The sequence below is a fragment of the Thalia democratica genome, chromosome 4 (genome assembly GCF_965202585.1).
Source record: "Thalia democratica chromosome 4, ktThaDemo2.hap1.1, whole genome shotgun sequence".
Lineage (NCBI taxonomy): Eukaryota > Metazoa > Chordata > Thaliacea > Salpida > Salpidae > Thalia > Thalia democratica.
The window spans coordinates 81,002,036-81,105,859 of NC_139168.1; the positions used below are offsets into that span (position 1 = coordinate 81,002,036).

The window sequence follows — 103,824 nt, forward strand, 5'->3', positions numbered from 1 at the left end:
TTCAAACTTTGAAAGGTAAACAATAAAACGATAAACTGTAGTAATATTACCAACGCAAATTAATAGTTAAAAACAATCTAAAACTTACAAAACAAAAGCTTAAATAATCATACCGTATAGAAAAATATGTTTACGAAAGCAATTAAACGTTTAACTATAACAGACGAACAATGTATAATACTTTTGACCTTTTTAACTTTAAACCAACAGTTTGTCAAATAAAAATAAGCAAATATTTTAAACAATATTTTAAATTCATAGTAGCTATAGGATTTTTTTATTAAACAGTACTTTAAAAGTTTATAAGTATGATGTTTTAATGATTATGTCTATTTTGTTTTAAATAAACAAGACTGACTACTGAAGTTAAAAAGAAATGTAATTGTAAGAATGATTGAACATTTGTTTTGAAGATATTTCTATTTTAAAAACTTGCTCGAAATTTTGTTTAAACTTTAGTTTACAAAGTTAATTAATTTCCCTGGAGTATAAATTAATTTGTTACCGTTGTATTTTTTCACTTTTTTATGACTAAAAACAAATTACCAGAACTAATTTTTTAACACCTGTCAAAAATTTACGAAGTTGGGAATTTTATAAAATTACAAGCAGGTTGTAAACAAATAATTTAGTCTTTTGTGCAAAAATAAAAACATCTAAGTACTATATTAGAATCACCAACTATGATGTATAAATTTAAAGTAGTATGTAAAGTCAATTCGAAAAAGAAAGATATATGATTATTAATAGTTACATTGATTTTATAAGCAGAAAAGTACAATATAGTATTTTCACAGTAAAATATTTTAGTTTTACTAGTATAGACCTAAATCTAAAACTTTTCTTAAATAATGATAACACATTAAGTTAATATTTGAACCGTTTTTAAGTTTTGGTGGTAAAAACAGTAGTAGTTAGTTAGTATTAGAATTTGTTATTTTCATTTGTATACATCATAGATTCAATATGTAACTAAAACTGTTTGATTAGCATGGATTACTTGTAATAAATCGATATTTTTTTAACTAAATAAAATTACTCCTGTTAATGAAAGTTTTTTTTTTCTAGTTAATTACCTAAAGCAATATTTATTGTTTGAATTTTCAATTACTTCTATTAAAATTTATATTTTAAGCTTTCTATATACAAAGTGGTATTTTATTATAATTTATAAAGGTCATAATTGTTTTGCTACCAAAACCTGGTAGTAAATTAAACATTTATTTTGCTCACTTTCATTTAAAGTTTGTACCCAAAATTGTATTTAAAATTGGTGAGTTGTAATAAATTGTTAAACTTTGGTTTATGTAAATAACTATAATAGTTATACCCTAAATTGGTGAGTTGTAATAAATTGTTAAACTTTGGTTTATGTAAATAACTATAATAGTTATACCCTAAAAACAAGCATAAATTTATTCTAAAATGTTAATTTTATAAAGAAACAAATAACTTTAAAATCTATTTTTTAAATGATTTTTTATAATAAAGTAGTTCACAGTTTTTAGTATGAAAATACTTGTTTAGTAGGATGTCATAAAAAACGATTATTTCCAAAGCTACAAAACTTTTTCAACCATAAAAATCTGGCAACGTTTCTAAGAGTTCTCATACTTAAACAGTCATAACATTAATTTGGCAGAAAACTCAAGCTGGTTTTGTTGAGTATACTTGAAATCTTTTTCTAATTGTTTTGATTTATAAAACAACTTCTTATAGGTTTAAAACTATCATTGTCTGTTTGTTAAGTATTTCTAGAATAAATGCATGGTCAATCTTTGAAATAATTAAACAACATACACACACTAATTGGTGCCAACGTTTTTCAAAAAAAAATATGTTAATTAAACTTTTAGAAAATTATTATGTTTTTTTGTAGACAAAAATATAGTTTTTTTTTAATTTCTACACCTGTAGTTGTTTTTATTTTTAGACAATATGTAAATTAGAAATGCTAGACTAAAACATTGAAGTGATAATTGAAATGATAATAAAATGCTAGACATAAAAATTGTTGAATTTTCAAAAGGAGTAAACTTTACTCGTAATCTCAGACACTAAGCTTTTGAAAAAACACATGTAATATAGAAACGTACTTATTGCATTAACTTTAATTAGATAATAGTTGTGTGCAAAAGGTGTAAAGTATACAATTTATTGTGCAAAATATTTTTATAAGCAAAGTATTTTTTACTTTTAGAATACTTAAAAGGTTGCTTGACATAACAATAAACCTTTAGTCAAACATTTAAAATTTTGAAGCTACTTTAGATGATTTTTAATGTTTTAATCTTGTGAACTTTATAGCTGTTTAAACAGTTTAGAATTTTAAGTACGATAACTAATACCTCGAGTATTTACTAAGCTTTTAATACTTCAGTTTCGTACAAAATTGTTGTTTTATCAGCTTGAATTGTTTTCTTTCATTTGCTAAACATGTAGTTTTACTTGCAAAATAAAAACGCAAATTTTTTGGCTTGATTCACATTTAGCTAAAATTTTTATTAAGTTGTTGTTAACAATGAAAACAATAGTTTAAAAAACTTACTTTGAGAGTTTTTATAATTAATATTTAAGAATTAGTATAAAATAGTTATTGTTTGTTGAACAACAAGAAAAATAATAATACTTGGTTCTAGGACCTTGCGTAGAACAACTAATTCTGACTTATTTTTGATACGGTTCTGACAAATGTTTTTAAAATAGTATATGTATATTTTGTTATTAAACTTTGTTGATAAAGATATTTTTACAACTTAAAGTTTGTTTAAATAGCCAAAATAAGCTTCTTTAAGTAAACAAAGTTCAATATATGTATATTATTATACAATTGTTTAGAAGTTTATTTTCTATATAAGTTTAATCGTTTAAAAAGAAGCAAGTTAAAATCTGTTTATTGTTTTATTGAAACTACTTATTAGTTATTTATCAAAGTTTGTGTGAATTTTAAAGTTTTTATTTTAAACAAGAAATTTTACATGAACATAATATGCTATCGTTTTAAACAGTTCTAACTTATTTTTGATACGATACTTACAATTGTTTATTGAATTTTTTTTTTTTTGCTTATACTTTGTTGATAAAGTTTTTATTACAACTAAAATTTTGTTTACTAAACTAAGGTAAATTTTTTTAAGTAAACAAGATTCAATATATACATATACTGATATGATCTTGTAATATCATGTATTGTTGTTTATTTTAATTTCTAACAACTTAGTTTTCACTTACAGCTTAAAATTGTATTTTTTGTATTATGATAGTGTATCTAGAAAAAATCTTACAATTTTTATTAACTCTTATCATAAAGTTGACGTTTTAATATAAACTTAATATTGAACTTATTTATGCAAATATTACTTCACTAAGTAAACTTCTATTTATTACTATTTTTCTAAACAAATTGACATTGAATGAGTAAAAATATAAATGTTTTAGTTTCAAATATTTGATTATTCAGCTTGTGTTTTTGATTTAAATTAATTGATATTTTATTTGTTTATTGTGGAAAAAATAAAGCCTAAAAGTAGTATTTGAGTAAACTATTTTAAACAGTAAACGTAAGGAGACATAATACAAAAATAATTCATTAAATTATACAAAAAAAATTATTCATAAAATTAAAATATACATTTCAGTTTTGTTTCAAACTTTACTTTAAATCAATTACTTTTCAATGTTATTTCGAACTCTGTTTATTTTTATCTTAATTGGAACAAATAAAAAACAAACAGATATTCTTTATAAGAGTTTTGTCGTGTTATAGCTTATAACAATATAGTTTTCATTGATATTTTTTCAAATAAAAAAGGTTTGAAACATAACCACAGCTCTATTTTTTTTAAGGCTGTTTAGAATATTTGAAAAGAGTTTATTATATATTTACAAACTTGTTATATATTTATTGTAACAAAAACTGTTTTTTACTTCAAAACTAAAATTTTTTATATTTAAAAACGCTTATCTAAGTTACATTTATCATTTAAAACTACAGCAAAAATGAACTTAAATTGTATAACTGTATAGGCGATTTAAGCGTAAAAACTTTATTAACTTCTATACTCAATAAAATTTATTAAGATTTAATATAAACAAGTGACGTTATTTGTAGTCAAAATAGTATGTAAGTGGTTTCGAAATTATTTTGGTTCAAAAACTAACACAATATATACACCTGTGCAAAGCAAATAAAAAATAAACTTATAAAGTAAAATTATAATGAAACTGTAATGTTTGTTATGCTTGATTATAATTTGTAAACCCGATTTATTTATTTCTAAACATTTAGCTTGTAACAGATGTGGTATAAAAATAAGTTTACTAGTTTACTAATGTTGTTTGTTTATTTATATGTGATTTCAGTTTTATTTTCTAAAGTGAAAATTAAAAACTGTTTTCTACGTAAAGTTAACTAAAATTCTACAATTTCACTGCTATCACCAAAAAAAAATAAGCCATAATTCAATTAAAAAACATAAACTAAAACAAATAATTCAGTTTTGAGATAATACATACTTTTTTAGCTCAAACTAGGAGTTCTAGTAATCTGTAAATACTTTTGACTTAGCTTTACATTTTATCCTTCTTACAATAATTCGTAGCGTAAAATTATACCATATGTGTACTTTCGATTATGACTTATATTTTTTAGCAAATTTTGATGAACTTTTCTGATACTTTTTGGCGTCAAGTCAGGGGTCGGCAAACTGGACAGGCGGGCTGAATAAGACTATTAATAAAATTTGCTAAAGAATAAAATAAAATTCTTAAAAGTACTGCAAAATACAGTATAGATTAAAAAAACTAATGCAGTAAAAGAATGTTCAAGGTTTTTTATGATGTAGTTTTGCAATTTTGCTCCTATTTGTTGCTTGTTTGTAAACTGCTGCTATTTCACGGTTACTTGATTAAACAGTTGCTATTTTGTAAAGCTTTCAATTATTTTATTAAGTTTTACCTCAACCTGTTAAAGACATTTTCTTTCTAATGTTGCCCGTAACAACGAAACAAATCTGACCCGTCACTTAAGTAGTCTGCCGATCCCTGAGCTGAGTAAAAATTAATAGAACGTTTTTTTTTTGTAAATCTTCATATAGTTACTAAGATAATTTCTAAATAAAGTTCTAGAAAGATAATTTCGTATATTTTTTGGTATATTGGTACAATTTCAAAAGTAAGATCAACTTGTTAAAACGATAAAAAGTACGATGCAGCAAGAATTGTTTGTTAAAATAGAATACTCTAAATAATTTATTTGATAAAATAAAACATAAAGTTTAAGAAATAAGTAGCTTTGTTCACTCCTTATACTAGTTCATTTTATTCATTAAAATAAATTCAATAGTTTTGGACCCTGACAACAAACCAATTAAAAACTTTTTGTTGAAAACTTAATTTTGATCAATTGCTAAAAAGTTGACATAATTTAAAAACAAATGAATTTTCGTTTAAATAAGACTAGCTTATTTGAAAAACAATTAGCTTTGTTCATTCCTTGTATAAGTTTTTACTGTTAAAAAAGTTGTAGTAGTTTTCGATCCTAACAGCAAATCAAATGAAAAAATGTTTGTTATAAGCTTAGTTTTGCTCTATTGTTAAAAAATTCACGTAAATTAAACTTTTGACAAAGATGATTCGTTTGAATTATTTAATCAAAACAACAATTTTTTGAACAAATATAGAGAAAATTAATAAATGTTAAAAGAAAAACATCAGTTATAAGTAATTTTAAAATTTATTACGAATTTTCGATGATTTGTTTGAAAACTTTGTAAAATCTATCTTATTCATTTTCAACCTATTTATCTTAACATCAATATTTTTTTATGAGCATCAGTTGGCCGTATGACGTTAGGGTCCTAATGACGGCTCTAAAAAATCTATAAGTTGCAAGATGAAAATCATGGTAGACACATATCAAAAAAAAATAAACTCTTCTTTAAACTTATTGTTTTTATAAAGCACTGTATTCCAACAAACCGTTTTTTGGTCCTAAAAACAGACTATGAGTTAAACAAATGTAAATAATAATTACATCAACACAAACTGTAAACTGTTTGAAAATAGTTTAACCCAAACTTAAAGAAATTTTAGTTATCATTAAAAGACATTAGTATAAGTAGTTTTAAATTATAACAAGTTTAAAAACTTCTCAAAAACATTTTTAAAACGCTTAAGTTTATTTACTTCTATTTTACCCTATTTATCTTACATATTATTATTATTTTTGTTTAGTTAATTATGTTTGTTTTTTTTTATTGATAGTTTTAACTTTAAGTTTAAGTTTAAACTCTAGCTCATTTATATTACAATAAACAATATTTGTGCTAGAATGTGTTTAATTTGTGTTGGATAATAATCCATTGCTTTTGTTTAGCTTATTTTAGTGTTGTATATTAAAGTTCAATACAAATTATTCAAAGTTTTAAAGTTTTTTTTTGCGATAACAAAACAAGACTTAAAACCACAAATAAAACTCTGACAAATGTAATTTTATATTCTGATAACTTTAAACGGTCCTACAAAAATGTGTAAACAAGTTTATAGTTAAATTATTTCACAGTAGATATAAATAAATATTTGTTTAAACATTAAAAGTTATTTTGCTTTACAAAGAGATACTATCTTAATGTTATATCAAATTCATAAAACCATGCACTTTAAAAGACATGTTTGAACTTTTATAAAACGCTGATAAATAAAATTTTGTAAACATAAATCAAAAGTAATCTTATACTTTAAAAGCTTATAAGAGTCGTTGATTTTGTTCATACAAGATAATAGCTTGGTATAAACACAAACGAACTTATTTTCAAAACATTACTGAGCGTAATTCTGCACTAAGACAAAGTTTTGAAAATATTTTTTCCAAATAGAGTTAGTGTGGCAAACTTATTCTAGTTGACTTCAAGCTTGTACTTTTTCGGTGTAAGCACATAATTTTAAGTATTTTCTTTTATAAACTAAAAGTTAAAACTTTGAAAATCCCGCTTGAATTTTTATCGGTAATAATAGCTGTAAGTTGTTTTGCATATAATTTCGACCGTTGCAGATAACTTTTTTACACTTATTTCAAAGGTAATTTATATCAAACTATTTTTAAATACTTAATTAAATAAACAAGTAGTAAAAAAAGAACTATAAATTCTTAGAATACATGTAAAAATGTATAAAGAAAAACTATGTTCTAGTTTTGTACAAATTGAATGAAGCTGAAAAATACATAGCGGATCTAATAGTTTATTACCTCTGCTTTAAGCATTTTCCTGAACGTTTTCCAAGTTAAAAGAAATATTGCTCTTCATTTAAGCTGTAAACTATGTTTTAGTATCTTTTATTTGTAGTTTAGGTAAAACATTTATAAGTTTTAGATTACTCATTAGTAACACCAAGCGGTTGTTTATATACTATTCAAACTTTTTCGTTCAGGTTTGAGAAGTGCTATAATTAATGATTAATATGACTAAAATGATAAGCAACAACCATATTCTACTAAAATAAAACTTTGTAAGCTTTTTACGCATTAAATGTTAAAACTTTTCAAAACATAGTCTAAGTACAACAATTGATAGAATGCTTTTTTTTTGTTACCATTTTCTTTATAAACTAAAACGTCAAGTATTTGTGCTATTGAGTTTATATAAATATAAAACTTAGGTTTAATGAGCACAAAAAATTTACAGAAAAGTATTTAGTTTCCTTTAGAATGTTTAGTTTTATAAAAACTAATTAATTTAACAATAATCTTTTTAAAACCTTTTGTTCTTAATTAAAATAAAACAGCTCGCAGTTTAGAGTATGGGAAAATTGTTAACAGTATTTCAATAAAAACGATTTTTTTAAAAGCTACAAAATTTTGTTTAACCATAAAGTTTGGCAGCCTTATTAAAAGCTTTCAAACTTGAACAATCGTAATATAAATTTGGCAGAAAACTTAAACAGATTTTGTTAATTAATTTAAAAGCTTTAAGTTATTCTTCATTTATTATTTTGATTAAAAAAAAATTTCCCAAAGTTTTGTTAGTATAATTGTTAACTTTAATTAAGTATTTCATGAATACATGCATGGTTTATTTCTAGAAAAATTGAATTAAAAACACAACACTAATTTATGCCAATATTATACTTTAACAATTTGCTAATAAATCATAAAACTATTGTGTTTTGTAGGCAAACTTCTAACTTTATTAAAATTATACACCTGTTGTTTGTTTATTATTAGAGATTTTGTAGATTAGAAATACTAGACGTAAATATTTTTGAATTTTCAAAAGGATTAAACTTTTATCTTAATTTTAGACACTGAGCCTTTGTACAAACATAATTATTGCATAAACTCTCATTGAAAAACTCTTGTATGTGAAAACGTTTAAACTATGGAGCTTACCAGTAAATATTTTTATTGCAGAAGAAAAAATTAAAGTTTATAAAGAATTTTTATAATAGTCTTTCGCATTGAAACACCTTTTATAACATGTCATAAAGTACGACTTATATAAAATCCTCTAAATTTAGCTCAACTGTAAATATTAGGCAACTTAAAGTAAAGCTTTCGTACAAGCACGACAAAATCTTGGCAAAGAACATTTAGTACTTGAGTTGAATTCGTTAAAAGTTTTTTCTAGCCTATCATTTTTGTTTTGATTCTTAAAATAACCTCTTAAAGTTTTAATAACATCACAGTCTGCTTTGAACAAGTATTTCTAAAATACTTGCATGGCTTAAAGTTTAACCTATAAACACAACATTAAATGATGCAAACAAACTTTCGTTAAAAGATTCTGCTTATAAAACAGTTAAGAAAAAAATCGTTTTTTAGAAAAAAATTCTAGTTTCATTAAATTTTTACACCTGTTTATTCCTAGTTAGTATGTAAATTAAACATGCTAGACTAGGGGTGGGCAACATTTTTCAATCAACGGGCCGGATCCAGAAATATTTAGTCTTTTGCAGGCCGGAGCATTTGAATTAGTTATTTACCGGATCCAGTCTAATAATGACTTTTTAGATCCGAATCCGACTAGATACTAGTTTTAAGTCGAGATCCGGTCGGATTCTAATTAAAATATAAGCTTTGAAGCCGGCCGGAATTTAATTATATTGATACAGTGAATCACCTTTTTGAATCCTTAAAATTCAAAAATCTTTCTCAAGTCTAACAACTTAAGATGTATATTGAGACATGTCAGATGTTAAAACAATGTCTATGAATATAATTGACAAAGGTACGTATGTAAAACATCGTACTTAAAAAGTACTTTGCTTGGGGCAATTTGACAAAACGATATTCCAACTAAGTTAGAACAACACAAAGTATTAGGACGAAATGGTATATTTGTTAGAACACATTAATTTACAATGAGATTTTTTAGCATGTTTTTGAAGTCAAATTCTTACAGTTTTGATTTGTAAAAATATGCTTTGTAATCTTGACCCTTCGCGTGTCTGTTATTCGCTAGCGGGCCGAATCCCATTAAAGTTTAAAAAACGATTGGGGGCCGGTCATTTTCACTCTGCGGGCCCGCATGCCGTACGTTGCCCACCCCTACCTCATAATTTTGCCAATTTGTTTACTATATGTGGATAACTTTTTAAATCAGCATGAATAAACTCTTTAAGTAATTTGACAAATTTAATACTTTTTTAAGCCACTTAAATTCAATTTAAAAGAATAGTTTTTGTTTTAACAAATCATGTTTAGCTATGAATTATTAATAGTTTGATACTTCTTAGTTTTCGTTTTTTCATTTGTCTACATTTACTCTACAATTTCTCACCAAGTTATAATGTAGACTATTTTTAACACATTTAAATACCCTACTATTTATATGACTCTGTATTTTGATCGAGTGTAATACGTTAAAATTAGTATCTTAAAGAATATTTATTAACCAAATTGTTATTTATAGGGGTTAGTAGCTTTTCGCCCGGCCATGGTATGCAATTAAATATAAAAACTGCTTAACATTAAGTGTTACTGCTAAGGTAACAGGTTTATCATAGACCAAAAAAACCTTGTTAAAGTTATTTATGACAATTTAAGTTTTGAAACACCTATTTTTATTTTGTACCTACTCGAACAACTATATTTTTCAAACTTGAACATAGGTCGGCAAACTGTACCAGTTATACATATAGCTCAAAACTTTCAGAGTTAGTAATAATTTTTGATAAAAAGCGTGTAAATAAGTTCTTAATATCCCTTTTATACATTATGTGCACTAATATTGCGTATTTAACTACATTTTTGGTTAAAATTAACAAAAATGTAGTTAAATTTTATTCTATTATAAATATATTCTATTATAATAAACTTTTTTTATATTACAATCATTACGAAGTAGCTGCGGCTTGTAGAAAATTTATTTTTAACATGCGGCCCGCGACTATTTTTTCATTTAAATTGGCTCGCGACTTTAAAAGGCTGCCGACCCTGATCTAAGCCTTGCCTTCACAAAAACATTAAGTTGACCATGATAAGTTTCACTTTGGAGGTTTTGTTAGCTTAATTAACTAAAATTTTTTTGCATAGTAAAATTCTCATATTGTTTGTTGTTTTGTTGGCAACTATCATTTTTTAGATAAACTTTATTAAGTTAAATTAAAATTTTAACAACACATTAACATTGTCATTAACAAGATAAGCTAATGCTTACAAAGAAAGTATTAAATTGCTGACTATGCACTTGTGAATTGAAACGATAATTAGTAAATTAATATTTAGTGAAAAATTTCATAAAGAGATTTGTAGATACTTGAAAAATTTATGTACTGTGAGTTAAGAATGAAACTTTTTAGTGAGTGTAAATTTTGTTATGTAAGTGTGTCACTTGCGATACAAACACCTGCGCTAGACATATAAGAGCACCATATCAAGTAAAAACCAGTGGTGAAGTATAAGCTAGTTCACAGATGCCGGAGTTAGGAAAAGTGTCATTTCGCGTTAATAAACGGAAGAAAATGCACCGGGGTCAGAGCCATTCAGCTTAAAGAAGCAATAGAAATGACGGGGTTAGTGAAAGCCGCGTTGATAAACGCAGCATTCATGTGACGTAGGATTGGGGTAAAAATGATTAGGGTTTTTAAAAACTTTATATTAAGCAGTTGAAAGTAGAATTTAAGTTTGGGAGTAGGTAAATTTAAAAGTGTAACATGTGGTAACAAGTTAATGATAAAAATTAAGAAAAATTCAAAAGTAACATAGTCAACATTCACCCAGAAAAAATTGTTTTTGTAAAAATGGATTTTCTTGAAAAACCTAAGTACAATGCTTTACATAGTAAGTTTCGTTTGTTAAGTAATTTTTTAAACAAAACAACATAATGAGATGCTGATAGAGTATACTGCACAAAAGCATAAAAGTAGCTTGTCGCTAGATGCTAGTTTCGATTGCCTTAAATTTATCTAGATGATTTGTATACACAAACCAGTTTTAACAACAACTTGTATAGTGTTATAAAGTGGACATATTAACTTAATACAGGGTTGCCACTTTTAGAAGCAAAAAAGTCAGACTGAGTTGATTATTTTCATAGCAAACAAAGTTTTTAACAAAAAATGTTTAACTTAAGTCAGTAAAACTATATTTTAACTTAAGTCCTGATATTTATAGAAACTTTCAAAACTAGAATTTGTATTGCAAAAACTTAAAACAAGCATAAACTTGTTATATAACTTTAAAAAGTTATTTATGTGCATGCTTCTTTAAAACCAAATCAAAGTAGCATGGAAGTTTAAAACTAGCTAATGCAAGTGGCAACCCTGTTTATTATTAAACATCCTACTACTAATCATTAACTTATTATTAGCAAGTATCAAAGTTGTCACTCATTTAATAAAAAAAGACTAAGAAGAAACTGTAAACTGAACAAACATATTGGAACAAGAAAAAAATTAACTTAATCAACTCATTTTTTGACCCAATTTTTAAACACACCTTTTACCGATAAATTTCAATAAACCCTTAATAATTATGTAAGTTATAAAGGCCAATGTCAAGTTTTTTTAAAACTATCCTTTAAATTTCTAAATAAAATATTTCAACATGGCAACTTATACTGACCAAATGTGAAAAAAGAGTAACAGGAAAAAATATATACTTTACTTTTATTTTTGTACTTGATCATTGTTTATTTTAAAAAACAACAATGAAGTATTTCAATATAGCTTTAACTGAACTTGAGTTTAACTAAAGTTTTACAAACTTTACTACTTTAGTTAAACAAATCTGTATTTAGTGGAAGTTGCAAAAGTTTCCAAAATAAAAGAGTGACAACCTTGATGTACATTGCAACCAAAACTTAAATAAGTTAGTTAATAGTATAATATAACTGATAAAAAAAACTCAAGCGGGAAAAACACAACAAAAATGAACGTATAAAAATCAGTAAACCAAGAAAAGTTAAAAGATAGATAAAAACCAAGTGTAGGCTAAAAAAAAAACATTGTAATCACGAACTATTTTAAATGAATATAAAAATAAGTAAATGCTTTTAAAAATCAAAAATTCAATTATTTTAAGAAGTGTTTTGATATGTCGTTAGTTAAAAAAAATCAAAAAATATATATATCTTTCAAAATATAAAATATCAAAACAATACAAAACCATTTTAGCAGAGTTAATATGATCTGTAGTTCTTTAGAGTTTGCTCAAACGTTGAAAAATCAAATTTGAAACCTTATCAAATAATCTGAATTTTTTTTAACATATTTTGACAAGGTTGTGTATCTAGTACAGTCAATATCGAAACTAAACATGTATTTTTTTTTCTGGAAATAGGATGATACTTAATTTACTATATACACAACTTTGTTTAAATAAATTATTAAACTTGATATAAAACTTAATGTAGCTTGATTTTTTCAATTTCAAAATCATAGTTTATAGGATCATTGTTTTTAAAGAATCACAAAAAAACTCAGTGGTTCATAAATGGCTAAAGCACTAGCTGCAATTAGAATAAGAACTTGGAATTTATTTAATTAATAAATATGTTCAAATGAAATGAGCTATGTAACTAACTTAAGCTAAGTTTTAAAAATTAAACTTATTAAGTTTTTCTTAGATGATAAGCTTTTACTTAAAAACTATTAAACTTGAAGCTTTTCAAATTATACGATCATTTTTTAAGTTAATGCTGACCAAAAAATTTTAACAAATTATTACAAAATTAATTAACAGGTTGTATTTTACAATAACACTACCAATTTATTAATTTTTAAAACGAAGACTATTTTAAAACTGCATAACAAACTTCTATAGTTGGCATGTATACTTAAAAGAATTAAAAACATCGACCGAAAAAAAAAAGCTTTTTGTTGCACAGACGTCTTTTAACATGCAACAGAGGTAATGCAGACGTTTTTGTGTCTTTAAAAGCTTGTTTATAAAACACGGTTTTAACCTTTGGCGTGGTAAAACGACTTTTGGCCAAAATAGTTTTGGTTACTAAGTGTACCCGGTAGCATGTACAATGTAAAAGCTACTGCCTTCGCTACAAAAGTTTGTACCTTAGTGTATCTTATAAACATAGATATTTTAAAACATTATTGAAAATAAAAACCATAATATAGAGATTTTAATGCAGTTTTATAATAACTTTAATGAAATAAACGTATGTATAGTAGTTAAATTATGTTTGTAATAAAAATTCATGGTCAGCGAAAAACCTTAGTGTTGTATAATAGTATTTTATAAAATAAAAAAATACTTTTATAATACAGCTAAATGGTAAAAGGACGTAGAAAAAAATGCAACTTAATAAACTACTTTTACTCAGTGTATTTAAATTGGTGTTGCAATTTACCTAATTAACAAATAAACAGATTACTGTGGTAAATTTAGTTGTACAAAAATTAAAATGAATAGTTATTATAAATGACTAAACAGTATAAGCAAACTCTAAATACTCGTTTTAAATTATCACAAGTGAAGATTTTTTAATTATAGAAAAATATTAATTTTCACGATTAATACTTAGTAATTTCTCTTCCAGGTGGACCTCTCCCCCTTCTTCTTTCCCAATCCAGGACCACTATAAGCTTGCCGAAACCTCCCGAGCCTCAAACACGTTAGAAGTTGAGTTCAAGCTCCTGAACGTCTTTTTCAATGTTTCCCTGTTGTGGTACAAAATGGTTGTTTGGTTAAACTTGTGTGTTCTGCTCTAATTACAACAGATATAATATAGACAATTTAAACATAACAATATTTTAATTACGTAAATTTGTATAAGTAAAAACATTTAAAGTAAAGAAGTACAATTGATGTTTATTTTTGAACAAACAAAAACTATTTAATACAAAAATGTGAGATTTATGACTTGTTGGGGACAATAGTATTTTTTAAATGTCAAACTTAAAATAAAGACTATGGGTTAAATATCAAATGTGTAAAGCAAACACATAATAGGCACCACAGTTTACTCACAAAATACTAATAACATAATTAAAAACATTTATTGTAAAAATTGTAAACTTTCTTTTGGTGCATTAGATTTTAGCTAAAAATAGTACCCAATCCAAAACTTTTGTTAGAAAACACACCTGGCCCGCGGCTTTTCGATCTCTCTTTTAAAGTATTAACGATATGGTAGCTTTATATGGATTATAAAAAGTTAAATTAACTTTTAAGACATAGCCAATTTTTCAAAACGCATTTTTCATACAACCATACGGACTCAAATACTTTCTACGTTAGTTTTCTCAAAAACTGCTTTAAACCGCGATTTATTGTTAAAGCTAGAGATTCCATCTTTTGAAGAACATCAAATTAAAGAGTTTAAAATAAATAAATGCTGTCATTTTTTCAATATAAAACTCATTGAAAAATTTATTTTTCTTCGAAGTAGAAGGGTATTTTTGAAAAGTGCAGTTAAAATATAAAAAAATTGAAAATTAAATAAACGAGAACACTACTACGAAATCAATTAAAAAGTGAAGAAGGTATACTTTTGTGAAATATTCATTTTGTTTGCCTTAGCCCACTGAACTAATTGATTTAGATACCCTATATTTCAAATAGTTTGAACTTGAAGAGTTAAAAAGCAGATAAATAAGTCTGATAAAACTCTATAAACTTGGCAACTTTTCAATATTTTGCTAAGATCAACTTGTTAAAGCAAGGTGGGCTGCCAGTAATCTTATATTGATGCCTTAAAACTAGTAATCAGGGCACATTACAAAAGCAAAGATTTTTCTCAACACGTTTTTAAACCTAAGAAATAATTCACACTAAATAATAATATTTTTCAAACATATTGCTCAAACTTAAAAAAGTTTATGCTTGAGAGTAGTTTTTCCAAAACTAAATCCTTACACTGGGCCAGGGTTTCCTAAAGCGGCTTATATGTCCCTCCCTTAAAAAAGTATGCCGTGCGTAGTGTAGGGGCCATAACTTGAAACTTACACTAGATATTCTGTAGTTGGAGATGTAGAAAAAAACGTCTTAGGCGTATCAATGAAATTTATATTAAACATTAGGGGAAAATTTTCAAAAATTCAGGGGGCGACTGTAAAAGGGGAGGAGGCAAGAGGCCATAAATTGAAAGTTACACTAGATATTCTGGAGTTAATAATGAAGAGCAGAAAATGTTTTAGACGTATTTACGAGTAGTATTTTGAGAAATCTTGTTGGTGGGGGCTATGAGCTTTTTAATTTCTTTGAAGAAAGCCTTATGAAAAGTTTGGAAAGCCCTGCAGTTTAAATTTAATTTTTTCAAAGAAGAATTAACTTTCAATAAGTTAACAACTACGGCAATTTTAGTAGGTTAGACGCAAAATTTGGTAAATAAGTAAAGGAGCATTCTTAAATTTTAGGCAGTATTTAGGTAAAATTTAAACCAGGTTTTAAAAAGAGGGCAGGGTCAAATGTAACTTAGTATTTAAAGGGCAATATCTATAAAACATAAGCAATTAACATTTTAAATTTCCGCTAATTAAATTTCGGGCAATAAAAATAAAGTTTAAATGTCATCATGTAAATGCTATGAAGGTTATGATTTGAAAAATCTTTATACAAAATAAATAAAAATAATGCTAAGTACAAAAGTGTTGCAGTATTTATAGAAACAAAGAATTCAAATCATACATAAACTGAATTAGTTAACCTGTATCTTATTAATTTTAACTTTGTTAAAAAGTTTTTGTTAGCTCATTTGCATAAACAAACGATATTTTGGAAGTGAATTAATTTTTACTTTTAAAATACATTTTCAACCAAACAAGTTCTCAACTTTTGTCAGTTCAATTCGGTTGATCAAGAAAACTAAACCATCTTGTGTAAATGGGGGGTCCACCTTAATTTTTACAAGTTGATCTTATTTTATAGTTTTATCTGAGCTATCAGCATGGTTGCCACTCATCAAGCTGAGAAAAATTTCCTGACTTTTCCTGACTTTTTCCTGACTTTTTACCAAAATTTTCCTGACTTTTCTAAGTCAGTTTTACTTATATAAGTGTTCACTTAGTTTAATAAAATACTACCCAAACTATTTAATGTTAAATCCTTAAATTAAAAATCAATTAAAAAAGAATATACTTAAGCATCTGTAAAAAAAGACATAAAAAAGTAAACTATATATTTTGGGTAGTATTTTATTAAACTAAGTGAACAATTTATTTAAGTAAAACTGATTTAGAAAATACTGATTTAGAATTTATTGATTTAGAAAAATTTATTTTACTTTGACATAAAAAGTCTATACACATGTGTTCTATTAGAGGAAACGATAAACATGGTAGCAAACGATGTATACTCAAAAGAAAATCTTTCAGTATTCACAAAATCAAAAATAAGAAAAAAGGTATTCAAGAACATACTGAAAACTTTCTCACAGAGCATCTTCTGTTTTAATAATCAAGTATTCAAACAAATAGATGGACTATCTATAGGATCGCCATTAGTCCCGCTTTTGGTCAATTGACTCGTTAGCAAATTAGAAACAGGTCTTCTAAATGAAATTCAACCTAAAATGTACACGAGATATGTGGACGACATTTTTACTATCTTCTCAAATGAAGAAATGGCAAATGAATTAAATCAAAAATTAAGTACTCTACATCAAGATCTTGTTTTTACAATGGAAACAAGTACATCAAATAAACTTCCTTATTTTGACATAAGTGTTAAGCTGGAAGAGAACAGATATATTGCCTCAGTTTACAAGAAACCATCAAACACAGATGTTCTATTAAATTTTCACTCTAGTACCCTGCAATCATGGAAGAAAAACTTGATTATACAATTGTTCATCAGAAACAAAAGATTAGTGTCAGAAGAACTACAGAACCTAGAAACAAATAGAATAAAAATCTTCTTTTGAGAAACGGTTATCCGATTAATTTCATAAACAATGAAATAGAAAAACTTTAAAAATTAGAAGATAAGCCACAAATTCCTAAACAACAGTATTTAACAGTTCCTTATATAAAAAAGGTGTCAGAAAAATTGAGCAGAAATATAACAAAAAATTTGGAAACAATTGGAATTAATATCAAAGTAGCTTTCAGAACATCTAAAATTGGAAACTATTTTTCATTTAAAGAAAAGATAAACAAACTCTACAGAAATTGCATCGTTTATAAGTTTCAATGTCCAGGTGACCTGGACACCCAATATATTGGAGAAATGGAGCGACAACTGTTCGTCAGAATTAAAGAACATACAAAACCTACAAATAGTGCAGTTTTTTCACATATAGAACAATGTAGAATCTGTAAAAATCATAATGATATTTTTAATTGTTTTGAGGTAATTAAATTTTGTAAAAATGGAAATGTTTAACTTGCAGTAAAGGCTATTATGATTAAAAAAATTAAACCTAAACTTAACCACCAACTAGGTACTGATAAAGGATCTAGAATTACACTTAACATTTTTAAATAATCCATTTTTGTTCTAATTATCTATTTTAGTTTTTATGATTAGTCTGATTAGTTTTATATTGATTGCTTCTTTAGTTTACTCGTATTTTGTTTGATTAATTAATTTTTGTGAGTATTTATATTGTTTTGACAAGGAAATTAGTTAAATTTTGAAAGCATTGCTCAATAAACCGTTTAAATGAAAAAAAAATTGTTATTAGCAATTAATTGGTAGATAAAATTATGTAAACACCTTTCGCTATAAACTATATATCTGTTGTATAAAATATTTCCTCTTATCATTTAGTATAAAATTTGTAACAAATAAATATACTCTTATTTACTTTAAAAACTTAAGTTACTCTACAAAAAATACACATAATAAGTAAATTTAATCTTGGCATATACCTCTCTTATAACTTAATTTATAAATTTAAATAACTTTGAAAAAATTATAAAGAGGTCAAGTATACACATTAACTTGTTACATAAAATATTAAACTAACTGCTTAGTTATAAAGAACTCAATTATTTAAACAAAAAACACTTTGATTTTAAAATTATGCTTGATAAACTTTTGTGTATATATCACTGTTTCACTATGGAAGTGTCCTTGCTACAGATCATAAAAACTAAAAAGCTTACAAAATCTGCTTGTTCAAGTAGGGTACTTGTTCAATAAGTTAACAGAAAATGTTTGCAGTTTTATAAAGGATATTTTACTAATTTATACCAAGTGAAGGCATTGGAAATAAAAATAAATATTTTTGTAAATTTCTAGGAAAATTTTGTAATTTTTTCTGACTTTAAAGGACTTTTAACTAATTTTTACCATTTGAAGGCTTTGGAAAACAAGGAATTTTGTAAATTTAAACTGACATTTTTTTAATTTTATCAAATTTCCTGACTTTTCCTGACTTTTTTTCAAAACCCCCTATTTTTTCCTGACTTTTGTCATTTTTTAAATTTTTTCCTGACTTTTCCTGATTTCCTGACCAAGTGGCAACCCTGTATCAGACATTTTTAACCGCTCGAAAAAATTCAAATTATTTTTTGAGATATGAGCGATCTAAGTCCATGACCTCAATAGGTTCCTAATAGAAGCCGGGTTGCCACTCGTTTTTTTCAAAAATTTTTCCAGGTTTCTAAAAGTACACATTTTTGGGTCTGTTTTTAATTTTAAATATATTTCTTTATAATAAACTGTGTTAAATAGCATAAAAACATTAAAAAGGTATTTAGAGTTACTTAAAATGTGTTGTTTTTTTTGTATTTTGATGATGACAAAAAATCTCATCTATATAATAGATTTCTTGTGTCAATTTAAAACTTCACTACTGAAAATGTTTATATTATAAAATATTCCAGGTTTTTAGATCAAAGTTCCAGGTTTTTTAAAAATTTCTAAAATTCCAAGTTATTTTTGACTAAATTGTGGAATTCCAGGTGGCAACCCTGTAGAAGGCGCAAACTAAAAACGTGAAAAAGGCCATTTCACTAAAAATGTATCTCCTCCTTCATTTTCAAAGCAATCTTCTTCAAACTTTCACAGAAAGTGTATTATTAAAAAGACTGAATGCAGGATTTTTTTAATTTTGAAAATAAAACTTCTAATAAAAAAAAACCACCCATCCTTTTGTTTTTTTTTATTTAAACTTTTAATACTTCTACATTCTAAGTCTTTTAAACTATAAAAGGAACATTTCCTGAAAGTTTGAGGTCTCTAGCTCAAAAAACGAATGAGAAGATAGGTTTTAAGTGATTTTTAAAATTCCGGGAAAACTGACCAAGAAAAATTTGCGGTCCATACGTTTGTATCAGAAACTTTTTTTAAAAATTACATTATCTCAAAGTTAAATAAGATTTTAAATTCCATAAAAACTGACTAGTAGTTTGTACTTGAGGCTTTCATATAAGATCCAATGTTAATTTTAGTAATAAATGTTTTAACCCCCCTAATTCTTATAAAAAAAACCTATTTGATTATTTAAGGCCTAAGTGGATTCACCTTTTTTACAAATGAACTTTTAGCAGAAAGGGTTGCCAAACGTTAAAATTTTTTTGTTTATCTTTAGTAGAAAATTAATTATAAGGTAAAGTCTTAAAACGGTTACATGACAATTCAAATTAAAAAGTAAATTAAAAAGAAAACAAGATTAAAAGATTTTATCTCAAAAGTAATATAAGTTTGAAAATAATAAAAAATACATATGTAGATCTTATTAAAATCTATAAGCTACTTTTTTTTTTTTTGGAAAATCAAAATAATTCTTTTAAATAGTCTAAAATTACCAAAAATAACTAGTTTTTTACTTTATTTAAGCTTTATCTCAAAAAATTTTTAATGAAAAAAGGGCTTTTAGATATTGTTAGGAACTACATATGTATTTTTATAAATAACAAATTTACATTATTTTTTTAGTCGTGACCTTTTTTATTTATGTAGAATTTTAATTGTTCGAATTTGAATAGTCGTGCAACCTTTAAAAACAGGGTTGCAAAACACTTATCAAATTTTATCTAGGCTTTTTTTTCCAGGATTTTATAAAATATACGTTTTGGGGTCTACTATTATTTGAAAGTCAATTTTAAGGTTAAACTGTGTTAGGTAGTATAGCAAAAAGATACGTTAAATGTTTCACTTTTTCCAGGATTCCATCTTTTTTGGCAACCCTGTATAAACAAGATAAAAATATTGAAAAGATCCTGTAATGCAATTTTAAATTTGCTTTATAAAAAATATAATTAACACAACGAAATTGTTGTATATGATAGATTTTTGGCATGTAGTCTAAATTTGATCGTTGTTTATGTAAATATGTGTAAGGTTTTTTATAGATTTTTTCAAAATTTATTCAAGGTTTTTCGGCAACCCTGCTAAATATAAACACACAATAAAATAAAAGACTCTAAATCTTCTCATCAAGTAGAAAAACATTCGACAACAAAAAACAGAACCTAAAAAGTACAAATACTGTCATTAACACCTTACAACATAAATACACATTAAAAAATTTGTAAACCTGTTGGCCTTGTCGAGTACAAAATATTTTATATGACTTATTATTTTCATTTACTAACAAGTTACAAATACTTTATGAAGTTACAAAATAAACAAGAACACACAAACATTTGCGAACAATGACAAAACACTTACGAACTGCACATACAATAAAAAATTAAAATAAAAACAAAATAACATTTATAAAAACACACATAAAAAAACCATAAATCTATCAGCCTCGTCAATCACGAGATATTCCACGCACTTGGACGGGTTGTGATCGTTATCCAACAACAACGAACTCTAATCTCCACGGTGTAGCCGTGGAGATGTAATGTATGTTGTTCACGGTTTCCTCGAACTGCTGCTGTGCATTCTCGCCTCCTACGCCATCTGCAAGTTCATTTGTCATCTGTTATGTGAGTGTATGTTTGTTGAAAAAAATATTGGAAGAAATTACAAAAAAAAATAGTGGGCAGGTTAAATTTTTCATCTTTATGTGAGAACTAGTTAAAAACCTTGCACAAAAAAACAAGAATTTTCGATCAACTGTGTGTATTCTTTAAAAGCTGGATTTTATTCTATTAATACTTAATACTTCATTTTAGATAAAAAATGGTTTTTTTAAACTTAGAAAATTTAAAGTTATATTCAAATTATTAGCAACTAAATGTATAAAACTATGTAATACTGCTTTACGATCTACAATTTCAACTTATATAAATATAGATTTTTTAGAAGATTATAATATAACATGCAAAGAAATAAATGTTATGCTTTTTTTTTATTTTTAATGTTATGTAATTTTAACATCAACTTTGATTTTAACAAAATAAGAAAACATGTTTAAATATTAAATTTGAGTTTACAGAGTCTAAATAAATACTCTAACAAAATGTATCTGGCATATCAGACCAACTAGTTTAATTTGGTATAGCAAAAGTAATGCCAGCCTTTCATTTTAATTAAGGAAGATTTCGTGTCTTATTTACAATATTTGATGTAAATAACAGTATCAATTTTCAAAGCATATATTGAAATTATAAGACAATAATCATTGTAAGAGAATTCTTAAAACTACTAAACTGACTATATTTTAAAATATATTTTAGCCATATCTCAAAAACTACTAATACATTTGGTAAAATAAAAAATAAATGTTTGTATTAATTAAACCTACAAGAATTTTTTTTAATATGTAAGATTTGTTGAGTTGTGTGTCTTAAAATATTTTTTTTTAAGAAATTCAATTGTCCGAATTTGACAGTCATGCGCACAATTAAGCCAAGTTCACTATGCTATTTAAGGTAATAAAATCAGTTATACATTTTTTAATTATACTATAATTCCAGTGCAATGTTTTAACTTAAATTTATTTTGAAAGAAAACCGTTTTCCAGTTATAATGTAATTTTATCAAGATTTTAATCAAGTTACGTAAAGTAATTGATTTTTAGAAAGTAATGCAACTTTTATAAATTCAAAATGTACAGTGTATTGATAGCCCACTTATCTATTTAAAGGAAGTCAAAATAACTGAAAGTAAGTATGTTTAAGAATAAGTATAAACAACATAAAATGTTCTTTTTAAACTTAATAAATTAAATAAATAAAAAAAGATTTGCTCAAAAACTATTACTGAATATTACACTAAGCATTAAAAATTATTAACACAACATAAATAAAAGTTCTAGTAACAAGTCAGTCAGTTTAGAACCAAAACACTTTAGCACAAAGAGTCAATTTTTCACGAGTGACAATTTAACACAAGAGCAAAAATAATAATAAATTAAGTAAAAATATTACCTACCAAGGCTAAGGGTACTTAAACCTAAGTATTCTAAAATTGTCAAGTAATACGGCCATTTTTCAACAAATAAAAACTTGAAATCATACCAACCTGAGCAATTTCAGTGTGGTCATGCTGTTCTAGCACATTATGTTGTTCATCATTCCAATTCATAGAAGCAACAACAATCTAGGTGATGAGTGTTGGGTCACTTTGCTGTTGATTGCTGCTGAGAAGTATGTTTTTACATTCTCATGTTCCTCATGTGTTTTTTGAGAACTGTCAATAACCCCCACAGTGTACTTCCTGATACCTGTGTGAGTATTTAAATTTATAACAATTTGAATGTTAGTCAAACAAATATCATGGCCACAGGGGATACATTTATTACAAGCGTTAACTTAGCCCAATCAGCATTTTTTTATTTCCAAACTATAGATCAAATTATTTTGCTTATCTTTAAAGCTAACTAAGATTTTTTCTAGAAAACCCATTTTTGCATTTAATTACAAAAATCTATTGGATTAAGGATTGTATTTTTGAGTGGGGCCCCTTAGAAAAAAAATTTGTTGGAACTTTTACTACATATAATGGATGTTTTAGCATGAAAATATGTATACATATTTTTTTTAATATTCTTACTTTGCTGTGTTCTCAAGGGTTTTTTTTTTTCAAATTTTTAATATTTAATAATATCGGGGTTGCCACTCTTTGAGTCAAAATATCTTCCCTGAGTTACCAAAAACTTCCTTGAGTTTCCCTGAGTTTTTTTCATATCTAAAATTAAAGTCAAAAAAATTACCATGTTAATTCTAAAAATACAGAAGAACTTGCCGCAAGGCTAAAAAATTTCAAAATAAGCACTTAAAAAAGAATAAATTTGACTTATTTAACTTTTTTGAACAAAATATTGAAACTGGATCTAAATCAAATTCCAGATCTAGAAAAAAATCTCACTGAGATTTTTAAAAAAATCTTATGAAATTTTTAGAAAAAACCAAAACTGCCCGAGTTTACCTGAAATTTAAAAAAAAAATCAAAACTGTCCTGATTTTCCCTGAGTTAAAAAAATAGAATCAAAATTCACTGAGTTTCCCTGAGATTTTCTACAACTTGAAAATTCTCTGAGTTTCCCTGAGTGTGTGGCAACCCTGTAATATATACAATATGCCCAATTGTAAATTTCAAAGACCCCAATTTTTTAACAGTCACTGCAGCAAAAATATAATAATTTATCTTAATACATTTAATTATGGCTATTTTAAATGGTCCACACTTTTTTTATCTAAACTAATTTAATCAATACATGACCCATGCAAGTTTTACTAAATTATCATTATTTGAACATGAAATCCCTCATAAAAGAAATATGAAACTATAGGTTTGCTGTAATTTTTTTTTAATTCATCAAAAATTACTTTGAAGTTTTTTTTTAACAATTCTTAAGAACTTAAATATGAGATAAATTTTTCATAAAACCGTCTATTTTTGCTGTTTCAGTTTGCAGCTCCCATAAAAAGCCTATTCAACTTAGACTGCTTCTTATGACTAAAAAATAACTTCAGAATTTGAACAAGCAGTTATGAACTGGTAGATTGATTAATTATGTAAAAAATAAGATTTTATAAAAAAATATGTTTAACCCACACTATATAATTTGAGAAAACCTTGTTTTACATTCCGATATCATTATCTAAAATTTTGAACAATTTTTAAAAAAAATTTCTTGTACTTTTATTTAATTTTTTAAGGAGTATTTGCTGAAAATTTTTGGTCTTAATCTCAAAAAAGATAAAAAATACATAAACAACCAGTGCTAAACAATATAAACATTATAATATAAGATACAATCAGGATTGCCACTTGTTCTTTCAAAAAAATTACAGGTTTTCAAAATTTCCTCCAGGTTTTTAGAAGTAGACAATTTTGAGTCTAATTTTAGTTAAGTTAAAGGAAAAAAAAAACTGTGTTTAATAGTTTAAAAATATTGAAAAGATACTGTAAAGCTAGTTAGAATTTCTTTTTTATTGAAAAAACTTTAATAACGACAAAAAATGTTTATCTATTTGGTAGATTTTTTGCAACAAATCAAAATTTTTCTACTTAACAAGTAAAAGTTGCTTGAAATTCCAGGTTTTTTATGATTTTTGTTCAAAATTCCAGGTCTTTCCAGGTTTCCAGATAAAGTGGCAACTCTGTACAATTGAAACTGAATTTTATGCTGTTATTTTATGGAACTTTGTTGATAAGTTATTACAAGTTGAAAGTTTATCATGCTTGTAGCATTAAAAATGAGCCAATTTTAAGTTAGTTAAGTTTGTACAATTTACACTGATCCCTTTTGACCTATGGCCTGAATTTAAGCCAATAGTTTTTCATACAATGAAATCAAGTCTTAACAAATATAGTTTTATATTATTTTCTTTAGATGGAAACAATTATTATGATTATTATGTGTAAACCTTAGTTAAAAATCTAATTGAAAAAGAGAGAAAGAAAAATGTGAACGCTGACAACCAAAGTAAAAGGATTAGTTTGGAGAAAGAGCTTTTAGTCATAAAGCTGCAAACCATTTGTTTTAATTAATACTTTGAGATAATTTAAAAACAATTATAAAAAACTAATAAGGTCAAATAATAAAAACTTTTTAAGTATTTATATATACACTAATAAACTATGTAAGAAAAAAAAGTAAGTTTAAGGGCATAGGGGGGAGGTAATTTTATTGAAATTTGATTTTATTTAATTTAGTTTTTACTCAGCTACAAATTACTTTTTACAGATTTAAAAAAATTTTGAGATATAGCCAATCAAAGTCAGAGGCAACAATAGATTTCTTATGGGAGGCGCAAACTAAAACAGCAAAAATAGACTTTTTCACTAAAAATCTATCTCCTCCTACATTTTTTGAGATAACTACCTCAAATTTTCAGGAAATGTTCCTTGCAATATTTAGAAATTTCTGTCGGAACAAAATTTAAAGAATAAAGATTTTATAACAAAAAACAAAACAAAAACTGTTTTTTATTATTTAATATTTAATTAATTATGTAATAATTAATTATGTTTTAATACTGTAAATGCACCATGTATTTAGGTAGGTGAAAACATAAAACTATTAAATATTTGCTTATTGTTCTTATTGATTTGTATACAATTCAGTTTTAGAATGCTTATTGTAAGTAACTTAATAAGTATGAGATTAACAGAACATTTATACAGGTGAATGTAAATCTATTTGTATTAGTTTAGATTTTATTTTTAATGTTTTATCTCAATTAAATTGTAATTAATTTAATAATTATTTATTAGCAGACCATGACATGACATAAAACTAATTACTTATTAATGTTTAACAAAACTATAAGCTATGAAATTCTACGTTAAATATATTGAAACATGGTAAATAGAATTAAAATTAATTATTACTTCAAACATTACAGCTAAATTATAATTAGTTACAACTAACCAGTTGTGAATGATAACATCCTGTATATTTCAATATGAAAACTATAACCATCTCTAATGCTTACTATGTTTTGTTGCTATGACTTGTAAAATTATTTTATGGTAAACGCACAGTTTAAAAGTTTCTGAAATTAGTATTTTTGTACAAAGACTTTGATGTATCAGGTCCGCATAAATGACTTGAGTGTTTGATAAGTTTGATATTTAACTATATTTCTAAAGAAGACAAACTTTTGAAATTACTTATTTAATTTAAATACTTTTTGATAAAAAAAAAGAATTAGAGTAACAAATTAATGCTAACGATTAATTGAAGGCCCGTTAAGTGTAGTAAAAAACTTTGATTACCAAATTACTTTTTAATATTAGTTAAGAAATTTTTTTTTAATTGTATTTAAAATTTTGATTTAATCGTTATCATTAAAAAATGTTTTAAAATATCATAAAAAAAATTACTACAACATTTTACCGTAAAATACTTTTTTGAAAAATCTGGCTTGCTACTTATTAAAGGCTACCTACTTAAAAACTTAATACTAACATTTTAGCACTTCTTAATTTTTTTTTTGCTACATTAACTAATTTTCTAGTATGTTAAACTAATAATTTGTTAGACATTAATTGATAAAAATTCAAATAAAAAAAACAATAAACAGATTCATTTTCTCATCAGTTGTGGTTTTAAGCATCAAAACTTTTCGGTTTTCGTGTTCTTTCAATACTTTGTATGTGTCCATTGTGGACTTCTCCTCCATGCTGTTTGGTATAAGCCCTGTTCATGAAGCAATATTGCTTATAAATACTATAAGCTTAATATTCGAAAAAACTATTATTAGTGTTTAAGTTGTAAAAATAGAAGTATATATAGTTTTTAATGTTTTTTTTTTTGGGTTTAGGTTGCCAAATAACTGTTTGAAATATAAAAAGTATTGTTTCATATATCAAAAGCATACATTTTGTTGATCTTAGTTTAGTTAATAACAGTCTCGATAAGTTAGTCATGTTCGTAACTATTGTTTTTATAAATGCCTGCTATCGTTTTTGAAATTATTGTAGCAAAGGAAAGTTAAACAAAAATTTAATTGTCATTTGCATTAAAAATGCCTAACATGTTATATACTAGGGGTGCACAACGTAAATATTTGACGGGCCGGATCCAGATAAATATAGTCCTCAGCGGGCCGGATCATTTCAAGTTAGTGATCTTTTAGATTTAGCTGGATCCATTTTTTAGATCCAGATCCCATTTTAAGCATATTATCCGGATCCGACTAAATACTAACTTTAGACAAAGATCTAGATCCGAATGGAAGCTAATTTCAAAAAGATTTGGATCCGGTTAGATGCTTATTGAATTTTATGTTAAATTTAGTTAAGTATTCATAATTCTATATATATTATAACTCTGGACCGAATTAATACTAGTTAGTCCTAAAAAAATTATAATTTGTTTACAAAAAGTTACTTGAGCCGAACGTTTTAAAGGTAAAACAAAAAAAAATTGCTAACTATCCGAAATTAATTAATTTTAGAAATCCTTATCTGGAGTTTATATTGATAATATTTGTTCACAAATTAACAAACAACACAATATTAAACTACTATTATTTAATTTAATTAAGCTAAAGAAGATTCTTTACATTTTTTGCATGTATAAAAGAAACAAAAAATAATAATTCTGATATAATAAAAGTTTTACCATAATGGCAAAAAAAAAAAATAGATCTCGATGAAACACTTAAAGTTGATCATGTATTAGAGTTGATTAAATCTAGTTGCATGAAAGTTTTGAAAAATCTGCAAGTGCACTAAAATACCGATTAGGTTTGAACTTAGCTTATCCTTGTTAATGTTTATGCTCGGAAATGTTTGTTTTCAAATGTATGAAGTATCGAAGAACACAACTAGTTCCATGGTCATCTTTAGAAATTGACAAACTTTGGCTTGATCAATTATACATAAAATGTATCTGAAAATCTTATAAAAGCAACAAAAATTATATGTTTGATTTCAAATTTTCTTATTAATTTATTTAAAATACAGTTAAGCTTACATAACAAATTACTTTGGCTTGAAATTTTAACACTTTTACTTTCAAAATATAAAATAGTTATAATTAAATTACGAAGTAAAACTAAGTTTTGTACTTTAAAAATATCATTATCAAATAGTGCACCTAAAATACTTTAATAAGAGTACTAACATAAAATAACGAAATATTGAAACAAAAAAAGAAATTAATATGTATTTTTAGCATAACAAACATTTTAGTCTAATAGACATTTAGATTAAGATCGATTACACTAGTGAAAATATTACTAAACGAAAAACTAATACATAAAATTGTCACATTATACTTTAAATGTTAAGTTTAAAGAACTTAGCAAGAATAATTACACTAAAAAGAAGTCAAAGAGACATTTTTGGATCATAAAAGTTTTTAACAAGTTGTTTAAAATCTGGAAGTTTATTTGAAGTAGATATTCTTAGTAATGACTGCAAATTGGTATCAGTAAGATTTGAACGCAGCTTACTTTTGTTTATATACATGGTTAAGAATGTTTGTTTGCAAAAACATGTAGACCAAAACAGAACAAATAACTTCATTGTCATCTTTTTTAAATTAACAAACTTTGACTTGTTAAGTAAGTCATAAAATCTGTCGATTTTTCAGTTTTGAACTTTTCTTTTTGTGCACTGCCATATTGAAGTTCAACAGTTCTAACAAAATCACTAAGTACATTTTCGGTGTCAAACGTCTACGGTGATGAAATAATGTCAAATTCTTCACTTAATTGTTAAAAGTCTGCAAAACGACGACGACCAAACTTATTATCAAGTGAAACTATTGTCATCAATTGGTCATCACTAAACTTAACCCTATATTTAATCAAAAAGTCCTTAATGAAAAAACAATAGCAGAAAAAGTGAAAATTGTAGTCTAAACTTAAAACATTTGACAAAAATTTAAATTTGAGCAGTTTGACTTAAAAAATTTGTCGATGTTTAAAAAGATTTTTTTTTTACTTTTTTAAACATTTAAAAAACAACTAAATACTTAACTAGAAAAGACAGCAATTTTTTACACGTCTATATTTTATGAAAACATTATGGTAGGTAAGATCATCAAAGTTACTTTAGCAAACAACTGCTTTTGGATAATTTGAGAAAGGATTACTTCAACTAACTTGAAACAGAACAAGATAATATAACAAAATAGTGTTTTATCACCATAAATAATAAGCCATTTTAACAAACGCTTTCAGGGTCAAAGTCTTACAGTTTTGTTTAATGAAATAGTTCAAAAGAGGTTTTGTACAAGTTTTGTAATAATTAAATTGGCTGGCCGGATTTTATATAAATTTCGAAAATGCTTAGCGGGCCGGATCAATGTTGTCCGCGGGCTGGATTCTATTTAAAAACAAAAAAAGGTTTGGGGCCGGTCATTTACACTCTGCGTGCCGGATCCGCCCCGCGGGCCGTACGTTGCCCACCCCTCTATAAGTATCATACCAGGACAATGAGTTAAAGTTTAAATATCATAGGAGTTTTTAAAATGTTTCAATAATGAGTTTTTAATCCAGTACGAGATTTCAATATTAAATTAAAATAAATTAATGTAATAAAAAATTTATAATTAAGCAAACAGTCACATATCATGCCTTTTATTAAAACAAAGACAGCGATTTAAACAAACAAATAAAAAAGAATAAAAATGATGTAAATTGAAAAAGGCATTATTTACACATAAATAATACTTAACTGAAAAATATTTATCTTTTTATTTAAAAAGCACCTAGCATAATATAAAGAAATATAACAAACTCTGTTTTATTGAAAGAAAGTATTCAACATTAAAAGTGATTGTTTTTATTTAACTTGAAGAAAGTACAATAAAATATTTAAGTCGAATCGCATTAAATATTGTTATGTACTTAAAGTTTTTGCAATAACTTAAGGTAAACATATAACAAGTTTAAACACTTGCGAAAGAAAACCTTTGGTATATTTAAAAGTGGAAAGCTACAAAATACAAGTAAAAATAGAGGTTTTAACAAAATTAAGAAAATAAATACTTTAATATAGGCAAGAAATTTGGCAGGTTTATTTAAAACATTAAAAAAACTTAAGTTTAATAAAGAAATACTTGTACTTAATATACGTACTTTATTAAATTTTTTCTATTCTAACATACATTTGTCTTCATAGAAAAACATTGTCTTAAATACTTGATTCGATGTTATTTTAATTTAATCATTAATCTATGGCTATATTTGATAGTACAATTATTTTTGTACAGTCACATAATTTGAGATTATACTATTTAAAAGAGATAAATTATTCAATCATGATTTAGATTAACTAAATCTGTTCGTAGAAATACTTGAAGTTTAAAAAAAATAAAAAGCTATTTTTGTTGATAGTTTAACATATCAATTGCCATCTAATAGCTTTTTACTAATTCTAACTTATTTAGAATCATTGCTGTTCGTAGAAGAAATTGAATTATTCGAGACTTCCTTATCTGCGGCCTGTAAAATATTAAAATGAGTAAAAAAATACTATACAAAACTAACTAAAGTATACTTTATGACTTAACAAAAGAGAGTAAAAATAAAGTTAAATATGTATATTTAACAACTTTTTAAAAAATATATATTTAATCAAAACTAAAGTAACAAACACATCAAATTAACATTTAAAAAGACTTTAAAACTTAGTTTTTTGCTAGATATTTTTACAGTGATGTTAGTTGTCTGTAGAAATCTACAAGGAAAAACGAAACTTATTCAATAATTTAATAAAATTTACAAAATTATTCTGACCTGACTGAAAATTATGTAAATAAAAAAAAGTTATTTATACCTGAATATTTTGAACAGTGGTATTTACTGTCTGAGTATTTCTTATATATAATATACAAAAATAAAACAAAACTAATAAAATTTCAATACCTGAATATTTTGAACAGTGGTATTGACTGTTTGTGTGTTTCTTCCCTTTCTCGGTTTAATTTTAAGCGACAATTTGTACTGATCATCCTCAGTTAGATCATTGCGGAATCCGTCGAAGAAATTTATTATCGAGTCATCTGGATCTATCGTGTATTGACTGTTGAAAAGTTTTAATTAAAGAACAAAGTATGACAAACTAAACTAAATTTTAAGGTTTCAACAACAATAAAAGGCTATAACTTTATATATATATATATATATTACTTTTAGTTGTAACAAACTTTGATGTATTTGTACAATAAAAAATTTGTATATGATCTAGAGGAGTTTTACTAAAATAAGTTTGCAAAAAATTTTGAATTAACGAAAATTGATCTAAAAACATCATAATTAGTTTAAAATTAACTAAGAAAAAAATTGACTAACTAATAAATACTAACTAAATTCTTATTAGTATAAGTTAACTAACTATAAAAAATAAACAAAACCATGAATACTAACTTTTGTTTGAACCTTCTGACGATGTCCAGCACTGAAAACTGGATCCACCTTTTCCTGAAATTCACGATTCCAGGTTTCAAGTTGTCAGGATTTCCGAGTCCAGTGAACGTCAGATCTGATAAGCTGAGTCCTCTGTTTTGGAAAATCAGATTTATTTTATTATTATGTACCAAAGTTACGTTTACATTAAGAGTTTTCAGTAGGGTGATTTTATAAAACTGTAAAAACAGTACAAAAATTTAAATTAAATATTTTTACTAAACTATGAATTTCAAAAAAAAGTTTAATTAATTATTTTCAAAACCATATAAAGGAACTAAATTCTAACAAGTGTAAGCTAGTTTTTTGATAAAAAACTAACTAAATAAAAAAAAAAAAACTAACATATAAGGAACGCAGGATCCTTCAACTCTCATGGTTTCTTTTCTCAAATTTGCGAAAGCTGAGGTCGAATCAAAAAGATACCTGCGACAAATTTAAATTTTAGTATATTCTTATAATTTTTTAAATAATTTTAATTGTTTAACTGAATCGAACAGATATCTGTGACAAATTTAAATTTTAAAAGGTTTTAATAATATTTTAAATTATTTAACTATATAACTGAATTAAAAAGATATCTGTAACGATTTCAAACTATAGAAGGTTTCAATTATATATTTTGATAATTTAATTATACAACTGAATCGAAAACATACCTGTGACTCTCCAGTGTCTCAGTGGTGCTTGTGTGCCATTCTGAAGATAATCTTCTAACTGATGCGCTGTCGAGTGCAGACAAGATTGAGATGTAAGAATTGAAATTGTTCAACTTTTTCAGGTGCTGTAATAATGAGAAAACTTTATTAGATATACTCAATAATAAATATTTATATACGCATAATTATATGTTATTTTATTGATGACAAGATTGAGATGTACGAGTTGAAATTGTTCAGTTTCTTCAGGTGCTGTCGAAATTTATTGTTGTCTAATTTAAGCGCTGGTAAGATTTTCAGTTAGAAGTTTAAGTTGATAAGTTTTATAAGGCGTTGTGGAAATTTTAGACAATATGTATGTAGAAATGAAGTGTATAAATTACACATTCTATCTATAACAATTGCTTCAGTAATTCTTACATTTAATCTACAAAACAGTAGTTTCACAAAATATATTCTCTTATACCACATGTATATACATGTATTAATAAACTTCAAGCATAGTGTGGTAAAAAATTATTAAAAACATAACATAAGTTTAAAATATGTTTGAAACATTTTCAAACACAACTTTATTAACTTAATTTTACTAAATATGAACGAAGTTTAAAAATTTGATCCCGTTAAAACAACACAAAAGTCAAAGCAAGTTGAAATGAGTCATATGGCGTAGCAATCAAAGTTTTTACAAAAAAACATAAGTTTGCTTTCTTTTGTTAAAAAGTTAGTGATTGTAATTACAACTCGAAAAGAGGTCAGTAAAAGTTCAAAATTATAGGTTCACTACTAAAAGACTAAAATTATTATTGTAACTTAACAATTGGAACTTAAAGTTTAATTGGTTTTGGAAGTAGTATTTGGTCATTGTGAAATCAGTTACTAAAAAAAATATCACTTGAAGTCTTTCACCTCTTAAAAGCATCAAAATATTCACCAAAGTAACAACACGCTATAAATAACTAAATATGAGATATCTATCAATAGCTTAAGAATCGTAGTGTATAGAGCAAAAAAAAAACTGATTTTCAAGTATGGGTCAACAATAGTTTAAATATAATCATCAAAAAGAGCTGGGTAAACTTGTTGGATTAAATAAACACAAAGACAGCTAAGTGACTCAAATACTAGTTTAAATGATTCAAAGTTATAAAGAAACAAGTTATTTCGATTGTACTTGAAAAAAGGTCAATTGTAGGACAATGCGAATCATCGAAACTCGAGTAGCTTGTTTTATAATAAATATCAAGAAGGGGGTTTAAATATTATTTAGGTCAAATTTTATGTGGGTGAACAATTTTGATGAGTTTGATTATTTGGGTGGCCATGTTTATGACTCAATTGTTTTTCATTTGTAATCTTGTTGTTAAGCCTCTTAAAAGTTTATGTTCTCACAAATAATTGCTTTGGTCAGAAAGTATTAAGTACTTTGAAGGGTTTAGTGTCCGTACATTTATACTCACGTTTTTTAAGTGCTTAAACGATTATAATACGATTACTATGCAGAGAATGTCCAACTTGTATAATCTCAAGCGAAACAAATCTATACGGGTCATTTAATATGCCGATTTACATTGAATTATTTGCTTATTCATATAGTTTTGACGAATCAAACTAGTTTTAACAATGATTTACTGCTGAACTTGTTTCAATTAAGTGATTAAGCTAAACTAGTTTTCATTCTTCTAAAATACACCATTTAAAACTTAAAAAAAATAGATTTTAAACTAAGTTATGATAAAAGCCCTTAATACTTTACTTTTTATTAATTTAAATATAATGTTAATAAATATAAATTTTCAGAAATAACGTTTAAAAAAATTTCCAATTACAAAAACTCCTTTTTACCTTCATAATCCGCATCAGTTTGCACACGACTTTAAGATTTTCAAGTGATATTAATACATAATTATATAATACTTTAACTGAATTTTACCTTCATAATCCGCATCAGTTTACACACAACTTTTTTCCTTTACACTAATAAATATATAATATGTACTTTAATTAAAGTTTACCTTCATAATCCTCATCAATTTGTACACAACTTTTTTTTTAGTTATGTTAATAAATTAACAAAAAAAAAATAAATATATATATATATACATGTTAGTTTATTTTAATTACAAAAACTCCCATTTACCTTCATAATCCGCATCAATTTGCACACGACTTTTTTTCTTAGTTATGTTAATAAATAAATTAATAAAAATATGTATATATATATATGTTAATTTATTTTAATTACAAAAACTCCTGTTTACCTTCATAATCCGCATCAATTTGCACACGACTTTCTCCCTTTCCTGTTTACTCGATTGCGTAAGTATCAGTGTCCTGCACCACATGCTGATGTCGTTGAAGCTGTCGATGAAGTGGACCATGTGGGGGTATTTCTCCTCATCTTTCGTCTCATCCATGACGTATTGCAGCATCTCCGGGATCTGTGACGTAATAAAAGAGTTTACACGACGTAATATAATTGTTTTATGGTGCAATGGTAATCAAGTTTGAAATGTCTGACTGTCATGTACCGAAGCGCTTTTTAAGAATCCGTTAAAGCGATGATTATGACGTAATAGTTATTTTTTATTTGGGTGTATTAGTACTAACGTTTTAGGCTCGGTAAAAAATTATTATTGATTCATATTTTACGATATAATTCCATTCTTGAATAGTTTTTCTAATGTCAACTATGTTGTTATGAAACTTATCTAGCATTTAAAAACTTTATATATACTTTTTGTTGTTATATTTTTAATAAACAAACCTCAACTTTATGGAAAGCCTGTGAATCGATATAAGTCATTTGATCTGCTATTTTTTCACTGGCAAAATCGAATATTGTTGTTTCTCTGCTGAAAATCGTATTTTTATTAACAAATATTCATTTATTGCATGTGTAGTTACAAGTATTTAGTTTTTATGAGTTAATAAATTTACTTTAAGTAAATAAAATCTGGTTTTAAAAACTTTTTAAATTAGATTAGTTTTCTTTGTTGTACAAAGTTTAACCTACAAACTACTTATCTAGTTACTTTTATCATTGTATACTAATATGTGTCATACAAATTTTAATACAAGTTCATTCTAAATAAGTCGTTTGAATGTAATATCTAATATGACGTAATAAAATCATGACTTTAGTGTGCAAATTATGTTTCAATATTTCGCGTGATCTATTGAAATAATCTCTATTTTTATTGACTTATACGCTATTAAAATAAAATAGTACTAATATAACTTGGTAATGTTTAAATATGTAAGTATAATAAATTTAGACCGTGTTGAAACTTTTAACATTGCAACAATTTTGGTTATCTTAGACACAGTTTCTATAGTGTGGTTATCAATAAATAAAAAATAGTAAACTTTTCAATATTTTAATATAAAAAGCTATGTAACTAGATTGCATCATTTAAAAAGTCTTGTGCTTAAATAACTTAATTTCCAAATTTAGTTGTATACTGGAAAATAATTTACAAGTTTTTTTTTGCGTTAATATTACCCAAGTATTATTTTTTACAATAGCATAAGGTAGCAATTGTATGATAAAGTTCAAGGTTATTTATAATTACTCAACTAATAAGATTAAGCTTACTAATGATATTCTAGGTTATTTTAATTTGAACTCTTGAAACAATGTGCCTTTGTAAAAAAATAATAATTGCTATGACTACATGTCTAATAAGATCTATTTTGTAAAATTAAATTAAATTAAATAAGAACTCTTAAAACAATGTGTCTTTGTAAAAAATAATAATTACTACGACTACATGTCTAACTAAGATCTATTTTGTAAGATTTAATTAAATCAAACAAGAAAAACATCTCTTTAAGTTTAATTTAGTATCAGTTAATCTTAGTTACTAACTTTCTTTAGTAAAAACGGTTTCATTTGATTATTATTTTGTTTTTCAACTGTATAAATAGAAACAAATAAGAAATATAGAAATAAGATATAGAAGACTTTAAAGATTTTAAGTACAATTGTCGAAATTAAATACTTTAACAAACTTAGTAATACAGATTTAAACAGTGGAATGTTTACAACTAGTTGAAGAAAAATACTGAATTTTGGTTAATTAGGTGGATTTAAAACATGTATATTTGCAGTAATTAGATTATATTGCTAGCCATAAACACTTAAGTGGTCTAAATTATTATAAAAATATTACAGTGGTTTATTAAAAGTACGATAAAATAAAAAAAAACTGAGTTTATCTTAGAGTTTTATGTATAAAATGCATAAATATTTTAATTTACACCAAGTTTTTTATAAACTGTAAGAAAAATAAGGTGGGAAATACTTTAAAGGTCTGACAATTGGTAATTAAATTTATCATTTTTTAATCATTGAAGATTTATATTTACTATTTTAATAACTAAAACATTAGTTTAAGCTTTAAACATTATAAAAAAATACTTAAACTAATTTGTTTAAAAAGACTAAGTTGTTGATTTTAAATATAGTAAGTAACTTGTACAAAAATGTGTGAAAGTAAATATAGATCAATACTGTTGTTATAGTTTAAAAATTTAAACTTTTATTTAACTTACTTATTATTTTCTTGATTGTTGTTTTGGTCACTCTTAGCTTTTTCGTGATGAGTTTTTCTTTTGTGTTCGTGCTTTCCGATTATTTTTTCTCTCAAAAGTTTCGCAAAATGCAACTCTTTTTTAACCATCATATTTTTAACGAGGTCGATTAACTTGCCTAATATTTCATCTGTTATTTCCATTAGACTGTAGCAAAATTAAGATGTTAATTTTTTATGTTAAAACACATTAAAAACATATTAAATTGTTTTCTCGCAAAATTTTTAAAGTACTTTTTTTAGAAAAACATAAATTCAAATTTTTTTAAGTAAAGTTAACTACACTGAAATAAATTATCCTTTAAAAGCTATTAGCTTATACATAACATATAAATAATATTTTTTTATACAATTATAATAATAACCTCAAATCATCCACAAGTCTAAGTATTACAAAGAAAGCGTTATGTGCAATTTTCTTGTTACTATCCACTGAATTGTCTTCACTGAATGTTTTGTGTCTGTACAAAAGTTTGTCTAATAGTTCCATCGGTGATATGAATGTTCTGTAAGTAGTCAGAAAGCATTCGTGATATCTGAAATCTGTTGAAAAGGATTCATTTTAAAACAACAAAAACTAAACTATTTATGAATAACAATAGTTACATATGTTTTTAAAGTTAAAGTAATAAATTATGCTTTTGGCTTATCTTCAAAAATCATAACTAGTTAAATCAAGATGTCAAAATTTTGAATTTTATTTTTTGGTAATAAATTATACTAGAAAATTAAAATTAACAAGAAAAGAGGATCTAAGATAAACACGCATTTTTACTTAGAAAATGAAACTACTAATTTTGCTTATTTGTACATAATAATTGGCCAAAATTAAAAAAAAAAAAAACTGTTTTCCTATCTTTCCATGTTTAATCTTAAACATCCGGACCATTTATAGAAAGAACTAAAATATTTTTAAAATAATTTTTTTATTTAAAGTCTATAATAGGTTTTATGCCATTATAGTCGTATTGGTAACTAAATTTAATGTTTTTGTATTAATCAATGACAATAATGATAAGTATATATTTTATACCTTGAAAATTTAGAAAAATGTAATTTTTAAGCAATCATTAAGTTTTAAGTACCGAAGATAAACATGTATAATTTTAGGTAATTTATGTGTAAACTAATACTTTTAATTTAATTTTTAATGAGTTACACCTTTTTATATGTTTTCAAACTTTTTAGTACCATTCACAAACAAATTGAGTTATACTTTTAAAATAATAAAGATTTTAATAAAACTATTTTATAAACATTAAAATAATGATTAGAAATTAATACTTAAAGAATAATATTTCAGCTATTTGTATCTACCAGTTACAGTTATATTAAGTTTAAATGTTTTTCTTAGAATTTTCAAAATATATGTGTTAGCAAACACTAAAAACAAAAAAGCTGAGTTCATAATACTTTAAAGTTAATTATAAAATAAAAACATTTTTACATGAAAAAAAAATTGTATCTAACATGTAACTAATAAAAATTATTTGTATAAACATATTTTATCTTGCATTTATATATTCTTTAATTAAATTGTAGTCATCAATCAAAATTTAATAAATTTAAACTCAACAAAAATCATGTCAAAAAGTTTTATTGGGTATGTTTGTGTTAAATTTAATTTAATTATAAATTTTGAGGAGATGAATTTAATACAAACATGAAAATTAAAATATTAGTTGATCACGATTGACAAGGGTTGTATTTAATATAGTCGTGTAACAAAGTTATTAAATATTTTTTTTTGGGTATTTCGTTTATAAGTTAGTTTAAACTCAAAATTTTCTCAAGGAATAATATTTTTCAGGGATCATAAGTCAGGTTTAAGAATTACAATTGGGGATTAACATGGACTTTGTAATTAATATAAAATATTTTTTTGTTAACATTTTGCTAGATGAAAAGTTATGTTTAAAAAAAATAGTTATCTAAAGAGATTGGTACATAAAAATTGTAAACTATAATTTTTTTTTTGTGCCTGGGTAGAAAAGTAGTATTAAAGCGTCTACACATCTGAATATGATCTCATAGTTTTTAATAAATAAAAAAACATATGTAAATATAAAAATTTAATTTAACTTTTTTTTCTGGTTGTAAAAACACATATGTAAATAAAACAAATTTAAGTTTTTTTTTCTTTTAGCCTGGATTGCAAATATTATTAGCGCATCCAAAGATCTAGCAATTATTTCATATATAAAAAATGTTTTCAAAAAATAATTAAATATTAACTTTTTTTCTTCTGAGCCTGGGTAGCAAACACAATCAACGCATCAACACATCCAGCAATTACTTCGTCATTTTTCTCGTCGCCAATTGCGCCCCTAGTGAGGAACTTTTGCACGTCTTTCTTGTTCATAAGATCGCCAGGATCATCTGGGGGTAGTTTGACTCCTGAGAATTGAAAATGTTATTTGAAATTGTTTAGAACTTGAAAATTTTTAACAGGTAAAAATATACTCTTATGGAATGGAAAAAAAGTCTTTGTAAAATGTCTAGAAACCGAATGTGTTTGATTGTTCAAAATATAAACTAAAATGGTACAAACATTTTGTACTTCTATTTTATTTCATTTTTAGTATTGCAATTTAGATACACTTATATTATGCTTTTTCCAGAAGTTAAACTAACAATTTTTGTAGATCTTTCGTCAGCTCTTAACTTTAACACTAAATAAAATTTATTTAAAAATGTCAATTAATAAATTTTAACTTACCAAGTTTAGTTTCTGTTTCATCATCAGTAATTTCGTCACTAATTTTCTTCGCTTCAATAATTTTGTCTGAAGAATTCGATTTTTCACTATTATTACCTAAACAAATTACAAAGTTAATTAATACTTATCAAAAATATTAATCTAAATAAAAGTATTTTAATAAATAATTGACTTATGAAACATAAATTATAAAAAAAATTAACTAATACATGATCAAAGTTTTGTTTCCAACCTAAATAGAATCATTTTAAACTTAAAAAATAAAATTGAAAGATGATAGTAAGTACATAACTTACAAAATGTACGATTGTTTAAATATTTTTTAATATTTTCCGTTAAGTTTAATAGGTCAATAAATTTTTCTCCTTGACTAAATTAAATATTATTTAGTTGTGTATATTTATTTACTTCCATAGTAAACAAACTTTTACGAGTTTTTTATTAACAATTTTACTAAAAACATTTGTACAATATGCATAAAAATTTCAAGATATATATTAGATATTATGGTTTATTAATTTAAATGCTGGTTAAATTGGTTTTAATTTGTACCGTCCTTAAAAAAAAGTTTTAAAAACTAGTAAAGGATTAAATTGAAAGCCCTATAACTCTATTCAGGATAAAGTAGTAAAACTAATTTACTAACTCAGCATAAAAATTAAATTAAACTACAATTTTCTGAATGGGTTAATCAATTACTTTATCAACTGAACAGAAAAAGTAATTTAAATTAAATTAAGTTGGAAGACATAGTAAATAAAAGTAGTTGCAGCTTTTACCAAAGGGGAGTCGAAATAGTAAATAATTTAATGGAAATTTTCAGCGAACGTTAGCGAATTTTAAATATTTATGAAAATAAAATAGAAAAAAACTTACTATACTTACTAAAATTACTGAGTCTGTTTTAGTTTAAAAGAAGTTTTTTTTTTGTAAAGAGTTTCAAGTTTGTTTTCTAAATTAACTGTTTTGGACTTGGAAAGTTTTAAGAACAAGTTGCATATTTTTTTCAAACCTTAATACTTTATATAAAAATTAACAAACTGTACCCTTTGTCAATTGATGATATTTAATCTATATTTTCTACCTAAATATCGTTCCAAATAAAGTTTGAATATTTGAACTAGTTTAAAACTAATTTGATTTTTTTCGTTTTTAAAACGTTTCAATTAAATAAACTTTCTACACGTAAACAAATGTATAAAATTGTTAAAACATTTATTTATACACGTTCGGGTTTTAAATATTAATAACAAAATAAGACACTGTTTACAAACAGAAAAATAAATGAATAATTTATCATGGTTAAGAAAAGCAACAAAATAAGTGAGTGAAATGTCAGTAAAATTATTTTTATTTCGAACGTTGAAATAGTTTCTTATTTATTTTTTTTTCGTCTATATTGGAAGTAGATTTATTTTTTTAGTTTTAATTTTGTTTGATGTACTGTAAAAAACTAATTTTACTGCTTTAATAAAAAAAAATAATCAGGTACTTATTAAGGGCATAGGGGGGGGGGTAAACACCCTTTTTTGGTTTTCGATCTTATTTTATATAGTTTTTACTAAGCTACAAGATGCTTTTTACAGATTTAAAAAATTTAAAATAATTTTTGAGATATATCCGGTCAAAGTCGGAGTCAACAATAGGTTCCTTATGGGAGGCGCAAACTAAAACGGCAAAAATAGACTATTTTACTAAAAATCTATCTTCTCCTACGTTTTTTGAGATAACTACCTCAAACTTTCAGGAAATGTTTCTTGATATATTTAGAAAATTCTGTCAGAAGGAATTTTGAAAAAATTAAAAAATAAAAATTTTATATAAAAAATAAACAAAAAAAAAACAGTTTTTTTTTTGTTTTTTTGTTATAATTTTTTTTTTTTTAATTTTTTTAAATTCTGTTGCGACAGAATTTTCTAAATACTGCAAGGAACATTTCCTGAAAATTTGAGGTAGTTATCTCAAAAAAAGTAGGAGGAGATAGATTTTTAGTAATTTCTAGTTATTTGCCGTTTTAGTTTGCGCCTCCCATAAGGATCCTATTGTTGCCTCCGACTTTGACCGGCTATATCTCAAAAATTATTTTGAATTTTTTAAATTTGTAAAAAGCATCTTGTAGCTTAGTAAAAACTATATAAAATAAGATCGAAAACCAAAAAAGGGTGTTTACCCCCCCTATGCCCACCTTAATACAAAAAGAATGGTGTCAAAATTGCTCAAAATAATAATTCAGACAAGTAAAAATATATATGTTTTTGCTGAAGTTTTTAAATTTGACTTTAATATTTTTTCATATAAATTCATAAACAAATTTTCTGGTAAACATCACAAAAAACTCGTAAAACTTGTTTACTATAGAATTCCAATAAACTTGAAATTTTTCGAGGAGAAAAATTTTATTGACCTAATAAACTTTATAATAAACATTGCAAAACACATTCAAAAATATGTCTGCAATTGGCTTTATATTTCTAAATATAATGACTTTTTCTCAGAAAACTAGAAAAAATATATACGTTACTTTATAATAAATTAAATGACAGAACTATTATGTTTTTTAAATAAAAAGTAAATTATAAATAAATAGGAAACCAATAACAAGAATAAAAACTTGACTTTCTACTAAATTTTGTAAAAGTAATAATGTATTTTTAAACAACTACATAAGTTGTTCATAATAAATAAATTGATGTATAAAAAGTTGAGTATCTACCAAAATGTAACCCTATCTAAAACAAGTTTTATAAATAAGACCATTGTTATTGAAACATTACAAATTTACAAACGTTTTTTTATGTTTTAGTTTTTACATAACTATTCCTAGAAAAATAAAGTTAGACATAAAGACTTGACTCTCTATTGCAAATGAGCACTTTAAAATAAGTTTAGACCAGTTTAAATAATGTGTTTATGAATAAAACTGTAGTCAATGAAATATATTACAGTACAGTTATCTTTTTTGATGTAATACATGATTATTTTTAAAGAATTAATACCCGACATAAAGACTAAACTTTTTACTACATAATATGCCCTCCAAAACAAGTTTAGACCAGTTTAAATACTATTTTTATGAATAAAGCTATTGTTAGTGAAATTACCTAATACTTTAATCTTGTACACCACTTAAATCTATTGATAAATTAAAATTTACAAAATTTAAAGTGTTTTTCGTTCTTTTATATATATACAAGAAATTAGGTTTAGTAAAAGTTATTAATATTTTAGTATTATACAGTCAATAAAAAAATATATATTGAAAAAACTAACTTTTTATAGATACAGCATTTTGTCTTGTAAGCATATTAAGGCTTCCATCCTAAATAAATAAAATAGTCTAAAAAAAATTGTTAAACTAAATATTTAAATACTGTTATTTATTTAAGTTCTATTTTTACTTTATGTATGAATAAATTGCTTTATACAAGACTAATTTCAAAAAGATTTAAAGTAAGATCATTAAAAACTTTAAAGTTTCAAATCACCATTTTCTAAAACAAACTAGTGTTTTGTTTTACTTTACATTTATTGTTCAACCAAAATCAAAATAATAAAATTGTAAATAATGATTTTGTGAAACAAAATGTGAAAACAAAAAACATAAACTTTTTACAACACTTAACAAACATGCTAATAAAATAAAAATGCATGAAATGATAGTGACTTTGAACTATTTTGTGTTTGAAAACTAAATAATATTTATAAAACTACTGCACCAGGATTGAGCTAACTAAAAATTTTACTGAATAAGTAAACATTTTTAACTAAGTTTTTCTTTATAAGTACACAAGTTAAATTTCAGTTTAACTCGTTTTTTAAACAACTTTTCAGTCAAATCTTATCTGAGTTAAGTTTGACAACGTCTTTTTACTACATTTTTTAAGCTATTTGTTAAGAATTAATTTTTTTTTTGATTCAATTTTAAACACCACAATTTGTGAGTATTTATTTTAATCTTAACTTCCAGCTTTATTCTTTTACAATCCTACGGTGCAGTAATTTCACGTAAAACCCTGAAAACTCACTTTTTTCCCATTCGTCGCAACTCCGCCGTTTTCCTTCAAATTTTCGCAACTTTTCGGGGCTTCCCCGTTTTTTTCGACTTTCTCAAAACTCTCCTCGCTTTTCAAACTGGAGCTGCGTCCGCTTTTCACAGGCAACGGGGGAGGGCTGCACAGGGGCGATATCGAGCTGGGGGAGTTCCCAGAGTAGTGACGAACCCTGATTACGGGCACCGACGCGTGGTGGCGGTAGAGAGCCGGCGGGGAGAAGCTCCGGTGCTTCGATTGGTTCATCGCGTAGTTGCTTGGCAACGTTCGTCTCTTGGGGACAATTTGAGGTTTTATTTGGGGGGTTTTTTCTTCGTAGTTTTCGGGGATTTCCGCAACCGGCGGGAACTGGAAGAAGTTGCCGTGGTAACCGTGGTGATGCATTGAAGGGGAGTTTGTTGCCATGGGTGAGTGGTTTTGGAGGGTTTTTGGGGGGAGGAGTGGCGAAAGCAGCGGCGTCTCTCCGGACTGTGTGTGACGTCATAATGATAAAAATGATTGTGACGTAATAAATGAAAATAACAAAAAAAAAAGTGTTGTAATGATAGTGACGTAACAGAAGCTATTTTTGCAGCAAAGCAAATTGGTGACGCCATTTCCGCTTTGAAAGCAGAAAAAATTTATGTAAGCTCAAGCAAGTGATGTTTTGTAGTTTTATAAAAATATATTTATTTATATTTTTAGTTAACTTGTGTAAGTTTATATATTTTTTGGTAAATAATTTAATTAAAAAAAATTATAAACTGTTTACTACTTTATACTTTTTTACTTATCATTTTGTAACTATTGTGTAACTTTTAAAGTAGTTTTAACAGTTGAAAGTATGATATTTTTTTCTTATAATTACAAATGTTTTCATTTTAAACGTTTCAGTTTTGACCGATCACAATAACTTTTCAAGGCCAAATAAAAACTTTTATTTTTCATAGATTTTGTCTCAACATAAGCGCTCAAAGTTTCAAAATTTTATCTTTGGTGCATGAAATTTTTAAACTTTGTTGTAATCCCGTTAAAATTTTTATCTTAATTAAGATCTAAAAGCAGATAACATTATTTGTTTCATCAAAAACAAATATTTTTATCTCCTTTCTAACTATCTTTGAAGTTTATCTTGTAAAAGGTCGAGTAAGTTTGTTTTTCAAACAAGATAAAAAAAGAAAACAGGAAAAAACAAATTTGTTTTGAAGTAATTGATTATTAATCTTTGTTAAAAAAGCTGTTTGTTTCTTATTTATTGTTACAGTAATCAAATATGAAACAGTTTAAAGCTATATCAAAAAGGGGTATTAATTGTAACCGGTAAAGGATTACATGTTGATTTGTATTTTATTATCTTATTTTGGTTTTGATGGCTTAATGGTTTAAAATGACAATAATTCAAATATGAAAAATGTATTTGAACAAAACTAATTTCTTTTCTACTTATTTTTATAAGTGAAGTTAGTAAAGTAACCTAGGGTATATCCTAACTAATGAGTTCAAGAAAAAAACTTATATGATATTTTTGTCGATGTCTTAATTTTTACAAACATAAATTCACAAAAACAAAACCGTACAAAATTCATGCCAAAAAACTACATACATTTTTTTTATACAATTTCAACAAAAAAAAAACATTTTTTTACAAATTTTCCGCCAAAAACTCACCAGCTTCTTCTGCTTCGGAGGCAGCTTCGGAGGAGGGATGTTTTGCGGCGACAACTGCGGAGTCAGTATGTGCGGAGGATGGTCTTGGGTGCGATCTATGGACTCGGAACTCCTCATTAAATGGAGTGAGGGTTTGAGCGCCTGCATGTCATGCAAGATTAGTAAAAAGCAGGTTAAAGGGTAATTACCAAGAGTGAAAAAATTCACAAAACTCCGGAAATTTATTTCTTCATTTAAGAGTTTATTGATATTGAAATTAAATATGGTTAAAAAAAAACTAAATATTTGTAAGTTTAATATATAAGTGTTTTAAGACTTTACTTAAATTTTTCATAAACAAATTAGTAAGAAGCTCTTTTTATTAGAGGGTAATTATTGTGTGCAAAATTTTTAATTACTGTTTAACTTTGAATAATTTTATTAAAGCACATTTAAGCCTGCACTTAATTTGGTTTGTGAATTTTTAAAGAACTAAATAAGTTAACGTATATTTTAAAGAAATCTTTTTGAAAAAAAAATAATAAGCGTGTTTGAATACCGGATGTATTAAAAAAAGCGTAAATACTTAAACTTAGCTTAAGAAGGTTAAAAAGCTGAACTTATCTTAAAAATGGAGAAGGTTAACAGAGTTTAATTTTTAAACTTTAGATATAAGCAAACATTAAATTAAACATTTCCCTAGATTTATAGCAATATAAATTTTTAAATTATTTAAAAATTCAAGTTAAAAGTTTGTAGTTCAAAGTTATTTTAAATACACACATTTTTAAAACTGAGGTCAAACTAAAAGTCTGGCTTTTGTCACTAATAAACTTTTAAAACTTGTTTTTTCTTGAAATACACAAACAAAAAAGTTTTTTATCAAAGCAAGCTAAAAGTAATTTTCAATTATAAAAATTAACTTTACAAAGCAAAAGCTTTAAAGCAAATTAAAAAGTGCATAAGTTTAAGTTGTTTAAATAAAAAAACAAAACAACTTCAATTAGTTTCTAAACTAGATTATAAATAAAAAACATCCCTAATAAATACTATCTTAACTACGGTTGAGAAAAAAAATCAAGTTATATAAACTACTAAAAAACTAAAAACCATTTATACCAAACATTGCAAATAAACCATTTAGATGGGGGTACTCTACACCAAATACAATATTTATCTAAACCATTTACAAAACATATAAACAAACCATTGAAAAAAACTCAAGTAAACTATAAAAAATCCAAAACCATTTATTCCAATCATTTCAAATAAACCATTTATTCCAAACGTTTCAAATAAACCATTTTACCTTGGGCGGGGGTGGGGGAGGGACTCTGTTCATCGGTGTGTGGCAACCATCGACCATTTGCACATTGACCATTTGATTGTCCATCATTTGGTTGTAACCGTTCTGGTACCGTTTGCTGGTCTCCCTCAGAATCGCTTCTATCGGTGGAGGTTGGTTGTTGTAGTGGAATAATCCCATGTAGGCGTCGACTAAAAAGAAAATAATAATTTAGCAATATTAATTATGTATAATTACTTATTTTTATATATTAATTTTACGTTGATCTTGTAGTGGAATAAATTAATGTTTGTATCGACTCGTTAAGGAAACTAATGTTTGCAAAATAAATGTTGAATACGTTTCTATGTACCGGAACAAAGTAACCCCTTTCAAAGTTGTAACCAATTGTTAGGAAGAAACTTTTTTGTATTTAGAACTTTTTTTTATGCTTGGATAATTAAATCATTGCCGAAAGAATTATGTATGTTGATGCAGTACTTAATCTTAATAGTTGTAAAAGATAGACTTTTGTATATTTATAGGACTGCTAATGTTTGAAAATTTACATATTTTGTAGAGATTTAAAGTAATTATATTAGTGTTAAATACAGCGAAGTAAAATAAATTAGCAGGTAATAAAATTTTTGAAAAAAAATCAACTGAAAATGGAATGAAATCAACAGTAAATTTAAAGGAACTACCAAAGAAACTTTTACTTTGATCAATCATCCACTTAATTATACAAAAAAGTTTTATTATGCAATAAAAAATTGATATATGTATTCTGCTACCAAAAAAGGAATAAATTTCAACAGTTTCCGAGAAAAACGAAACAGAAATAACATCTTTATTTATAGTTAGCTCATACATTTGAATAATAGATGAGGCAATTAAAAACACATGTTGCTACTAGAGGCAGACAATAAAAAACCGTTTTATTTTCGGCTAATATGACATTTGTTTAATGAAAAACCGATAAATCAAATTATTTAGCGCCAATAAGACACACGACTTGATTTAGCTGTCTGAAAAAAATTATTTAAAGTATTTAAAGCTTCTATTGCCTTTAAATATGTTGTTTTCTTTTCAAGGAGCTTAATTTTAATATGTTTAACTAAAACTAAAACATAATAATTTCAAAATAATATTCTTACGTTTACATATGTACAAATTTGTTCACTTTTTATCTTATGAGTAATATTATATAACAAAAAATTTACCAAATTGTAGGTTTTTAAATTTTGCTTTTTTTTTTGAACTAAAATATTTTTTAGTAACACAATGTTAAGAAAGTAATTTAAAATTAAGATAAATATATGCCTAAATTTAATAAAACATTCAAGTAAGCTAGAGAAATATATACTTTTTACTAAACACGTCATGTTATATGAGCAACTGAAAAACTGTATCAAGGAAGTTTTGTAATCTTTCTTAAAATAAAATAGTCAACTTTTTTACTTCATTTTTCAAAATTTACGTTTTGATTCAAAAATTCAGTGGTTAATACACAACAAGTTTGTAAGGATTATGGGATTTGAAGATGTATAAAAGCTTTGATATATGAATAAAACACTTATGGAAGTTTTATCTACTTAAATAAAATGCGTCATAAAGTTATCCTTTAGTCCAATATATTAAAGCACACAACAGCTGCTGTGTACAATAGAATAAAAAAGAAAATTATAAGTTGTGGATTGCTTAGTACAAAAAATGTATTTAGTTTAAGAGATATTTATTTACTACGGCCGAATGTGTCATAAAGAATAAATTTGTTTTAGGTTCTAGTGACTAAGTATACACTCGGAGAAATTGTCATTAAATAAGCCAATAAAAGAATAAAAAAATATGAATAAATTATGTAGTTATTGACAATTTCTTTTTAGAGTTAAAAAGTACTAAAGTTGGTTTTTAAAAAGAGTTTTAATATATTTTAAGGATTCCTACTTGCATACTACACATGAAAATATAATAATATAATTTTATAATAAACCTATATGTATTTAAAAAAGTTATTTATCACATATTTATGAATAAACTGATTTAAGGACAATAACTGGACTACTATTGAATGGAGTTCATCTGTATTATTTTTATTAAGTCACGCAGAAATATAACCCTACACAATTACTCAAAAATATTTCAAGTTTTCGTATTTAAAAAATATTTATGGAAGTACTATAGTAAAATAATTTAACATCAATTAAAGATTTACTTATATAAGCTATTTACCAAGTATGTTTAAATAATCTGTTTCTAAATATAATAATTGAACTGTTACTGAATGGAGTTTATCCCTTTTATTTTACTAAGCCACACAGAGATATAACCCAACATAATTACTCACTCTATTCAACAGGTAGTTATAATGAAACATCTGGTCTACTTCAGTATTTTGACATTTGTATTCAATACAATGGCATATGAAAACTGTGGGCGTATTTGTTCAAGTATTATTTTAACATATGCTATCATACATGTGTTTGTAAAATAAATGCTGCAATTAAGCGATTGCAGAATATTGCAGGTATATTTTTTGAGTTATTATGTGTTTCAGTTATTCATTAAACTTAAATTTTTATTATCATATTTAAGTTTATTTTACCATATGGCTTATTATTTTTGCTTTTATATGTGTAAATTTACCATTGAAACTACAGGTTTCACTACTTTTATATTGTAACTTTTTTTACACTTTTTAGAGTAACATTTAATAAAATAAGTGCAATAGAAAACTTCTAAAGTCTATCTAAAGTACGAATGATTTAAATAAGAAATACTTTTTAGATATATATGTGCTGCATTTAAATATTGCAGAGTTTTTGCAGGTTAATTATGATTGGCAATTATTATGTCTTTTTTGACCCTTAATTTAGTTGTAAGTTATTGATGAGGTATACTATTAAAAGTAATTAAATTAACGACCACCTATAGTTTGTTTTCTATTTTTAGCTTTATTAAACGAAATGATAATAGAAATTGACCACTTAACTTTGTTTGTTAGAACTCCGTTTAATTAGAATTAAGTAAAAACAACTTTTGTGAACTTTTTATCAATGATAAGGAACACCTTCTGTAATGTAACTTAAACTTTTATAACCTTAATATAATTAACTTGATGTTTTCTACTTGTTGAAAATAAATAACCTTGAATGGTTAACATTTACCTTTATTGTGAAATATTCTAAACAAAGTTTTCAAATATAACTAGTAGGAGGTAACCAGACAAAATCTTAAGTTAACTAAAGTTTATTAAACTCATCACAAAACTTAATTAGCTTGAAAAGGTAGACCTCTGACTGTTAGGCTATATTAGATTAAAACTTAAGTTTAGTAAAACTAATTTTAAATATATATAGAGTAATTAAATTGACTTTTAAATTAGTATAACCTTTAGAGTCAGGTAGTTGAAGGTATTTTCTGGAAGGATTTGTATTCAATTAAAACTTAATTAAATAAAGTAGGAAAACTTTAATTCATACAATAGACCACCTGTATGAAACACTTAATTAGATTAAATAGGAATAAATCTTAATATAATAAATTTCAAGTATTTTATTTTAAAGTTTTTTACTTAAATATAATAAATCACTCTAAAAAGTATATGCAGTAATAATGCAATGTCATAAATTGGCAATTATAAACTTGGAGAGTTTTATATCTCAGTTGACCTCTATTTATATATTTTAATAAGTGCGTCGCTTTGATGATAGATGCCTAAACTATAAAAACTTTTCATCTCTTCACAGTTAATAATAATGAAGGCTCATTAAAACTAAACTATTAAAGTAATTTCATTTTTAAAAAAAATTATGAAAAAAAAAATACAGAAAAATTATGTTTTACAGAATTGTTTTTTTTTTTACTTTTATTTAAATACATTTTATTTCAAATTAAACATGGATTTTGAATGAAATTTCTTTAATTGAAGCTTTAAAAGACTAAGCTACGAGTTTACATGGTTTTAAAATACTTACAAGATATATTTAAAACTTTAACACATATTATTCAAAGTGAGTGTAATTTTCAAACGAAGTTAAATTTTAACTGACACATTTTAAATTATTCATCTTAGTTAACCTTTTTTAGTTATTTATTTTCATGTTTAAATCAAAAGAATAGTGTAACAGTATAAATTAAAAAAAATGAACAACATTTGTACTTATTTTACTAAGCATAGCGTTTGAAAATGATTTTTTTTACAAATAAGTGCTTTTTTAAACTAATTTTATGACCAATTGTTCTTTTTGAGTGACATCAAGCAAACTTTTAATCCTATCTGACCCTTTGTTTTAATCTTACAAGTTCAAAGAAGTTTGTTTTTGTGCTTGTAAGTAAGTAGGATTACAAACAATAGAACTTACAGGCTTTTAATTGACATGGATATATGTTCTTTTGAAAATAATTGGTAGAAAACAAAAATTATCTTATTTTCACAAAATAAGGTATAAAACAAAATGTGTTTAATTTTGATTAAACTTATTTTATTTATTTAATTTGTTATTTTGTAGGTACTACTTTTTAATTTGATATTTTGTTACCTTATTGAAAATTTATTTATAATCTTAAGTTTCATAAGTTTACAAACTACCATAGTAATTTGTATCTAAACTGTATTACCTTTTTTTTTTAAACTTAGCAATTATACGAACTTAAATTTTCACAAAAACATTATGTTTAGCACCTTAAATAATATTATTAAGAAAAAGCTTACCTTACAAATGTTGTAAGTTAAGTTAAAATACAGAAAAACTGTAACTTAATGTGAAAAACCGCATACAGTAAACTTGATATTGATACAACATTATTAAGTTAAAAACTCAAAAAAAAACACAAAACTTTAAGAGGAAGTATAAACACAAAGGCACAATAAAAAAGTTTTAAATAAAGGAAGATGATTTCTGGCCAAAAATAACAAAACAACAAGAAATGATAACAAAAAATTTTGTGTTTGTATAGCTTCTATCAATCAGAACTTTAGCTATGATGATTTTGAATAAGTAGTTGATAAATATACTGTTTGTCAGATTTGATTTTATATTTTAATCAATATTTAGTTGTGATTAAACAGATTTAAATAGCTATACTTGTCTAGTAATTATCAATCAAAAAAAATGTTTATATATCCACTAATTACATATATTGTTTAATTTCAGTCAAGCTATTTCTACTTTATTGCTATCTATAATTCTAAAGTTTTAGCGTGATTTGTTTAAATTTTAAATTAATAAATTTAATCCAGTAAAAAAAACAGACTTAAATTTTGAGTTGGTTACTAAAATGAACTTTTTGAGTTTAAAAAAACACTCATGACAATGCAATACAAATACTTCTGCTTTTTATTATTTTCTTTCACAAACGGTCAAAACTTAATAAAAACAAACTTTTTTTCAAATACAAACACTTTTCACCTATAGTGTGTAATTGACTACAATGAAATATTAATTTTGTTTGACACTTATTACACTACTCATTTTTTTATTATTTTCGTACTTTCCACATGTTTAAATGAATATTTTATATTTTAATGAACTTTTCATGTGTTGTGTGGGAAAGTTTAATTGTGTAATTGAGACATTTGAAATTGAAATTTGATTTTGGTTTGATTTGAAAAGTGAATAAAGACAATTTAATTAAGGTGGTGTTCACACAAAAAAGAGCAAAATTTTATATATGATTTCAGTTTTTATTGTAAAAAACTAAAGCTTAATTATGTTTTAACCTATATACTTTTATAAAAAAATTAGTATATTTTTGAACAAAGTCTTTTTAACTATTACTAAAAGTGTTAATAGTTATGATGAAGTAAATTGAAAAAAAAAAGTTTTTTAAAGATAAACAAACAAGAAATTTCATTAGGGTTTTAATTTTTTTTTTTAATGTAATTATTTAAAGATTTTTTTTATTATAAATTCACAAACAAACTTTTATTTTTCTTGGTAGGTAATGGCGGGGGCTGATCTAAAAATTCAGCGCTTGCAGCCAAACTAGAAGTTGAAGATGGGGTACCATTCAGGTCTCTGCGGAGTCTGTAAAATATATACATATAGGAATAAATAACATGTATTGAGTTTTATTTAATACTAGAAGTAGAAGATGGAATCCCATTCAGGTCTCTACGGAGTCTGTAAAGTATATAAGTAAATAAATGAGTAAATAAATACCGAGTAATCATATTATCCTCATATAATGCTAATAACTTATCAAAATTTAAAATGCTAAAAGTGGTTTTTGTGTTGTTGACAGATTCTTTAATAATTATATAACTAAATCGTTTATTAGTTTGAGTTGAAAAATATTCAAACTATTAAAACGCTCTTAAATCAACTGAAATATCAAACGTCTTTAAAGATTGAGCTATGTTAAAACTCTAATATAAATTATTTAAAATAATCAATTTTTTTATAATGTATAAATCACAAGATTTATGAAGTATTTAAAACTATATTGTACACTTAAGTTTAATTGAAACGTATAAAAATCTTTCAGCGTATACTAATTGATCATAAGATTTAATTTAGAGTAAATTGTTTATTCAAAACTTGATCAAGTGTCAAATATTCCAAGAAATTCTGTTTTATTGTGCCAAAGTTAATTTTTAATGTTACATAAAAACATATTTAATTTCAAATTAATTAATATTCAATCATAAAGCAATTTATAACATCTTTATTAATCATGAGTTTTTTAAATTTGTTTATTCAAAATATAATTAATATTCATGTGGTACCAGTATTTTGTGTGGGTCAAAGATTGTTTTTAAAAGTTACGTAAATAAAACTTTTCAATTTTACAGAACAACTTTACGTTTTTTAAACACAAGATCAAAACTGTTCATAAAAATACTAAGAAGAACCTTGTTAAATGTATTTGTTCAAACTTTCCTTGAAACACATTCTAGTTTTAATAGACCAGTCATCTATTTAATATTTTACTTAAGTTATTTTTAGATTATTAAGTTGAACAGAAAAATAATTAATATTTAAAACAATGTTGTGCTTAAAAACAAAGTTAATATCTATTTTACAACAATAAAAAAATTAATCAAAAACTGTCAAATTAATTAATTATAACATGTTTTTACCTTGTAGTTTTAACAGGCAAGGCAGGCGGGTTTTCATCGGAATAATTCGAATAATTTGACCACACAGCCGAACCCTCGTTGCTATGCAGTAACCTGTCGTTGCTAGACAACAGTCTATCGTTGCTATGCGCTAACATCGAGTCGTTGCTATGCACCAGGTTGCTACCCACCGTGGCCGAGTACCTCTGGTGGTGTGGACTGCTGTTTGGATTGGTGAATTTGTTTTATATTAGGGGATTTTAAAAGTTATTAAAGTGAATTTGTAAACAAAAATAATCAAACTCATGCTTAAGTAATAATTTTTAAAATAATTAGTTGAGTATTTTTTACATTTAGTTTTAAATAGCTAGATACAATAGCGATATAGAAAATAAAGGCGAGTATAATAAATAGTTATTTAAGTAGTGTATAGTTTTTATTTTTTATATTTGTATGCTCTTGATAAATTTTACAACAAAAGTCAATAAAATAGCTTAGAATTAATTTAGAAACAGTTTATCACTAGTGTAGAACAAAATGGTTATAATAAAAGGCTATAATACAAAAATTTATTAAAAAATTGAATTAAAATATGTATTTGAATTACGTGATAAATTGTTTTTAAACTGTTTGGCTTCAAGGACTTGGTTAGTAAACAAATGATTAACACATAATAACCAAAAATTTACTATTATTTTGGTCAAAAAATATTACAAAAATGATTGATTAATGTTTGTAGAAATTGAAATATAGATATTTTCAAACTATCTATGAACAAAAATACTAAAAATAATCAAACTTAATTACTTTTTAATAAAAAAAAATTAAAACATTTTCATAGATATTGCAAACCCATCTAAAACAAATTATCACAGTTTCAAAAACAAACATAAAAATCAAAATATGATTAACTATTTTTCATTAAAAACAGGTTTGGTTTTACAAATTTTGTAGAAGTATAATTTCTGGAAAGATAGCACTTATAAACCAAATTCATGACTAAACGTTGTAACGTACCCGAATATTTAAAATAAATTATCAAGCTTTAAAAGCAAACATTATAACCATAGTATGATTTATTACTTCGGATTAAAAACAGGTTTTGTTTTACAAACTTTGGATAAAATCTCGGCAATATTTGCAGCATTTTAAATTCATGACTTATTTTTGTTGTGTAAATAAACAAAAAGAGTAAAATGATCTGAGATCACGTTTTTTTGATAAACAAACATTTTGGTGAAAGCTAAAATCTTAAAAACAAATTTTAAAATGTTAGTATTCTTTTTTGGTTTAAAATGTCTATGTTTAAAAATGTTTAAGTAAACTAAAATGTTATACATATCAAAACTTACAATTTATCGTATAATATAAGCAAACTAAAAATTATAAAACTAACTCGTTTAAAAACAAAACTGTACTAATAAATTTAAATGTTTAATTAAACAATCTAATTTTTGGAAAACAAGTATTCAACTAAGACAATTTAAAAAAAGAAATTAAGAGAAAAATCGGAGGAGATAAAATAAAATAAAATATATAATACTAATATAAAAGACTAAGAACAATCTGAAAAGTTATTATTCCATTATAATTCTAAGTAACATTTTTTAAAAGTTAAAACAAGAACTAGTTTATCATTCCAAAGAACTAAAATAATTATTAAGAGAAGTCAAAATACATTCAACTAAATCAGTAAAATAATTTTAAGCATTCAATTATTTCATTACCATACTTTTACTTGAATACATTTTAATCATAGAAAAAACTAAATGTATAACTTGAACAAGTTCAAGTCTTTCATTCGCTTTTATATATTTTTTTACCAATCAAAAAGATAAAAAGACATAAAAGAATTCATAGGTTTTTCATTCCATTTAAACTAAAAATTGAATCAGTAAAATTATTCAAATCAATCTACTCATTCATTTTATTTTTATATTTTACCTATCAACAGACAGCGTTGCAAACTGAAAATGTTCCAAACTTTTTCTCCTATTGCAGTACTTCATCGGGTTTGGCACTTTTAATCTAGTTAAATAGTGACGTCACAACGCTATTAATTATGACGTCATAATATAGAGTTGTCGAAAACGTTAGAGAGATTAAGAAATGTTAGTCGGATTTAAAGTGACACGCTTTAGTAGGTAAAGACGTAAGGTGATTTAATTATGTTAATGTTGAAAATTTAACATTATTTAAAAAAATTTAACTTTCTTTTAAATTTGTCACCAAAAAATTATTGTTTTTTTTAAATTATTTTAAATTTTAAATTAAGGCCTAACGGGATTTTTTTATATATGCCTTTATTAAAATGTAAATTTTCTCTTTAATTCTTTTGGTTTAGTTTAGTGATTAAGCATTTTTTGGTGAACAAACTTAATAATGCTGTTTTAAAAATTCAGTTTATTTTATTGAAATAACTAAACAAACAAACCTACTAAATAAACAAAGTGACTGTGTATTAAAAAAACTTGTAATGAAGTCTTTAATAAACTACCAACTCTAATTTTGTCATGAATGTTTTATAAAAATGTAATTTAATAAAAATGTAATTTAATAAAAATGCATATTATGAAATGTTTGTCAACCTAGAACTTTTTTGTATGTTAAGCAAGTTTTTAATTTACGTTTTAATAAAACAGCAGCAATAGTATACTAATATGTAAAATATATAAAAATTAAAAACTCTAACACTATTATAAAAATAGTATATTCAAAAATACCTTTATTAAACATAAAAAGTAAATTAATATTTATTAACCACCAAATTATACCACCCAAGCATATTTGCAAACTTTTATAAAAGTTATTGCTTACTATCAAATTTAAAGGTCTAAGCTAAGCAGAAATTAAAATATATTTCGAAAGTTAAGCAATTTATTAGCCATGATGTATTTTAACTTAACTGATTTAATGTAAACTATTTCCTTTAAGTAAAAAAAACTTTAGCAATAGATAAAAAACAACCATTAAAAACTTATAAAAACTTTAAAGAGTAAATTAACTGTTATTTTGATACAAATTCAAAGTGTACAGTTATTAATTCAACCAACTTACATCCTAGCAAACTGTTTGATTGTAAACAGTTAATTAATAACCAATTAAAGTTTGTTAAGTTGTTTGTTAGATTGGGCCAAGTTATTTAATTGTACACAAGTTTTTAATTACTTTAGCAAATACCAAACTTAATTGCCATATGATAGTGAAGTATTGTAAACAAGTTTTATTACATTAGGCACGAGCTCAATTTAATATTTAACTAGTCAAACCTAACAAAAACAACATAGTAGATGTAAAACAAAAATCAATTATAAGTTTACCAGTATTTAAGCAGATGAATAAATTGTTATTATAATAACTTAGTGGGAAAAAAAGAATAAAATGGTCATATAAGTAGTCAATAAATAAACATTTTTAACTTTAATTAGACTTAGTTAAAAATAAGTTTAATCTTATTAATTTTATGTAAAAACTTTTGAAAGTGGCCCTAAGTTTTTATATCCCTACCTAACGTATACATTAAACGTAAATAATGTTTTTGTAGTAGTTATAATAAGTTGTTTATAAAGATAAATTTTTCAACCTGTGCATCGCGTTATGCATGAGTGAGTTTGTGTCCGGCATCGAAACAGGTCTCCCTGTGATTGGTCCAACTTCCAACACTTGGTGGCGTCTCACCAGGTGAGTGTTGCTTGGCAACCCCGGTCTGTCAATGGACTCTTGTGACGTCATAATGAAGTTTTGCATCTCGTATTGCAGCTGCTGCATGTTGTGGTGTTGAAATTGTTGTATGTTGTTTCTATTATCTTGGAACTGTTGTATGTTGTTTCTACTGAGGATTTGGTGGGCCATTTCAGAGGCTTCGCCGTTGACGAAAAGTTCAGAAGAATCTGAAGTTTAAAAAAAATCACATTTTTTTAAAAAATCTATTTAAGTAGTTTTTAAGCAAGTTGCCACAATGCCCTAAGTGTTAAGCCAAAAAGTACTTGTTATGATTAATTTAATTTAAAATATAAGAAATAAGAACATTTTAAATCTATAAAATATATACTTGAGAGCGTATCATTAAAATATCCAAATAAAGTATAAACAATTTGAGTTCCTTTATCTTTAAACTGTTTTGAACTCAGTGTCAAAACTTCAAAGTAGTATAATAAAATATCACTTCAAACTAGATCTTTATCAGAGCTTAAAAGCGCCGCGATATTCAAACAAATTTGAATTTACACTAGAAAATATAATTGTACAAATTACTGAGTTTTTAACCCTGATAAAATCTATTTTATTTGAAGTTTTCTTAAAAACTAGATAATTTTTTGCTACCTTTTGATACTTCAAAGCTTCAAATTTTAAAAAGTCAATTTTCACTAAGTGCTCATATCAATATTTATTTGTTGTGAACTTTTAACCGGAGAACAAATAATTGATTATTAATAAGACTTGGTTAAATGATTGACATTTATGATAGGAGAATATTAAATCAACAAAACAGATTTGAACAGTTTTATTTAACCAGGTACTGTGTATAATCACGTGCTCTTATCAAAAAGTAAGATCTATCCGTAACTTTTCTTACAACTGATAAATAAAAGTGCGTAGTTTAAATTTAAGGTGACCTTTTAGGATACAAAATACGTAAGTGTACCTTTTACGTAAAGTTAGTTGTCCCTAAAGACATTTAAGCTTCAATTTTAGAAGGCTTTAGAATTATGCAATTTTTGAAGTCTTATAAAAGGTTATGTTATTTTAGATAAATTGTATCATTAGAATATTTAAATAAGAAATAAACTATTGACATAATTGTATAATTAAAAATATTCATGAATATATAAAACATTTTACTATTCCGAAAAATACACTTGTACTATTGATTGGCATCCTTTAAGGAGAAAACTATAATAAACAACTAAATAAATTTGTTTAGGAAATTTTCTTTGTACAAAGTTCTATTTACGCACCTAAATTTATTTCGGTCTTATCGATATCACGATCTAAAATATTTTGTTAAAATTTAAACTAATAAGTAAAAGTGCGTACTTCAGAAATCTAAATGACCTTTTATTTTCAAAACACTTGCGTCAGAAGAACTTTAAATTTATAAAATTTATCCCTAAAGATTATACTTTGTTAAAAAATTACTTCACTTAACAATATCTAAATTGCTAACGCTTTTGTAACATTTTAAAATTAGTAAAAGTGCGTATCTATAAAATTAAAATGACCTTTTATTTTCGAAAACTTGCGTCAAATAAGCTTTTAACTAATACAAGTTATCCCTAAAGATTAAATTTTGTTGAAACATTGATTTTATTTTAACGCAAAATGCGTAAGTAGTTAAATAAACAACATTTAAAAACTTTTCTTTACATTAAATTAAATAAGTTTTATCTAAGGTTTAAAACAATTTTTCATTAAGTGCTAAAAATTACAGTTTGTAAAGAGTTTAGCAAAGAAGTTTATCTTAGATACAAAGAAAAATTAAAGTCTAGGTAAAAGTTAATTACAAAAGTCATTAAACTCTTCTATAAAAAATTATTTAACAATTTTGTAACATAACGACCTCTGGGACTCAAAATAAGGTAGCTAATTTACTAATATCAAAATTTTCTCATAACATTAGTGAGAAAGTAAATTATATTTTGAAGCAAATTTATTTTTACGTGAAAATTTTAGCACCAAAGTTTAATTTAATTTAGTTTATTGGTGTTTGAATCGATTTAATGATCTCAAATAAAATTTCAGTTTAATTAAAATAGTTTTTTATTTGTAATAAAACCTTTGTAAGTGTGTTATCCTAAATTATTGCAAAAATACTATTAAGCTTTAGGAATTAATTTATAAGTATTTACGCACCTAAATTTATTTTGGTCTTATCAAAATCACGATCTAAACTGCTAACGTTTTCGTAAATATTCTAAATTGATGAGCAAAACTACGTATTTATAAAATTAAAATGACCTTTTTTTTTCAAAATCTTGCGTCAAATAAGCTTTTAACTAATATAAGTTATCCCTAAAGACTAAACTTTGTTGAAAGATTGATTTTATTTTAAACTTAAAAACGTAGATAGTTAGAAAACCAACACTGAAAAGCTTTCCTTTAACTTAAACGAATAAGTTTTATTTTATTGTTTTAAACTACTTACTAATAAAATACTATTAAAAAATGCTATTTAGTACAAAATTACTTAATAATTTTGTAACATAACGACCTCTGGGATTCAAAATAAGGTAGCTAATTTACTAATATCAAAATTTTCTCATAACATTAGTGAGAAAGTAAATTATAATTTGACGCAAATTTATTTTTTCGTGGAAACTTTTAGCGCCAAAAATCAATTTAGTTTTTTTGGCGGTTGAATCGATTTAATTTGATCTAAAATAAAATATTTTTATATCAATTTTATATTTATTTATGAATTTTCTGATAAACATTTTTACAAATATTTTAAGCTTTAATAAAATTTATAAGTGTTGACATCTTATATTTAAATCATAAAATTACATATATTAAGTTAAACTTCATGTATATCGCTTCACACAAAAATATATTTAAATTAAAATTTAAATTTCCTTCAACTAAACCAATTTTCTATACAAAAGAAAAACAAAACTCATAAATCCGGTGCATATTTAAACCAGGATATATTTTTTCCGGGTCAAGAGTTGAAACTTGATGGTAACAAATCCAGAAAGGATAAAATTACTACAAAATATATAGTATTACCAGGAAATTTAATAATTTGTTTCACGGTTATTTTCCTTGTCAATCAAATCTCAACTATAATTATTTCCACAGAGTTCATATGTATAATTTTTACTTAAATATTACCTTTTTTATGGCTTGTCACTCAAAACTTAATTAAAGTTATTACTGAGTCAACTGATATAATTTAAAGGTTTTTTTTTTTTAAATACGAAACTGTTACTACTATAGTTCTTTAATAGTAGTAGTTATTAGAACATATGCTGTTAAAAAGCTTATCTTCTTAATCAATATAATCATATACAAGTAAATTTATTTTAGTCTTTTTAATACCTATCAAACACGGCTTACTAGAATAGTTTGTAAAAATATTCAACTTAATTTAATTTGGCAATAAAAAAGTTTTATTTTTTTTTGTATCTGTTTTTACATGTTTTCGTTATGTAAAACATTTTAGTAAAGTTAGTTTACATTTATTTTCAATTAAATGTGTTTTTTTTTACCTTGTGATTTTTGTTTGTTAAACATTTTACGAGATTTGTCAATAAACACTTCTTTTAGGTGTGTCTTGTTTTAAATGTCAAAAATTTGACATTAAATATTTAATTTTGTGTCTTTGATATTTACGAAACAGATGACATAAAATAATAAATAAAAAGTAGGTCACCAACAAAATATTAAGATATCTAAACTAACTTAAAAGCTTATATACACTAATAAACAAACTAGGAAACCTGGAAAAATGAAAATAAAAGTAAATTTTTAAAGGTTGAAATATAAATAAAACAAATTATGATTGTTAAATAATGCTAAGAAAATAAACTATTTAGGAAGATTAGTATTAAAAATACAATTTAAATTCAAATAATTCAAGCTGTCAGTATAATTAAGTTGTAAAAATAATTAGTGTAATTACGAAGACACTATTCAAACTAATTATGACGTCATAACTCACCGGAAGTCCCGTTGCTAATGGAGCTGAACCCGTCTGAGGCCCTGTGGTCGCGCTTGAACGAGTTTTGGTTGCTTGGCAACGAGTCTTCGTGGCCACCGATGCGGAAATCCACCTGTTGTTATGACAACAGTTAACTTAACTGATGACAACATAAAGTTGTTAATGAAGGGGTTTAATTATCAGTGTTGAGATAGTAAATATTTTTTATGTCTTTTTAACTAAAATATCTTAGTTTTCTATTTATATGTAAACAATTTATTTCTAATTATACTGTTTGTCTAAGCTATCAGCTAAACAAGTTAAAGCTTTTATTAGTACTGGTCAGCTGAGTTCTTAATTTTAATAAAAACGGGGGTTTATTTGTGATTTTTGTAAGTACTATAAAAAAGTGACTTTAATTTATTATGAGGTATAAATGATTATAAGGACATTTAAAATAAGCACTAGTAAATACAACTTTTCCAATGTACAAAAAATAAACAAATTATTATGTTTTTGTTTTTGTATAAGAAGTGAGGTACTTAAAGTATGTTAGTTTTGTTTTGTTTAATTTTAGTTTCGCATTCAGATATATATATTTTTTTTAAGATTTCTTGGCCATCTGATGTTTGACACTTAAATTATTTGGTTGTCAGTTGCAATTAAAAAGAGGTTACCATACTACAAAGTTTTCTATTAAAAACTATTATTATACATAAATTACTGCATGCCTAAAATACCATTTAAGACTACTATATATGTAAATAACAGTTAAAATGCATCGGTGTATTATAATAACACAATATTAAATATTTTTGCATGTAACACATTTTAACAAATCACGTCTTAATCTAAATATAACTATTACATGACACTAAGTTGATGAAAATTCCAGGAACTGAATTAAAATAAACGTGAAAATAATTTTAACACAATGGTACCATTATAATGACATTACACGATTGTAAGTACGCATTTAACTAAAATATTTGTATTAAAGTTTAATAAAAAATGTTTAAACACATAATGGTTTTACAACTACATTTTTTGACAAGTCTTGAAGTCTCCTGATGTATATTAAGATATAAAAATACTATTTAAATTGTTTTTTTTTTTTGAAAAAGTTTCCACTAACAATTTTTGAAAAGTTTGGAAGTCTCGTAATTTATATTTGAAGAAAAAAATGAATAAATTGTTGTTTTTCTCAATTAAACATTGTTGAATTCAAAACTGAAGTACTTTCATTGATTCAAAGTAAGCAATTTAAAATTTATCAAGTTTAAAATTACAAAAAGACCACCCAAAACTTAAACAAAGTCATTACAAATTCAATAAAAAACATTAAACGTGTTTATTGTAACATAAACTACCATAATGTATGTATTGTCCGAAAATTTCACATTATACTAAATTTATTGTCCGAAAATTATTACAGTATTTGAGTACACTGTCTAAATGAAATTTTGTAACACTGTATACACTGTCAAAATGAATACTTTTGTCAGACTGTTTAGATTTTATCACAATATTGAATGTGAATTACTTGCTAAATTAAGTAGAATACATTGTGTAAAACTAAGCCTATTGTCCAAAAAATTCTCCAATATTTTTTCAGTATGGTTACTTTAGCCAGAATACATTTTAGTAGAAACTTTATACTAAATCCATTGTGATTTATATATGATTGTATCTTTTTGGGTTTGAATGCTTTATGTATTAAGAAGAAAACCGTTGTACATTAAAACCATGTAAAGTTTATAAAGTATTGTGTCGAAATTTATATGTGTAAAGGACTTAAGTACATGATAACATCTTTAAAATGCTGCAATAACGAATTTTAAGTTGCAAAAATATATAATAATGAAGATTTAAATTTGAACAATGAAATTTATTGTATGTTTAAATGGAAATGTATTAAAATTGTTTTAAAAACAGCCTTGTCATTTTTGTACTTGGTTTAACTTATCACAAATGACAGTTTGATAATCTTGATCAATAGAAAAGTTATTTTAGTGTCTTTTTTAAATAAAGTACACCTTTTTTTTCTTTTCTGTACAACTTTGTAATAACGACTACAGAATGTTTAAAGTTTGAAAAATTTAAAGATTAAGTTTCAAAAACTTAATATTTGTTTGATAATGTAAATTAAATTCAATACTTATAACCATTACATTTTTTAATAACGCAATATAGTTTATTTTTAAACTTTTTAATGGAGAACTAAATATTAAACTTAAAATGATAATAGATTTTTTTTGCTCAGTTTTTCAACTAGTAACTTTAGAATAAGGTAAACTTAAATATCCCTTAAAGTGAATTGTTCCCAACTAAGACTATTTAATCTTTTTATCTAATCCTGAACATTTGTTGTTATTTTTTCAAATTATTTTTTTTTCCAATTCTCCTTAAACTGTGCTAAGTTTTTATTTAATCTAACTTTGTCCAATCAAAAGAAAAAAAACTGAAAAATAATGAAATATTTGTAAAAACAGTATTTAACAAGTCCATTAATTTCGAATTGAATAAGACAATATTGTTTTTATAAGACCAATTTAAATACGTCACAAAGTTATGAACTTGTTTGATTTATTTTAATTTAATGAATTAATTTGAATAAACGTTATTCCAAATGATTAATGTAATGATATAGTTTGAATAAATGTTGTTTTTTACATTTCTTACTTTGTTTAAGGAGTATTAAGTATTTATGAAAGAAAATAAAACAACATGATTAAAACAAGTTTATTTAGTAATTTTGATAACAATAAATGTTGTTTCATGTTTTTTGTGTTTGTTTGGGGAGTAATTAGTAATCATTTATACAAAAAAATTGTTTGATTTTATGTATAGTAGTATTTTTGTGTATTGCAATACTTTTAATATATTTAAACTTACTTGCGAGTTATAAAGGATCATTATTCCAACAGATTTTATTGAAGAGGTTATAAATAGTAAATAAAATATTACAATTGTTTTAATATACCACTCACTTGAGAATTGTACGGGTTTATTATTCCAACTGGTTTCTGTTTAGGGGGCAATAATGGGGGTTGCTGATAAATTGCTGCGTTTTCTTCATGAACTCTTGTCCTGCATAAATATTTTAAATACTAAAAAAATTCAAACGTTTTTTTATTTCACTATTCAAAAATATGCAATATTTTTTACTTATTTGCACTAATATTGCTTGTGTAGCTTTAAGCTAATATACCAAATGTTTATTTTGCTTTGTACTCTATTTAGTTTCCTATAGAATGTAAGAAGTTTCGTTTAAACAGTTTTATTACAAAATGTTGACCCAAAAAAAGTTATATAACTTTTGGAGAAAATTTTTAAACTTCTTTTAATTTTATTTAAGGATAAATAAGTAGTTTTGTTTAAACAGTTTTGTTACAAAATGTTAACCAAGAAACTGTTATATAACTTTTGGAGAAAAGTTTTAATATTCTTTTATGTTTGTTTGCTTTGTTGCATTGGAACTGTTATACAACTTTAAGAATTAATTTAAAAAATTTTCTCAAAAAATCTGCTGAGTAATTAAATAAAAGTAAATAAACTTTTCAATTGATTTACTACAATTCATATACCCAAAAAAACCACAATAATTATAAAATTACATTACGTTAAAATTTATAACAAAAAGCTACTAACTAAAAAGTGTATCAATTTACTTTACAGTTTGCAAGAAAACAAAAGTTCAAATTTATTCAAAAAGTGCAGCGATTGAAACATGACTGAAGAAACAGTTTGAAAACTTGAATATTGCGGAAATTTTAGTGGCTAACCTTTTTTTGCGGTAAATACTTTCAGCATAAAGATTTAAAAGATGCTGCGTTTAAAAAGAAAACAAGGCTGAAGTGTATTTGTTTTAAGAAAATTCACATGCAGATAAAATGCAACTTTAATATATATACTTATTTTAAATGTAGACAAAACTTGGAGGTCTAACCTTTGGTGAGACTAAAGTCAACAAAATAAACTTTAATGCAAACTTTTAAAAAAATCAATTTTAATTCAAAATGTACAGACATTTAAAACGTTTCAAGTTAAAATTTAAACCTTAAGAAAATTTTAGTGATCAACTTTTTTTGCGGGAAAAACAACTTTAAATAGCTGCATTTTAAATAAGACATACACTGAAGTTTATTTGTTTTAAGAAAGGTCACAACTATGTATATAAAATGCAACACTTTATTTAAAATTCAGACAAAACTTAGATATCTAACCTTTGGTAAGAGTAAAAAATAAAAAAGTGAATTTAAATATAAGTTTTATTTTAAAAAGTTTCGTTATAAAACAAAGCTTGCGCACAGACTTTGTGTGTCAACATTTTTAAAGGTTAAGTTGCATCAAAGTGAAAGATTTTGAAATCCTAAAGTTCAAGCTTAAAAGATTAAAATGTTATCTTTTTAACATGATTTTTATTTATATTTTAAGTAACTTTGACCTGGTAAATGTTTATTTATACTTGTATATTTATCTTAGCTTAAAGTTTAATGTTCACTGTATATTTAGTTTGCTGAAGTTATTATAAAATTTGATCAAAATTGTTTGCTGATAAATATTAAGTTAAATTTTGAATTGAGCCAGCACATAAAATTATTTTTGAAAGTGTTAAAACAGTATTTAATATTAGTAAAACTTAAGATAAAACTTGAATATTATAATATTACTACTATAAAAACAGAAAGTTCTGCAGACAGGATAATAATTTTTTATAAGTTTTACAGATAACCTTAAACATTAAATAAAAACAAGAAAACAGTTTTCTAAAAATTTCTTTAGATATTTTATGCATTATGGTGAAAAACAAGAAAACAAATTTCAAACAATTTATAAATGACCTAAGCACTAAAACAAAACAAGAAAATAAATTTCAAAGTAAATTATAGATAACCCATGCATTATAATGAAAAACAAGAAAACAAATTTCAATAAAGATATAAAAGACCTAAGCACTAAAATAAAACAAGAAAATAAACTTCAAGAGATTTAATAGATAATTTATGCGTTATGGTAACACTTGAAACTTCAAAAGCGATTCACACTTAATAATCTCTTAGTCACTTCAAAGAGCTTTAGTATTTATTTTTATCACAAAAAAAACCCTTGAAAAATAATCCCACTTGAGTAAAGTTATCAGTAAGTATTCTAACTAATACTGGGCTTAAAAGTGGACACTTAAATTCAAGTTAAAAACTTTGAAGAATTAGCTTTTTTTTTTAATTTTTAGTAAGGGGCGAATAAAGGTGACTAAAGTGCTGACTAATAAAACTTTTTTTTTTAATATTTATGTATAACCGGGGTATTACTGGTATTAGTATGAATGATATAGGCACTTGAAAATTTTGTTCCCACATGAATTCAACGTAAATATATTAAAAAAAAGTTATCGGTTTAAAGAGATAGTACAGATTGTTTTAAAATAATACGAAACATAATTTTAGTTGAAGTTTTTTTGTAAAATAGTCTGTAAAATATATTTTAAGTTGTAAAGGGGTTTATAGCTTGAAATGATAACCTAAAAATACCAAACAAAAGCATTAGTCTTAAACAAATTATTGAGGAATAATCACGAATGATTTTATCACTATAAATATCGCATTGGTATTACAGGATAGATTTGAGTTATGAAATAACACCACTTGAAGTTATCGCCTCAAATAAATAATAAAGGTATTACTAGCTCATTATTAGAGACAAAAGCCCCTTTTACAGGATATATTTAAGTGCTAAAAACTCTTTTTAAATAAAAGTTGAGATAATAACCCCAAAAATACCAACAAAAAGTATTACCAGCTCATTATCAGAGACAAAACCCCTATTTTACGACAAAAGCACTCTAAAATACGACAAAAGTATTAAAAAGATTATTGAGAGTGACAAAAACTAAACACCGCTGTTTAAACTACTTGTGTATGATAATACGGCGACACATAATATTTATTAAACACGAAACGGCCAATTAAACTGGCCGTAATGCAGTAATTGGTACTTTTGTAAATCCACTGTGACAATTTTTTGTGTGAGAACTCAAAGTTTGACGGTGAATTTAGAGCTTAGCGTTGTTCGGTTTAATATTTCGAAATGGGTGAGTTTCTACCATGAGAATATTTTGTAGCTGATTTTTGTTTGGGAATTATTTACAATGGATGGATAAACTTATCTTTTGTGTATATTTTTAACTAGCAGTTAATATGGACTTGTGTAAACTTCTATATTCTGCATGGTTAAACAGAACTTATAAAAACTATATTTATATTTAAGTTTTTTGAGAAAACCAATCTAGTTTTTGTTAAACTTTTTTTTCAATCAAAGTTTTAACAAAATACAAGTGAACTCTAAATCTATCACAAATTTTTTTAAAATAATTTAAATTCAACACTTAAAACTTATCACTATAACCATATGATAGCACATCATAATTATAATCTATACCTCAATTACATCTTATTAATTTAATAAAGTCTGCTAAATTGTCGTAACGTGCGAACGTACGTGAAACAATAGGAGAAATTATGACAAACAAGATTATGACGTAATAATTGATAAGTGTTGCTAATTTGCTAACAAACTTGATATTTACATGTGTACAATGAAAATGTCACTAGATATAATACAAAAGGTCAATTGTGTAAAATTTTAAGTACTTTCTTATTATATTTTTTGTACTAATTACAAATGTAAAACATTCTTCGAAAAAGACAAAACATTCACAAATAAGCATGAATATTTTTCATCATTTAAAAATATTTGTATATACTATATATTGTTTACTTTGCTAGAATTATTTTTTAAGGAAACTGCGAATTATCTAACTAAAATGTTTAGAGTAAATAAGAAACTTTTTTTAACACTTCAAAATTAGCATTTTTAATTATTTTTATACCGAATAAAACTGTAATCTAACATAGTAGAAATTTTACTATATAATAAAAATTAAACACAATTTAATTCTACAACTGTTAAATGCAGTATTGTATGTTATATTTATCAAGGGCACAACACTTTAAAATTCAATATTTACATACAATTACTCTTTCTATTTACTTTTATCAAGTTTTGAATAAATTTGAAGGTTATTGTAGAATAAAAGTTCTTATTTGTCAATGGATATACATAAACTTGTTTTTTATCAATATATTTTCTGTTCAACAAATATAACTTTTCAAACAGATTAATTTTGTCAATTTCAGATAAGATTAAACAAATACAAAGTTTTTGTTGAAAAAATTTAATATTTACTTTACCACCAATGACAAGGTTGAATGCTTTCAAAATTATTTGTATTGTAAATAGTTAGAGCTATTTTTAATATTTAATTAAACAAAAGAGCTGATAACAGCTGTTAAAATTAGATAAGACAATTAAATTAACAAAAGTATCTTTTTTACAAATAAAATTTTATCTGGAACTTAATAATTTTATTGTAAATACAGGTTAATCACCCAAACAAATATAAACATTGCAAAACTTATGAATTGTCTAATTGATAAAACAAAGTATTTTAATGCTTTATTTTTTATTTTGTTAATAAATTTACATTTAGCTTTTAAAATTAATTGAATTATTACAAACATTTTAGGATACAACTTAACATTAAATATTAGACCAAATACTAACCAATAAAATTAATAACTTAATTTTTCAAAAAAGTTTTATTTTTTAAATACATATATATTTTTATTCTTAAACAGATTATTGTTTTTGCAATTAAATTTAACTGAACGAAATCACAGCATTTAAATATTTCTGAACAAAAAAATAGGCAATCAAGCATAAATAGACTGCCCAGTGAAACTATTCAAATTCAAAAGTTATGAATATAAAAAGAAAAATTTTTGAATGGCTTGAAGTATTTTCAACTTAATCTGACGTTTTTTGAGAGAGCATTTAAAATTTGTTAAATATTTTACTTGGTAAAGTAATAGTAATTTTAAGAGTTTAAAACTAAAATTTAATACAACTTTAAATGTATTTAGTAAAAATTTTAAGAATTTTATTACTTACTAAAAAGCTAAAAGTAAAACTTAAATAAGGTCAAGAACTTATATTTCAATTTAACTTGAGATTTTTGAGAGCTATAAAATTTGTTGAATATTTTACTTGGTAATTTAATAGTAATTTTAGGAGTTTACAATAAAAATTTAATACAACTTTACATGTATTTAGTACAAACTTTAAGATTTTTCTAGCTAACAATTTTTACATAAAAACTTAAAAACGAAACTTAAATATTTAAAGTACTTGTATTAACTTGAAATTTTTTGAGGCCATTAAAAAGTTGTTGAATATTTACCTGGTAAGTAAATGGTAATAAGTAATAGATAAAACAATTTTATTGGGTAATTTACAAAGATATCTCAACTTAATCTCACTTTTCAAACAGCTTAGTTGAAGATTTTTTGATAAAATTTAGCTTGACATTTATAGTCATACTAATAGTTTACTTAGTATAAAATTGTAAATTTAAAGATGGTAATAACTACATATTAAAATAACTTTAGATATTTAGTTGATATCTTGATTTAATCTTGACTATTTATTCGACAATCTGAACTTTTACTAGTTTATAACATTTGTATGCTATAAATAAATTTTTGACTTGACCGCATTAGACATAACCAGGATAAGTTGACGGATAGGAAACAGTTTAAAACTTTCGTTTAAACAACTAGAAATAGCTAAATTTTTCTAGCGGGTTTGTGTTTTATTTGGTTAAAATTTGGTATTGTACTACAAATAATTTTTTGTTTGACAAAAAAAATTATTTTAAATAAAAAAGTTTGTTTGACAGTTTTAAACCATTTTAGGATTATCTAACCGTTGAATTGTTTTATGTGTTGTGATATTGGTTGAACAAATGATTTTATTTGAAATTTTATTTGGTATATTTCTGAGGATTAATTGACCATTTAAGCGTTTTATATGTCTACCAAAGCAGTTTCTAAAAATTTAAAAAGCAAATTTAAACGTGAAATTAATTGAATTTGAACGTAAATTTTCAAAAGATTATTCGGCCATCTAAGCGTTTTAAATGTCAGATTAAAACTAAAAGTAAATTAGAAATCAAACTAGATTAAGTTTTTAAAAAACTGTGTCTTAAAAGTTTTTGTAATATACTATAAATAGAAAACTTATTCAATATTTATTGATTTAACTAAATGTCAAAACTCGCTTTTAATCCAAGCTAGCTTTTGATGTTCAAATTACTGAATTTGTCAGATTAAAATTTTATTTCCAATTAAAAATTAAATTAGCTTAAACATTATATGGAATTATACTTTATCATTGATTATCATATGTTTAATTGAGTTATTGATTTTATACTTACTTAGTTATTGATTTATACTAACTGTATGAACTTATTTAGACAGTTTAAAAATTACGTCAATAAAAGTCAGAATGAGTTAATTTATAATACAATCTAACATAAATGTTTACTTTTTTTATTTTATTTATAATTAAACTATGTTATCGTTATTACTTTGAGAGATAAACAATTGTTAAATATATATAAGGTGTACATGTTGTACTGAAGAGTTTTTAAAGTTTAAAAATGTTAATTTAAAACTTATTTTAAAAACCCATTATGAATATTTACATGGTAAAAAACTAATAAATTACCAAAAAAACAACACAATTTTAAACAAAAATGTTAAAATAATAATCTAAAGTTAATATTTAGTTTACAATTTAACACCTGCGAATTTGACTAACCGTGCAATTATTTTAATTCGAAAATGGACAAAAATGTGTAAAAAGTAAACAAAAACATTGTTTGCACAGATAAAAAGTTTTAAAAGTTTAAAGATTTTTTTTTTATATTCATACGTACATGTTTAACCTTTTTATAATTAAAATTAGTTAAGTACACTGAATAATTGTTACAAACAGTTATAAATCTGTGTGCAACAAAACTAAAGTGTTTACATTCAAAAAAAAAAGTTTTAATGTAACTTTTTCGTTTTTTTTAATTAACTAAACTTTAAACCATCAAGTAAACTATTTGATTTTTAAATTTGGGTACAAAATTAAAGACTATTAAGTACTTATATACAAAGTAACCTAGGTAGTAAGAAACAAATTAAAAAAACTCACAAAGATTTCAGCAAAAAAAATTAAAAGGTTTAAAAAATTAAATTTTAATTGTACACGGTTGACCTTTGTAAATGCAAATCGAAAATGCCATTAAAAAGTGAAATAAATTTATAAATTTTAAATAATTCAATAAATTACGTCAAGGTATTAGCAGACAAATTACACGAGTTTCAACTCAAATTATTTGAATTAATTTGTGAGAAATTTTATTTTTATTGTTCAAATTCGGTCAGGCTTTGAAAAGTTTAATTCGTTGAATTTTTATGAATAGTTTCCTTATTTGTTACCGAATTTACATTAAGTAATATTCCTAAATAGTTTAAATGTAGTTGTGTAATTTTTAAATCAACTTTTTGTTGCTTTAAATAAATGTTTAATAGTAACAAAGCTATATTACCTTTTTATAACTATTTTTGTAACTTAACCTTGTGGATTTTTTATTTTTACAGTGTTTACAATTTATTCAAATTATATATATAATTTTTTTCAAGCTAAAAATAATGAGATTATGTAAACTTAAAAGTTATAATTTTTATTTTTGTGAGTTATATATATATATCTATTTCCTTATTTAAAAAACCCATTTTATATATAAATAAAAGTGTTTACGTTTTATAGATTTTTTGTTAAAACAAGGAACTAGTTTAAAATCATTTACAATTTTTTTAAGTTGAAAATAAATTTACTCTTTTTTTAAACCAATATGTTTAAGTTTATTTTGCTAGCTCAATTTGTGACTTGATATGTCTTGCTCTTAAGGAAGTAAGCACTTAAATTTTGTTGAGTGTTATTACTGCTAATAAGCAAAGTTTAACGAAAGTTAACTATAATAATTTATTTTCTTAGTACAAGATAAAAAGTTTAATACGCATTTTAATCGAATATAATTTCCTTTATTTAGTCCGCGTAGAAGTTAAACCTAAAGTAACCCTTATATTTTGGCATTTATGAGCCGTTTGTGCGTACTTAGTTTATAAATAAACTTGTTTTAGTTGGGTTATTTCCATTCCAAATCAAATTTATTTCGAAATCTTAAACTTTGTCCCTAATTAAAATTTAGGCTTAATATCAAAGTAAATTTTAGGTTAGGCTTTTTCCTATAGAAACTAAAGTATGCTTTTAGTGTGGTAATGTCTTTTTTTTACTTAAACTTTAAGACTCAAGTTAATGTTTCAAAAGATAACTAACTTAAAAAGTACTTTAAATATTTTTGTCAACAACATTTTGTTTTTAAGGACTTTAACCAGACATTTTTAAAATAAACACTTTTACTAGACACTTGTTTATTTAAGCAGAGAAAATTTAGTAGCTTGTACTTTAAAAAAATAAAATATTTCATACACTATTAATAATGGCTGTAAACTAGACAGTAGATATACTAAAACTATTTCTTAAATATACAGCACTTGTTGAAATGTTGTTAAAAGTCATATCTACAATTGAAACTCTAAACGATTTGTAAATATAATTATATAATTCCTATTTTTTGTAGAAAGTAGTTGGTAAATTAGACCCTAACATATATTTGAAACGTAAATTAAAAAAAAATTAAAGTTTTATATTCACAAAATTAAAGATAAAAATAATTGTGAATATACAATTTCTTTGAAATTTTTCATTTTAGAAAGTAGTTTGTAAAATACAGTCTAATGTTTAATATTGTAAATTAACAAAAATAATAACTAACGGTTCAATATCTTCATTGTTAGGAGGTTGATTTTCAATTAAAAGTTTATTCTGTTCTTCATACTCTATTCTTTTTATTGAAAGGTTTATTAATTCTGTCAGGCCACTGTTAACTGTATCTGTGAAAATAATTAACAAATAAAAATTAAATTTAAAATAAATTGTTTTAATTTATTGTTAAAACTTTTTTTGTACAGTTTAAAGCATAAATATTATTTTTTGGATTTGTATTAATTATATAAAAACAGCTAAAAGTTAAAAGATAGAAAACTTAAACGTACTAATAAAATACATTTAGAATACTAACATTTAAAAAATCAACTTTTTTTCATAACTATTAACACTAAATATTTACAATAAATATTTACATTTTACTGATTTTTACATAATTAAACAGTAAACTGATTATAAAAAAATTACAATTAAACAGGAAATATTAATAACTTAACCATCTATTTTGTACACAATTTTGCTGTTTTTTATACAAGTAAACAACGTATTTATCAAACAACAATTAAATCAGGAAACTCAAACGCAAAACCAATTTAAAGGCGTTTTAAATCCTTCTCAAAATTATCAACGCCTGTTTTAAACAACCACATCAAAAATATTTCAATTATTCTCAACTGAAGGCTTAATTGACCTTGAATTTCAGTAATCTAATTAAAATGTTTCAGTGAAGTCTTTTTTCAGAGAATGCCCAAAGTATTAACAAAAAAATAATTAAAGGAGTAAACTGTTATTAATTGAAAGCTACTATAGTAAATCAAAAAACAAACAAATATTAAATAATATTGATAATTGAGATAAAAAATGTTAATTTTGATCTTTTTTTTGTAAAAACTGTTTGCTTTCAAACACACTAAAGATAAAATATGTAACATAATAATTAATAGATAATGCAAATTATAGCAAAAACAACCAAGAAAAACATAACAACCTTTAACCCTAGCTATTAATGTTCAGAGATTTTTTTTTCAATTCGCCGGTTTTAAGAAGCAATGCCAAGTTTTAAGTATGATTAATATTTATTTAAAATACACAACATATAACTTGAACGTGAAATTTTGCACCCAAATTATTATTTTTTAATCAAATTAAAATGTTTTGTGTTGAAGTGTTTTAATTGAACAAACGCCAATAATTGTAAGGTAAAAAAAATTAAACTTGAAAGATAAGAAGTATGCTATTTTTTAGAAAAAGAGAAGTTTTCGAAGTCTTTTTCAAAGACTAAACTTAATATATTAAGTGCAAAAATATGTCTAAAAATAAAAATATTTAAAAACAATAGTTTGATATAACATTAACATTCAAGTTTTTTTCTTTTGAATATAAGTAAAAAACTAAGATGAGTATTCAAATTCAAATACACAAAAACTTAAACTTGAATTTTCTTATTTGACCAAGTTGCCGCCTAAACTTTTTGTGCAAACAAAACTTGTAATACGTCAAAAATGTTGTCATAAAACGCCCAAATAGCATGTCAAAAATGTGAACAATGAAAAATAATTTACTACTATTGAATAAAATTGAGTGATTTATGATTAAGACTTAAGGTAAGAAATGAAAATTAAAAGAGAAAATCTCAAAGCTTCATTGTTGAAATATTCAAGGCATTTTCTGTCACTTCTGAGTAAATATTTTGCTACTTTATAACATTTACACTTGGACAAACAAATTTATCTTAAAATACTTTTTTTGTAAAATTAAATAAATATTATGTTACATTTGAGACATCAATAGAAAACAAACAAATTTATCTTAAAATTTCTTATTTTTAACATTTCTACTCTTAACTTTTGTTTGTTTTTGCTTTTTTTTAACAAAATGGATTTTTTTAAACTTGTTAAAGTTTAAAACTGACATAAACCTATTTGTCATATTAAATATAACAGTTTTCTTACTTTTAATAAGAATATGTTTGCTAATGAAGATAAATTTAGGTATTTATTTCAAAACTTTTATTGTTAGCTTTTACAACTGTAACACTCATTGTACTAAATGTCATTGTTTTAAAACTTATAAAAAGCAATAAAATATTTTATCTGAAATTTTATAAGATTTTTACACACTACTAAAACCTATATACAATTTACATATTCACTATTCGAATTTTTATGTTAAATTAATGGTTTTTCAGTAAACGAACAAATCTATCTCAACTAAAAGAGTTTTTTTCAAGTATACTCCAATTTAAATTTTTGTGGATTAAACGACAAAACACATTTATTTATCAAGATTAACATTAATCCCAGCATCAAAGAAGTTTTCCAAAAAAATCAAAAGTTTCCCATGTAAAGTCTGGTGTGAAAATTGAACATTTTGTTAAAAAGATTGATGAGTTTTGAAGATAATTTTGTTTTTTGTGTAAACAATTCACTCAAGTGTCCCCTTTTAAAACAAGAAGTTGTAAATTACAAGTCTTTCAAGTATCTATTCTGTTGAGTTTTGTTATGTAAGCTTTCTTTTACATAAACTAATGACCCTCAAAAACAAAGAACAAAGTATTTTGTAAGGATTGCAAAGTATTTTTTAATGAAGTTTTGTGAAAATTGGCATTTTTGGGAATTTAAAAAGGTTGGTATTGCAAAAACATTATTACTCACCAACCATAAAATATATGTTAAAATAATTAGTTTAAATAAAAACTTAAAATTAAATAGGTAAAAATGTATGGAAACAAAACTTGAAATAGTTTTACAACGATGTTTTAGAAGTTTTGTAAACTTTTGTATTTTATTATGTTTTTTGAAAGTATACCACGAAATACAACCAAGTTAAACTTCAAACAAATAATTTCAACGAATGTTAAAACTTTTCAAAGAATTTGTAGTTAAAATTTAAAAAGACGCGCTACAAAACATTTGGAAAACATCCAAACTCGAAAGGAAACATTTCAATAAAACGTTAAATGTTGTTCTTTCCAAAAATATTACAAGCTTTCCAAATAAAGACGATTTAGCGTAACCAACCGACGCTACAAAAAATCTATTTTTGTAACTAAAGAATAAAACCCTTGTTACTACGAAGCGTTGTTATAAGAAATCCAATTACAAACAAAAGACGTTTTATTACAACTTAATTTGCTGCTACGTAATTTTCAAGTTCAGATATAACGTAACATATTAATATTTGACGTAATATTAAAACGTTTGTGCTTAGAAATTTGTGTAGTTTTAAATTTTACAATAACTTAGCATGTGTCTTTTAGTCATTAGTTTAATTAGGTCTTTAAATAGTAGAATTTGTACAAAAAAGTTATTTTGTAGTTTTATTAAAATAGAATATCGATAAGTTTTATCAAATTTTGATCAACAATAATTAAGGAGTTGTAATATTGGAATATTTTAAACTAAAGTTTATTTTTTGCACACTTAAAAATTGTTAAAATTCGCAAAATACTTTTGTTTAATTAGTAAACAGAGAGGTCATTATAAACTCAAAACAAAAAACATATTGGAAATAGCTTGATTCTCATGATTATTCAGATGATTATGATGTAGTATTCAACAATGTTTGTTGTTGTTTATGACGTAATACTCAAGAATGTTTGTTATTGTTTATACTTGACCTTTTTTCTCACATAAATAAATATATTAATATTTACTTCATAACTGATAATAATAAGCTAAAAATTTAAATTGAACAAACAAAAAAGAATAACTTAAAAATGATGGTTTTATAAGGCATAATATTATTAGTATTTTTGATCTTTTATTAGTAAATTATATTTTTAAAAAGCTATAAAGCTTAAAACAACAAACTTTTTTTTGTATGGTAAATTAAAAAAAAATGATTTTTTTTTATTAATAGTAAAAAAAACAAAAAAATATACAGTTAAATACCACACACAAACCTAAATTGAACATACCCTTAGTTTGCAAATTTTAAACTTTGTTTCAATATGAAAGCTATACAGACGTTATGTATGATTTGACCTTGTTTTCTTGTGTATTATAACATGTTTCTTGTTTAGCATTGAAGTATTGAGCTTGAATATACTACTTATGTAAGTTACTATAACTTGTTTACTACAGCTATAAGTTAATGCAATAAGCTTATCTATATATTTATTGCAATCGTTATTGTACAATGCTCTCATACAATTTACCATGTTTATGTAATTTAATAAGTTTTTATATTAGTATAAGTTTTATATATGTATATTAAAACTAACTGTTGTTTAGTTTTATCTAACATACAAATCATAACTTTTTTTTCAACCCTTTTTTATCATTAAATTTTCACTTTTATTTCTAAAAAGAGTTCTTATTTTTTCAGTACTATAAAAAGTGCAAAAACTTACTTAATTTCAATGACTGGAATATGTTTTTATAATACGTTACATAACATTCTGGAAACCATAAAATCAAAACCAAATGTGACCAGTATTAATTTATTATTACGTCACAATACAACCATTGTCAAAAGCGTGTAGTAAGTCAATATTTTTCACTAGCATGTGACGAATATCTCACAACACTAAAGTTTTTTGACTTCTGCATTCAATTCCTAGTAAAATATTAGGTTAAAACAAATTTTAAATCAATGAATGTATTGTTTAATTAATCAAGTGTTTAGTGGTTAAAATATTTTATAGGATTATGAGATCATATATACCAATATTTTATTTTGTATACCATGTATAGCTTTGTGAATGTTAAAACACATAGAATTTTTGTTATTAGAAACACATATTTTAATCAATGGTTAATTTTTTTGTATTAACTAAGCTTTTACTAGTAGTTAAAAAACGTTTGATAGGTTTACAAAACCACAAAGTGTTTTTATTCTTCATAAAAATTAAAATAGTTGAATAAATATTTGAAAAGATTTAAGACATTCTTAAATAGAAAACATATGTCAATAAATATATTTTAACTGCTAATACTTTGAGCTGTAAAAAACAGGTTTTTAAACAATTAACAAATCATCATATTTTATAGTATTCAACTTTTCTCTAAATAAATTGCTAGAAGCATTTAGATTAATTAAGCTTTTTTTTTTTGATTTATTTGTTATATTTTATTACTACCTATTAATCTCAATAAAAAATTCTGACAGTTAACAGGTTTATGAGATTATAATTTATTACTTTTTTTTAACAAATACTATATTTAATAAAATAAAATTAAAAATACTATGATTAATTTCAACTTTAAGGATTGAACTTGATCTGTTTTGTATTTGTAATTGATAACTAACCAAAAACAAAAAATAATCTATTTTTAAAAGTTTTAAGCTTTTTATAATGTTAAAACATCGTTAAAAAGTGCTTTTATTCAAATTAAAAAGTAAAGTCTATAAAAGTTTATTTTTAAAACTTTTAAATGCTTATTTATTTTAAGTAAAATACCTTTTAATTGTTTCATAAACAAAAAGTAATCTATATACATATAGTGTTTCGTCCTTTTTTTAATTAATTAGTGTTTCATGACATAAAAAGTACATTAACTTAATATGAAAAGTTTTTAACAAAATTTGTACTTTATAGCTAGTTTATCAACTTAATAGCTAGTTTTTAAAATACGGGCATAACTGTAATTTATTTTTGGTAATATTATTCTTGTTATTTTTTGTAATTATTAGATTACAACAAAAAAATATATATCACAAGTTATTAAATAGTTAAATAAAGTATAAGCTTTATGAACAATAAACACAACTCAATAACGTTAACAGTATAAACTAAATACAAAAATATAAGATTCACCCACATACAAATAACATAAAAATAAGTATTGTTGTAATAAAATAACACTCAAAAAATTATCAAAAAATAACTTGAACTTTAAACACATATTAGCAATAAATAAAATACATATATATCTTAGTATGAAACATGTGGGTCACTTGACAACATATTATTGTTTATTTTCTAATAAAACAGGAAGTTATTTGGTATCAACAGCTTTGTTTTTAATCCACCCTATTAATATAACTATTTATTATTAACTATGTTTTTTATCCACCCGTTTAAAAGCATAATTTGATATTTTTTGCGCTTAATTGCTTATAATCTTTTATTTAAATTTTTTAAACCCCTAAAATATTTTAGGTAAAAAAACTAACTTGTATTTTAAGAAAATAGTTTAGTGTTTGAAACATTATATCTTAAAAGATTCTTAGTTTACATATTTCAGTTTTAGTTGAAGTTAGTTATTGCAAAAATATTCTCAAAACTTTTATAGTTTAATTATGTTTCGTGGCTAAGCAAAGCTTTTATATTCAAATTACTGCAATGAAAATAGTTTGAGAAACAAAAAATAACTTTAAATGTTTTTTCATGGCTTTATTGCTTTAAAAGATATGTCTAAGATAAAAAATTTAATAAATCATCGCATAACAGATAATTGTATGGCTGTAAAAAGTTTAAAATTACTTTCAAAAGCGTTCTCATATATATAATTGCTAATAAGCAAAATTAAAGAAAATTTACTTTTTGCTTTAAAAATGTCATATAATAAGATTAATGAACAACAATATAAATTGTGGTACTAAACAAACATACTTATGAGAAAAAAATTTAATTCATGGTTCGATTTTACCATTATTTATGATTTATAATAAATTTTTAGTCATACATAGTTTTATAAATCATTACATGAAAGATAATTTACAATCTCTAATTAAGTTTAATAGCTTTTTGAAAATAATTTATATGGTTATATATATACTTAAAAATGTATATATTACTTAAATTTGTTATTATCATTACAAACGTAAGAAAAAAAATATTTATTTTATAGTTCAATAATAAAAGTTTTTTCTGTTAGTAGATAAAAACTGTTACCAAATGATTTAAACTACTTTTTTTAATTACACATAATTTAGCTTTTTTATATTTTATTGTTTTTTTAAGCCTTAAAATAGCTAAAATAACTTTATGAATCTAAAACAAATAAACAAGATTTAAAACAATTTGAATAACAAGGGCTTTGATACAATCTTAGATTAGTTAACATGTAATGTTTTTACAAAACAAACACAACAATATTACATGTTTCAAATAAAGAGTATCATATATATACCAAAACAGACTTTAAAACTATGAAAACTAAATCGTTTTTTAAGTTTTCTATTTAAATTTTGTAGTTCCTCATTCTGAAGTTTAGAATCTGTCTATATTAAAATTACGAACTTTTTACCTTTCAGAAGGTAAAATAAAACGTACATAGATAAAAAATCACACCATACTATATATAATACGTAAATAAATCATGTGTTGAATTATTATCACTCAAAAACTGAGTTTCGATCTAAAACACCAAAAATAGTGTGTTTTGTTTATTTTCTGTTTGTTCAAACAATTTACAAAAAGTTCATGACACTTAGAAGCAAACATAAAGTCGAAATTTTCTGTAGAAGGTAAATATGCACTGAGTATATAAAAAAGTGTCTCTTTAAATTAATTACTTACCCTTTGAGGAAAAAAAGTGGTAAAAAAGTGGAAAATCACTGTTTAGTTGTTTAAACAAGTATTATGTATTCAAGGCTATTGAAAATGGCTAAATACAAGTTTTTTAATCAGGGAAATCTTTGAATATTGAAAAACTTTTAAAAAAGCACGTTTTATACCTGCTATAAGCTAAAACAAATGTTGAACAACTTTGGACAGTTTAAGATTTATCAGAAAACTTGTAATTTTTGTTAATATATCAAATACAAGTATCCTGTGTAGCTAGCTACCCACACATAGATTAGTAACTGGTGAAAATATACGAAGCCTCACGTACAATACACAGTTTTTAAGGTAATTTTGTGAGAAAACTTCTACTCGGTTAAATGTGTGTGTTTGCCTACTGGCTTAAAAGATTCATTTTTTGTGTCATTTCAACTTATTTGACTTGATTTACTATTGTTGGCATATTTAGACAGCTTATAAAAAAAGGACTTTTTTCTAATTTTAGTTTTAAAAAAATTTCAAAAAAAGATGTTATAAAATAACAAAAAATATATTATAATTTTAGTTAATAATGACAAGTTGTTTTAAATGTCAAATTAAATTAATATTAGCTAGTGTACATTACTAATTTCAAACTTTTGTCCTTTTAATCTATTCCCTTGATGATTACCTTATTATTAAAAATGTGAATAATAATACACTTGTAGTTGTGTAATATTACAAATTATTTAACTAAAACTTTCTCATCATTTTGTTTATTTATCAGCATTAAATTAAACTATTAATTATATTTTTTACTTAAAAGCTAAACTAAAGTTTTAAATTAACCACAATAGATTTTCCCACCAACTATTATTTATCTAATTCAACAAACTTAACTTTGGTGGTCTGTTCACTCATAAGCCAGAAAGGATTATCAAAAGTGTTGTATTACGTTATGTGAAGCTTGAATTTTGCCCTTTATTTAATCCCCTATTGATAGATATACGTATTACAAACATATATGTGTTGATTGCATGTGTATATTTTCACATGTATTTTAATACTGGTCAAAAAGTTTACTATTTTATTACAGTTTAAAAATTAACAGTTTTAATTGAAAGTATTGTAGTTTTATACAACTTAAGTAAACGAAAATAAATTTATTGAATAGTTTTTCAGTATTAAAGAACTATCGTATGTACAAAATTAATTAAAGTATAATATAATTAACTCAAAAATACTAATATTTTAAACTTTAGCGTGTGTCAGGATAAAGTTGCAAAAGTTTAGCAAAAATAATTTATTTTTGTGAGTTCAAACTCTTGTCGTTTAATCGATTTGCTCAAAGTTGCGTCTCGTGTATATTACTGACAGCAAGTTAGAGTTCAAATTTTTACAACCAATTATTTTTCAAACTTCTGTCTCGTTTATATTATTGAATGTAAGTTAAAGTTCAAATGTTTATAACAATTAGTTTTCAAACTCATGTCTAGTATTTATTGACTTTTTTCCCATTACCAGTTTGTAGCTGTTTACTTGTTTAATCGTTTATTTTGAGACGGAGAAAATCTTTTAGAAGCGTTTGTCTCAAAAACCATAAAACTAGTTTAGCTGATTTTTTAAATTTTATTAAGAATATACTGAACCACTCTTTTTTCAAACTTAAAGTATATTTTGAAAAGTCAACCATAAAAATATCAGCATCTAACAAAATATCATTTCACTTAACAGAACTCAACAAACTTTGAATACTAATCAACCATCAATAATATACTAATATAAGTAATTAAAATTTTATATATTTTTTAGATACATATATACCAACAAATAAACAAACCAATAAGTCCCAATTTCTTGATTTGCCTCATTTTATATACAAATAAACAAATAATCAACTCATTTATGACTGCTTATAAAAAATTTAATAAACGTATAAATTTATACAAATATGTACAAAAAAATATATATAATAATTAAAATAAACAAACAAACCGATTAATCCTAATTTCTTCAGTACCCTTATATTAATTTTTTTAATACTTATTACAAATAAACAAACAAACTGATTAGTCCCAATTTCTTCAGTTCTCTCATATTAATTTTTTTAATTATTTATTATAAACAAACAAACCAATTAATCCCAATTTCTTCAGTTCCGTCATTTTATATATTATTTTTTAATACAAATAAAACAAATTAACCAATTAATCCCAATTTCTTCAGTCCCTCACTATGTATACAAATAAATAAACAAATAAATACTTCATTTTTATACGCTTATAAACCTACATACATATAAATACTATAGTTTTAATACAAATAAAACAAACAAACCAATTAATCCTAAATTCTTCAGTTCCCTCATATTAAATTTTTAATATATATTATAAACAAACAAACCAATCAATCCCAATTTCTTCAGTTCCCTCATCCTGCAACTTTCCACTGTCACGTTGCCGACCGCTTGTCCTGATTGCTGGGTCTGCGTCTCCGGGGCCTTCATCCGTTCCTCCAACATCAATCTGTCCACCCAGTGAACCATGTTGGCCAGGTTGGAGGTGACCAGGTCTCTTTGTAAGGATATTGAAGTGCTGTGACAGATAAGGTGAATTTGTATAAAAGAACTTACATTGTAATAAGATTGAGACTATATATATAAATATAATATAGATATCTACACAGTAAACTACTATTGAGGGGTATTGAGTTGCTGTAAAGATAAATAAAGATTTTTAAAATAGATGTCTCTAGCATAAATTGTAGCATATATTATTTGCTGGAAAGTTTATATAAATGTTTAAAGTTTTTTAGCGTAGCTAAACTAAAAGCTCTTTTTAAACGGTATGAAACTGTTGCAATGATCGTTTTCATTAACAATCTAACTTTTACATGTTTATAGTCACTAACGACTTTTTTTAGGCTAGACGTGATTTTTAAATAACAAAAAACATTTTAAGGGTGTGAAGAGTTATGCTATAAACATTCGTGACTAGAAATAAATTTAAAAAATAGATTTTGTACAAACGTAGACATTTTCTAAGAAAAACTGTCGTAAACTGTAGCCGTTTTTAAAATTCCAGACAAAAAATATTCGTTTAATCTTTAATTTTAGGTCGTCAAAAATTTTTCCAGACTTGATTTTTTTTTATAAAATTATTTTTAGTAAAAGCGTGGAAGTTTTTTGAATATATTTGCATAATTAAATTCCATAAAAAAATTTAACTTATAATTTGGAAAAACCTTTATTAGCCAAAAAACGAATACAATTAGCTTATTTTCAATATGTTTAAGACTAAGTTTAAATATAAGTAATTTCGAATTTAAACCTGTTAAGGAATAAAAACAGAAAACTATTACATTTTTTGAGTTTCTTCGTCAAATAAAAAAGAAAAAAGTTGTAACTATAAGCTAAAAAATACGTACTCGTAACAAAGCTTACATCTGGAAAATGTAATAAGACCTATAAACTTCGAAACAATTTCTACTATTTTAAAAATATAAAAACATAATATTTTTTTTTTTTAATAATTTAACTTACACATTACACAGTTTATATCTGGAGAATGTAATCAAATGGATGCACTTCATTACAAGTTCTATCAGTTTAGTGCTTAAAATACTAATATAAATATTCAAAAAATTAAACTTACTCATTACAGAGTTTGTATCTTGAGAATGTAATCAAGTCAATACACTTCATTACAAGCTCTATCAATTTAGTAGATGCACTTCTGAATTGCGAGTATATGTTCTTGTCTACCAATGCGTTAAGGTATATGTAAGATATCGTGAATTCCTTCTTGAGATTTTCTAATTTGTCTTTGTCTGTGTCCTAGAAAAGAATTGTTAGTTATTGTTTAAAGAATATTCAATCTGTTATAGCATATTTGTATGCTGTTGTAAACAAAACTATAAAGAGTATAAATAGTTTATTTATACGAATAAATCTTTACAAAAAGTTCTAACCAATCTTTGTTAGTTTTAGAAAAAACTAATTAAATTAAATTAAAAGATTTTTCTAAGTCAAAAAGAGTATAGATGTATTAGATGTCCAGTTATTTGATACAAAATAAACATACAAATAAAACTTTACAAAAAATTCTAATCAAGCTTTGTTAATTTTAAAAAATAACAAAATAAAATTTCAAAGATATATTGTTTTTATTTGAAAATAGATAGAGAGAGTATAGATGCACTTTAAATAGTGATACTTGACACAAAATAAACGTTTATGTTTATATTTATATCAGATTGTTTATAAACAATAGGGTATGAGGTTTACAACTTCAAAGCTGTTTTTTATTTTAAACAGACTAATCTTTTTATAAACAAATAAAATTTAAAATATTTCACGGTATTAGATGAAAGAAACATAAACGCGTTAATCAACATAAATAAACATTGCAGGAAAAACAATACAGTGTAGAAAAGCATAAAGATTTTGTTTATTTATAGTACCAAAAATTAGACTTCCAAGTAATAAACAAAACTTTTCCTTTATTTCTCTAATAAAAAGTATGATGTTTTTTTAAGTTTATTAAGGCTATTTTAGGCATCAATTTTTGTTTTTTTTTTTTTGAAGCAGTCAACGTTTTTTTTTATTTTGTCAACAAAACTATAAAAAACAAACCTCAAAAGATTATTAGCACAATATTGTCGTTTTTTATTCTAATACACGGATATGTGTTTTTTGTGTCAGGCTTAAACTTGAATAGACAGATTTAATTCTATATTTAGAAATAAAATAACGGAAATCAAATTAAATCTGTGTATTTATAAGGCAATACGTATAACACAAAAACAACAAAGTTAGATTTTTTTTCAAATATACAGATATTAATACAGTTTTATCAACTTCAAAAAAACTTTAGTTTAAGGAAATAGTTTAATAAATTTTATTTAGTGCTTTTCATATAAAAAAATAAATTAATGTCCTGGTTATTAAAATAATTTACAATAAACTTAAAACGCAAATGTTGTTTTAATCACTATTTAAAGCTTTTGTTGTATTTGTATTAACTTAAGTATGAAACAAAACGGTTTAGTTTTATTTATAGCACCAAAGCGGAAATAAAATCAACCCAATGTTTTCACAAGTTGAATACAATAATACTAGTTGAAAGTTAAGGAGAAAATAAACAATATGCTTTTTAACCTGGCCATGTAGTGCTAGTATTGAGAAATAGATAAAATGCTTTTTTAATTGAAACAAATAACGAAATCTCAATGGTTTTGGGATTCAAGTGCTCTTAAGTGGACAATAAAAACAATTAATATTTTTCAAGCAAACACTAAAAGGAAGTTTAAAAATTGTTCCTGGTGATAGAATTTTAAAAAACTTTATTGATATTTACCAATAGAAGAAAAAATTATTTTATTATATCAAATACGGAAAAAGTCAATAAATATGTAAGTATTTTTTTGATTTCTTAAATAAAGAATAACGTACCAAGAAAATACTTAATAAACCTTTATTAAACAAAATGAGAAACATACACCAAAGTGTGAAAATAGTTGAATTAAATAATAACGCAAAACGTCTTCAAAGGAATATTTAATTTTTTAACAACAGGTCCATTAAAATGGGTTGGTCAAAACGAGCATGATTTTCGAATTAAGTGGTAAGAAAATAAACGCAGACGTTATGTAGAAACAAGTTAATTTATTATGCCATAGGTCAGTGACTTAAACACGTGAAAGTCTGATACGTATTAAAATGAGGTCAGAAAAAAATCCATTAAAAACCATAAAAGTCCTGGTTTGCATTATTCATTTATTTTCTTTAATATTAGGAATAAAACTGTAAGTCAAAAATTCAGATTTATATATAAACAGCATTATAACTTTTTAAATTTACTTTTCCTTTTTTTATAGATACTAAAATTAAAGCCGGTTAACAAAATATCCTTGAAAAAATGTTCAAACAACATACGTTTTCTTAAAGATTAACCCTCACAAACCAGATCTAACAGCTTAAAAGAGTAAAAATAAATTTTCTCTGAAGCCCGCTTAGAGGTCACTGTTGAAATTTAACGTAATGACACTTTTATTTTGTCACGCTTCTAAAAGGGGTCGCAGGTCAAACCTCGAAGTTTGTCAATAAAGTTTGTTAAACTTCAAATAGTTGCTTTAAATCATGATTACGATTTAAATGGTTGAAATTATGATTAATTTTACATATTTGTAGACATAATTTAACTTGGGAAATTGTAATATTGTTCATATATGTATGTTATTTAGTACATTATATTTAATGTCAAGTTTTAAAAGGGGTTAGAGGTCAAAACTTTAAGTTTGCCGCCTGTCGCTTGATAAATTTTCTTCATTGATTTTCCAGTATATTAGCCAGCATATTAGAGTTCAAACTGTCTTTATTGATATTTTTAAAGTTTAATATTTTAGCTTACAGGAAATTTTGTCACTTTTCTTTGAGTTAGATATTTTTTTTCATTTTCTATGCTGGCAATACAGTTCTTATTGAGTTCTGGTTTAAAACTTGTGTGCTTTTTTTTGAATAAAGCTTAATAGTTGTGACTTAATAATAGCTTTTACAGCATTTTAACATTAACTTGAAACAACACTGAATAAAATTTAAATTAGTCTTTTTTATTTAAGAATTGACTGACATTAGTTGATGTGGTTCTTTTAAAACCCATAAAATTTGTTTTCACTTTTTTTCTTGATCTAACATAAACTTCGATGCATACTTCTCTATGACGCACTTGCAAATTGCTTATTAAGTTTTCAATTGACTTTTGCATGAGCTTTGATTCTATTATGGCTCTTACAATAATTAAGAAGTTTCAAGTATAGAACACAAACAACTTTTAAGATTTTTTAAAAACTTTTAAGTTTTTACATGATAGTTACTTGATAAGTTTAGGAAGTGAGTAATGCTTTAACCAGGATTGACTTGAAAGTTGATTATGATTAGTTACTAAGTGTAGTTGAAATGAACCTTAAACTATTTTTTAAACAGTGGTTTTACCTTAAAACTTTTTTATGGCTTTAAAATATTTATATTTAACCAAAGTACAAAGTTATATATACTATATGATTTATGCTAGCCTAACTTGAAAAAAAAAACTATTGTTAGTAAATTAACATAAAACTAATGATTACTTCATAACTAGATTAGGTAATTTAGATTATTTTCTCAAAACTGTTTTTATCATTAAACTTATCAGATAACCAGTGGAAATGACTCACTTATATTTTACTTTAAAATGTTTTTTTAACACTAATGATGCATTAGTTTATCTAGAAACTTGTGATAAGCATTTTAGCATTACAAATTAGTGTGTTTATACAGCAAATAAGCAACGTTTAAACCTGAATAATATGTTTCAATTAGTATTAATACTTTATTTCTTTCACTATAACTCTTTTAATGTCAAAAATTTTAATAGATTTTAAAAAGTCAAAGCAGTTGTTAATTTAAGTTAACATTTCTTTTTACTATACCAAATTATTAAAAAATATATCTTTTATAGCTAACTTATAAAATTTGTTTGCAAAAACCCGCAAAACAATACTGTTTGATTTTTCTATTTAAGCTACAAAATTTCAAATAAACTGTTTTACAGAATTCTAATTTAGCTCCTAAATTCAAAACTAGTTCATAATTCTTTTTATAGACTATTACTTCTACAATCACATAAGAATACATTTCAAAACATGAAGTTTAAATCCGAGGAATTAAACTTCAAACACAATGAATTAGGCCAGCAGTAACAACAAAATGAATGTAGAAGCACTTAGCGATTGAACAAACAAGATTGTAGTAACAATGTATAAAAACAGCTGTTACTTTGAATAAAATACATTGCTGCTAAATAACAGATTGCTACAATTGATTACAACCCTTTGCAGAATATTGTGTATTTTAACAACAGTAAATTTCATACTTTCTTGGCTGTATTTAAACATTGAACAAACAAGAAAGTTGAAATTAAAAAATACAGCTTGAATAGATTGCGACAGCTTATTAAAGTGAAGTTCCTTACAAAAGTGGGTACTTTTCAAAAGCAATAAAAGATTTTCTTACAAGTTTTCAGCTGTATTAAGAGATCAAACAAAAATTTAGAAACAATAAAGAAATAACAGCTGTTTGATGTTTAAACACATGTGTACTAGGTACTTCAATAAAAAGAATATCATAAAAACTACAAGTACAAAATTTTAAAAATAATCACAGTTGTTTAATACAATGCTGGCAGATAACTATATAGATATACAAGTAATAAAGATACAAGTGATTTTAAACAACCTGTTTAAACGGATGCAAATTTTGTAAAAAGAATACAATACAAATGAGTCTTTGAGTTTCATTCAACACAGAATGCCTAAACAAACAATAAAAGTGTGAAAACAGCTGCTAAAAAAACACTCGTCAAGATTGTAATAAAATAATTTGAAAAAATATAAAAATCATTATTCACCTGGCTTTTGTAATTAGGGTAAAATCTTTACACCACTGTGCAAGTTTATAAAAAAACAGAAACAATTTAAAAAATACACTTTTAGCTGCACCTTTTTGTGAACCTAAATGAGTTATAAACTTTGAAATTAAAACAATGACAACTACTTATCACCACATGAAATAGCATTAATTTAGTAGCTGACCTTGACTGATTCTTCAACAGGAAAAAATCATTTATCTATTTTTTTACAATATAACTAGAAACATTGCTACAAAAACCGTTATAATCAAGTTACAGAAGCTTTTACGATGTAATTTTTAAAAAAATTAGGTCGTTTAGGTCACATGTTTAAGTAATTAGGAGTTGTTCAACCATGACTAAAAGATGTTTATGCACGAATTTCGTAACCCTGAGAAAAAATGTTAAAAAAATGTAATTTTTTGTTTTTTTTACACTTTTAAAAGGTATAAATAAAATCTCTTTAATGTAATTAGTTTATAAAATTAAAGCTAAATAATGCATTGATAGAAATTAAAAATTACGATAATTTATCTTAACTCAGTTGAAAAGGTTTACATCTTAAAGTGATGAACTTTTTTCAAGCAAGACTAATAGTGTTTCTTTTACAGAATTTTGAACGCTGAGAATAAAAGCCATATTAATAAGAATAGAAGTTAAAAATTCTGATGTAAGAACTTCAAATATTTTAAACCCTGTGAAAATATGCTTTACAGGTAATAAAAAAGTTATTATAACATTTGTAGTTAATTTGTAATATTTTTAAAAGACTAGAAAAACTATTTTAATAACTTTCAGCAAAATTAATAAAACTAACATGTTAAAAACAATTTTTAAAACCAATCCATTTTGCTATTTTCTTTTGTTTTAAAATAAATTAAACTAGTTAGAAGTTTCCACATGTGTTAACTGAGTAAATGTATTGGATATTTTTACAAAAAAGTTTACCAGAATATAGTAAAACAAACAAATATTTTTTAAGTATTACAAAAAAAAAGTCACTTAGATAATGATAAAACAAACAACTAAGTGACAATAATGACAAAATGAACACACCTGCGCAAAAGAAGTCATTACAATTTTTATCTAATTTGTGTTTTTATAGCTGTAAAGTAATTGAAAAATAAAGGGTTCGGTTTTGTACTAAAAATTTAAGAAAATCTTTTAGAGTTAAATTATAAAGAGTTTACGAGAATAACATTTTTAAGTAAGAGAAAACGAGTGTTTTTTTTTAAACTTTTATGAGAATAATTTACATGTTAAATTTGTATCAGAGTTTACTAGGACAAAGTTTATAACTAATATACTTTTCAACAATTATTTTTCAACAACAAACTTTTTACACGTTAAAAAATAAACTTCCGCCGAAACTTTCAAGTGCTTAAAGTTTTTCATTTAACTATTTCAAGTGAAAACTTTATAAGTGAAATTTTTTATTTGAAAATATTGTTGTGCAGGTGAAAAAGAATATGAAATAAGTTGTCGAAAATATTTAATCATGTTCAAAATATTGATGTTAAACTGAGAAAAAAATATACATATATATCAAACAAAACTAATATCAAAATTGTTTTAAACTTCCAGCGGTATAAGTTTGTAAAAAAGTTAAACTGTTTCCATTATTTCAACAACTTATCACAAATTTTAAATTCAAACAAAGATTATCACAGCTTTAATGAATCATAATCTTAAACCTAGAATGTGACGTATTTTATAACAACTGTTTAGAACTAATATGAATCATAATAATTGTTAGTATATATACTTGTTTTATTTTCTTTAAAATATACTTTATGAAAGATTTAAACAGAAGAAGAAATACTTTGAAAAAGTTAAATTCCATGTTTTTAGTATTTATTTCATTATTTCTTTTAAATTAGAAAGCACCAAACAAATTAAATTAATTTAGTTTTGATTTTAGACTTAATACTGTAATCATTATTTTAAAACTTTAAGCTTATTTTAAAAGTGAATGTTTGAAAAAAATAACTGTTTAAATAAGACTTAAATTTTTTTTTTAAATACTTAGTCTATTTCTGTTTACAACTGTTAAATTTTGTTGGTGTCTTTGTTTTGCAGACCTTTTGTATAATAAAACTTTTAAATATTGTTTTAAAATTAATAAACAACTAACTTAAAAAAAACAGCAATTAATTGGTAATAACAGCTTAAAGTAAAATTATAATTCAAAGTTTTAAAAATGATAAATTAAGTAAAAATTGTTTTTATGTAAAAGGTAAACAATCTTTATAAGATGATGATAAATTAGCTGTTTTATTTGAACAGAAAATTAAGATTTGTACGGCTTAATTAATTGATTTGTTGTGTAAAAATGATTAAAAGATTTGTTGAAAACTAACCATTTAAACTGTTAAGGAAGTAGCAATAATCAGATTTAAATAAACTTTTGTCAGTTAAGAAGCAAAAATAAAAACAAGTTGAAAGAGAAAAAACTAACAAAAGGATTTACTACGATGACATTTAAAAACTTGATATATAAATCAAAGTATAAATTTAGATAAAAAAGTCTTAAGATGGCATACAGAGAAAGCAGTACTAGAAAAAAAATAAATAAATTCAATAAAAATTTTACAGTTAAATTTGTAGTATAACTAAAAAAAGAAACTAAGGTTTAGAACACTACATTATAAAGTGTATATGAAAACTTTTTTTTATACCAAGCACAAATATCACCTTTTAAAAGATGTAATTAAAACTTTTAAAAAAGCAGCAACAACTTTATTACAACTTAAACATTTTATGATTTTTAATTTTTTCATAAAACTTTATAGTCACATTAAACTGTGTGAGCAATTTAAATGTGAACTTAAGTTGAAACGTAGCCTAAGGGCTAAAATTACTTTTGTGTTTTGTTTAAAGTTTTCTCAAACTTTTTGTATAAAATTCACACAAAACACTATGACCTAGTTATAACACAATAGAAAACAATTTTTATTGTTTAAAACCAATGACTTTTGTACATAAATTGACTTTTTAACCTAGTTTAAACACTTAAACGTTTAAAAGCTCAAACTTTACTGAATTTACTGATAATGAAGTTGACTTATGTACAATTTTATTATTATAACTTATATTAAGCTTTTAAAAATAATGTGTAAATTTCACTTTAACTATTTTTAGGTTTAAAAAAATGTATAGTATAAACTTCAAAACTTGATTACAGACAATATAATAAATTAAAGCATTTAAGTGTCTACATTAACAAAAGAAAAACTAACAAAACACAAAGGTAGTTTTGATATTATCTAATTTTAAGAACAAAAAACTATACATAATTTTGCTGAAGGTCTTAAAAGAAAACAAACTATGACAATGTAAAAAATAAATGAGAGAAATATCACTTAATTTATTCATTATTTTAATAAAATTTTAGGGAAAAATACTTAAAAACCATATGTCAATAGAGTATAACTTGATAAAAACTGTTTATAATTGTAAAGATATTTTAATAACTAACTTTTTTAGGTTGGGAGTCATTGTTGGAGACTTTGTTCAAATCTTCTATGCTAGACGAGTTTGAATTGTTTTTGTAACCCTTGTCTTTACTCCTGACACCTATTAATAAAATATTTACTTAAAAATTACTTCTTATTGTCTTATATTTATAAACATATTCTAAAATATTAAACCAAAAAATAGTTGAAGACAAATTTGTAGATGTATTTATTTTTTAACTTTTTCAAAATATACTTGGTAACATAAATAGAAAAAAATAACATGCATTACTACATTTACCATTCAAATTTTCATCGCTTATAAAAACATAAATGAAAATAAATTTTAGTTGCATACATGGATTTAAGTTAATTTATCAACAAAAAAATTTTGCGTAAATCAAAATACATACACTTACATTTGTAAGTAGCATATAATTACAACATTAAACCTAGGAAGAAAAAAGAATCAAGAGAATTCATGTTTAACAAAATTTTAATAAAAGCGATAAAAAAAAAATTAAATAAAAGCATTTGTTTAAAGTTTAAAAATAAAGTTTTTAATAAGTAAGTTAGCAAGGTTAAAAAAAGATATTGTACTCATATTTTATATAAAAGTTATAGGTAGCTCAAACTCTGATAAGGTATTGTTAAAAATTAAAGTTTTAATAAGACTTTGGAAACTAAGCTAAAAGGACCATCTGTACAAATGGAAGGATAAAACTTTAATGAAACCACAGGATAATAATTTAAAAGATGGTATATTCAAATTTTATAAAGAATTTCTTTATACATATTTAATTTTCATAAAATATTCAAAATTTGTCTATAATTGGCTCTAAAGTCGAAACTTATACAGACTAACCAGATTAAAAGTTACACTGTATTCAAATTTTTCTTTAATTTTTTTTTTATAGATTTTTATTTGGAGTTTTATTGAAAAAAGATTTGGCTTTGAACTCAAAACTTAAGATAAAAATATCGACCCGAAAAGTCAAGCCTTTAAAAAGCTTTCAGACTTGAAAAAAACCACAAATTGCTAGTTGTGGCTTAATTTTTCGAGTTTCCAGCAATTTTGATAGACAGGTTTATTAGTGATATAATTTACATAAGTACATTTTAATAATTTCATAAGTTCGTAACTGAACAAATTTAAAATGAATAATTTTTTGTAAAAGTAAAGCTTTCAAAGTATTGAAGCAATAAACTTGTTGCATAAAATTTACAAAAAATAAGAATTGGAAAGATATAAAAACACTGTTATATATTGTACTAACTTACATAACATTATACGAATAGTTTATTAGTCACGCAATTTGTGACCACGAAAAATTAACTTCAGCAATTTAAAACCCAACTAATGGTGGGTATTTGACCAGAAATTACACGAAAATTTGAGAAAATTTTCAACGTAATTTGTAGTTGACAAAGTTGGCTAACTATTTTTTGAGGTTTTGAACTGATCTAAGAAACAAATTTGTATCAAACTAGCTTACATGAGTTTAATGTAATAATCTAAAGCCACAAATTGAGACTAAATTTAACAATCTTAGCAATTTATGATCAAATAAATGAGATGTATGTGACCATAACTTAAATTTACGAAATTTATAAAGAAATTGTCCAACAAATGAGTTTTTGTTAACAAACATTATTTGTAATATAATTTAACAACTGCTTAGTAATAAATAATAACCAACATACTTTGTCAGTTTTGGAATAATTTTTCAAATATACTAATGAAAATAATAACAATAACTGTTTGATTTTGGCATTTAAAACAATGAATAATGTAGTGTGTACAGATTTGGTACAGATAGTCATAGAAAACATTTTCATGCAAAATTCACACTCAAAACTTTAAAAACTTTGACATTTAGTCTTAAACAAATTTCGCTGAAAGTCCGCAGACAGTGAAAAATTTAATTTGTTCCAATAAAACAAGCCAAGTAAGACAAAGTTTGAATTTTACAGAAGGGTTTGAATGCAGCAGACTTGTAGGTGAATTTAATTCGTTTTATAAATTTTTGCATGATAATAAGGCTGAAAGCAGTGGAAAACTTTGCAAAATTAAATTAAAACAAATATTATAACATTTTTACAGGTTTAAGAAGATGCTTTTAGGGACAAGTTTTTATCAAAAAACATATAAAAGTATGTGGCAATCAGTTTAGATAGTTTTTTAACAAATAGCTAAAAACTTTATGATGAGTACTTTTTTTAAACTTTGCATTTAGTTTACTTTAGCAAGAAAACAAAATAAAATCACGATGAAATGTATAAGAAGTTCACAGGAAAAACGTCATATCAATCTTAATTCGTCCGCTAAGCTAATTATGACGCAATAAGGGTTTGATAATGACGTCACAACAAAGCTTTAAAGTCAAGATTGAGTATAGTAAGTAGTAATTATTAATGAACATTTTAAGAAACTTGAAATACTAAAAAATTATAAACAATTTACAATTAACAATGTATATACTATATATAAACGAAATTCAAATAAATATTTTTTTTAAGTATTTGTACAAGTATAACACAAAACCTGAATAAAGTTTTATTTATGAGGATCACACGTTATATGTTGACAATTTTAAAACTTAAAAAGGAAACAAGAGTTTATTTAAACAAACATAAACTAGTTGTATTAAAAATAAACATAGGAGCTACTACTCACAAACTTAGTTACTAATTATAATTTTTATTTATGTGAAGGCTTGCTAGATTAAGTTATTAGAAGAACGTTTTTAAACTTTGAACTTAATATCACCATAAATCATGACTTACTAAACATAAATATAAACTTAATGAGGTAGTTACAAATATTTTGTATATACAACTTAGTTTCATGTGCTTCTTATTTATAATTATAGAGTTTTAAAGGTTAAAACACTTACGCTAGAATAAATACAATTGAGCAACAAGATAATAACAGCTCATCTTATAACAAAAAGAAAATAACTTTATCAACAATAGGTTCAAAAATTAAAAATTTTGAGAAATTTAGTTATAATGTAATAATTGTTTGCTTTCTCTTACTAAAAGATTACCCAGTATTTATAACATAAAAAAAACTATTAACCTGCTATACAGGTATTTCTTCTTTTATGCTTGTTCTCATTTAAAGCAGCAATAGGCCTTTGAAGTCTGATAACTTTATTTACTATTTTTTTAAACATCTCACAATATTATACAAGCATTAAATATTTAGACTAAAGTGATTCTGTAAAACGTACTAAGCATATATCTAACAAATAATAAAGTTCTACATACTCTATAAATTAACACACTAAAAAATTTAGCCAGTACTTTTTTACTTGTAAAAGTAAATTTAAAATAAAGTTAATCTTGTAGTCTTGTTCAGCTAACTTTTTCTTCTTTTTTTGGAACATTTACTTAATTTTTAATTGAAAATGACAGGAAAATTTGAATGCTGCCGATGGCATTTTACTTTAAGCTCAAAGTGGATCATTAAATATTAAAACTTTTCACTCAAAAGTATGCTGCAAATGTATTTTTTCATTTGTGTATTACTTTGAGAAAGTTTTTTTCTAGACTTTAAGCTAAAGAAAACAAATATTTGAGAAAAATAAGTTTGTGCATCTTACTTTTGACTGTTTTAAAGTTGTAACAAAAATTAATTACTCTGCTTTGTTGGGCAGTAAACAAACAATTAGGCTTATTTTCAACTAAAAACTTTACTTTTAAAATTTTGAACTCAGTAACACTTTATGAAAAGTTTTAAGATTAAAAACTCTCTTTTATACTTTACTTTCTATCTAAGTAGAACTAAAAAAAATCTTGCATGAGATTTATTTTCAATATCTTTTCGCTCGAACAAACTTTATAGACACTTTTTCGCTATTTTTACTTTAAAAGTCAATTTGAAGACATTTAACTCAGAGAAAGCATATAATAATTAAAGTAAAACTTTTTTACTACCAAATAAAATACATATAGTTGGAAACTTAAGATTTTCATTTTAATACAGCTATCTCAACAAGATTCAAGTATACTGCAACTCTTCCTTGTTTAGTAACTAAAAACTTTTACCTTTTTTTATTTGAATTAAAAAACTCATTTTAAACATGACCTTTAACTTTAAATGTTTTTTGGCATCTTGGCATGAAATCCATCCTAATTTTCAATTAAATTTAGTCAGTCAAATCAAGCAAAACTGAGTGAAATCTATGTTGCCAAAACCTTTGCGCTAAATTAAACTTTTAGCACTAAAATTACAAACTAATTAACACTTTCCACTTAAATTGCAAAAAAAAACTTTAGTTTTCTTCAATCCTGACCACATTTTTCCTTAAAAACTTATTTAAAGAACAAAACCTACTCTTTCACTTAAAAATTACTGTAAATCACTTAACACCTTAACACTTTTTTCCTTCTGTAAAAACATAAAAAACAAACAAGATCTTTCTCAAAGCCAAAACACTTTTTTGCATGAGCTAACTTACAAATTTCACACTTTATCTGCGAAATCACTTAACACTTTTTCTACAGTCTAAAAGCTTGTTAAAACAAACAAGAAGTAAATAAAACAAACAAAGCGCACAGGTGAAGTCAGTGCACCTAGGAAACAGATCAATTAACATGCAGAAGAAAAAATCTCTCTTTCGCTCCGATGCAAAAGTTTGTGAATTTTTTATTAGTTCCTATTTCGTTTGTTTAAAGCGTTCAGATTAGAAAGCTTTCTAAGTGTTGAGTTCTAAGTTGCTGTACTTGTTTAAAGCTTATTGTTTTGTTTGGGATTAGAATGGCTAAAAAATTATTAGTACTGCAATAAAAAAGCTACCTTAGTTTTTAAAATAAACTGTTTTTGTTTATTCTTTTTCTCAAATGCAAAACAGAAAAATTTTTGAATTTTTTATTAGTTCCTATTTCGTTTGTTTAAAGCATTCAGATTAAAAAGCTTACTTATTTTTTTGTTCTACTACAATGTTTATCTGACTTTGAAACAAATTGTATTGAAAAATAGCAAAAAGTTTGTTTAAGAGCTTTTTTAATAACTGCAAAAAATATGCAATAAATTAACTATCTTACTTTTTAGCAATAAACTAATTTTGTTTAGAGACGCTTTTGACAAAATTTGTGTAATTAGAAATCAATAGAGTTTGTTGATAGCTTCTTGTTTAAACAACTGAAAATAAAAACATTTTTGCAAAGATTTAATTAGTTCTTTTCTACGTTTGTTTAAATTTTGAGATTTTTTCATTATACTGAGCTGAACTGAATTAACTATCTTTGATTTAAACAGACTGTTTTTGTTTAGTGAACACAAGTTTGCAAAAATTAGTATTATAAAACCTAATAAACTTTCCAAGTACTTCTTGCTCAAACAAACAATACAACTTTACTTCCTCGTCTAGAATTTCACAAAATTATGTTGTAAACTCACATTAAGTGTTTACTATTTTGCAGCTAGTAACTACAAAGAGCTTGTGCTATTTATTTAATTTGTTTTTCTTTATTTATAGCAGTTTTGATTTACTTCAATTTTATTTGAACAGTACTCATTCAGGTGGTTTTTATTTCTTACAAAATTAGATTTTATGACATTTATTGCCTGTGTATTGTTTATTACATAACAAAAAAAGCAATAAATTTTGATTGCAAAAATTTCCTCTTTTTGTGTTTACACTTTTTTTTTACATTTTTGAGACCAGTTACTAAAGTTTATATATATTTTATTACTATAGTTTATTTACATTTTACAATTTTAGTTTGTTTTACTTTTACACCAAAAGTTATTTTTGTTCATTCAACTAGCTTGTTTTATCTTTTTTTTTTGCTTTTTAGTGCCAGCTATGTATTGCAACCTTAAATGAATTTGTCTTATGTTATATTTTAGTTTATTTAAGTTAAACAAGTGTTGTTATCTAATACATCATATGATAGTTCTTTATTGTAACTTGCATTTATAAAACACTTGTTGCTATAGACTAAAATACTAAACAAATTAGTTACATTTCGTTATTGTCATACTAAACTGATTTGTTTTTAATTATATTTAGAAATTTTTTAAACTCATTAAAATATTAGTAATGTAACACTTTAAATGTACTTACTAAGAGTTATAAAAGGCTTAAAATTAAAAAATAAAATAAAATAAAAAAATTAATTGTTTCAAAACATGCTTAATCAAGTAACTAACTTAAGCATTACAACATAATTAAAACCCATAATAATGATCCTCTTTTAAAAACATTTCCAACAACATAAAAAACAACACTAATATATGATAAAAAATAAACAAAAAAGACAAATGTAGTAAATTCAAAGAACTGTTAAAGGTTTCTTAAAAACACATTTAAAACAAGTATTCATATGAAAAACAAGTATTAATATTATAAATCACGAATTTCAACTCAATAAACTCAACAGTTTAGAATTATATGGCAGTTACAAAGTAATATAAGTTTAATTAGTTACATTTGCTATCAACTACCAACGGAATTAAAATGCTCAAAGTCCACTTTAAAAACATTTTATATATAAACTTTTAATTCCCAGGTGGTTTTTTGTATGCACTTGTTTCAATAGCAGCAATTAAAATTCTATTTATAATCTCAATTTGTTATTTACAGTTTAAAAATTTTACATGAAAAACATAAAAATAACAATTTCTTACAACAATTCATTTTACCAACTGGTAATGTTTTTTTTATTTAATTTTAAGTTTATAACAAAAAAAATTCTAAACTGTATTATTTATGTTTGGCTTTACTTTTAAACAAACAATTTGAACAAAATACATCATAAATACAGTTAACAACACTTGAATTAATTATTAAAACAAGATTAATTATCGTTCAGGGAAAAACAAATTCAGTTGTACAAAACAAATGCTTCCTGTTTCCACAGGTTAACTTTAAACATTTTCAAATGAAAAGCATGCAGAAGTAATTAAAAAGTTCATTCTCAATCATGTTAAACTAAAATTTATCATGGCATAGGTTGCTACAATTTAATTTATTTGCTTGACTTAAACTTACTACAACTTAATTGATTTTAATTAGCTCAACTTAGAGTTGAACATTTCATTGAAATTCATAGTTCTCGAAAAAAATACGCACTTGTATTTAATAGTTTTATGTTGAACTTTAAGTAATATTTAATTCTCAGCTAGCTTTATGATTTTAACCAATACTAAACAGTCTAAGAACTTTTTTAACCAATTTTTTGGAACTAAATAGTTTTCTACATTAAGAATCTTATAATTTTATACTAAAGACCAGTTAAAGTTTCATTGATCACATTTAAAAAATATTTTTTATTTTAAATCAAAATATAATATATACTACTTTTAAAAGTTTTTTTTTAATTCCCAACACTTTCATATAAAATATAATTTTTTTGCAAAAAGTCCTACATATATATTTTTTCCAGTTAACAAAACAATATGCATAACACTGAAATGAAAAATGTTAACCAAATAAATGATAAGAAACAAAAAATAAATGCAAATATGACACAATTATTAATTTACCCTGTTTAGCTTTGAATTTCATCATTTTAATTGTCCTAGACTGCAATTTGAAGAAATAAAATATGATTGTTACATGAAAAATCATAAAAGCATTATTTTAATAAGTAATCTTAAAATAACTCAGTTATTTTGATAGTGATAATTATCAAAATTCTAATAAAACTAATAAGACATGATTGATTAATCAGTATTGTTCTACTTAGTTTTAAACAATTTGTTTTGAAAAACATCATATATCAAGTTTATTCCTACATATTGAAGTTCATTCAAACTAAAAAATAAAAATTTTGCTTTTCAATTAATTTTAAAATAAAATTTTTTAATTGCACTTGAAATATTAAAATATATTTGATAAATTTATGTACATAATTATGCATCTATATTTTGATAAGCCTTAAGAAGTATAATGTAAATAACTATATATTTTTTTTTTCTGACTATTAACTTCAAAAAGTATCATAAATATCTGAACAGTCTCATTAAGCTTACCTAAACTATATTTTAAGTTTCAAAAATAAATTGGAAGGTTACTTTTACAAGTACTTATACAGTTAGTAGTTTGTTATACCTTATGGGACCAAAAAATACATTGAACATATTTTATACAACAGACCAAATTCTAACAATTCATTTAATTTAAAACAGTTTCAGCATTTACCAACAACTAAAAAGTACATTTATTTTCAGCAGCTGTTTGAGTCTTGTTTCAGACAAACTGTTATTTGTAAATGCATACTATTGTTTTCTATACTATGTAAAAAATATGTCATGTCATATGTACTTAAAAGCATTAAAAAATATAATTTTAAAAATTTAAGTTAGATCTTTCTAGATTAAAATTGTGATTACTTAAAAAGTTTAATTATTGTAAGATTTATATACAATTTTGGCTACTTTTTAAGTAGTTACAATTTTAATCTAAAAGTATCTAACTTTAATTTTTGTAAATTATATTTTTGATGCTTTTAAGTACATATGACATGACACAACTATCAATACTTTATCTACCTATTAAACAACTGAGGATTTTTATTTTACTTATATTACACGCTTAAAGTAGTCAAAATTGTATGTATATCTTGTAGTAATTAAACTTATCAACTATTAATACTTTAGATTACTTCATAGTCGATTATTCATTTTATTTCTTTTGACTTTAACCTACATATTATACAAGTCAGCACTTTTATTTTACTTATATTACACGCTTACCTTTAACTTTCCTTAAGTACTTGTTTCTTTTCAAATAGCTGATTGTGTCACTACCACTGAATGAGTGTTTTATCGCTGCTTTGCTCTTTTTCACTTTCCTCGCTACTTCTTGGCCAAGAGAGAATTCTGATAAGTTTTTTTTTTACTTTATTTATATCTGTTTCTTTTAGAAACTGTAACAAGCTAATGGCAAGAAATTTGTAAGTTTGTATACTCTTATACAAAAATAAGTTAAAAACTTTGAACATTGAAAAATTATGTAACATTAAGTTTTTGAAGTTTTATTAAGTATATACTTTGTTTACTACTTACATAAAAAGGTAAAAATTATATTTTATGCTTTTAAATTACTTAATTTCACTTGTCAGAAATATTTTAGAAACTTTATCGAATAATGAAAAGCTTATTAATTTATTGGGTATTTCTTTATAGCTCTTTTATACCAACTTGGTTAATTTTAAATTTTAAATAAATTAATTGCAAGGAGTAGTTTTCTAAAATCTGTGAAATATAAAAACTATTAAATGATATTCTAAAATGGCCTAAAATAAACAAAATTTATATAAGCATTTACATTCATATTGTATAGTAGAACAGTAATTTTTTTAACCAAAATTAGCAAGTATATTTATTTAAATTATAAAAACATCTTCATAGTTTTTATTCTACTCAGTGAAGTGCTTAACTGAATCATTTTTTATAAATAAAGTAAAAATATTTGTAGTTTATCAAACCTACAGAGTACCTTAACATGTTGGCACATATTACAAATGCACGTTTTAAACTTAATAATTAGAGAAAATATTAATTTAAAAAACAAACCTTTTTTAATAGTAGTGGTATCTGCCATAAGTATCTTATTAACAACTTTTTTTTCTTTTGCTTTCAAAGAGCTAGTTCCATTAAAAATACTAATGAACTTAATTCTGTTATTACTTTAAAATTAAGATAAAATTTTATAATTTTCATTCATTTAGAAAGTAAATATTTCTCCAGTTTGTTTGCCTAAGTTAATTTGTATAAGATGCATAAGCTATTGTTTATAGAAACATTAATTAATTGAATTTTTACAAATCAAATAAATTTCTAACTGCCCAGTAACTTTTTACAAAAATTTTAACATAATTAACTTAAAGTAACAAAAATTTAATTAACTAATATTCAAAAGCTATAATGCAAGATAAAAAAATTATAGAACTTAAGTAGGTGCTTATTTTAAGATAAACTTTAAGAGAAACTGTAAAATCTAAACAAAATTTTAAAATATAAATGTAGTTAAGTGCAAATAATGGATTTTCATTTGGTAACAGGAGATTATTTTAACTAGGTTGTAAAATATATTTTGTTATTATTTATAGTAAAAAATACTTTAAAAATGTATTTTTTTTAGTTTTTTTATAAGTTTATATTAAGATTATATTAAGTGTGTTTTAGTTTTATTTACTCTTATTAAGAGTGTTTGATGAAATATGATAGAATAGAATTTATACTTTATAAAAATCTTCACATAGTAATTCAGGTATATAAATCAATTTAATGTAATTATTTAATTTTTATCAAATTCTAGCATAATAATTAAATCAACACTTTTTTGTTATAAATAAATTATTATTTTAAATATTATAAATATGCTTTTTATTTGAACCATGAAACACAAATGATGACATTACAGTGTTTTGCTTAAGTAATATAGCTTCTATTTATTATGACTAATTACTTTTTTTATCACTAAATATCTTAATAAAAACACTATTTTCAACTTGTTTTTGTAATTAGTAATCATGTCATACATAAAATTTGCTTTCAAAACTTAACAATTGAAAACTCAGTTATATAATAAATGCTATTTTTTGCTTAAACATTAGTTGTAAAACTAAATTTTGTTTATCTTTAAGCTAGCTTTTCAACTATCAAAATTTATTCTATGATTTCAATGATTTGTTGTTTTCAAAAATTAATGATTTGTTTATAATTGTTTACACCAAGCTAGCACCTCAATGAAAAAGAAATAAAAAAAAAAGAATTGATTCAAACAAAGACAAGTATACTAACAATGTTTATAATTTAAAATAACTCATGTCAGAAATATTTTTTTTCAAACTGTTATGATCAGAGCACATTAGCAAACGAATGCTTTATACAAATATTTATGTTTGTTATGTTTCCACCTTAACTAAGCTTACATGGTGCTTGATACTTTTATGGCTTTTTCGGTTTTGTGCTTTATTACTTAGTCTCGGCAGCGGCTCAAAATATTATTTTTGTTGCTAATTTGTTTGTGTTTATTTTTGTAAATTATATCCTTTATTGCATTACCAAAGCTTTTTTATAAAGTAGTTCCTAGAATAATTATCAAACTTTTTTAAAATCAACTTTTCAATCTTTTTGATTATAAAAGGCAACAACTGTTTTGCCATTTTTAATTAAACAAACTTAAACAAAGCGTAAAAAAAAAACTTGTTTAAGTATTGTAAAAAAACCATAGATTACAAAATCTTAAAAAAAGACTAAAAACTAAATTAAAAAATTCAAAAGCTGTATTTTTTTCTTGAAAACTGACTTAAAAAATTATTTTTTTTTGTATTAGTTTATTTTTATATAAGTTACACCTTAAATATTGTAATATAGCAAGAAACTGGTTATTTATTCTATATGTTAGTATAGTACCATGACAAATGTTATGTGAAAGTTAACTCAAAAAAAAGTTCTAACTACAAAACTCTTGTTAAAAATTTAAGTATATATTTTTAAAAATAAATAATAAATAAAAGAATGTATAAACAAAACTTATAAAT

At 24.2% G+C, this 103,824-nt stretch overlaps 1 protein-coding gene across 4 annotated transcripts; it reads right to left on the reverse strand.

Annotated features, from left to right (window-relative positions):
* Window positions 1-30,346: 30,346 nt before the first annotated feature.
* On the reverse strand, window positions 30,347-101,959 carry LOC145833957 (uncharacterized). 4 transcript variants are annotated; one of them, XM_082941238.1, is made up of 26 exons: window positions 101,852-101,959; window positions 101,030-101,155; window positions 92,343-92,440; window positions 84,074-84,255; window positions 82,824-83,014; window positions 73,038-73,155; window positions 64,240-64,339; window positions 61,271-61,382; window positions 57,194-57,500; window positions 53,632-53,832; window positions 52,473-52,576; window positions 46,572-46,759; window positions 45,284-45,424; window positions 43,613-44,104; window positions 42,858-42,906; window positions 39,588-39,683; window positions 39,104-39,265; window positions 37,234-37,411; window positions 36,831-37,016; window positions 35,041-35,125; window positions 34,535-34,714; window positions 32,274-32,398; window positions 31,960-32,040; window positions 31,576-31,707; window positions 31,075-31,231; window positions 30,347-30,651 (listed from the first exon to the last, which is right to left on the reverse strand). In XM_082941238.1, the coding sequence occupies exons 1-26, from the start codon at window positions 101,877-101,879 to the stop codon at window positions 30,589-30,591; spliced, it is 3,882 nt and encodes a 1,293-aa protein (XP_082797364.1). In that variant the 5' UTR covers window positions 101,880-101,959; the 3' UTR covers window positions 30,347-30,588. The 4 variants fall into 4 exon arrangements, with proteins under 4 accessions (XP_082797364.1, XP_082797363.1, XP_082797366.1 ...); XM_082941237.1 differs by having other exon boundaries at window positions 35,041-35,128; XM_082941240.1 differs by lacking the exon at window positions 45,284-45,424 and having other exon boundaries at window positions 35,041-35,128.
* Window positions 101,960-103,824: the final 1,865 nt, after the last annotated feature.

Bases quoted from the DNA above. Each gene is read 5' to 3' on its own strand.
- LOC145833957 (XM_082941237.1), bottom strand. From the start codon at position 101,879: ATGGCAGATACCACTACTATTAAAAAAG. The intron at 101,156-101,851 runs GTTTGTTTTTTA...AAAACTTATCAG, and splicing joins TACCACTACTATTAAAAAAG to AATTCTCTCTTGGCCAAGAA. The intron at 39,266-39,587 runs GTAAGTTAAAAT...TTCAATTCTCAG, and splicing joins TGAAACAGAAACTAAACTTG to GAGTCAAACTACCCCCAGAT.